General features: G+C 40.8%; 1 protein-coding gene and 1 pseudogene across 4 annotated transcripts; both read left to right on the top strand.

Annotated features, from left to right (window-relative positions):
- Positions 1-3,802: 3,802 nt before the first annotated feature.
- Positions 3,803-106,950, top strand: GDA (guanine deaminase). 4 transcript variants are annotated; one of them, XM_009456730.5, is made up of 15 exons: positions 3,886-4,128; positions 50,569-50,657; positions 57,644-57,815; positions 65,758-65,845; positions 68,636-68,741; positions 74,231-74,258; positions 77,874-77,981; positions 80,432-80,539; positions 82,705-82,802; positions 85,878-85,945; positions 95,879-96,025; positions 99,872-100,002; positions 102,130-102,157; positions 102,996-103,062; positions 105,476-105,648. In XM_009456730.5, exons 1-15 carry the CDS (start codon positions 4,006-4,008, stop codon positions 105,528-105,530), a joined length of 1,416 nt encoding a protein of 471 aa, XP_009455005.1. In that variant the 5' UTR covers positions 3,886-4,005; the 3' UTR covers positions 105,531-105,648. The 4 variants fall into 4 exon arrangements, with proteins under 4 accessions (XP_009455004.1, XP_009455005.1, XP_009455003.1 ...); XM_009456729.4 differs by having other exon boundaries at positions 3,803-4,128; positions 102,996-106,950; XM_009456728.4 differs by having other exon boundaries at positions 50,573-50,657; positions 102,996-106,950.
- A 23,029-nt stretch (positions 106,951-129,979) lies between these two features.
- On the top strand, positions 129,980-130,703 carry LOC100615298 (nucleoside diphosphate kinase B-like; annotated as a pseudogene).
- Positions 130,704-144,179: the final 13,476 nt, after the last annotated feature.

The following is a 144,179-nucleotide window of genomic DNA, read 5'->3' on the forward strand; positions in this document are numbered from 1 at the left end:
CTAGCAAAAAGGACTGACTGACTAAGCTACAGGTATCATTACATTCATGAGATGAGCAAAATATCAAAGCTAATCATGCTATGGTCTAGGTTTTGGCCTCAGGCAATTGGAGGTTTAGAACACGATGATCCCACCCCAGTAGTTGGGGAATTTGGGGGCTACTTGGCTCCATCTGAAATAGAGAAAATTGAGATTGTAAGAAATGAAGCTTTAAAATTTTTCTCTATGTTTGAACATTCTCATAAAATGTTGGAAAACTAAATAAATGAAATAAAACTCATCCTTAAGTTCTAGTCCCAATGAATTGTTCACCATTAGCACACACCCACTGTAGCCTCTTAATTTTTATCACTAAAATATAGGCACTAGAGCCATCTCCTGCAATTCAATATTCATATAAATCTATTGAGCACCTCCTAGTGACCAGGGACTGTGTTAAGGGGATGGATACACAGAAAGAAAGAGGACATGGTCCTTCAGAAAAACACATCTTCTTTGGGGTATAGATGAGTAATGGAACAATTACAGCACACCCACAAACTCAGGGGAGGAACACTTAACACTCTAGAGCAGAAATGTAAAGATATCCTGGATAAAGGTGAGGGGGGTTGGGGGAGTGGGTGGGACAATGAGGCAGACATGGTGTAAGGTGGTAAAAGGGCACCACAGGCAGAGAGAAGAGTGTGAGCAAAGCGGATTCATAGCATATGGGAGAGTGGAGGTAGCCAAGCCTGAAGAAGCAGCCAGGGAATATTCCATGCCAAGGCGGGGCTCTTTTTTTCTGAAGGAAGTGATATGTGGGGGTGGAGCACTAATGATGCTTGGGCTGTGTTTTGAGGGTGAATATGAAAGCTCTGTACTCCCTCTTTCCTCCAAACCTCTGTAGCCAGGAGAATATTTCCCTGGGGATACCAGAATGGGAGTCAAAATTGCAGGAGGACCAGCAATTTAAAGGAGTTGCCAAGTCCGAGAGTGGAGTCTCACCCTGTTGCCCAGGCTGGAGTGCAGTGGTTCAATCCTGGCTCACTGCAATCTCTGCCTCCTGGGTTCAAGCGATTCTCCTGCTTCAGCCTCCCTAGTAGCTGGGACTACAGGTGTGTGCCACCACACTTGGATAATTTTTTATATTTTTGGTAGAGACGGGGTTTCACCATGTTGACTAGGCAGGTCTCGAACTCCTCACCTCAAGTGATCCGCCCTCCTCAGCCTCCCAAAGTGCTGGGATTACAGTCATGAGCCACCGTGCCTGGCTGGGAAGCCAAGACTTCTGACATGTGGCTGAGCCATGCTGCCTGGCAGTATAGCACCCAGGGCTTCTGGATCCTGGGCCCAGGTACCTACAACTTGACTGGGAATGGAAGTGGAACTATGCATTGCTCAAAAGAGCTAAAATTTACCTGAGGAGCACTAATGCCATGTCACCTGGAGGTTCATGGCCAATCCTTCTGCTTAAGACGATTAATTTTTTTAAAAGCATCATAATGATTATTCATCCTATAAACCACATAGTAACAACATTAAAAAAATCAAAACAAAATTCTCTACCTAGCAATTCCATTATCTCAACAGAACAACACACATTGTTTGATGTACCTTTTCAATTCCAGCCAATATGCTTATAGCTTTTCATGGTTTTAATCGTAGCATAGAAGCTGTTTTTTGTTTGTTTGTTTTGTTTTGTTTTTTTGAGACCGAGTCTTGGTCTGTCACCAGGCTGGAATGCAGTGGCGTGATCTCAGCTCACTGCAACCTCCGCCTCCGGGGTTCAAGCAATTCTCCTGCCTCACCCTCCTGAGTAGCTGGGACTACAGGCACGCATCACCATACCCAGCTAATTTTTGTATTTTTAGTAGAGATGGGGTTTCACCATGTTGGCCAGGATAGTCTCAATCTCGACCTCGTGATCCACCCGCCTCGGCCTCCCAAAGTGTTGGGATTACAGGCGTGAGCCATCGTGCCCAGCCAGAAGCCATTTTTGAAAGCTTAACATTGTGGCTATATATTTCTCCTGTTGTTTTTAATAACTGTATAATGTACTATCAAGTAGATATATTCTAGTTCATAAAACTAGTCTCTATTTTTTTTTTGACATTTAGGTTTTCATTAAAACCTAATCATTAAAAAAATTATCAACTGTATCTGTTTTAGGAAAGTAATACATCTGTTGGAAACATCTGATTGAATCCTATCTCAAAAGCCATTTTCTTCACCTTTCTGTCTGAGGTTTTTGTGTATACAAGGGAATGTTTTCAGTGTGCTGGCTGTCGGTACTGCCAGAAGGGAGTGCGGTTGGCAGAATCAGGAGAAAGTGACAAGAAGCAGGGACAAGTGTAAGGACCTCAGCTGCAGAGATTCCTAATTCTGGATCCCTGGTAGGGGGATCAACCATCTGTGTGCATGGTTCTGAGGGTTTTCCTGAACGGCCTTTCAGTGCTAAAACCAGGAAAGTGCCTGGTAAACCAGGATTTGTTGGTCACCTTAGACATTGGTTATGGGCGAGCTGACAGAACTGAGAAGGGAACGAATCATTTCTATAAGCCAGCCCTGTGTCTTAAAAGCAGCAATTCAGAGAAAAACTGCTCACACTGCAATGAAACCCTCACCCTTTATGTAGTTTTCAAAATAGTTATTTGTCTCAGGTTATGGCTCTGCTCACAGAAAAACCATCCATTCATTTATTCAATAAACACGTATGGAACACCGGCATTGTTCTAGGCATAAGACACGTTCCCTGCTCCTGTGGTGCTTCTGTTATTGGTGTGTGTGTGTGTATGTGTGTGTGTGTGTGTGTGTGTGTATTGGTGAGAGGGAAACAGGAGTAAACTAAAAAACACAAAATAAAGAAGAAGGGACACAATAAATGCAATGGCAGAAACAAGATGGATTAGTGGAGTAGAAACTGCTGGGAGTCCGGTGCCACTTGGTGGTCAGGAAAGGTGACTCTGAAGAGCCTGACATTTGAGACAAATCAGTGGTGAGAAGAGCTGCCAAGTAAAGCGCCACAAGAGGCATTAGGGGCAGAAGGAACAGCACGTTAGAGGGCCCTGAATGGAAGCCAGCTGGGTTTCATGGAGGAGCTTAGTGAAGGACCCTGTGGTCATTGTGTAGGGTGGGAACGCTGACCCTAGTTATGACCCAGTCCAAGCTCCATTTTCATAAGTGGGGATGATAAGGACACCGAGGCCCACGTGTCTTGTCCACAGTCTGTTGATTCCCAATTCAGCACCCATGGTACCATTGCTGCCTATTTGACTTGAGAACTTAATTTTCTCCCCTTGTACAACTGGAAGTAAATAAAAGAGATTCATTCATTTTACACGAGAAAAATTGGTATTGGAATTGTTTGCGGACAAACACAAGAACCAAAAACATTAGCCTCAAGGTGAAGAGAGGAACCTTGGGGTCCACAGTGACACCCAGTTTAGGGGTCCCCAGAGAGGTTCGGTAAGACATGCTTCCAGAACCTTCCAGGTGAGGACCAATACTAATTCTGCAGTCTACATAAACTAAAAATGAAACTGGTCATAAGGTAGGCAGCCCCAGCTGACCTTTCACCTGTGCCTGAACTAATGCAAGTACAGGACCTGGGTGCTACAGGTTGAAGAAGTAAGTGATCCTAGGAGTTGAAGGGTCAGAGGAGCCAGGCTGACACAACTCATAGAAGGTGGAGGAAGCTGATCTTCTGAGCCTCAGCTGTGGTTGATCTTGATAACTCAAAGAGTTAACACAACCAAAACTAACGCAAGGGTGGAGAGAAAGACCACACCCCACGGGAGCGCGGAGCCAACTCCGCGGGAGAAAAATCCTATTGGCATTGAGGAGGTAGGGAGCCAGCCCCTGGGCGCGGCCTGCAGGGTACCGGCAACCGCCCGGGTAAGCGGGGGCAGGACAAGGCCGGAGCCTGTGTCCGCCCGGCAGCCGCCCGCAGCTGCAGAGAGTCCCGCTGCGTCTCCACCGCCTGCGCCCTCCTCGACCCGCAGACCCGCGCTGCGCTCCGCCGCTGACATGTGTGCCGCTCAGATGCCGCCCCTGGCCCACATCTTCCGAGGGACGTTCGTCCACTCCACCTGGACCTGCCCCATGGAGGTGCTGCGGGATCACCTCCTCGGCGTGAGCGACAGCGGCAAAGTAAGCAGGCGCGGGGTCGAGCGCACTCCGACGGGCGGGAGGATAGGTGCAAGGAACCTGGCGCGGTGCTTCGCGTAGCCCGGGGTTCGCTCGGTGCACAGGGAGCGCCCTGGCTCCGGAGTTGAACTTGAGTCTTTGGCTCTTGGGCAACGCAGAGAGAACCCTGGCGCTAGGTTCGTGGGCTGGCTGGGGAGTTCCCAGAAGTCGGGAGCAGTGGCGTGCTAACGCCACAACTGGCTCGACAGCAGTCCGGGCTGCGGTAGAGCCGGGAGCAAGGATGTCACCCCCCGCTCCCCCGCCCCCCGTTCCAATCCTAAAATACCGGCAATAATCTTCAATCTTGCTTCAATCATCTTTGTTTCCAACACCTAGCACTGTGCCTGGCACAGGAGGCTCTCCATAAATGTGGTTGAATTTATTGTGAAAGAAATAAGAGGAGGGGGTCATTTGATTGATGTTGTTTAGCGTGTCCAGAACATAGAATAAATAGAACTGATTACATTCACCCTATCATTCAACAGAGATAATATACTAACGATGCAGGTTCCACAACTTGTAATACTAGAAGGGATGGTCCGAAAGAAATAATTCATCCATCTCTTTTCCTTCCTCCCTCTCTCTTATACACACACGCGTACACACACACACACGCACATACACACACACACACACACACACACACACCATAGCCATTTGCATCAAAGCAAGCAGTTCCATTTTAAGGTTCAAAATGTCTTCTTTGAATGTATCTTTTACACTTCCTTTTCCAAAATCAGGATTTCTACAAATGACACAGGTAACTTGATGTCTACTCTTTACTGTTCCATACACACATATAGTGACTGTATCAGCCATGGCCTGGCAAGTTTGATAAGTGAAGCCATTCCATTTTTTAGAAGAAAAAAATGATAAAATAAATATGGAGATGGGATTTTTTGAGCTGTTTTCCAACTACTGGTTTGGTTAGCAAAAGTACACATACTTGTGATTTGTCAAGTTGAAGATACTATTCTTGACTAAGATGCTACCGAGTCGGTGACAGTTTTGAATCGTGACTCTTACATTTGGGGGTAACTAAACACTGTTTTCTCATGGTGCTTTAAAAAATACTCTTTCTATGCACGTTCAGGGAGCCTGCTGTTGTGTTTCCAAGGTGATAAAACTCTCAGAGCTCTCCCAGGGAGATTCTGGTAAACCCTGAGACTGATGAACCCATGCTTGGGGACTTGGTCCTCAAGTTTCAGGGAACTCAGGTTTGGGGCAAGTCCCAGGAAGCAAAGGAACGGAGATTGCTAAACTGGTGTAAGATTAGAGGTGTTATTTTAATCACAAGAAGTTGTTCAACTCTTGGGTTTCTTTTTTAAAAATTAATTTCCCATATCCAGAATTTTAATTGGTAGGGTAGCAGGCAACTGGCTTTACCAGTGGAGAGGAGTAAGAAAAGGAAGTAATAAAAATATCTTTTCTGGTGCTTGTACAGAAGAAGAATAAAAGAGTTTCCCGAACACGCAATTAGTAGTTGAGTCAGGGAGTCTATTCCTAACTAAAAATCATACTGAAGTTATAAATTTAGAAAACATGCCCTTCCCCCACAAGACAAAATGACTTAGGAATTGAATACAAAGGTGAGTTAGTCAGTGGCTGGAATGTATGGTATAGAGCTCCTGAACCAGTGGATTGCTAACTGTTGCTCTCCTCTCCTCCTAGGTGCAAGGCGGTTGATACCTGGCTGTGTTTAAAGAGAGAGCATGCCATACATATTTCAAAACTTGACATCCCCCATTTCGAAATGGAGAATATCTTACTTTTAGAGTTGCTGGGATAAATATATTATTTATTTAAACATTTCAAGGTTCAAAAAAGAAAATAATACGCCTTTGGAATACAGAAATATGTTGAATTATTATGATCTGTAATTTTTTTTTTTTTTTTTTTTTTTGAGATGGAGTCTTGCTCTGTCACCCAGGCTGGAGTGTAGTGACTTGATCTTGGCTCACTGCAAGCTCTGCCTCCCGGGTTCATGCCATTCTCCTGCCTCAGCCTCCCGAGTAGCTGGGACTACAGGCGCCACCATGCCCGGCTAATATTTTTGTATTTTAAGTAGAGTTGGGGTTTCAATGTGTTAACAGGATGGTCTTGATCTCCTGACCTCGTGATCCCCCTGCCTCGGCCTCCCAAAGAGCTGGGATTACAGGCGTGAGCCACCGGGACGGCCAATGATCTGTAAATTTTTACTCCTAAATTTTTAGGAGCTCAAACCTTGCAATGAATCAGAAATATCTAGGGATGCTTGATAATATGCTGATTTCTGGGCATCATCCTCAGAGACTCTGAATCTATAGACCTGGAGTAGGCCCCAGAAAGTGGCATTCCAACAAGCATCCCAGGAGATTCAGATGCAGGTAGCGGGTGGATTATAGCAGCAGGTGGATTACATTTTGAATAACTGTAACACATAGTTTCTGTGATGGGACAAGCTGTGTGAAGTATCAGGAGCTTACTTCTCCATTGCAAGTTTCAGATCTGGGGTAGAATCTCAGCGAGAGGGCACAAAGCTTACTCTGTCCTTCTGGTCTCGCTTTTAAACTTTATTCCTTATTTTGTATAACTTCGTTTAGGCCCAGAGAATGCTAATGACTAACTGCTCTTAATACATTAAATTAAAGCTCATTCAAAAGCAGGTTAATTAAAAGAAATTATCTAGCCAACTTTTTGATATAAAGCAAAATACAGAGTTATACTTTCTGCTCAAGTAGCATGTAGCTTTTAAGAATATAGACTCTAATGATTGCCATTCTAACTGGTGTGAGATGGTATCTCATTGTGGTTTTGATTTGCATTTCTCTGATGGCCAGTGATGATGAGCATTTTTTCATGTGTCTTTTGGCTACATAAATGTCTCCTTTTGAGAAGTGTCTGTTCATATCCTTTGCCCACTTTTTGATGGGGTTGTTTGTTTTTTTCTTGTAAATTTGTTTGAGTTCATTGTGGATTCTTGATATTAGCCCTTTGTCAGATGAGTAGGTTGCGAAAATTTTCTCCCATTTTGTAGGTTGCCTGTTCGCTCTGATGGTAGTTTCTTTTGCTGTGCAGAAGCTCTTTAGTTTAATTAGATCCCATTTGTCAATTTTGGCTTTTGTTGCCATGGCTTTTGGTGTTTTAGACATGAAGTCCTTGCCCATGCCTATGTCCTGAATGGTAATGCCTAGGTTTTCTTCTAGGGTTTTTATGGTTTTAGGTCTAACGTTTAAGTCTTTAATCCATCTTGAATTAATTTTTGTATAAGGTGTAAGGAAGGGATCCAGTTTCAGCTTTCTACCTATGGCTAGCCAGTTTTCCCAGCACCATTTATTAAATAGGGAATCCTTTCCCCATTGCTTGTTTTTCTCAGGTTTGTCAAAGATCAGATAGTTGTAGATATGCGGCATTATTTCTGAGGGCTCTGTTCTGTTCCATTGATCTATATCTCTGTTTTGGTACCAGTACCATGCTGTTTTGGTTACTGTAGCCTTGTAGTATAGTTTGAAGTCAGGTAGCGTGATGCCTCCAGCTTTGTTCTTTTGGCTTAGGATCGACTTGGTGATGCAGGCTCTTTTTTGGTTCCATATGAACTTTAAAGTAGTTTTTTCCAATTCTGTGAAGAAAGTCATTGGTAGCTTGATGGGGAGAAATAGGAACACTTTTACACTGTTGGTGGGACTGTAAACTAGTCCAACCATTGTGGAAGTCAGTGTGGCAATTCCCCGGGGATCTAGAACTAGAAATACCATTTGACCCAGCCATCCCATTACTGGGTATATACCCAAAGGACTATAAATCATGCTGCTATAGAGACACATGCACACGTATGTTTATTGTGGCACTATTCACAATAGCAAAGACTTGGAACCAACCCAAATGTCCAACAATGATAGACTGGATTAAGAAAATGTGGCACATATACACCATGGAATACTATGCAGCCATAAAAAATGATGAGTTCATGTCCTTTGTAGGGACATGGATGAAATTGGAAACTGTTGCAAGGACAAAAAGCCAAACACTGCATGTTCTCACTCATAGATGGAAACTGAACAATGAGAACACATGGACACAGGAAGGGGAACATCATACTCTGGGGACTGTTGTGGGGTGGGGGGAGGGGCGAGGGATAGCATTAGGAGATATACCTAATGCTAAATGATGAGTTAATGGGTGCAGCACACCAGCATGGCACATGTATACATATGTAACTAACCTGCACATTGTGCACATGTACCGTAAAACTTAAAGTATAATTAAAAAAAAAAGAATATAGACTCTAACATGTTTAATTCATTTGCAAATATTTAATCTTGAGGTAATGCATGCTCAAATATTACTAAGTTGCCTGATTCTTCCCACATACATCAGGGTCAGGTTGACAGTAAAGATGCATAAACATGCCTTGGGCCTTTTAATGCACACTTACCCAGAAACAAGAGTGAGGAAGAGATTCATTTTGAGGTTGTGTCCTGGGGTGGCAGGAGCAAGTCCAATGGAGGAATAGAGACTTGGGTTCAGGTCAGAGTCTCTACCACTTACCTGTGCTGAGACCACAGGTGAGACCTAACCTGCCTGAGCCTCTGTTTCCTCATTTGTAGAGTCAGATTTCCTTTCGCTACTTATTAAATGAGATAATGTATGAAAATGCCTGGAACTTTGTGGATACTTAACATGTACCATGTTCATTCTATTCCCTTTGCCTCCTAGCAAATCCTTAACCTCTTGCTCACTGTGACATTTTGCATGTTTTCACATGGTGACATGCCAAGTGGTAGAGAAGGAAGCCACGGCCTGTGATGAGCTGTATGGGGTGGTCACAGAACCTTAGCTTTTTATTCTCACTGCTTATGTCATTGATCCCCTGGGACCCAAAGATGTACCCTGGAAGAAAGATCAAGAAGCATTTGGTGCTAGATTCACTAGCAAGCTATCTTTAGTATCTTTAGTGTCTCTTTTAGACTTGACAATGTCATTATTTCCACTAACAGATGAGGAAGTTGAGACTTGAGAAGTCATGCATTCAGATACAGTGGTGGTGTAGCTGGATTTTGAATTAGTATGGGGCAAAGGCCACGTTCTCTTTACTGTAGCTGACTGCTTCTCTAGGGCACAGTCCTGGACCTCAAAGAATCTGCACTTTGGCAAGGGAGCTAAGACTTGTAGCTGTAATAAAAGTGACTCATTCCTGAGCCAAACACTGGGGTTTTCACCGGAGATAAATTGATGAACAAAGTACGCAAATACTGCCCTGCCCTCTTGAGATTGATGATCTAGTAATAAATTAACAGAATCTGCCATGACCTATCAGAACTTGAACTAGTTAGGGGAAGGCTTTCCCTAGCGTGAAGTGACATCAAACTTGCAATGTGAACAATGAGAAGTTAAGTAGGTATATTAGTCAATTTTCACATTGGTGACAAAAACAACCTGAGACTGGGAAGAAAAAGAGGTTTAATTGGACTTACAGTTCCACATGACTGGGGAGCCTCAGAATCACGGCAGGAGGTGAAAGACACTTCTTACATGGCGGCAGCAAGAGAGAATGAGGAAGATGAAAAAGCGGAAACTCCTGGTAAACCCATCAGATCTCGTGAGACTTATTCACTACCATGAGAACAGTATGGGGGAAACTGCCCCCATGATTCAAGTTATCGCCCACTGGGTTCCTCCCACAACACGTGGGAATTAGGGGAGTACAATTCAAGATGAGATTTGGATGGAGGCACATCCAAACCATACCAATAGGTAAGGTGGACAGGATTGGAAGTAAAGAAGAGCCTTCTAGGTTGAGAGAACTGCCTGTGACTGCCTGTGCAAAGGTCCTGGGGTAGGAAGGAATGAAACAGTCAAGGTAGTTAGAGTCCAAAGGTTGAGGAGAAGGCTAACACAGGATAAGGCAGGACAGGTAGGCAGGGCTATGTTATGGAGGGCATCGGGGATGGTGGGATTGTGTCATGATTATATTTTGTGGTTATAAAGGTCTAACTTCAGGATAAATGCATTGAAGAGAAGTTGAGTGCAGGCAAGGAGGTCAGATAGGAGCCTGTTGCAGTATTTAGGTAAAATGGAATGTGGTTTAGATGAGAGAGGCAGTGTAGTTATCAATTGAGATATGAACTCCTAAGAGTACCTCTATCACTTATTACCTATGTGAATTTGATCAAGTTCCTTACCATTTGTATCTCCAAATTTCTTTATGCATAAAATAATTACTATGGTCTACCTAATAGGATTGTTGAAAGGATAAAATGGATTAATAAGTGTAAAATATATAGAATAATGCCTGGCATGTAGTACATGTCCATTAGATTTCAGCGGTTATTGTCAGTAATGCAGATGGAGAGGTGGATAGAATCAGTAGCTATTTAGATCAAGTTGACGGGATTTGATGATAGCTTACATATGTAAGGCTGGAAGGTAAGTGCATCAAGAGTGATCGTAAAATGTATGTAAATGTGTGTAAATAGTACAGTGGGGCACAAGTTGACCAGTGATAGGAAAAGCTTCTTGAAGGAAGTAGTAGCTGAATTGGACCTTTTAGGACTGGAACATGCAAAAGAGGATTATATAGCCCTGGTGAAAAGAGTGACCCAATGTTCTTCAGTTCTGAAGACTGCTGGGAGGAGAAAGAGTTCTTTCTCACCTGAGGCTACTTTACCAGAAGTTCTCTCAGTCTGAATCACAAATCCTAGTGATTGTGTATCATCCTTTCCTCCACTTCCTGCCAAGCTCAGCAACTCAAAATATGCTTTTGGTCCTGAGAAAGGAAATTGGGCTAATCCCTTCCTTCTGAGGCTGCTGAATAGGAGCTTGGCTTTCATCAGAAAGATGCTTTCACTCCCAAGTATTACAAGATCATCTTGCAAATTCCCATTTTCTAGAAGGCTGATTCCTTGTTCAAAATGCTCATGGCAAACACTGTTGGTTACCCACTCAGCAGTCATGACCTCTTTTTCCTTATTAACACCTGAATTTGATCAGTCCATGGTAGACTCAGCCTGTGGATACATCATGGTGTAAGCCAGTCATGGTAATCCTATCTCCATTTATCAGATACTTATTCTTCCAGCTTCCTGGTAGCTGAGGGTGACTAGTGATAATATTCTGACATACAGGAAGTTTGCTCAGAAGCTTCTAGGATGTGGGAAGAGAAGCCCTGCCTTTTTTGGATACTCTCATATGAAGAAAAGATACTTGGAACTGCTGCTGCCACCATGTGAGACTGTGAGGAAAAGGTTAAGGGGATTTCAGAGACACCATCCCATTCTCTAACATCACTGAGCAGTTGAACTACCCCTACCTGGAACTGTCTACCATCAGACTTCCAGACTTCCTTTTTTTTTTTTTTTTTTGAGATGGAGTTTCACTCTTGTTGCCTAGGCTGGGGTGCAGTGGCGCGATCTTAGCTCACTGCCACATCTGCCTCCTGGGTTCAAGCGATTCTCCTGCCTCAGCCTCCCGAGGAGGTGGGATTACAGGCACTCACCACCATGCCCAGCTAATTTTTTGTATTTTTAGTAGAGATGGGGTTTCGCCATGTTGGGCAGGCTGGTCTTGAACTCCTGACCTCAGGTGATCCACCCACCTTGGCCTCCCAAAGTGTTGGGATTACAGGCGTGAGCCATGGTACCCAGCCCAGACTTCTTTTGTGAGATATGAAATGTCTTTATTGTCTAAATCTCTGTTAGTTGGTACTGTTCATTGCAGCCCAATGCACCCTCATTACTACACTGCTTTTCAATGAACAATATTTTACACTTTACAAGAATAACTACCTTCTCCTTCTTCTCCTTATTGGCCTTTCCAGGCACCCATATCAATAGTCAAGCCCAGCCAATTTTCCTCTGGGGTATCTGTGTGCATATTCACTTCCATTGCCCCCATCTACCCTTTAGTGTCTCTGAGCTAAAATATAACAGGAGACCCTTAACTGTTTTCTCTCATTCTAATATTTCCCCCACATTACTGACAACTCTTTTCTTGGACCATGGGTAGTATCATGTATCTACTCTTCTATAACCATCTATGGCTCACTATTGCCTCTAAGTTTCAAATGTCCTGGAAGATGTTCTAGGCATGACATTATTTGGCCCCAACCTGTTCTCTAATTCTTTCTGTTGCTTCATTTATCTGTCTGGCAAGTGGGAATAGGATTACCATGGCTGATTTACACCATATTGTATCCATGAGCCAAGGGATGTCTATCCATGCAAATTTCTCCCTGTTTTCCAGCACATCATGTCCTTTTATGCCTCCACATTGTTGGCACCAATTTCTTTGCCTGGAATAGTCCTCCTTTTTATATCCCCATTTCCATTTTACTTCTATCAAAATGAAATCTTGCTCTTCCTTTAAGGCCCAGCTCTGATCTTCTCTTTTTCACAAAGGCTTTCACAAAGGCTTTATTCCCAAGTTGAAATAAATTGCCCCTTCCTCTGTTCTTCCATAAAATTTTTCATATATTTCAAATCAGTATTTTACAGGTAGTTAAGAACATGGTTTCTAGAGTCAGATTATGTGAATTCAAATCAAAACTCTGCTACTTACTTGGACAAATTTTCTGACATAGCTGAACCTCAGCATCCTCATTTAAAAATGTGGATTAAGGCTGGGCGCAGTGGCCCGCACCTGTAATCCTAGCACTTTGGGAGGCCGAGGTGGGCTCATCACGAGGTCAGGAGATCGAGACCATCCTGGCTAACATGGTGAAACTCTGTCTCTACTAAATATACAAAAAATTAGCTGGGTGTGGTGGTAGGCGCCTATAGTCCCAGCTACTCGGGAGGCTGAGGCAGGAGAATCCCTTGAACCCGGGAGGCAGAGCTTGCAGTGAGCTGAGATCACGCCACTGCACTCCAGCCTGGGCAACAAGAGCGAAACTCCGTCTCCAAAAAAAAAAAAAAAAATGTGGATTAATAGCACCTTGATAGAGTTCTGAGGCAAGTGAGATAGTGTGTTGTTATTATTTTTCTTTCTCTGAAGTAGTTATCTCAATTTGCCTTTGATTATACTTAGCTTTATAGAATGTTCTCACTCACTGAAATGATTTAAAGTTTTTGGAAAAAGAGAGATGAACTGGAGAAAAGGTAACACTTACTAAGTCATACTGTATTTCAGACAGTCTGCCAAATCCCTTACAAATCAACAACCTTGAGACAAGGTAAGGACATCATCATCATCATCATCATCATCATCATCATCATCATCTCTACTTTACAAATGAGGAAACGGAGGCTCAGAGAGTTAATTGGCTGCAGTCACAGCAAATAAGTGGCAAAGGCAAGACTCAGAGCCATGCCTGTCTGATGTCCAAGGTCCGTGCTCTCCAGGAGTCTCTGCTGTCTTCTGTCATGGAGAGGGCCAAAACTCTATTGTCCTAAGGCCCCTTCAACATTTCATGTTGTTTTAGCACAAAGTAGGTGGTCAGTAAAGTGTGTTGAATGTGATGTGTAATACAAAAACGAGGCAGGCAGATCACGAGCTCAGGAGTTCAAGACCAGCCTGGCCAACATGGTGAAACCCCGTCTCTACTAAAAATACAAAAATTAGCCAGGCATGATGGCAGGTGCCTGTAATCCCAGCTACTCAGGAGGCTGAGGGGGAAGAACTGCTTGAACCCAGGAGGTGGAGGTTGCAGTGAGCCGAAATTGTGCCACTGCACTCCAGCCTGGGTGACAGAGTGAGACTCCGTCTCAAAAAAAGAAAAAGAGAAAAAAAAATGAGTTTGATAGAACAAACCTTTCTCAGCAAACCCCACCTTAAAACCCAACTGTGTCAATATGAGTTTATTTATAGCCCATTGATTCATGAATTAAAAAAAAATTGAAGGCCAAAGCAATCACAAGGTAATTATAATTTAAAGTGAGTTATTCTAAACTTACATATAATGATATAAGAATTTTAAAATTCCAAGATTCTCCAGAAGCTTAAATGGAAAAATAAAGTGCATCATAATCATACATTCCCCCACCCTCACACATGCACACCCTTATACACTCATCAACAAAACACAGTTCTGGAAGAAGATATTAAAATAAAAACTTAAATAATTACTTTTGTAGATTGGGAATGGAGATTTGGAGCTATGGAGGATAATTTTTATTTTTGTATTGCTAGTTTTTAAAATTTTTGTTTTGCTTTTATAATTTAAAACCAATTTATTTTATTTTAAAATTTGTATTCTTTTTCTTAATTGCAGTAAAAGATGCATAACATAAAATTCACCATTTTAAAGTATATGATTCAGTGGCATTTATTGTATTCAGAATATTGTACCACTACCACCACACTGACCATGATCTAGTTCAAGAATATATTCATCGGCCTGGCGCGGTGGCTCACGCCTATAATCCCAGCACTTTCGGAGGCCGAGGCGGGCGGATCACGAGGTCAGGAGATCGAGACCATCCTGGCCAACACGGTAAAACCCCGTCTCTACTAAAAACAAGAAAATATGAAAAAAAATTAGCTGGGCATGGTGGCGGGCGCCTGTAGTCCTAGCTATTCGGAAGCTGAGGCAGGAGAATGGCCGAAACCCGGGAGGCGGAGCTTGCAGTGAGCCGAGATAGCGCTACTGCACTCCAGCCTGGGCAACAGAACGAGACTCTGTCTCAAACCAAATAAAACAAAACAAATATATATATATATTCATCACCCCAAAGGGAAACTCATTGCCCATTAAGCAGTCACTCCTTATTTCCTCTCTTCACCTCTGCAACAATCACTAATCTGCTTTCTCTATCCACTTGCCTATTCTGGATATTTCGGATAGATGGACACATATAATACATGACCTTTTGTGTCTGGCTTTTTAGACTTAGCATAATGTTTTTAAAGCTCATCCATGTTGTGGCATGTGTCACAATTCATTCCTTTTTATGGCTGAATAATAGTCCATTGTGTAGATATACCACATTTTGTTTATCCTTTCATCAGTTGATGGACATTTGAGTTGTTTCTGCCCTTTGGCTATTTGTCAGCAGTGCTGCTATAAATATTTCATGCACATGTTTAAAAAAGCAGCTGGTTAAAAAAAATCTTTGTATGGTTTCCCATTGCCTAACCCTGTGATAAACCCAGGCCTGGCCTTGCTGACTGTTTGCCCAACCTTCCACGTTGTTAAATTCCTTTGTGTCTTTGTCCATGCACCTTTTTCACCTTCCATCCGCTGGATGGATACACATTTCAAGACTAAATTTAGGTGTTACCTCCTCAATGAGGTCATTGCTGACATAGCTTCCTGCCTTCCTTCCACAGGCAGAGTGCAGTGGTACAATCTTGGCTCACTGCAATCTCCGCTTCCCAAGTTCAAGCAATTCTCCACCTGCCACCTCTCAAGTAGCTGGGACTACAGGTGTTTGCCACTAATTTTTTTTTTTTTTTTTTGTATTTTTAGTAGAGACAGGATTTCACCATGTTGGCCAGGCCAGTCTCAAACTCCTGACCTCAGGTGATCTGCCCACCTCGGCCTCCCAAAGTGCTGGGATTATAGGCGTGAGCCACCGCCCCGGCCTGTGTCCTACTTTCTACTCAGTGCCTCCTTACAACTCTTACTTGATCTCATGAGTCTCCCCAAAACCTGAGCTTGAAGGCAGGTTCACAACTTTATCACCTTTGTGTTGACAGCACTTAACACATGGTGGGCACTCTGATGAATATTTCTTCAATAACTGGTGCTTGGATTTTTTTCACCACAGGATAACCAGGTTATCTTCCAAATAACCAGTTGTTTGAATAAGAACTCTGGTTTTTTCTAATCTAGATGCCAATGTATGTGGTTACTGGGAGCTGTAATTAGTTTTATGTCCTAGTGAGTAATTAAAACCCTAGAAGAGTACATTTTAATTAGAACTCTGACACCTCATGAAGTTCTCAAAGGCCTTTAACTCTGACTATGTTAAGGACTTGCAATAATGTAGATTATAAAGGCCTGCTTGCTTCTTTTGGTTTTGTATTATGGTTTATTAAGTGTTTGCTTTTTCATAAGATGGTAATTTACTTGAAATGTTGCTTGTAAATGCCACTTACAATTTACAGTCCTGGAACATGGTAGACCCTCCATAAGCAATAGCTCTTGTTATCCATCGCCTGTCCATCACAGTACTTTACACAGAGCTTTTGCACAAAATTAGCATTCAATGCATGCTTTTAAATGAAAGAATGAATAGAATGGGTATATGCTCTTCACAGAGTAGACAAGAAATAGTTAATCAACATTCTCAGATGGTTGTAGCCAATGTGCTTGAAGATGCAACACAAGAAGTAACATCATTGGTGACTTCCACACACTGACGCAGAGTTTTTCTCCTGAGCTATTTAACCTATAAATTGTTTCCTTTCAGCCTGTGTAGAGTGGTCTCAGGTACCTTTTAACCCTTTTTGGAAATGCAAAACACAGAAGCCATTCCTGGTTCCTAGATGAGTGGGGACACTTGTGCCTCCTCACCTTCCTGCAGAGCGTGGACTCAATGGTCTGTGGTGCTACTATGCTTGGAGCTCATGAGAGCTGACAATAGCTGATGGAGAGCAAGGATCTCAAGGTCTTAGGGATAAAATGGTAAGCAAAAGAGATGCGGTTCCTGCCTTATTTGCACTCGGAGTCAATAATCAAATTAGTATGGATCAGTATACAGTTTCTAAAAGGAAAAAATGCAGAGTGCTCTGGAGATGCAAATCAGAGGACTTGGCTTATTTTGAGGAGATGCTTCAAGAATGTAACCCCAAAGAAGTCATGTTGGAGCTGAGTCTGAAGGTTAAATGGGAATTAACTAGGCAGATAGAGGGAGGGGAAAGGCCTATGTAAAGACCCAGAGGGGAGGAGGAACCAGGAACCAGGTGGCAAAGAATGGAGGAGGAGGAGGTGGTGGAACTAGATGAGGGCAGAGAGAAACATAGTCATTCCCGTTAGCCCAAGAGCCATGGAAAGCCTACGAAGGGTGTCAGAGGAAGATAGGTCAGATTTACATTTTTTTTTTTTTTGAGACAGAATCTTGCTCTGTTGCCCAGGCTGGAGTGCAGTGGCGTGGTCTCGGCTTACTGCAAGCTCCGCCTCCCGGGTTCACGCCATTCTCCTGCCTCAGCCTCCCCAGTAGCTGGGACTACAGGCGCCCGCCACCACACCCAGCTAATTTTTTGTATTTTTAGTAGAGACAGGGTTTCACCGTGCTAGCCAGGATGGTCTCGATCTCCTGACCTCGTGATCCACCTGCCTCGGGCTCCCAAAGTGCTGGGATTACAGGCGTGAGCCAATGCGCCCTGACATAGGTCAGATTTACTTCTAAAAAATATATTAAAAATAATTTCAGAGTAAGGAGCAGAATGGAGCAGAGCAAGACTTGCTGGAAGAGATGAGTTAGAAAATGACTGCAGTGGACCACAAAAGAGACAGGTAGATGGTGATAGACATGGAGAGAAACAGAGAGCTCTGTGAGATGAGAAGGAGGTAAATCAATGGGATTTGATGACAAAAATGGGTACAGAGGGAAAGGGAAGAGCTTTCCTGGGTTTTAGGCTTGTACAACTGGATGGATATGGTGGCTGTCACTGAGTTTTTGAAGTCAAATAAAATATAGAGACAAATCTCTGAAATGAAAACATTTTATTTGGGAAGAAAAATTGCAATTTGGGGGGCATGCACACAGACCGACTGGCCTTCAGTATGTCCCATGAACAAAGAGAAAGTTAGAAGTTTTATAAAAAAGAGAAATGTTACATATTGCTCTTTGAGAAAGTTCATTGGCATTAGTAAGGTTTGAGGGAGCTGGCAAGTTTTGATTGGTAAGTGACAGTAACAGGTAAAATTATTCTTTTTTTTTTTTTTGGACTGAGTCTTGCTCTGTTGCTCAGGCTGGAGTGCAGTGGCGCGATCTTGGCTCACTGCAAGCTCCACCTCCCGGGTTCACGCCATTCTCCTGCCTCAGCCTCCCCAGTAGCTGGGACTACAGGTGCCCGCCACCATGCCTGGCTAATTTTTTGTATTTTTGGTAGAGATGGGGTTTCACCGTATTAGCCAGGATGGTCTCCATCTCCTGACCTTGTGATCCACCTGCGTGGACTTCCCAAAGTGCTGGGATTACAGGCGTGAGCCACCGTGCCCGGCCAACTATTCTTAAAGTCACAGGAGATTGTTTCAGCAGCTGTTAGATAAAACTGTTTCAGGTGCAGGAGGCAGTTTCAGGTGCAGGAGGCAGTTTCAGGTGCAGGAGGCAGTTTCAGGTGCAGGAGGCAGTTTCAGGTGCAGGAGGCAGTTTCAGCAGCCAGGCTTGCATAGAATTACGTTCTTGGAGCAATGTTTTGTTCCCTGAGTGCTTTTACTCCTGACCTCTCTGTTTTAGTTGGGTATGACAAGAATGACACATTTGTTGATTAACTTTCACATAGCGAAGAGAAGAAGAGGTCCAGCCAGGGAGGGTGAATCCGGAGGTCTGCTTTGGTCATGCTGAGTTGAGATGCTTTTGTGACATCTACATGGAGATTTGAAGCAGATGTTGACTTGCTGGTCTGGAGCTCAGAGGAGATATCTGAACGGGCGATATAAAATGTAGAGTAAAGGTTGAGAAGACAACAGGAACTAGACTAATTCCTCTTGTTGAGTTTAGAGTTAAAGAGAATGAGTAGGATGAGGACAATCCAAATATCAGAGGAAGACAACGGGAGGGTATTGTCATAGAAGGCAAGAGATGGGGATACTTCAAGATGGAGGGAGCAGTGCAGCTGTCATGTTACTGAGACATAAGAACAACACTGGAAAAATGTCCAGTGGATTTAGAAACCTCAGGCAACTGTTGACCCTAGGAAGCTTATTTCAGCACAGGGAGAGGGTGGCAATCAGCTTGGGTTAGGTTTTGGAATGAGTGGAAGATAAGGACATGCAGACAGTAATCACAGACAACTCTTTTGAGATTAAAAAAAATGTGTAGTGTTTTATCATATGAGAAAAATAATTGCTTCCAACAGCAATAAAATGTAAATAAGTTACATACCTGTTATTCCCACTGCTTAAGTTATCAGAGGACTTTTATACAAACATTTGCATTTGTAGCATTCTGAGGAAAAAATGCTCTGGCTGGGCCGGGCGCGGTGGCTCACGCCTGTAATCCCAGCACTTTGGGAGGCTGAGTCAGGCAGATCATGAGGTCAGGAGATCGAGACCATCCTGGCTAACATGGTGAAACCCTGTCTCTACTAAAAATACAAAAAAAAAAAAAATTAGCTGGGCGTGGTGGCGGGCGCCTGTAGTCCCAGCTACTTTGGAGGCTGAGGCAGGAGAATGGCGTGAACCCGGGAGGTGGAGCTTGCAGTGAGCCAAGATCCAGCCACTGCACTCCAGCCTGGGCGACAGAGCAAGACTCCATCTCAAAAAAAAAAAAAATGCTCTGGCTGTCCTCTGGTCTTCAAATACTTTGCTTAGGTTTCTGTGAATCTTTAAATTTCAGGTGACTTAAGTGCACATTCAATCTACTGAATCACAATTCACTTGTGCTCATATTCCTGTATTTGTATGATTTTTCCCAGCCTTCCTGTATTGTATGGTGAATAACTTCTTTCTAAGGACGTTTCAAAAGTTAAGAAAGCATGCTGCTGTTGCCCATTTACAAATATTTAATTTCAAAGGATGCCAAAGCATTGGCAAATATATGTGTCAGAGCTTAGAGTTAGTTGCAGCCTTCTTAATAATCATTTTACTATTTTATTTCAGAAATATAATCTAGCATTTCAGCGTCACTGGAAATCTTGGTAGGTAGTCAGTATTTTTGTTTGGAAGTACAGGATACCAGCAGTGAAACACTTCATTTTATTAACGTCAAGCAAGTAAGGCATTATTTTCCTATAAATGTGAGGTTGTTTGAAATGAAAACAAACAAAACCAGGTAAGACAATAGAAGCAGCCATCCCATTACTGGGTATATACCCAAATGACTATAAATCATGCTGCTATAAAGACACATGCACACGTATGTTTATTGCGGCATTATTCACAATAGCAAAGACTTGGAACCAACCCAAATGTCCAACAATGATAGACTGGATTAAGAAAATGTGGCACATATACACCATGGAATACTATGCAGCCATAAAAAATGATGAGTTCATGTCCTTTGTAGGGACATGGATGAAATTGGAAACCATCATTCTCAGTAAACTGTCGCAAGAACAAAAAACCAAACACCGCATATTCTCACTCATAGGTGGGAATTGAACAATGAGATCACATGGACACAGGAAGGGGAATATCACACTCTGGGGACTGTGGTGGGGAGCGGGGAGGGGGGAGGGATAGCATTGGGAGATATACCTAATGCTAGATGACGAGTTAGTGGGTGCAGCGCACCAGCATGGCACATGTATACATATGTAACTAACCTGCACAATGTGCACATGTACCCTAAAACTTAAAGTATAATTAAAAAAAAATGCGGTTGGTATGTGAGGTATGTGTAGGGAATGGCTAAAAAGAAAATAAAAATAAAATTTTAAATGCAATTTGGGTTGGGCATGGTGTCTCATGCCTGTAATCCCAGCACTTTGGGAGGCTGAGGTGGGCGGATCATCTGAGATCAGGAGTTCAAGACCAGCCTGGCCAACATGGTAAAACCCCGTCTCTACTAAAAATACAAAAATTAGCCGGGCATGATGGCAGGTGCCTGTAATCCCAGCTACTTGGGAGGCTGAGAGGGGAGAACTGCTCGAATCCGGGAGGTGGAGGTTGCAGTGAGCTGAGATCATGCCATTGCACTCCAGCCTGGGTGACAGAGCGAGACTCTGTCTCAAAAAAAAAAAAAACAACAAAAAATGCGGCTTGTTCCTAGTTAAGCATTTTAAGATTTCCCCCTTCCCCAAGGGAAGAGAGAAAATCTTACCCCTCCTTCTGTTCTTCCCTTCTGGGTGAATGACTGTACAATGAAGATTTAATCTAGTTGAGAAAAACAACACATAGGTGACTCACATACAACCTTTGTATGTATGAATGGAGGCTTGTATAATCATTTGTTTTTCACTATCCTGACAATCAAATGGGAATGAGAAAAATAAGATTTATGCTAGATTTATTTCAGTTGCAATTAGAAGGAAAACTATCCCTGTGATCTAGACAGGATTGGATGTTTCAAAAGTGCCAAATCATTGAGCAGATAGAGAAAGTGAGAAGACAATAAGGGAACAAGATTTGGAAAGGAAATGATTTAACAGTTACGCCAGTGTCCTCACTCATATGCAGGAGTTGAAAAAGTTGATCTTATGGAGATAGAAAGCAGAATGATAGATACCAGAGACTGGGAAGGATGTGTGGGTGGGGTGGGGGTGGGGGAATGAAGAGAGGGTAGTCAGTGGGTAGAAGGGCAGCTAGATAGAAGTTATCAACAACGTATTCTACATTTCAAAGTAGCTAGAAGACAGAACTTGAAATGTTCCCAACACATAGAAATAATAAATACTCAAGATGAGGGATCAAATACCCTGACTTGATCATTACATATTCTATGCATGTAACAAATATCACATATACCCTATAAATATGTAATATATTATTTATAAGTAAAGAAACTTAAAAATGTAATTGTGCCAATATAAACTTATGTATCAATTTATATTTGTTCATGTCTTTTGACTTCTCCACCTTTTTGTTCACACTCTTAATGCCCTTACTCTCTTTTCTCGCCTATATTTACCATACTCATCATTTCCTCTAGAAACACCTTGGTTATTCTGTCCTCACCAATTTCCTTTTTCTCAGAGTTTTCATAGATCAGTCCATAATGCCAATTTGGTGCTTAGAAACATATCATTGTGCATTGTTCTCGATTTTTCATAGGCAGTAAATTTTATTTTCTCTACCAGAAACTAAATTCTTGACAGGCAAAGATGATTTTGAAACTGACCCAATAGTTCCATAGACAGGTTTTTGTTGTTGTTGTTGTTTTGTTTGTTTGTTTTTGGATAAACATAGAAATTGACGCTTTTGGTCTTAAAGCCTGAAACTTACATTTGTTTTATTTGAGTTCCTTGTTTAGGAAATGACCCCCAGGCCTCTCAAAAGTATCAAAGAACTGAAACTAACCAGATATTGCATCCAGACAATGAAATCCAGGCCTCTCATTCATCATGATTGCTTCCTTAACCCCTCTGGAGTTCCTGTTTTCTCATACCTTTCTTCCCTGCTATATAAACCCCTCATTTTAGTCCATCAGGGAGATAGATTTGAGACTGATCTCCCATCTCCTCAGCTGCAGCACCTGATTAAAGCCTTCTTCCTTGCCAATAATCGTTGTCTCAGTGGTGTTTCGGTAACAACTTCTTATATATTTACCTGAACCCTTAGCAGTTTGATGGGCATACATTTAAGAAATAAAGGATTCCTTGAATTGTTATCAGTTGAAATGCTGCATTTCTGAACATGGCAAAAAGTGGTCTAAGAAGCATAGCTTAAGCAACTTTCTGTCCAACACTGGTTTTTCTGCACCCAGCCTCTGCCTGCAATGTGTGATTGGCATACAGCCTCTCACAGGCCCTCAGAATGTACAGGTCTAACTTTCACAAATGAACCTGGAAGATAATTTGTAATTTTGTGGAGGTGTGTGTTCAAGAGCAGCACATTGGTGTGCTAATCAGTATCCCTTCACCAGCCAGTGAGCCTTGCTGCTCATCAGCATCAATACCTCAGTGTAATGTCTTGCCCTTGTCATATATGCAGAAACTCTCAAGAAGTAGTTGAAAAACAATCAAAGCTTAGCATTTTAGTAAAATGTTACAGTGGTTTTGAGAAAATTGCTGACCAAAGGAAGATGTGCACCTATCAAAGTAGTAAATTTTTACTAGTGTTGCTGCTGCCATAGGCTATAAGCTCCCTGAGAGCAGGGATTAGGTCTTACTCACATCATTCCCTAGTGCTGGGGTACATCACCTGGGAGATAGAATGTGCTCAGCATATATTTGAGGAATGGCTAAATAAGAAAATGATTATTTCTAATAAAAGGAAAAGATTGGGCAGGGTGAGGTAGCTTGTGTCTGTAATCCCAGCAGATTGGGAGGCCAAAGCAGGAGGATCACTTGAGCCCAGGAGTTTGAGACCAGCCTGGGCAACACAGGGAGATCCCTCTGTACAAAACAAACAAAAAAACACGAGCTGGGCATAGTGGTGCGTGCCTGTGGTCCCAGCTACGCAGGAGGCTTAGGTAGAGTACGGCTTGAGCCCAGGAAGCTGCAGTGAACTGTGATTGCACCACTGCGCTCCAAACTGGGCAACACACTGAGACTTTGTCTTTTTTTTTTTTTTTTTTTTTTTTGAGATAGAGTCTCGCTCTCTTGCTGAGGCTGGAGTGCAGTGATATGATCTCAGCTCACTGCAACCTCTTCCTTCCAGGTTCAAATGATTCTTGTGTCTCAACCACCCAAGTAGCTGGGATTACAGGCATGCACCACCATGCCCAGCTAATTTTTGTAGTTTTAGTAGAGTTGGTTTTGCCATGTTGGCCAGGCTGGTCTCAGTCTCCTGGCTTTAAGTGATCTGCCCACCTTGGCCCCCCAAAGTGCTGATACCCTGTCTTCAAACAAACAAATGAAGAATGTATAGCACTTACTATGTGCCAGGCACTGCTCTAAATCTTTTACATATATTAACTCATTTAATCATTGCAACAACCCTATAAATTAACTATTCTTTATCTCTATTTTTCAGATGAGGAAACTGTGTCACCAACAGTTTGAGTGCCTTGTTGAAGGTCACATAGCTGGTTACTGGTAGAGTTATGATTTATAATCCACATGGTCTGACTTTACATTTAACAGCTCTCATATGGAATAAATTAAATGCTATACTGCTATTCAGATATATGGGAAGACATGAAAGCCTCAAGATATAGTCACCAGCCTCTGTTACAAGCTTGTTGTTTGTTTTTGCTTTTGGCTTTTTGTCTTTCCACAGCAAACTCCTAAGGGATTCTGGTAATTTGTTAGCAAACTTTCTAAACCCTTCCAAAACTGCCAAATTGCTAATTCTTAAGCAGTTTTCATTGACACTATTACATTGTTTCATGTCAGGGCTTTAGAAGCAGGTGAAATAGATATTGGTTTTGGGGAGTGGGGGAAAGCTGACTAGTAATTGATGAATGGCTAGCATCTTTATACAGGAGAGGAATTTGCAAGGCAAGTAGCTGGGCTTGTTCTGAGTTTCTTTTGTTAGTTTCAGGAGTTAGGCTTGTTGAATTAAGTAAATAAAGCTCACAATGTGCTGATCATGTGAAACCTAATGCCAAGTCTATTTCTGAGCCACTGTGAAGAGGACATAGATAAACAAGGAGGGAGGAGTGTCAAGTCACACAAAATATTTCTTACTGGACTTGGATTTTATTTTTTAAATCTATTCTTTTGGAAATAGAGCCATGATCTAACTTAATGTGGCTACTCTGAATGCATGCTTTCTCCATGTCCACTATAATTTCTTTGCAGGTTCGTATAAATTTTGTAAGTAGGCTTTGTAAATCAAACTGTGGACTAAATATCCTGGTGCGACTCTCAAATTGCTCTCTCAAATTGCAGGCACAAAGTCTTGGAAGTTCTGTTGGGCAGAAACAAACTGGACCAACATTTTGCGTTTCTGTTATCACCCAACTTCCTATATGCAGTCAATCTGATAACAAACAAGCTAATGAGCTCACACTAGAATTAGAAATTATAAAACATTTGGTTTTCCAGGGGAACTGGGAATGGTTTTGTAATTAATGTGTCAGAAGGAAAACTGAAGCAAAGAAGTTTTCAATTGCACCATATATGACAGACAAAAAATGAAATTAAATGCATCCTTCAGCTCTGAGGACAGATAATGGTCCTCTGTATCTAAGCGTCCAGGAGGAGGTGTTCTCTCTATTCCATACATCTGTGTCCCAGTGACCAAATGCAATGAAGAGAGACAACTTGTAAATTAAACAAACACAATGGGGCATAAAGATTTTTCCCCTTTAATGTTACGGGATATGACAAAGAAGATCATTTTCTGGTTGCCGTAAAAATACAACAGTAAAGTTGAATTAGACCCGCAGATTTGATTAATGAATGCTGTGCTTATGAAAACACATAATTATTCCTGAGCTCTTGGAATGAACCAAGTGCGGTAGCTTCTGGGGCACTTGTGCATATTACTTTTAAAGATAGAATCCTGCTTGGCAAAAATGGCTCTCCCAGTTCTATATAAAAGATACAGCAAGAAGCAGTGAATGTATATATAGACAAAGAGAAAAATAAAGCTCATAGCTGTCTTCATACCAGTATAGATCTTTCTTAGCACATAACTAGATTTTTGTGGATTTTACAAGTTAAATAATGTGAAAAATATATTTGGGCACAAGCCGGGATCGCTGAGCTATATAAAAGGGATTCTATCACTCAGAGAGTTGTGTGTTCATGGGCTAGTCAGTATCCTTTGTCAGTGGGCCTGTCTCCCTCATTCGTAAAATGGATATGGGGAGGCTTACTATTTCCTTACCGGCCATTTCAAATATATGTCTCCTGATAACCTTTGCATTTTAGAGTTCTTCTTTTGTTTTCCCATGAGCAAATCAGCAAGAGCTACAAGTTAGCAAACCTTTAAGGAGTGCTTGCTGTGTACCGGCCCATGATAGGTGATAGGGGCCACAAAGATGAAGGCGCCTTTTCTCTCTACCCATGAGATCCAGTGAGGCCAATGAATTACTATTATTGTTGTTGTTGTTGAGATAGGCCCTCGCTCTGTCACCTTGGCTGTAGTGCAGTGGCGTGATCATAGTTCACTGCAGCCTCAATCCCCTGGGGCGCAAGTGATCCTCCCACCTCAGCCTCCCAAGTACCTGGGACTACAGGCGTGCACCACCATGCCTACCTAATTTTTGTATATTTTTTAGTGACTGGGTTTTGCCACATTGCCCAGGCTGTTCTCAAACACCTGAGCTCTGGCAGTCCTCCCGCTTCAGCCTCCCAAAGTGCTGGGATTACAGGCGTGAGCCACCGTCCACCGTGCTCTGGGTCATTTTTTTCAGCTCTCTTATAGTTCATATGTACTTTCTCCAACTATTGTATATTCCATCTGTTAATCTTGTCAAATCTATTGTATATTCCATCTGTTGACCTTGCTATAGCAACAACTATAATTTTAATTCCTTAAGTTCCACTTAGTTCTTTTTCAAATTTGCCTGATCATTTTTGATTGTCTCTTGTTGCTTATTCCATTTTATGATTCCATTCTTTATTTCTTTAAGCATACCATGTATACTTGTGTATACTTCGTATCAGATCATCTAGACTCCTTGAGATTCTAAATCTGGACTTTGTAGCTTCTGCTAGCCTTTACCTGGGATGGTTTGTTCCTTTTGATTTTGGTGACCTATTTTTTATGGGTTCAGTTTTGGTTAATCTTAATCTGGGAAAATTTGGAGGCTGAAATTAAAGATGTGATCCTCCAGAAAACATTTTTTTTTTCCTGTTCAGAGATAGTGACCATTGGGGCCACCGTGCATTTTGTGTGGGTTTATTGTTCACGGCTCCCATTTCAGCTTAGAATCTCTTTTTTTCTTCCTCTTTTTTCCCCTTTAACCTTCATATTCTCCCTTAGGTCCTGCAAAGTGCTACCTAAAAGGTCTTGTACATTATAATGTTATTTTATAACTTAAAGGCCCCTCAGGGTATCTTGCCCACCATATTTCTAAAAGTGAAATTGCTGATGTTATTGAATGCTTACCCTGTGCCAACCATTCTTTTGAGCATTTTACTTGTGTTAGCTCATTTAACACTCACAACAACTTCATGAGGAAAAGTAACATTTTTATTCTCATTTCACAGGTGAAGAAATTGAGGTGCAATGCGATTAAGTAACAGGTTGCCAATGTTACACAGCTGATACATGCTACATGAGTTGATAATATTACACGGCAAATAGAGCTGGGATTGTAAGAAACACCTAAAAAATTTATGCACATGATAGGAAATTCAAAGTGTACAAAAGGCTATATAGTGAATAGTAAGTCCTTTTCTGTTCCTGTGCCCTAGACATGCCATTGCCCCTCCCAGGAGGCAACTATTACCAGTTTCTTACGTATTTTTCTAGGGGTTGTGTACAAAACATACAATCTAATATATATATATATAATAGTATATCATATTTATTATACATTATGTGTCTGATTTTGCTAGAAAAATAGAAATAACAAAAAGTAACATTTCTTGAATACTTACTCTATGCCTGTTACTTTTCATTCATTATCTCATTTGTTCTTCTGAGGAATTATTAGTTTTACTTTGTAAGTGAGAAATTGAGTATTACAAAAGTTAAGTAACTTGCCCAAGAATTTGCAGATAGTAAGAAGCAGAGCTAGGATTCAAACCTAGGTCTTCGTGGTTCTTGGGCCTGCACACTTTGGCTTTTCACAGGGAGCTGACTAGGGGTTGACATCTTTAACTCCTTTGTAGTGGATTAGGACAAGAGTTAGAGTAAAGGCTGGGGTTTAGGGTTTGCGCTAGGACCTCCTCTCTAACCCCTACACCATACCTGGATGTGGCCTGTGCAAGTGTGTTTTAGGATTGCTGCTTCCTGGGGAATGAGATGGAGAACACAAAACTCAACCTTGCCCATCTTCTCTGCATCTATATTTGTTAGTTTCATATGTTTAAGGATAGGCTTTTGTTAACCAATTACTCTATTTTGAAACTCCCTCTTCTCTTTTCTTCTTTTTCTAATTTCTTCCTTCCTTCCAACCCTCCTGTAAACATTTATTTGAGTGCCTTTATATGTCTAGCATTCTGTTTGGTGCTGGAAATACCAAGATACAAGAACATAACTGTCTTTTGAGAAGGTTGTACTTTAGTGGGGAGACAAATACCCTAACTGCAAATTATAACACAGTGAGTTAAGTATTTGTACTTTCCTATGGCTGCCATAACAAATTATTACAAACTTGGTGGCTTAAGCAACACACGCAGATTCTCTCACATTTCTAGAAGTCAGAAGTTTGAAATCTGTTTCACTGGTCCAAAATCAAGGTGTCAACAGGGCTACAGTCTCCTGGAAGCTCTAGAGGGGAATCTCTAGATTCTCCTTTGCTTTTCCAGTTTCTAGAGCCACATTCCTTTTATGCTGAGTTCCAGGAACTTCCCTCCATCTCCAAAGCCATGAATGCAGCATCTTGCGTAAGTGATCACATTGCCTTCTTCTGGTGAAATACTGCTCTGACTTCCCCTTCTTTTTTTTTTTTTTTTTTAGATGGAGTCTCGCTGTTGCCCAGCCTGGGGTGCAATGGTGCGATCTCAGCTCACTGCCGCCTCTGCCTCCTGGGTTCAAGTGATTCTCCAGCTTCAGCCTCCTGAGTAGCTGGGAATACAGGCGTGTGCCACCACGCCCGGCTAATTTTTATATTTTTCGGAGGGGCAGGATTTCACCATGTTGGCTAGGCTGGTCTCAAACTCCTGACCTCAAGTGATCCAACCGCCTCAGCCTCCCAAAGTGCTAGGATTACAGATGTGAGCCACCAAGCCTAGCCCTGACTTCCCCTTCTAAGGACACTTGTGATTGTATTTAGGGTCCACCCTGCTAATCTGAGATAATCTTCCCATAGCCAGATCCATAATTTAGCTATGTCTGCAAAGTCTCTTTTGCCATATAAGGTAACATTCACAGATCCCTGACTTTTATAGTTCTGTTCTTTTGTCCTCATTTTCTCATTCTGTGAGTGTGTGTGTGTGTGTGTGTGTGTGTGTATCCTCAACAGTTTCCTCCAGACCTGGTGTACTAGCAAGTTGTGTGGGTTCTTCCTCAAAATACCACCCATGGGGTATTTCTTTTTCTTCTCTCTCTCTGCTCCTCTCTACACTGGTTGATGCCCTTATTCAGATAAACATTCAAATGGTCAGCTAAGGGTTCTCCCTGTCTCTAAGCTCTCCTCCCAACTTACCTTACAACCATTGTTCCATTAATTGTTCTATGTGATCCTTGTTTAAAAACTTCTAGAGAATAAATTCTGAACTCCTTAGCATGACACTTCAAGGTTCTCTGGAGTTCAAGACCTATATCAACTTCATTTATTTATTCAGCAGGTGCTCATTAGGATTTCTCATGTGTTAAGACTGTGCCAGGCACTGAGAGTATGATAGTGGGTAAAAGTAGGCATGTCCACCCTTGGGGATTTTGCTGTCTAATGGGAAAGACAGATATGAATAAAATAATAATTATGAAGAAATGTGAAATTGCAACTGCAATAAAACAGCAGCTCAGACTTATGTAATGCCTGCCATCCATCTAGCATCATCCTAAGAATTTTACATATACTGTCTCTTGTAATCTTCACAGCTTGTTCATAACTGCTACTTCCTACTTTATGGATGAGAAAACAGGTGCAGAAAGTTTAAGTGATTCAAATTCACACAGCTGGAAAGGATTTAAGCCAGGTAGCTTGGTTCTGGATTTTGTGTATGGAACCACTGTCATATTTTGATAAAAGAGAAGTGCCTGGTGCTATGAGGATCGTTAATTGGGAGTGGGACCAGGGTAGAAAGAAGCACAGAGAGAAGCAAAACTGCCTCATGAATGATGTGTTGAGGAGGTACACAGCTTGATGGTAGGCCGGGTCTGTTGGGAACTGTTGAGGTTACATATTGGGAACTGTTGAGGTTATATATATATAGAGAGAGAGAGACAGACAGACAGACAGACAGACAGACACACAGAGACAGAGAGACAGAGACAGAGTGGGGATGGGGAATTGGAAAGGCTTCCTAAGGAAGGGACAGCTAAACTGAAGTTGGAAATATACCTTGGCATTAATTGGACAAGAAGAAAGGAAAAGTGTTCCATCCAGAAGGAAGATCATGTGTCAAGGCCGTATGGAGGCAAGGAGCAGAGTGCTTAGGGAGTCTGAAATGGGACCAGGTGGAGCCGAGAGAGCAAAGGCAGAGGGAGGAGCAAGGTATAGGATGGCTGCAGTGGGATTAGGCTGGGGAGGCAGGTAGGTGCCAAATCACCCAGGACCCTATAGGACATATTATAAACCCTTTTCTTTATCCTAAATGCAATGGGAAACCATTGCCATTGAGTTTTTGTTTTGTTTCATTTTTCTGAGATAGGGTCTCACTCTGTCACCCAGGCTGGAGTGCAGTGGTATGATCATAGCTCACTGCAGCCTTGAACTCCTGAGCTCAAGCGATCTTCCTGCATCAGCCTTCCAAAGTGCTGGGATCACAGGGGTGAACCACCACACCCAGCCCCATTGAGGTTCTATTCAGGGGGTACGACAGAGATGTGTCAGAGGTTTCTGGATTGTGCCCTGAATTGATGTGGTCTCATTCTCTGGAACGGAACCCAGGAAAGAGAACATGTTCAGGAATAAGATCATGGACTCTGTTTTGGACCTGTTGACTTTGAGAAACACAAATGAGATGTGAAGGAAATTTTCAAATATTTGGATCCGGAGTTCATAGAAGATGTCTGGGCTGGGCCTTTAAGTCCAGCCCTTGTGTCACTGACTTTTGGCAATTGAAAGATGAACCTTTTGAAGGACTTCTATGGTGCTAAGGAGAATTTTAAATTCTACTTGTGAGACTGCATTAATCTTTTGTTGTAGATTTGAATGTGGGGTGAAAATCAGTCAGAGTGGGAAGAATTAATTTTAGAGTCCTTCCCCACTTTCTACTTTTACAACAGAATACCTTTGGATAATCATTTATCCTTCAATAATAGGAACTAGTTTTTGGAAATTGTGGTTTGAGTCTGCTATAAGGAAACTGGCAAGACAAAAAACAAATAACCAAAAAGCTGTGTGAGAAGGCTTCTTAAGACTGCAATGTAACCTCAGTGTTCAAGGCAAAAGGGAGTGTATTTGTTAGCTATTGCTGTATAACAAATTACCCCAAAACTTAGGGGCTTGAAACAACAATAAAAATGTATTGTCCTCACAGTTTCTGTGCATCCAGGAATCTGTGAGCAGTTTAGCTGAGTGGCTTGAGCTCAGGAGGTAAGAGGTCCCAGGCAAGATGTCAGTGAGTTCTTCAGTCATTGGAAAGCTTGACTGAGGTTGTAGGATCCACTTCTGAGGTTAAAGTTCATTCACATGACTGCAAGCTAGTGTTAGCTGTTGGCAGGAATCCTTGGTTTCTTGCCACAAGAGCTTCTCTCAGAGCTACTTGAGTGTCCTTACCCTATGACTAGAAAGCTCCCCCTAGACAACCTAACAGTGAGAGGGCCAGATGGAAGCCATCCTTTTTATGAGCGAGTCTTAAAAGTCACACGGTGTGGTGAATGCTTCATTCCAAGCAAGTCACTATGGTGTGGTGAATGCTTCATTCCAAGCAAGTCACTATGTTTGGCCTGCCTCAAGGGTGAAGGAGGGAACTCGGCTCCACCTTCTGAAGGGAAGAGTGTCGAAGATTTTGTGGGCGTATTTTAGAACACCACATGGGTGTTTGAAATCTGAGCTGTGGATAGGGCCTCCCCTCTCACCCTGTGTAGGAATTAATTTTGGGTACAGCATCCCTGACAGATGGTCATTCAGCCCTCTGCTTGCCACTTCCAACTACGAGGAGTTCACTACACTGTGAGTCAGTGAATTCCACTTATATCCAGCGTTAATTGTTAGAAGCTTTTTCTGTTCATGAAATTGAAAGCTCTATTGTGGATATTCCATTATTAAAGCTAGTTCTGCTACTCTAGAATGGCACTTTTACATGATGGCTTTTCCAATATTTGCAACTGTGGTAATCTTAACTTTTCTCTTCTCCAGGTGAAATTTTGTCTGTTCCATTCAGAGCTTCCTCTCGTGTTTTAATTCCAGGCTTCTTCCACATTCTGGTCACCTCCTTGTGAAAACATTCTGATTCAGTTTATCCTTCCAAAACTGAAAACACACTACTAATTCTGTAGCCCGAGCTAAGTATAAAGGGACACAGCAAGGGTTTCCTCACTTTGCGTAATAGTGGAGGACTGAAAAATGACTGTGAAACCTGAAATAATGCAAAGTGATCTTAGTGGGAAAAATGATGATCATTCTGAGACCTTTATAAACTGCTTTATTTTTTTTTTTTTGAGATGGAGTCTTGCACTGTTGCCTGGGCTGGAGTGCAGTGGCACGATTGTTGCTCACTGCAACCTCCACCTCCCGGGTTCACTTCATTCTTCTGCCTCAGCCTCCCAAGTAGCTGGGATTACAGGCACATACCACCACATGGCTAACTTTTTGTATTTTTAGTAGAGATGGGGTTTCACTATGTTGGCCAGACTGGTCTCAAACTCCTGACCTTGTGATCCACCCGCCTCGGCCTCCCAAAGTGCTGGGATTACAGGCGTGAGCCACCGTGCCTGGACAAAACATCTGTTTTTAAAACTTTAAAACTTGTTAAAATTAAAAATTTTATTTCAAATTTAAATGCAAAAATTAGTAAAACTAGTGTTCATTTAGTATTCATTAGTATTCTGTAATTAAAATATTACATATTACATTAAAGATATAGAGAATTTAAAATACAGAGGATTAAAATACTTTTGCAAAAGAAAAAAAACAAAAACATCAATAGTAGATTGAACAGTGCTTGCTACCTCCTTCTTCTTGTATAACTAATAATACAGAGTGAGTATTTTTGCTTCGGCAAATTGTCATCCTGCTTTTAAAATTTGTATCAGCTTTCAACATTATATCGTTTGAGCTTTCAGTATTATAAAACATCTCTGAGAGTTCCTTTAATGTGAAGTTGTTTTTGCTGGTATCATTTCCTTGGAGACACCTTTAATCACTATCCACATTTATGTTAATAAGTTCACCTTTGCTAAGTTCCTCTGGCTGTAGACTTTAGAGTCTCTGACAGTGGCAGTGACCACATTGCTATGGTTAGCTGTATAATTACATTTAGGTCCGATTCCCACCTCGCTACTCTGTTGTCACTTTTCACTTCTTTGCTGTACTTTCATGTTTCTTGACCAATTCACTCTCTCCATTATCCATTCTTATAAAATGCCACATGGGTTTACTGCTGGGAAGCAAGGAAGCAACACAGCTACATGCTTTGATGTCAGTGTGTGACCTGAATAATAGATGCACAGTGACTAGCCACACATACTTTGGAATAAGGAGTGTGGTTGGTTACTGATCATGATGCACGTCTGTTATGTATGTAATGATTTGTGGACTACAGAACTAGAAACTAAGTTTGCACTTTATTCAATTACTCACAGTTAATATACCATGGTAATTGATATTTGAACCATGTTGTTAGGGGACTGGTATTATTTAACTAAATCATGGTATTGGAAATTTATGTACATCAGATTCATGCAAAGCAAAGTCTGCCTGTAGGCTTACGAATTGGTCTGGAGTTGGAATCGATATATATATATTTTTTTGAGATGGAGTTTCACTCTTGTTGCCCAGGCTGGAGTGCAATGGTGCAATCTCGGCTCACTGCAACTTCCACCTCCCGGGTTCAAGCAATTCTCCTGCCCCAGCCTCCCGAGTAGCTGGGATTACAGGCATGTATCATCACGCCTGGTTAATTTTTGTATTTTTAGTAGAGGCAGGGTTTCACCATGTTGGTCAGGCTGGTCTCGAACTCCTGACCTCAGGTGTTCTGCCCGCCTTGGCCTCCCAAAGTGCTGGGATTACAGGCGTGAGCCACCGTACCCAGCCTGGAATCGATTTTTATGGGCGACTGTTCTGTGCTGCTTATTTTAAGCTCCTGGTCCTTGCTGTGATCAAGTCTCATATGTCTTTACCTATGCATTTGAATTGTGTAAAATATAAGTGTAGGATTTTACATACATTCCATTTAGCTTGTGGCTGTATTTTTGACATTTTAAAAATTTTCTGATACATAGTATTTGTACATATATATGGGGTCTCTGCCTTTTTAAAGCTGGATTGTGCTATCTAGTAAACAAACTGTCTTCTCCAAATTGTTATCCTTTTCACAGTAAGCCATTAGCAAGAACATGGCTGGGGCCGAGCTCAATTATATGTTTCCAGAGCTCTCTAAGAGCTCTCCAGCCATACTTCCCTCATCCTATTAATCAACCTTTTAAGTAGGAATATATAGCAGCTATGAATTTCTCCAACTCTGCTGTCATCCAGCCTGACGTTTTCGAGCTTGTCCAACAAAGTTATCTGTCTGGTGCCATCAGATGCCTTTCTGAAATCAAAGCATATTGTATCAGTAGTGGTGTCCTGAAATGCCACTCTGGTTACCCTACCAAAAATTAACACTATGGATAATACCTTATGTTTACAGAGAACTTTTACAGTTCACTGGAGTGTTTGGCATATCTCTATTTTAAAATATTTTGTCTATATAGAGTTGAAGGGAGATATGGCAGATATCATTACTTTATTTTCAAAAATGGTAAATCAGAGAGGTTAAGGGATTGGCTCTTGTTCACAGAGCTAGTAAATAGCAGAATCTTGATCCTTCAGTAAATCCAGTGTGTTTGACCATTTCAAACTATCTCAGATGAAGTGACTACAGGCAAGAAAAAGGGAGTTTCTGCAGTGTTTTCCTGTCGATTTATTAGGACAGATCAGTCTTATGACCCTCCTCCTATAGGGTCTGTGCTGGTTTCCCAGGGCTGCTGTAATGAAGTACCACAAACAGGGAGGCTTAAACAACAGTAATTTATTGTCTTAGAATTTTGAAGTCCAAGATCAAGGAATCAGCAGAGTTGGTTTCTTCTGAGGACTTTGAGAGAAGGATCTGTTCCAGGCCTGTCTTCTTTGCTCATAGATGGTTGTCTTCCCTCTGTCTCTTCGAATCATTTTCTTTCTATGTGTGTTCCTGTGTCCAAAAGGACACCAGTCATACTGAATTAGGGCCTATCCTAATGATTTCATTTTAACTTGATTACCTCTGTAAAGATGTTATCTCTAAATAAGGTCACATTCTGAATTATTGGGGGGGGGGGCGGTTAGGACTGTAACATATTAAATTGGGGTGGGAGGGGAGGTTCAACTCATACCAGGTCTTCAAGGCAGATTTCAAGTTTTTTTAAAAATGGCCATCTGGGCGCGGTGGCTCACGCCTGTAATCCCAGCACTTTGGGAGGCCAAGAGGAGCGGATCATGAGGTCAGGAGTTTGAGACCAGCCTGGCCAACATGGTGAAACCCCATCTCTACTAAAAATACAAAAATTTTCCAGGCATGGTGGTGGGTGCCTGTAATCCCAGCCACTGAGGAGGCTGAGGCAAGAGAATCGCTTGAACCCGGGAGGCAGAGGTTGCAGTGAGACAAGACTACGCCACTGCACTCCAGCCTGGGCAACAGAGCAAGAGTCCCTCTCAAAAAAAATAAAAATAACAAAGGCCCAAAGGAATAGGCTTGTGTAGGGAGTACTTTTGTGTGTGCCTGCATTTTTAAATCAATGTCTGTGTATCTGATACAGTCTATTGAGATCAACTTTATGGTCAATTGATACTGCCTTTCAGTTTTTCAAAAGAGAGAGAGTGAGTGCTTTTCCTAAATTAATTCTTAGTTGTCTACTTGCTGAATGTAGTCTCTGAAGATGTCTTTTGTGAGGCAGCTGCTGAAATTATTTGCTTGTTTGATGATTTCAGGATTCAAATGTGTCATTTAACTTTAGAGCTGAGATTTATGGTGAATTTCACTCCGAGGTTGGTGTTAATTTTACACACATCTAAGCAGTTTCCTTCTTCCACAAGTTGGTTAAGCATCAGAGGATTCTGAATTTAGGAAAAAAAAATAAATTAGGCAGTAACAATTTGCATCCCAAAGTGATTCACAAGTTTTCAAGTATATTCAAGGGTTGTTTAGCATATTACCGACTACTTATCAAAACACGGGACTGATTATGACCTTGTTTTAGATTGCTGGTGTTGAGGTGCTACAAATGTGAGATCTGTATTATTGTGTTTCCTCATTGCCTTCGCTTCTTCTGTGGTTTTTTCCTTTTGGTCACTTTGGGTTTTCCACAGATGACCAATGTGTGCATTTCACATGAAATAGATTTTGATTTTTTAAAAATAACATTTATTGTGAGTAGAAAATTTGGTTTTACTCATACATTTTTCTGGTGATCTTTGTGCATTTTACTTATTTTTTTGAAGTGATTCTTCTTTTTAATTAACTCATTGGGTAAAGAAAGTACAGTTCTAATGTCTACGTAAGGTGTAATGAATAAGGATGTGACGAACTGTGGTTATCTTTGAAGCTCTATGTGTTCTCAATATCCATTCCCTTCCCTTATCACCATTATACTAAATTTTATGCTTATCATGTCCTTACTTTTACTTATACTTTCACAATTTTTTTTTTTTTTTTGTGAGACAGAGTCTCACTTGTTGCTTAGGCTGGAGTGCAGTGGCGCGATCTTGGCTCACTGAAACCTCCACCTCCTGGGTTCAAGCAATTCTCTGCCTCAGCCTCCGGAGTAGCTGGGATTACAAGCGCCCGCCACCACGCCCAGCTAAGTTTTGTATTTTTAGTAGAGACGGGGTTTCACCATCTTGGCCAGGCTTGTCTTGAACTTCTGACCTCAGGTGATCCACCCGCCTTGGCCTCCCAAAGTGCTGGGATTACAGGCGTGAGCCACTGCGCCTGGCCTCACTATCTTTTTTCACTTTCTTTTTTTTCTTTTAGTCAGAGTCTTGCTCTGTCACCTGGGATGGAGCACAGTGGCGTGATGGTAGCTCACTGCAACCTTGAACTCCCAGGCTTAAGCAATCCTCACATTTCAGCCTCCCAAAGTGTGGGATTACAGGTGTAAGCCACTGCACCCAGCCTATACTTTTACTTTTTATATTTGCGTTTCCAAATAATATACTGTTTAGTTTTTCAGTTAAAATTTTTTATTTTTAATTCATTAAAAAATGATTCAAAAAGTCACAAGAATATACAAAATAATGCTGCTATAGACTCCACCCGGATTCTCAGTGCTAATATTTTACAAAATTTGCTTCATTATTCTCTACTCTCTCTACATATATAGGTAGACACACACATGCACGCACACACACACATTTTTCTGGACTGAGAGTAAGTTATAGACATGCTGTTGGAGTCTAAATACTTTATTTTTTTTCCCTAAAAAATAAGGACACTGCCTTACATAATCATGAATTATTATCTGGGTCAGGAAATTAACATAGGTATAATTCTACCACATGATCTGTAGACCCATTCAAACTTTGCCCACTGACCCAATAATGCCCTTGGTGGCTATTTCCCCTCCTCTTATTCAGAATCCACTCCAGAACCACAGGCTCCATTTATGTATCATATTCCTTTAGTTGCCTTTCATCTGTAATGGGTCTTTAGTGTTTCTTTGTCTTTCATGCTCTGGATAATTTTCAAGAATATAGAAGAGTTTCTTCTTTTTTCAAACTGTCCCTTAATTTGGGTTTGTCTGATGTTTCCTCATGATTAGATTCAGGTCGTGCATTTTTGGCAGGGACATCGGAGAAATGATGCTGTGCTCTCAGTGCATCATATCAGGAGGCACAGGATGTGGAATTGTCCCGTTATTGGTGATGTTAACTTTGGTCACTTGGCTGAGGTGGTGTGGGCCAGCTTTCTGCACTTCTCTTTGTAAAATAAACTTTGTGGGGAAATACTTTGATAATTATATAAATATCCTGTTTCTCAACAAATTTTCACCCACTAGTTTTAGTGTTCATTGATGATTTTTGCATGAATCATTTTTTTATGATGATGGATGCCAAATGCTCATTTTCTAATTGTGTCATTTCTTCCACATGTATTAGTTGGTATTCCACTGGAAGAAAGAACTCTCCATTCTCACTCATGTACTCATTCATTTACTTATCATTGTGGACTCATGGATTCCCATATTATTCTTTGGATTTTAATTTGTTAGTATTTTTATTTATTTTGATGCTCAAATTGGCCCAGATTTACCTAGTGGGAGTTTGTTTAAAGTGGCTTCTTTGTCCTTTTGACTACTTTCTGACTATATTCTAGCACTTCCTTACTTTTGGCACAAAATTATGTTCTAGATTCATCTTGTATTTTCCTTACCAGAGCCCTGGAATGAGCCCTGGAGTCACTTGGTTCTGTTTTGTGGAGAATGGTATTTAGAAACCAAGATCTGAGAACTAGGGGTGCTGATTGCATCTGGGTTTCATTGTCTCTAGGCCTCTCAGCAGATAAAGCTAGTATGTGTGTGCATGTAATGTATATGTATGTATGTAAATATATGTAAATATATATTACTCCTATATGTAATCAACCTCCTGACCCTGGGGACTGTCTCCTCAGCTACAGCCTTGCCCATTCCACCTGCCTCCTTGACACTGCACTTCTCCAACCCCAGTTCCCCTGACCCTATTAGCATTCTCAGCCTTGACTGCTCCCTTAGCCCCAACTACCTCTGCATTCCTGGATCCACCAGGCCCACCTGCTGGGGCTATATGAATGGAAGGAAAAGGAAAGGAAAGGCACAAAGAAATAGTTTATAAAGAAAAAAAGAAAAGGAAAAGGCTGTTTGGTTTTTAAAATATTACATGAAAAAATACATAACGTAGTGTCTAATGGCCATTAGCCTGTAGGCAACTGGGGTTCAAATTCAGGATTTATTACCTGCCAGATGCGTAATTTTGGGCAAGGTACTTAACATCTCTGTGCCTCAATTTTATCCTCTGCAAAATGGGGCTAGTAATAGTGCCTCATAGGGTTCTTGTGAGGTTTAAACAAGTTAACACATGTAAAGTATGTAGGATGGTGTTTGGCACATAGGAAATATATTTTAATCTCTTTATTATTATCAGACATCCCATCATTTTAGAATATGTTGCTTTATATTTCTAATAAAAATGCGTTAAATACCAATGATTGATTAGTGGTGTCTTCTACAGAGATCAGAAGAGTTATTAAAGTTACCTTTTTTCCTGCCATGAGTATTATTTTCTTTATTCAGATTTGACTGTCTATACCTTATACCACTTTGCAACATAAGCATTACATTAAATTACTATTACAAATCTTGAATCTTTGCACTTATCTTTTAAAAATTTAATTTTTAGAGAAGTTTTAGGTTCACAGCAAAGTTGAGAGAAAGGTTCAGAGCTTTCCCATGTATCCCCTGCCGGGACACATGCACAGCCCTCTCATTATCAATATCCCCCACCAGAATGCTACATTTGCAACAACTGATAAACCTACATTGACACATCATTATCAACCAAAGTCCACAGTTTATACTAGGGCTCACTCTTGGATTTGTACATTATGTGATTTTGGACACTTGTATAATGATGTATTGACCATTATAGTATCATAGAGAGTGTTTTCACTGTCCTAAAATTCTTCTGCTCTGCCTATTCATCCTTCCCCCTCCAACCCTTGACAACTACTGATTTTTTATTGTCTCCATAGTTTGCCTTTTCCAGAATGTCATATAGTTGGGATCATATAATATGAAGCTCTTTCAGATTTGTGTCTTTCACTTAGTAATATGCATGTAAGATTCTCTATGTATTTTTGTGGCTTAATAGCTCATTTATTTTTATTACTGAATAATATTTCGTTTTCTGGATGTACCACAGTTTATTTATCCATTCTTCTACTGAAGGACATCTTGGTTGCTTCCTAAAGGTACATCCTTCATCTATCAAGGAGTGTTTGTTTTCTACTACAGAATGATACTTGTAAGCCACCAGAGTCTGTACTCTGATCAAATACCAAGGGCATTTGATCAGTCCCTGACGTTAAAGAAAAATGTTAAATGTTATTTCCATTTGGAAGCTAATCATAAATAAATATAAAGTTTCAGAGAAATGCTAGTGAAAGCCACTGGGATGGTTTTCAAGTTATATAATTTTAATTTACATGCATCTTTTTAGGAGTTCATATCAGAGCTTGGCAACTGTAGGCCACAGGCCAAATCCAGCTCCCTGACTGAGTTATATGGCCTGTGAGCTAAGTATGGTTTTAAAATGATTGAAAAAAAGTGAAGAAGAAGAGGAAGAAGAAGAAGATTTTATAACAAATGAAAATTACATAAAATGCAAATTTCAGTTCCTGTAAATAAACTTATATTGGAATATAGCCATAGCCATTTGCTACTATATTGTCTATGGTTGATTTTGCAATTCAGCGACAGATTTAAGTAGTTCAATAGACACAATATGGCCCGCAAAGCCTAAAATATTTACTGTCTCACCCTTTAGGGAAACTGTGCTGATCCTTGGTTTATACTATTACAGAAGCAATCATAAAGTTTTGGAAGAATCTCGGAAGACATGTCTAGTTTAGGAGATATGGCTTCCCCTGCACCTTAGGCATTTAAAATAACCTGGCCTGTTTCTTTCTGAAATGAGAATATTGGATCTGAAGATCTAAGTCCCTCATGCCTCATGCTATTCTTTGATGCCTTTGTAACATTATTCGCCCCATTGTACTAGTCCGACGGGGTTTTTTCCCCCACTTTGGTTTTTATTTTAAGGCAATCTCACTTCATCTCTCTTTTCCATTAATCTGTTTGACATGAACTGAGCTAATACGGCAATTTTTGTCTCTGTTCAAAAACTTCAAGAAATTTTGAGACCTCATATTTTTATCTGGTTTTATCTCCCCTCACAGTGACGTAAGAGTGGATTTTGTATAATGGATTGAAATATGTTCTTTTATTTTGTTGGATGGCTGAGCTATTTCACAGTGGCTCAAAGAGCAGTTTACTTTGTTCCATAGCAACAAGCCTCTTGCCCAAATTTGCCATCTGGTGTTTGAAGCCTGTATCTTGCAGCAGTTTTTTTCATTAGCTGACAGCCATTACTCATCTGCTTTTGGCTTTAGTATTCCCGACATTCTCATTATTGCTCATCCTAAATAGTCCCAGTTTCAAGTAAGAAAGCACTTGGAGTTGTTTGCTTAGCAGAAGGGAATCAATTTCATCTGGAAAACAAGTGGCCAGTTGAGAAGATACCTGCCAGCTGGGACCATGACTTTATTATTTGTGAAACTTGGTTTTTAATGACTTGTGTATATGCTTAACAGCCCACCTAGAGTGTGGCCTGTGAAGGGGAAGGCCAATTGGCCATGGTGGGTACCCACTAGATGGTGAATGAGTGAACGGGTTTCCTGCATAAATCCAGGAAACCTTGGGATGAAAAAGCAGTAGCCCCATGAAGAAAGCATCAATCATACTTTGTAATTTTGCCACATTTGCTTTCCAAATTTTTTTTAGAGATTACCTGAAAATAAATCTCAGGGCTGATCCGTGGCTACCTCTGATCTGATCTTCTATCAGTCTTTCTTGTAGTCCTTGTACTGTATCCCCACTAGCCTCTCTGGTGTTTCAGAACCTGCCAAGCACACTCCCATTTTGGGGTCCTTGCTAGATATTCCCTCTGCCTGGAATGCTCTTCCCCAAATGTCTAAGTGGTTCACTCTCTCCTTTTATGCAAGTCTCTGCTTAAACCTCATTCTTCGGAGAAACCATCACACTCCACATTTTAGTCTATTTACCTCTCTTTATTTTCACCATAACCCTCACTATGAAGTATATCTTTATCAATTTATTGTTCCCAGTCTCTGGAATAATCCTGAGCATACAGGAAGCACTCAGGAAGTACTTTCTGAGTGAAAACATGAACGAAAGCAAGACAAAAATCTATTAAATACTTGATTTGTGAATTAAGGTTTTCCCCAACCCAACGCTTCCATGTTATTTATAGAATACTCCTGTCTATTTCACATCTTGTAGCTTTTTGCCTCTTTGCTGCTGCTCCTGTTGTTACCCCTTCCATCCCTTTTCCCACAACCCTGGATACTTACCAAGTACCAAGTCCTACCAATCACTGTCCAAGTTCTGCCTTTTCTTGGAAATCTTCGCTGATCACACTTATTATCTCTCCATTGGAACCCACAGGGCCATTGCACTTCCTCATCCTCCCTTCTCATGTCTAATTCATTTTCTACCTCTGCCTGTCTTAACTCCTAAACCTTAAGCTCTATGAGTAGAGACTATGCATATATATTCCTATTTTTCATACTTTGCATTTTCATATACATTTAATGCATATTTTTATTACATTGGCTAGAATAAGACATTTATTATTAACAACTTTGTATCTAAAAAGGAGTAAAGATGAAAGTGGAGTCACTCTCAACTTCTTTCCTAAAGAGATAAGCACTGTCATTATTTAGACACCTGCTATGGTTTGAATGTTTGTCCTCTCAGAAACTCATGTTGAAACTCAATTGCCATTGTAATAGTATTAAGAGGTGGGGCCTTTCAGAAGTGATTAGGCCGTGAGGACAGAGCTCTCATAAATGGATTAATCTTGTTACCATAGTAGTGGTTATCTTGACAGTGAGTTGTTATAAAATGACTCTGGCCTCGAGTGCTTCCCTCTTTCACATGCTCTTGCCTGCCTTTCCACCTTTCTGCTGTATGATGACTCTGGCTAGATGCTGGTGCCATGCTCTTGGAATTCCTAGCCTCCCAAATGGTGAGCCAAACCCATTTTGCTCTTTATACATTACCAATCTGTGGTATTCTGTTGTAGCAGGAGAAAATGTACTAAGACAGAAAATTGGTACCAAGACCAGGGTTGTTGGAATAATAGATACCTGAAAATATGCAAGTGGCTTTGGAACTGGGCAATGAGTAAAGGCTGGAAGAATTTGGAGAAGCAGGCTAGAAAAAGCCTAGATTGCTGTAAATGGAGCATTGAAAGTGATTCTGGTGAAGGCTCAGAAGAAGAGAAGACTGGGGAAAGTTTTGAACTTCTTAAAGATTACCTAAGTGGTCATGACCAGAATGTTGATAGAAATATGGACAGTAAAGGCTGTTCTGATGAGATCTCAGATGGAACTGAGAAACAAGGTATTGGAAACTGGGGCAAAGGCCATCCTTGTTATAAAGTAGCAAAGAACTTGGCTGAAATGTGTCTATAACTGAGGGCTTTGTGAAAGGTGGAATTTAAAAGTGATGAAATAGGATATCTAGCTGAAGACATATTTAAGCAGCAAGGCATTCAGGCTGATGCATGGTTACTTTTAACCGCTTATAGTAAGATGCTAGAGGAAAGGAATGATTTAAAGATGGAATTTATAATGAAAAAGGAAGCTCTGTGAAAAGATTTGGAAAATTTGCAGCCTGGCCATGTAAACAACAAAAAAGCATTCTAGTGTGGAACCAAGAGACCATTTACTGACGAGATTAACACAGACAGAAGAGAGCCACCATCAATACAATGGGAGATAGACCCTGAAGGCATTTCAGAGATCTTTGAGGCTGCCCTACTCATCACAGGCCCAGAGTTCTAAGAGGGCAGAATAGTTTGAGGGGTTGGGCTAGGAGCAACCTACACAGGCTCCCTGCCCAGACCGACCTCACATCTCTGCTTTCTGCATTCCAGCACAGAGCTCTTTCACTGCTCCCACCATGGCTCAAGCAGGTCCATGTGTGGCTCAGGCCACAACTTCAGAAGATGCAAGTGGCAAATCTTGGTTGCATCCATGTGGTGTTAAGTTTGCAGGCATGCAGAATGCAAGATCTATGGGGGCATGGCTTCATCCACCTAGATTTCAAAGTATGTTGCAAATAGCCTGGAGCCCTAGGCAGAGACTTGTCACAGAAGCAGAGCCACTGCAGAGAGCCCCAACTATGGCAATACTGCACAAAAATGTGGGGTTGGGGTTAGTGCCAGAGCTGCCACAGAGAGTCCTCACTGGGGTAATGCCTAGTGGAGCCCTGGGAGCAGGACTGGCACTGAGACTCCAGGATCGTGGAGCTACTAGCATGCAACCTCAGCCTGGGAGAGCAGCAGGCAGGAGACTCCAACCTATGAAGCATGGGCTGGGTCTAGGAAAGCCATAGGAGTGGGGCTGCCCAAGACCTGTGTGCCCAGGATGCAGAAAATGGAGTCAAAGATTATTCTCTAAATTGAGGGCTTAAAGTGTTTTTTCCCATTGGGTTTTGGACTTAATTGGAGTCTGTTACTCTTCTCTTTTTGCCTATTTTTCCCTTTTGGTACAGAACTGTCAATCCTATGCTTGCCCCACCATTGTATTCTGGAAGTAGATAACTTATTTGATTTCACAGGCTCACAGCTGTAGGAATATGCCTATGGATGAATCCTGTCTGGTGTCTCACCCACATCTGATACAGAGGAGACTCTAGACTTTTTTTTTTTTTTTTTTTTGGAGACAGGGTTTCACTTTGTCACACAGGCTGGAACTACAGTGGTGTGATGACAGCTTACTGCAGCCTTGACCTCCCAGGCTTAAGTGATCCTCCCACCTTAGCCTCCTGAATAGCTGGGGTTACAGGCATGCATCACCATACCTGGCTAATTTTTTTGATTTTTTTAGTAGAGATGGGGTCTTGCTATGCTGCTGGTCTCAAACTCCTGGGCGCAATTGATCCTCCCACCTCAGCCTCCCAAAGTGCTGGGATTACAGGCGTAAGCCACCACGCCTGACCTGAGACTCTGGACTTTTGAATTGATGCTGGAACAACTACTTAAGACTTTTGGGACTACTGGAATGAGATGAATCTATTTTAGGCCAAATACAATGGCTCATGCCTGTAATTCTACCACTTTGGGAAGCCAAGGCAGGAAGATCAGTTGAGCTCAGGAGTTCGATACTAGCCTGGGAAACGTGGTGAAACCCCTTCTCTACCAAAAATACAAAAGTTAGCCAGGCGTGGTGGCACATACCTGTGGTCCCAGCTACTCTGGAGACTTAGATGGGAGGATCATTTGAGCCTGGGAGGTGGAAGTTGCACTGAGCCGAAATCATGCCCACTGCACTCCAGCCTGGGTGACAGAGTAAGACCCCATCTCAAAACAAAACAAAAAAAAAGAAATGAATATGTTTTGTACTTGAAAAGGACATGAGTTTTGTAGGACCAGGGCAGAATGCTATGGTTTGAATGTTTGTTTTCTCTGAAACTCATGTTAATATTTAATTGCCATTGTAACAGTATTAAGAGGTAGGGCCTTTAAAAAGTGACTGGGTCATAGGGATGAAGCTCTAATCAATGGATTAATGCCATTATGAAGGGAGTGGGTTAGTTATTGTGAGAGTAGGTTGTTAATGTTTTCTTTCCTTTTCTTGTTTTTTTGTTTGTTTGTTTTTGTTTTGTTGGAGACAAAGTCTCTGCTGTGTTGTGCAGGCTGGAGTGCAGTGGCATGATCTTGGCTCACTGCAACCTCCGCCTCCCAGGTCAAGCAATTCTCCTGCCTCAGCCTCCCAAGTAGCTGGGACTACAGGCACCTGCCACCATGCCTGGCTAATTTTTGTATTTTTAGTAGAGACGGGGTTTCACCATGTTGGCCAGGCTGGTCTCGAATTCCTGACCTCAAGCAATCCGCTCGCCTTGGCCTCCCAAAGTGCTGGGATTACAGGCATGAGCCACTTCACCCCACCATGTTTTCTTTTCTCTAGCTTACTTTAGTGAAGAATACAGTATATAATACATATAATATAGAAAATATGTGTTAGTTAACTTTATGTTGATTATGTCGATTATGTTATTGGTAAGTCTTTGGTCAACAGTAGGCTATTAGTAGTTAAGTTTCTGGGAAGTCAAAAGTTATCGCTCATTTTAGACTACGGTGCTCCTAACCCCTGCATTATTCAAGGGGCAACTGTAATCCCCTTTTCTTCTTGAATTACTAATTCTATTCTACTTCCCTCACAGACTTTTTACTAATGCAATATATTTTTATACTTGAAAGCCTTCCGTTGATCAACCATTGTAGTAAAATATCTGTACATAGATTTAAGCATTTACAGTGGCCTGGGAATATAAGAAAATTAAAAAAAATTTTTATTACACGTTTTGAAAGTAATTTGTTAAGTGTAAAAAGTTTTTTTCATCCAGTTTGATAATATATCTATGAATGATTGTTAGTTGTTGGTAGAATAAAATAAGGGGCAGCATCAATTTTTTCTTATTTTCCATTTTTATAGATGTGAGTTTTAGGAATAATTTTAACATAAATCGAGTAGATGCGAATGGAAAAAGTTTCATTGTAGCAATATTATTCAATTCTTTGAACTTGTTATGTGATAAATTTACATATTAATCTATCAAAAATATCTTAAATGATCTGTCAATTGATAAGCAATGAGGACTTCTATCTTTTTATTGACAGTTAAAGACCACAGTGCTAGAGAAATATCGTAGGGTGCCAGGCAGAAGCCTTGGTAGGGGCACATTTGAGCTTGGTGACTATGGCTATTCCATCTACTGTGCTGCGTGCCTTGTTCCAGTACTGCATGGCTACTCAGGTGCAGCCCAGAAAAAGGGAAAGTGGGATTCAGTTATTTTTACCAGCTGTATGTTAAGTAAAAGACAATGGAAATATGAAATAATAGATAGTGAAATCTAACCTCGACAAGGAAAATGGAGGAAGAAGATGGCTGGTGGACTGGGCAAAAGTACAGGGAGAAAGTAAAGGGAAGGCTCTTTTTTTTTTTTGAGACGGAGTCTTGCTCTTTTGCCCAGGCCAGACTGCAGTGGTGCTATCTTGGCTCACTGCAAGCTCCGCCTCCCGGGTTCACGCCATTCTCCTGCCTCAGCCTCTGGAGTAGCTTGATTCTTTTCGCTCTTGTTGCCCAGGCTGGAGTGCAATGGCGCAATCTCGGCTCACTGCAACCTCCACCTCCTGGGTTCAAGTGATTCTTTTGCCTCAGCCTCCCAAATAGCTGGGATTACAGGTGTCCACCACCACACCCAGCTGATTTTTTGTATTTTTTAGTAGAGATGGGGTTTCACCATGTTGACCAGGCTGGCCTTGAACTCCTAACCTCAGGTGATCCACCCACCTCGGCCTCCCAAAGTGCTGGGATTACAGGCATGAGCCACCATGCCTAGCCATGTTTCTTTCCTCTTGCTGCTTTTAGGATTATTTCTTTATCCTTGATCTTTGAGAGTTTGATTACTAAATGCCTTGAGGTACTCTTCTTTCGATTAAGTGTGCTTGGTATTCTGTTACCTTCTTGTACCTGGATATTGGTATCTTTCTCTAGGTTTGGAACGTTCTTTATTATCCCTTTGAATAAACTTTCCATCCCTATCTCTTTTCCTACCTCCTCTTTAGAAGCAAATCTATGAGTTATTGAATTTGTGGGTTTTTAGATCCTATAGGCTTGCTTCATTGTTTTTTATTCTTTTTATTTTTGTCTCCTCTGACTGTGTATTTTCAAATAGCATTTTTTTTTTTTTTTTTTTTTGAGAACGAGTCTCACTCTGTTGCCCAGGCTGGAGTGCAGTGTCGCGATCTCGGCTCACTGCAACTTCTGCCTCCCGGGTTCAAACAACTCTCTGCTCAGCCTCCTGAGTAGCTGGGATTACAGGTGCCCACCACCACGCCCAGCTAATTTTTGTAGTTTTAGTAGAGACGGGTTTTCACCAAGTTGGCCAGGCTGGTCTTGAACTCCTGACCTCGTGATTCACCTGCCTCGGCCTCCCAAAGTGCTGGGATTACAGGCATGAGCCACTGTGCCTGGCCTCAAATAGCCTATTTTCAAGCTCACAAATTTTTTCTTCCGCTTGATCAATTCTACTATTAAAACACTCTGGGCCGGGCACGGCGCCTCACACCTGTAATCCCAGCACTTTGGGAAGCCAAGGCAGGCAGATCACTAGGTCAGGAGATCGAGACCATCCTGGCCAACATTGTGAAACCCCATCTCTACTAAAAATACAAAAATTAGCTGGGTGTGGTGGTGCAGGCTTGTTATCTCAGCTACTCAGGAGGCTGAGGCACAGGAATCACTTGAACCCACGAGGTGGAGGTTGCAGTGAGCCGAGATGGTGCCACTGCACTCTAGCCTGGTGACAGAGCGAGACTCCTTCTCAAAACAACAACAACAACAACAACAACAACAAACAACAACAGTCTGATGCATTCTTCATTATGCCAATTGTATTTTTCAGCTTCAGGATTTTTCCTTGATTCTTTTTAATTATTTCAATCTCCTTGTTAAATTTATCTGATAGAATTCTGAATTATTTCTCTGTGTTATCTTGAATTTCTTTGAGTTTCCTCAAAACAAGTATTTTAAAGTCTCTTTCTGAAAGGTTACATATCTTTCTGTCTCCTGGATTAATCCCTGGTACTTTATTTAGTTCATTTGGTAAGGTCATTTTTTTTTTTCCTGGAATGTCTTGATACTTGTAGATGTTTGTTTGTGCCTGGGCATTGAAGAGTTAGGTATTTATTGTACTTGTCGCTATCTGGGCTTGTTTGTACCTGTCTTTCTTGGGAAGGCTTTCCAGGTATTTGAAAGGACTTTGGTGTTGTGATCTAAGCTATATCTGCTTTAGGGGGCACCCCAAGCCCAGTAACAGTGTGGTTCTTGCAGACTCGTAAAGGTAGTGCCTTGATGGTCCTGAACAAGATCTGGAAGAATTCTCTGGTTTACCAGGCAAAGACTCTTGTTCTCTTCCCTTACTATCTCCCAAACAGTCTCTCTCTCTGTTCTTAACCACCTGAAGCTCGGGGTAGAGTGACACAAGCACCCTTGTGGCCACAATCACTCTTATGGCCACAATCACTATGACTGTGCTGGGTCAGACTTGAAGCCAGCACAGCACTGGGTGTTGTCCACAGCTTTCTGTAATCACTCCCTGGCTACTGTCTATGTTCACTCAAGGCCCTGGGGCTCTACAATCAGCAGGTGGTGAAGCCAGCCAGGCTTGTATCCTTCCCTTCAGGATAGTAAGTCACCGCAGTTCCCTGGCAGTTCTGGAGGTGCCGTCAGGGAGCTAGCGATTAGAGTCGAAAGACTTAGAAAGCCACCTGGTGTTCTATTGTACTGTGGCTGGGCTGAACTCAAACCACAAGATACAGTCCTTCCTACTCTTCCTTCCCCTTTTTGAAGGTGGAGGAGCCTTACCTTGTGTCCACTGCCACCACAGGTCCCCTGGAAGTCCTGCCAGACTACTGCCTATGTTCCCTTAAAGCCCAAGGATTCTTAGTCAACTTGTGAATTCTGCCTGGCCTGGGATAAACTCTTCAGAGCAGTGGGCTTCCCTTTGGCCCAGGGCAGATCCATAAATGCTGTTTAAGAGCCAAGTTCTGGAACTGGGGACTCCAGGAGACTGCTTGATGTTTTATTCTTCTGTGGCCGAACTGGTACCTAAAGTGTAAGACAAAGTACCGTTTACCCTCTGCTTTCCTCAAGCAGAAGGAGTCTTGCTCCATAGCCACCACAGCTTGGGTGAATGTGCTGAGTTTCACCAAAGGCCCTCAACATAGTACCTGGTATTGCTGCTGGTTATTCAGGGCCCAAGGGCTCTTCAGTTAGCAGGTGACGAACCCTACCAGGACTGAGTCTTTTCCTTCAAGGCATCAGGTTCCCTTTTGGCCCAAAGTATGTCTAGAAATGCTGTCAAGGAGCTAGGGCCTAGAAAGACAGTCTCACACCCCTGACAGGTGCCCTATCCTGCTGTGGCTGACCCGGTATCCAAGATGCAAGAAAAAGTCCTCCCCACCCTTCCCTCTCCTCTCCTCGAGTGGAAGGAAGGAGTCTCTTTTGGAGCCATGAGCTGTGTGGCCTGGAGTTAGGGGAGGGGTGATGCCAGCACTCCTGCAGCCACCCCAATTTGTGTCTCAGGTGGTTGTGTTCCCCCCCTTCCCGGCCCAGTCTATTGTCTCTGGGCCCAGTTCAGCACTAGGATTCACATAAAAGTTGTAGTCCTTGGGGCCTAGACTGTCTTTTAAGTTTATTAGGGCCTCTGGGCACTTTAGCCCACTGTAGTCTGTGGCTAGGCTTGTGGAAACTCAAGTCCCAACTGCTGGGATCAGCAATTCCCCTCTGGCCAGGGCTGGTTTGAATGCTCCCTCTGTGGGCAGATATCAGCTAAGTTTGGTCCAGTTTTCTTTCTGCTATAACAGAACAGCACTGAGTTCGGTGGCTCATAATTGCTATGCTCTCCTTCCACCAGTGCCCAGAAATGCTCTCCACACCACATCACCACGCCCTGGGGGGTAGGGAAGGGGTAGCATATGCAATTCAAGACTGGTTTTTGTATCTCTTCAGTGCCTCTTTCAGCAAGATAAAGTTAAAACCAAGTACCATGACTGCTCACCTGATTTGTAGTTCTTATGAAGGTGCTTTTTAATATAGTTGTCAAATTGGTGTCCTTGCAGGGGGTGATTGGTGAAGCCTTCTATTCTGCCATCTTGCTCCGCCTCTCCAATTAGCCATTTTTAATACCTTGTATCTTCAATTGAGAATTTTTGAAGTCTCAGATTGATATTATGGCAGAAAAGGAGGAATCACACACAGCTTGTCTTTGGATGACCAAAAGCAAACACCTGTCTTTTTTTTTTTTTTTTTTTTTTTGCCTCTAAACTCAATTCCATTTGGTATCAAATACCTTTTAACTCAGCTATAGTCTCTTTTAAGAATATTTACATATTTAATAAAAAACAAATGACTGTGACTCACTAATATGTGTTTCTTTTCTTTTCTTTCTTTCTTTTAAAGATAGTGTTTTTAGAAGAAGCATCTCAACAGGAAAAACTGGCCAAAGAATGGTGCTTCAAGCCATGTGAAATAAGAGAACTGAGCCACCAGTAAGTTTTTACTTCTTCCCTTTTACTGGGTGCCACTAATAAGCTTAAATTGTAGAAAACCTGCCTTGAGAGACAGAGAGACTTTAAAAAATAATATTAATTTAACAATAATTAGTTTGTATTAATTATTTGTTAAGGGAGGAGATGGGAAGGAGAAGGTATAAAGGAAGCTGAAGGATGGAAACTTAGAGAGCTAGAGGCTGCCATCATTCATCAATTTCTTTAGCATATATTTGTTGAGCATGCTATGTGCAGTACTGGAGGGTCTGGAGGTGAAAAAGATCTTCAAAGTCCTTGTCCTCACAGGGTTTACAGTCCATGGAGGACAAAGACAGTAAACAAGCAAACAGATACCTGCGCATGACCATAGTAGATTGTGATAGCTTCTATAAGGAAGGAAACAAGGTGGGGAGGGGTATGATAGAGGTTAACTATTAAGAAGTAGGGAGGAAAGAAAATTTGAGAATCAATTGGTTGGGGAAGTTCAGAAGCACACTTGAGCTGTGATATTATATTTCAACTACTTTTAGTGGTTTTTAATATTTGTTATATTTTATATATAATATATATTTAATATATGTTATACAGTTCTTAAAGAAATGATTGGGCCAGCCAGGCATGGTGTCTCATACCTGTAATCCTAGCACTTTGGGAGGCCGAGGCGGGTGGATCACCTGAGATCAGGAGTTCAAGACCAGCCTGGCCAACGTGGTGAAACCCCGTCTCTACTAAAAATACAAAAATTAGCCTGGCATGGTGGCGCATATGATGCCTGTAATCCCAGCTACCTGGGTGGCTGAGGCAGGAGAATCTCTTGAAGCCCGGGGGGCAGAGGTTGCAGTGAGCCAAGATCATGCCACTTCACTCTAGCCTGGGTGAAAGAGCAAGACTCTGTTAAAAAAAAAAAAAAAAAGCTCAGTTTCCTCATAGCCTGGTTGATATGCTTTATGGAAATGGGAAAACTTTTTTTGATTATAATTTTTATTTTATTTTTTGTTTATTTTACTTTTAAGTTCTGGGATACATGTGCAGAACGTGCAGGTTTGTTACATAGGTATACATGTGCCATGGTGGTTGGCTGCACCTATCAACCCTTCATCTAGGTTTTAAGCCCCACATGCATTAGATATTTGTCCTAATGCTCTCCCTCCCCTTGCCCCCAACCCTCCAACAGGCCCCGGTGTGTGATGTTCCCTTCCCTGTGTCCATTTGTTATTATTGTGTTCAACTCCCACTTACGAATGAGAACATGCGGTGTTTGGTTTTCTGTTCCTGTGTTAGTTTGCTGAAAGTCATGGCTTCTGGCATCATCTATGTCCCTGCAAAGGACATGAATGGGAAGACTTTTTTAAAGCTAAAATATTTTATCTTGTTTCAGGCCAAGTAAGTTCCAAGGCCAATAAAATTGGTACCATTTATATTCTGAAAACACTTGATAACTTGGGAATTGACTTTCACGTAATATAGAGAAACACTGTTTCACGTAATAGAGGAACATTGAACTAGGAATGAAAATACCTGGTTTGAATCCACAGACTGTACTGTAGCTTTGCAGATGTTAAAAGTCAAGCAAGCCACTTTCCCTCTTTGAGGTCATTTAGACTATGAAGCTCATCCCTGGTCATAGTCCAGAGAGACAAGAGTGACTATTTATAATGTTTCACTCAACCTGCAGTTTTACTCACATCCCTTGCCTCCTTCCCTCTCCCTGCTGCCTCTCTATGGGCTTGGAAGTGTGTGGGTGCTGGGCATGGAAATGAATATAGTAGCTTCTGCTGTTACCATCTACTTCCTCTTGCTAGATTTTCATGTAAGAATCTATGATGAGGAGCAACTGACATTTATAGTCTCCTGCTTGCGTGTCTTTGTGATGCAGGATTAGAAGAAGGCTTGGAAGCAGTTGAAGTAGAGGCTGAGATGGGATGAGAGAATGGTGGAAACGGTTGGAGGATGGGGAGGAGGGTAAACATAACTGTGGGTCTTCACTTCCTTTTCTTCCTCTTTATGAGGTTGCTTTTGAAATTAAATCCATCAGAAATGCAGATTCTGGGGGTCGTATGTAAGTACTGCACACAAGGAAGTAGTAAGGTAAGAAATAATTTAAATTTTAGTAGAAGACTGAAGTCTTTGAAGAAAGATTATATTTAAAATGCAGAGATTCTTATATCAAGCACACAAGTTATGTGCGGTTGAATTTAAGTCATGATTAAAATACCATAAAGGGATGTCTCAGACAGTTTTTAATAGACTTGGCCCAATACACAGTGTATCTACAGGTCTATCTCAGTACTGTGTGGATTTTTAGAAAAGGGAAATCACAACTGGAGTACCATGGGCAGTGCTGTGGTAGGAGTGAATCAGATGGTGGCCATGGACCCTGGACAGGTTTGCAGGGCCAGGATTAGGGTGAGGGGAGTGAGGCATTCACCTCAGGCACAAAATTTAAAAGCAGCGGGGGAGGGGCAAAAACTCAGTAATCAAGATAAATACTTTTAAGACAATATTTTAAAATATAAAAAGTAATGCATGGCTGGGCGCGGTGGCTCACCCTGTAATCCCAGCACTTTGGGAGGCCTAGGCAGGCGGATCACTTGAGGTCAGGAGTTCAAGACCAGCCTGGCCAACATGGTGAAACCTGTCTCTACTAAAAATACAAAAATTAGCCAGGTGTGGGCCGGGTGCGGTGGCTCACACCTGTAATCCCAGCACTTTGGGAGGCCGAGGCAGGTGCATCACGAGGTCAGGAGATCGAGACTGTCCTGGCTAACACGGTGAAACCCCATCTCTACTAAAAATACAAAACATTAGCCGGGCATGGTGGTGGGCCCCTGTAGTCCCAGCTACTCGGGAGGCTGATGCAGGAGAATGGCTTGAACCTGGGAGGCAGAGGTTGCAGTGAGCCGAGATCGCACCACTGCACTACAGCCTGAGTGAGACTCCATCTCAAAAAAAAAAAAAAATTAATGCAAAAACTCATGATGAACAAAATACCAACATTTTAAATAAAGACAAGATGTTGTTTGTTTTACAGCCATGCATTTTTTTTGTGCAATGGAACAGTCACTTTCAAATAACATGGATTCTCAGGCCCATGATGCCATTGCATTACTGGTAGGGCAGGCTGATGATGGTGATGATGGTTTGGTTAATACACACATGTATTGATATATACCTGTATTGTTTTCTGATTATAAAACTTTATTAATGTGTTCCATTTGGTGAAAAGATAGGTGGATGTTCTGATAAGCATATATAGGGGGATATATATATATATAATTTTTTTTGCTCAGGTTATGATACAGCTTGGCCAACACTGCAGATTTGGAATACCTGGGGGAAGTTGAGATTCTCTGAGGAAATTATGATGCTGATTAAGTAAAGTGAGAAGAGGAAAGCTGAAAAGAAGGGAGAAAGGAGAGCTTTTTTACCTTCTGCTGCTGCCTTCAGATCTCTTCTCTGCTTTGCCTGCAGCTGGGCTTTTAGTAGCTACAATTTAGCCATAAGTGATGTTGTGAGTGGAGAACCGAGTTTGAATCCTAGCTGAGCCGCCAACAAATTGCAAGTCAAAAATAAACTTGCAATCCCAGACCTTCCTTTTGTTCTCTCTATAAAATGAGTAGGTGGGCTCACTGACCTCTAATCTCATGTGCACTCTCACATTCCATGCTTCTGTGTGTACCAATATTATCTGTAATTAATCCTGGACTGTAACCTTGATTCTGGGAATCTTTTTATTAATAATCATTTCACGATGCTTACTATTTCCTTAAAAGGATTGTAACTTTTCTGGGTAAAAAAAATCACACTTCAGATGCAATAAATCCTTGCGCTTCTGTTGCCTCTGAAGACTTTGTACTCTGAATCATCTTTCACTCTCTCATCTCAGCTACAATGAACATGCTCATTTCTCCTACATGAAAAACATAAAGTGACTTGAACTCTTCTTCATCCTAACTTTCACTACCAAATATTTTAAAAGGGAGCTCTCCATCTGCACAGGACTTTCTCAAACACTCTCTTTTTAGCACTTAGTGCAGTAACAAAAACATTCTAGAGACTCAGTGACTACTTTTTAAAGGAAGAGCTAAATCTTTCCAAAATTGGGGGTCTTAGGATTATTCCTGAGGCCATGCATTTTTGACCCTTGCAGTTTTTGGCACTAGTCACTGCCCTGCTCCTTCTTGAATGTCTCTTCTTTACTGTCCCTGACACCTCTCTGTCCTGGGTTCCCTCTACCCTCCTGACAATAACTCTGCCAAGATTGATCCTGATCTTTTCTTTCTCAGTCTTACTCCTGAAGTCGAAGGTGCTGCTTAAGATGTTGGTTTGTTCTTTCTTCCACAGAGAACTCTGGCATCGCCAACTTCTAGAGTTACCTATATAAGAAGACCCTCAAATCTGAATCCTTTCTTTTTTTTTTTTTTTTTTTTTTTTTGAGATGGAGTCTCGCTCTGTCACCCAGGCTGGAGTGCAGTGTCACGATCTCTGCTCACCGCAAGCTCCGCCTCCTGGATTCACACCATTCTCCTGCCTCAGCCGCCCGAGTAGCTGGGACTACAGGCGCCTGCCACCATGCCTGGCTAATTTTTGTATTTTTAGTAGAGATGGGGTTTCACCGTGTTAGCCAGGATGGTCTCGATCTCCTGACCTTGTGATCTGCCCTCCTTGGCCTCCCAAAGTGCTGGGATTACAGGCGTGAGCCACCGTGCCCAGCCTCCTCTCCTTCTTTTCTTCTGCCTCTTCTCCCTTCTCCTTCTTCTTCCTTTTCTTGCTCTTCTTCTTCCCTCCTCCTCTTCCTCCTCCTCCTCTTTTTCTCCTTCTCCTCCTCCTTTCTCGTCCTTTTCCTCTTCTCCTCCTCTCCTTTTTCTTTCTCCTCATTTTTTTTCCTCCTCTCTGTCTCCCTCATTCACCCGTAACCTCCTCAACTAGATTATAAAGTCTTTGAGGACAATATGCCTTATTTTTCTCTGGACTCTCCACAGGGCTTGGCGGTTTCCTAAATATAGTAGACATTTGGGAAATATTATTTGGTTAAACAATTTAACTGCATGAGGTAGTTACACTGCTATTCCGTTTTATGACGGGAGAGAAAGCAAAGACCCAAAGGACTGACATTGTGGAGAGATCAGTGACTGATACCTGAGAGAAATCCATATTCCACCCTGCCTTTCAGAGTGCTTCCCACATTATAGGCCCACTTAATGCTGCCTTCTTGACGTCCTTAAAAATTTGTCACTGTTCTTTATTTCCATAGTCAGTGAATTAACAATTCCATCACGTGGAACGTAGTGACCGAGAGTACTGAACCTACAGACAAACTGCCTGGGTTTGAATCTCAGCGCCAAAGCTGACTAGTTAACAGTTACTTTTTTTCAAGCTACATAAATTCCCTGAGCTTTAGCTTACCCTTATGTAAAGGAGGGTAACAGTACTCTCATACTTACTAAGTTTCTTGTGAACATTACATCATCATCATCATCATCCATAACATTTATTGATGCTTTCCATTATCTAGGCATTGTTCTTACACACACTAAATACATCCTCACGACAGCCCTATGATGCTACTACTATCTCCATTTTACATAAGGGGAAACTGAGTCACACAGAGTTTTTTTTTTTTAATATGTCAAATATCTAACTGCTGATTTATGGTCAAACCTGATTTCAGATCTTAGCAGGCCAAAACCAGAATGTATACACTTTAACTCAACTGCTGCCCACAGATGAGATGATGTATGTAGAACGCTGTGCCAGTGCCTAGTGAATGTACATATTCAGGAAACATTAGCTGCTGTCACCATCATTATTATAATAACTGACTACAAAAAAGCTAGTCTTTTCCATGCGATGTAGAGGCTTTCTTGTAGTCAGACAAGATCAAGATGACCACTGAGTCTGCCATTCCTTGCTCTTGTTTTAAAATAAAGCATTTAGAGTTACTCATGGCTTTATTAGGCTTACAGTTAGGTGGTATGTATACATTTGATTTGATAGCATGAGGAATTATTTGTAATGTTAGGTTTCAAGTTCAAGTTGCTTATGTGATTGAATATTTACCTAGGATAATGGTGGCAGTAGAGGGTCCCATCTTTTGGCAAATATCTGTTTGGATGAGGTTGGATACTTAATAGTGACTGTGGTGAACTGCATTAGCTCTTTAGAAAAGCATGAAGTGTCTGTTAGCACCATACTGCCTCAATTCTGTGGGTAGTGCCTCTGAACACTTTCAAGGACTTTCTAATTATAAGAATTAATAGAAATATGAATATTAATTGGTGGATCATGGTGGTAGCATTAGTGATCACAAGCATCCTGAGCATGGTTGTCACAGCATCATATGTAACTCCCTCTTCGCTTCACTACTTACACCACTGCCCGTTTGTGGTCCATCTCCTGAGATCGCCTGTCCCTAACCAGCTTGCTCTTGCTGCTTCTATTTCAGAACTCAGTTTCTGTAACACGTGGGAAAAGACTAGGTTTCTTGTAGTCAGACAAGATCAAGATGACTGCTGAGTCTAAAATTGCAGCCAGTCTGTTTCTCACCTTTAGTTGCCCTTAGTGACTCGTGTGCACATTGCTCAGCACGGCTCTAGAAGTTTTAAAGGCCTCCTCTTCCATTCTTGATCTCTGACCTACAACCATCAGTTGTGAGAACAAAGTCATAGGATTAAATCAGAGTTCCCGTCCTTTCTTGTGCCACCACTGCTTTGCTTCTGCTCAATGCTGTGTTTTTCCCTCCCTTCGTCATCACTGGTTAACCCCGACCAGCCATTCCAACCTAGGAGCTATATCTCTCCTAGCAGAGCTTCATTTTTATGTCCTGACCTCTAAATAATTGGAGAATTTACAGTTGTCTGATTGCATTACCTATAAACCTGTGTGGGGTGAACAGTGAAATCATGCTTGGGAAAAAATGTGATTTAAAAATATGGGAAATGACTGAAGATATTATTAAATACTTTTATTCTCATCTTAATTTCCAGTGAGTTCTTCATGCCTGGGCTGGTTGATACACACATCCATGCCTCTCAGTATTCCTTTGCTGGAAGTAGCATAGACCTGTCACTCTTGGAGTGGCTGACCAAGTACACATTTCCTGCAGAACACAGATTCCAGAACATCGACTTTGCAGAAGAAGTATATACCAGAGTTGTTGTAAGTATCTTGTGTGTGAGTATGGTATTCTGTTTGGTCATCTATAGAAATATCAGTTTCCTAGGACAGATTTAAATTATAAAGCATAAGCAGTTAAGCCTAAGATGGGCCATAGAGAATTTTTAAGTTTCTTTTTCACAGTCCAGTGAGTTTGTGACCACCTCACCTACACAGCTAGTCAGTGGCAAAGACAGAATTTGAATCCAAGTTTCCAAAACCCCAATCTGGTGGGTTTACGTTACTCTTTTACTTTCTGTGTTTTACTTTACCAAATCTGGGTTTAATGAATGTGTGTATTTCCCTACTCCTGCTAATCCATAATGATGTTCTGAGGACCATATGGATTCATTATGTGACCTTTGCAAAGTTATGTGACTCACTTTTCCCATCTGTAAAAAATAGAGATCATGATAGTACCTATTTCACAGGATTCTCATGATAATTAAGCAAGTTAATATTTGTGAAGTTCTTAGAATAGTGCCTGGCACATGGTAGGAGCTCTATTTGTTTGCTTTAAAAATACCCAAGGAAATTTAAAATTAAAAATTTAAATTACTGTTAGAAGGAATATCATGTTATTCTGGGAGCTTTGCAAGGAAGGAAAATAGGATGGTCCCATATTGCATGGCACGTGGTAATGTGACTTGAGCACTGACACCACTAGAGGGAACTCTGGGGCTAGTACAGTCATTGAACAGTGGCAGTAGTGTGTGCCAGCCATATGTTGAAGGCTCTGTAAGTGTCCTTCCTTCTCCTCTTTCAGGAAAATCAGTTCCTTTCTTACTCCAATCCTGTGCCCAGAACCAGAATCTACTCGGGAATTAGAAACAGTTTCTGCAGTAAAGGAGCTAAAGTGCAAATGCTGCCTTGTCTGACCATTATGTCCTGGTGTTCAGCGCACTTGGTCTGAACACTCATGGATTTTTGTGGGACCCATTGATTCCTCCTAAGGTGTTCACTGCATGTGGTGGTGGCAGTATTATAAGCCTTCCACATCAACTGACCTAACCATCTTGCCAGTTTTTTTGGTCTTGCATCATTCCAGTCTTAAAGAGTAAAAGCAAGTGCTTTTTTTTTTCTTTCCTTTTTTTGGAGACAGAGTCTCACTTTGTCACCCAAGCTGGAGTGCAGTGGCGTGATCTCAGCTCACTGCAACCTCTGCTGCCCAGGTTCAAGCGATTCTCCTGCCTCAGCCTCCCGAGTAGCTGAGATTACAGGCACCTGCCACCGCACCCGGCTAATTTTTCTATTTTTAGTAGAGACGGGGTTTCACCATATTGCTCAGGCTGGTCTTGAACTCCTGACCTCATGATCCATCCACCTCGGCCTCCCAAAGTGTCAGGATTACAGGCATGAGCCACCGCGCCCAGCCGAGCAAGTGCTAACATTTATACACTTGCCTCACGTAATTATAAATTCAGTGCAATTGTGGATCTTACATATTTAGCATGCACCACATGACACTAGAAAAGCTGAGAAGGACTAAAGCTATGTATAAAGTAGCTGGTGCATTGTGTTAATGAATGGTGTTAACCACACCAAATCTTTATTCTCAAAATTTATTTATACCTCACATTGTTCTAAAAAAGATGTGAGATAGCTGAAAATTGCATAGTATACAACAAAAGAAAATGAGTCATGATATCAAGGCAAAGAAAAAAAAGGGGGAAGGAAAAGTAAAATAAAACCAAGAAAACAATGTCTACTGTGGGGGTCCATGCATTTGTTAGTTTGTCATGAATTTGGCTTTAGATTTCTAGAACCTGACCCAAAGAGGGAAATCAGTTATGAAATTTACACTGCTTTTATGATTAAAAAACACATTTGTTAAGGTAAAGCATATCTATGCTTCATACTGAAACTTAAGAAAATTAATCTCAATATTCCTTAGTGTGGATAGACACTATGCTGCCAAAATATATATTGTAAAGATTCTATACTATCAAAAAGTCCAGATAGATCATTCTTTTATGTTTAGAGAGGTAGAGTATCAAAGACTATATATTTTTCAGGCAGTACTCCATATAAATTATTTCTGACATCAGAGATTTGTTTAAGTATTTGATGTCAGGCCGAGTGTGATGGTGGTTTAAGTATTTGATGTCAGGCCTGTAATCCTAGCACTTTGGGAGACCAAGGTGGGCGGATCACCTGAAGTCAGGAGTTTGACACCGGCCTGGCCAACATGGCGAAACCCTGTCTCTACTAAAAATACAAAAATTAGCTGGGTGTGGTGGCATGTGCCTGTAATCTCAGCTACTCAGGAGGCTGAGGCATGAGAATCGCCTGAACCCGGAGGAGGAGGTTGTAGTGAGCCAAGATCAGGCCACTACACTCTAGCCTGGGTGACAGAGTGAGACCCTGTCTCAAAAAAAAAAAAAAAAAATTGCGGAGCACATATCCTATGTTCTTTCTTATGTGTCTGATAATGAATGAGTGTGGGCCCATAAACTTTTAAGTTGGAGGCACTGAGGGTATGGCTGACATCTGTTTAAGGGTGTGGAGATGTGTTAACTAGCCACGTAGCCTACTCAGTGGGATGAGCTCAGTGGGAATAAACAGGAGTAGCTTTGGGTTTCCTTCCTCCCTTCCTTCTTCCCTTTCTCAGGGGTCTCCCTGTCCTGTCCCTTTACTGTAATTAGGGCAGTTCCTGAACTTTCTAGTGTTTTCAGTTCATTCTAGTTGTGGAAAGAAAAACTTCACACAAATTAAATTTAACAGAGTAAATTGAGCAAAGAACGATTCCAGAATCAGGCAGCTCTCAGAACCAGGAAAGGTTCAGAGGACTCTGCCCAGCAAGGTGGGCAGGCAGCATTTAAGACAGAAAATGGAAGTGAGGTACAGCAACAGCTTGATTGTTACAGCTCTGGGTTTGCCTTATTCGAACTTGTTCTGATCACTTGGCACCTGTGACTGTCTAGAGCTCAGCTGCTGTGATTGGCTGAGACTCAGCTATTTGTTACAAAAGCATATTACTAATCAGGCTTTCAGTGAGTTGATATACTAAGTTAGGTTGCAGTTCCTTATAAACTCAAAGTTGAGAAGCATGCTCAGGCCAAATTTAGCTTGCTTTAACACAGTCCAATTTGAAGCTTCAATTTCTCATTCACTAAAATCTTCTCCCATATAAGCCCTGTACCTCCTGGTTTGGGCCTGACACTGAGGAAGGGGCTTACTATCAGTGTTTGTGTAGTGCTTCTAAATAACCCCAGCTTTCCGTTTCAATTTCATCTTTAAGTCAAGATTGTAGAAAGGTGCTTAAAATTTTGAAAATTTAGAAAAATTTAGATTACATATCCATTTTAATTTTGAGTTTTATTTTAGTTTGGTTAGTAAATGTAATGTGTCATTTTTCTTGGGGATAGCTGAGATTTATGACCTAATAAAAGGTTAATTTTTATGATTATTCTGCGATTTTTTAAAAGAAGACTGCATTTTCTCTGTTGATTTGACATTTTTTTCTATCTCTATGAGATGAAGTTGTTAAAAGTCTTGAACACTTCTATTCTTTTGCTGCATATTCTCCCATATGGTAAGACAAGAACATTTTCATTCTGTTCCCTTCTGCATCCCTACCCTTTTTGCTATGTCCTATGTTATATCATCTGAGATTTTAGTTCCATTTTTTTTTGCCGTGTATACTGTATTTAAGATAATATTTAACTTTTAAGTTTAATTTTAAAAAATTATCTCAATTTAATTCCAGTTTTTTATTTTAACACCTGCACTTAATTTAACAATGAGGGCCGGGCACGGTGGCTCATGCCTGTAATCCCAGCACTTTGAGAGGCCTAGGCGGACGGATCACCTGAGGTCAGGAGTTCAAGACCAGCCTGGCCAACATGGTGAGACCCCGCCTCTACTAAAAATACAAAAATTAGCCAGGCATGGTGGCGGGTGCCTGTAATCCCAGCTACTCAGGAGGCTGAGGCGGGAGAATCTCTTGAACCCAGGAGGTGGAGGTTGCAGTGAGCCAAGGTGCGCCATTGCACTCTAGCCTGGGTGACAGAGTGAGACTCCATCTCAATAATAATAATTATTATAATTATACTTTAACAATGAGCTTTGCTTTTTATTTTGCTACTTGGATCCCTGTCTTCATTCATTTTTGTTGGAATATATCCTCTGACAATTCTTTCCAATCAGGTGAGTGATAAACATTCTAAAACCTAGAATTATCAAAAATGGCTTTACTTTTTTTTTTGACTCTTGAACAATGCCTTAGCTGTAGAGACAATTCTATTTGAAATTATTTATCTATCAGCATCCAATGTGCTGACATCAATCTGATTCTCATTTCTTTCTAGTTAATTTTCTGGCCTTTGAGATTTTTTTCTTCATTCCTGATATTCTGAAATTGTAATTGTTGATCATCCCAATTCATTCTCAGTTTAATTCTTCAATTCATTCTCTTTAATACATAGTTCTTTCAATAAGAGAACTTCTGTCTTCCTTCTGTTTCTAGGAATTCTGTTATTTCTCTTTCTCTTTCTCTCTCTTTCTGAGTATATTCCTCTCTTCAATCTATTCTTCCTTTTGATAATTACTATTAGAAAAATATTGAAACTTCTGTTCTGTTTTCATGTCTCTAAACTTTTCTTTCATACTACATTCTTAGGAAATGGTATGGGCCAGTTTTGTAAATCATTAACTCACTCTTACTATTTATAATAACCTGTTCCTCTTTCAAGATACGACATCCTGTCCTATTCATCAAAGGATGCTATTTTTCATTCATTTTATGTGTCTTGTTGTTTTAGTAATTCTGCTTCCTCAGGTGTTCATTCAGTAAATATTTACTGAGCACATCCTAGAACCCATACACTTTTCTAGTTGCTGGAGATTAAATTTGATACCTTTGTCATGGTATTGGCTTTCCACCTGGATTCGTGATGGAGAGCTCATCCTTGTCTGTAATTGACAGGTTCTAAACATCCTCTGCTGGTGGCCAGATCTTTTTGTTTTACATGAAAATTATCTTAATATTTGGAAAAATTGACAGGTTTCCAAATTCTTTTGACTTTTGGGGCTAACCAATATTACTGAGTTCTCATTTGCTTTTTTGAAACAATTGACTGGGCCAGGTGTGGTGGCTCATGCCTATAATCCCAACAACTTTGGGAGTCTGAGGGCAAGAGGATCACTTGGGGCCATGAGTTCAATACCAGCCTGGGCAACATAGCAAGGGCTTGTCTTAAAAAAAAAAATAGCTAGGCATGGTGGCATGCATCTGTAGTCCCCGCTACTTGGGAGGCTGAGGTGGAAGGCTCTCCTGACCCCTAGAATTCAAGGTTACAGTGAGCTGTGATGTGTGATGGCACCTCTGCACTCCAGAGCAAGACCCTGTCTCAAAAAACAAAACCCAAAATAACAACAACAACAAAAAATGGAACACACTGGATCTAATTAGAGGCTACTGTCTAAGGTACGGCATGTTCATTTCTATTATCCTAACTCCAAACTATTTCAATCCTGCAGACACTTGAGCTTCTGATGTCTGTACTAGTCAAGAAAACCCTGTTTTTTCACAAAGGAAAAAACATGGAATGTAAGCAACTTTCTCAAGGTCACATAGCTAATAACAGGCAAAACGTAAGCAAGAGCCACTGTCTGGAGGGTTTTCCTCTGCACTTTAAAAGCTTCTGCTAAAGATATGCCCCAAAGTATTCAATCCACTAGTCCTTTTTCCAAGTGCTCAGACAGGTCAGGCAATATCCGTTCCATTTTCTTTCTTGAAGATCTTCTCACCTCCTCCCATTCTCTTGTTTCTGGTCAGCATTCTCTGTAGCACTACTGTAATCTTGGCATTCTCTTTGCCTCTTTCCTGCGTTTAATGCCCACTCCCTGGATCCAGGAATTACTTTGGATTACTCTTGTGTTTTACTAAAAGACAGTTTCTAAAAGCTTCCTAAGAAAGAGTTCATGGAGAGTAAAATTTTCAAGTCCTTTGGTACGTAATCATATTTCTATGCTACCTTCACACTTGATTGATAATTTACCAAGGTATAAAATTGTATGTTAAAAATAACTCCTGTTGTGACAAACAACTTATATGTACTTGTGGGAAGACCTCCTTTTTAATTGCTAGAACATGAGCATTGCATTTTTTGCAAGTACTTAATTGTCTGTGTATTACTGTGGCCCTTAGAAAATTTTCTAAAGTACTTAGAAAATAGAAACCTATATAATAGAGCGTTTTCTATTTTCTAAGTACTTTAATTATTTACTTAGGATTTTTGGTTACAGAATGATATATATGAGTTGAATTTGAAGGCATTGTTCTGCTTCCAGCATTGTTAGTGAGAAATCCAATGTCGTTGTGAGTCCTGTCATTTATCTGTGACCAGTTTTTTTTTTTTTCCTGGAGTTTTTAGCATCTTTTCTGTACTTACGAACTTAATATCTCACAATTATATGCCTTACTTTGGGTTCTCTTTTTATTCCCTGTGCTGACAATTCTATGAGGATTTTAATTTTGGAGATGAATATTATTTTTCATATTTTTGTCCCTTCCATTTATTTAAAAAAATTTAGATTTCTTATTCTAAATGTTGGATTGCCTAGATTGAGCCTAATTTTCTTATGTTCTCACCTTTGATTTTCATCTTTTCCTTTTCCTGAGCAATTCTCTTGTAATTTATCCTACAACCCTCCTACTGGCTTCCACATTTCATTTATAATATTTTTACTTTTGGAGAGCTCCTGCATTCTGATTTTCATAGCATTCTGTTCTTGTTTTGTGGGTGCAATAGTGTCTTTTATTTCTTTGAGGATGTGAGTCATAGTTGTTTTTTTTAACTGAGCTTTTTTCTGACCTTATAGATTATGTTTCCTCTAAGATATTTTCCAGATTCTTTCTCCCCCTCCTTATCTTTTTGATAATAGATTCCCTCCAATGCCTATCAAACCCTGGACATACATTCATACTGTGATGCTATAAGGTGCTGACTGGAATTTCTGGGTGGAGGTATCACTTGTTGATGGTAACTTCATTATAGGATGAGTAGTGAAGGCAGTGAATTTGGGTCCCAGACGTCACTGTGAAGACATCTTTCTTTTAGAGCCATTCATTTTCTCTAGAAAAGAATCGTTTAGTCCCCTGCCAGGAGTTGTGGGAGTAGTACACGTGGTATTCTGGGGAAAATGACTGAGTGCCCTTGAGGTCAGCCAGATTTTCACTTAAACCTCTGCTTTACCTTCTCTTTTGGAGCTTGTACCCTCTAAATACTATCCAGGTTCTATAAAAAGTAAATCTCTCTTACAAGGAAGAAGTTAAGGGTGGTTGGCTGATTTCAACAAGGTTCCTGCCAGGGTTTAATCATACCTGCATAGACTTCCAGCCAGTCCCCTGCTAAAACCCACACACTTCTCTCCTTCTTTCCAAGTTGCTTCCAGGTTCTCGTCCATGTTTTTTGTCTTCCAAGAAGATATTGAAATGTTTTCTCTGCTCATGTCTCTCCTCTCATGTTCTTCTTGTGGGTTAATAACGTTTGTACTCCTTTACTGTCATGTTTGTTGTAGTTTGCAAAGGAAAGGAGATAGATATATGTGATTAACCTTCCAGGTTGAGCTAAAGTCTGGCTGAATATTTTTATTCTGTAGTAGAAGAAAAACCTTATTTATGTACTCCCAGATGCAATAAAATTTGGATATCCTTAAACAATCCTAAGAAAGAAGGAATTCATTAGTATCACATTTTAATGAATTCTGAAGCACAGAACTGTGTGAATCGAGAAAAAATCAGAAGTATCAGCTTCTCCTCCAGCTAACTTTTGGAATATAAATACCTTTTGCCATTTACCTAACTGTACTCTACATCAAGATGGCATACCTTTAAATAAAAACATTTTAAAATTAAAAACTAAAATTCTGTTTTCCTCTGGATGTACCATGTGACTTTTCTGAGCACACGTGATTCGCGGTTTTTGTGATTTATTTTTAGAGGAGAACACTAAAGAATGGAACAACCACAGCTTGTTACTTTGCAACAATTCACACTGACTCATCTCTGCTCCTTGCCGACATTACAGGTGAGCAAATGAAGCATGATTTATGGGCACCTCAAACAAAGACAGCCAGACCATCGTGGCAAACAACTTATATGTACTTTTGGGCAGACCTGCCTTTTAATTGCTAGAACATGAGCATTACATTTTTTGCAAGTAATTAAGTGTCTATATGTCACTGTGGCCCTTAGGAAATTTTCTAAAGTACTTAGAAAATAGAAAACTGTATCATAGAGTGTTTTCTATTTTCTAAGTACTCTGATTATTTACTTACAATTTTTGATTACAGAATGATATATATGAGTCTGAATTTTGTGTATTAATTTAGGGCTTTTTAGGGAAACTTTACTAATTCTAGCTGTGGTAATAGTTTCTTATATCAGCAGATACATGGTGGCTGTTGGCTAGAGTCAGGGCACTGTGCTAGATGCTGGAAATGCAATGAGATAAAAAATAGTCTCTGCCCTTGAGAAGCCAGACAGAATACCTACGCCATTGATCACTAACCTTAGTAACAACTATGGTGCTGTTACTAGACGTCTAGCATTGTGCAAAGCACTCTGGAAGAATTAGTTCAGCGGCAAACAGCCTTCTGAAGTGGTTACTGATGTCCTCATGTTACAGATGGTTAGACTGACGCTCAGAGAGGATAAGTAACATGCCCAGGGTTGCACAGCTAGTAAGAAGAGCTGATTCTGGATTCGAGTTGATGATTCCAAAACTTGTACCCAGCACAGTACCTGGCACATAGCAGGTGCTCAGTAAATACTGTTGGCTGATACACTGATGCCACTGTTTGCTTATGCAAAAGACCTGACCTAATGGGTGACTCTGAAAATAGATACTACAGTCTTCAGAGAAGGCAAAGAAACCCAGAACTACGACATCTGGGAAGACTTTATGAAAGGGTCCTTTAAACTGGGCTTTGAAGTAAAGACAAGATGAGGAGAGGACAAACTGTCTTCTAGATAGGGGAAGGACACAGGTATGGGAACAGGAGTGTCAATAGTGGATGCAGGGACCACAGTAGTTTAACTAGAGGAGTGGATTCATCGCCTGGGGGCAGTGGGAGAAGAGGGTAGGCAGATGGGAGGGTTCACATTGTAGAAGAGCTCAAATATGCACCAAAGACTCAAAAAAGGTTCTGAGTCCAGGTGTGAGTGATGTGATGAAAGTGGTATTTTAAGGAAGATTAATCTAATGGCCAGTTATCTAAATGAATTACAGGGGAAGGAGAGAGGCAGAAAGGTTTTTGAAAATCTCTTATGACAGAGATGGAGACACTGTAAAAACAATTACCATTGTCCCATATAGCCTCAGCTTTCTTGCTGAAATAGAATTCTTCCAGCACCTTTGATGAGGACTAGGTTCTAGTGCTGAGAGCTGCTAGTAAGACTGCATAAAATTCCTCACAGATAATATTGGCATTGTTTCAGTTAAGAATAGTATGGCCAGGCGCGGTGGTTAATGCCTGTAATCCTGGCACTTTCGGAGGCCGAGGCGGGCGGATCACGAGGTCAGGAGATTGAGACCATCCTGGCTAACATGGTGAAACCCTGTCTCTACTAAAAATACAAAAAATTAACCAAGCGTAGTGGTGGGTGCCTGTAGTCCCAGCTACTCAGGAGGCTGAGGCAGGAGAATGACGTGAACCCAGGAGGCAGAGATTTCAGTGAGCTGAGATTGTGCCACTGCACTCCAGCCTGGGTGACAGAGTGAGACGCCACCTTAAAAAAAAAAAAAAGAATAGTAGCAGTATGTTGCCTAGATAACCACATGCCTGACACCTTATATATATTATTGCATGTATTCCTCACAACCCTACACATAGCAGAGAACACTGTACATATATAGGTTTAGACCTTAACCAAATAATATCCACCACCTGGAGTAATCAGAGGAATAAGGAATCAGTCCAAATCTTTCCAATTCCAGTGCTCATGTTCTTATCCCTCAGCCATTCTGTGTTTTGTCTAGAAGAGGATCATGATAGAGAGAGGGAGAGAGAGATTCAAGGGATGGTGGTAGAGTAGGAGACAGGAGGGAGATTGTAAGTTTGGGGAGAAGAAGCTGAGTGTAGGTATGCCAATGACTAAGAGAGTCTTTCTTTAGGACCTGAGACTGTTTGCTCCTTTACCATGTGATAAAATGAGAGCAAAGATAGTTACATATTTAATGAAAATATAGACACACTGGATAAGCAAAGGGAAAAACTGAATAATAACTTAAAAACACCCAGCCAAGCACAGTGGCTCACGCCTGCAATCCCAGCACTTTGGGAGGCCCAGGCAGGCAGATCACAAGGTCAGGAGATCGAACCATCCTGGCCAACATGGTGAAACACTGTCTCTACTAAAAATACAAAAATTAGCTGGGCGCAGTGGTGCGTGCCTGTAATCCCAGCTACTCAGGAGGCTGAAGCAGGAGAATCACTTGAACCAGGGAGTTGGAGGTTGCAGTGAGCCCAGATCGCGCCACTGCACTCCAGGCTGGTGACGGAGTGAGACTCCGTCTCAAAAACAAAACAAACAAACTAACAAAAAAACCAAAAAACCCACCTGACAGCCTGAGAATGGGGATGGGGGAGGTAGTGGGTTAAAGTGATGAATAGAAAAACTTTTACTGTTTACTGAATATAGTAGGGAGTTTGTGGTGGTTCTTGTTCTTAAGTGGTGTGATGGTGGATGATCTTTTACATTTTCATTTATGTTTTCCATATATGATTTTAATTTAAAAATTACTGTTGAAAGCTTAGAAAAAGTACTGTTTCAGAAACAAACATGCCTTCATATTCTTTTTGCGTATACTTTACAGATAAATTTGGACAGCGGGCATTTGTGGGCAAAGTTTGCATGGATTTGAATGACACTTTTCCAGAATACAAGGAGACCACTGAGGAATCGATCAAGGAAACTGAGAGGTAAAAGGCCCATTTGTCTTGATTTGTCTTACAGGTGAATTCCTGTGCTGCACTGATGGAGTTAGAGATGGAAAAAGGAAACAGGATACTGTTATCACCCAGTTGGGATGTGCACATAGTGACTCAGAATGTTCTGTTTAATGCAATGGGTCGGCTAGTCTACAGTGAATTTGATCAAACACTCGATAATCATTAATGATTTACAAAGAGCTTTCCTTCGTAGTGCCACACTTGATCCTCATAGAAATCTCCATGAAGCATCTGTCTTTTTATTTATTTTTTATTTATTTTTATTTTTTCTTTTGAGACGGAGTCTCACTCTGTCATCCAGGCTGGAGTGCAATGGCGTGGTCTCAGCTCACTGCAACCTTCAGCTCACTGCAACCTCTGCCTCCTGGGTTCAAGCGATTCTTCCACCTCAGCCTCCTGAGTAACTGGGACTATAGGTGCATGCCACCACACTCAGCTAATTTTTGTATTTTTAGTAGAGACGGGGTTTCACTATGTTGGCTGGGCTGGTCTCGAACTCCTGACCTCGTGATCTGCCCGCCTCGGCCTCCCAAAGTGCTGGGATTACAGGCGTGAGCCACCACGCCCAGTCCACATCTGTCTTTTATGATAAGGAAGCTGAGTCTGACATAGGCTAAGAGGCTTGCTCACAGTCATACAGCTTTTAAGTAGTGGAGCCAGAATTCAAAACCAGGGTCTATGACTCTAAATTCAAAGTTCTTTTTTTTTTTTCTTTTCTTTTCTTTTTTTGAGACAGACTGTCACTCTGTCACCCAGGCTGGAGTGCAATGGCGCGATCTCAGCTCACTGAAACCTCCACCTCCTGTGTTCAAGAGATTCTCCTGCCTCAGCCTCCTGAGTAGCTGGGATTACAGGCGCTCACCACCACACCCAGCTAATTTTTGTGTTTTTAGTAGAGACGTGGTTTCACCAGGTTGGCCAGGCTGGTCTTGAACTCCTGACCTCAGGTGATCCACCTGCCTTGGCCACCCAAAGCACTGGGATTACAGGCATGAGCCACTGTGCCTGGCTCAAAGTTCTTTCTCTCATGATATAGATAACACCTCATATTCAATGTAAGTAAAGAGAATAAAAGAGAGAGAAACAGAGGGTATGCAAGAATACTTGCTATGGCATGTGTTAATTTAAAAATGATGATGGAAGTGAATAATTATTTATGAAATAAAATAGTATACAAGAAGTTAGGAAAAATGAGTTATAGTTACAGGTTAATGAAAGACTTTCACTACAAAAGGATTTTTTTAAAAGATACCAAAGTAATATGTGTTTCCATGGTCCAGAACTTAGAGAAGCACAAAAAGGTATAAAGAAGAATTTTTTTTGTAATGAAACCACCAAAAGTTACCATAATTGGGTATCTTTTATTGTTTTCTCAAGGTGGTATATGCATCCTTCACTACTATTTCGTCCTACCTTGGGAACAGGAAAGTTGTTCTGGATGTATGCTGTAATGGCCATAGCAGGCTAATATAGGGATCTAGAATATCCCCTCTCCACAAAGGTGACCTGAAAGAACATCTCTGCAAGCTGAAATGCAGGCATACAGGAGGGAAGATGTGGTTCCTTTTTCTGCTTTGGTTCTACATCTGTGCTTATAGGGAATAGGGCCTCACTCTACTACCTGTAATAAAAGCTCTGAGGATGTTATGTGGTGACACAGGCTAGAGAGAGACCATGGGAGGGACCAAGGCCCACTCTGCTGCTGCTGGACATTGAGCTGGATTCCCAAAGATTGTGGACAGCCTACTTTGGAAAGATTTCCACCTCAAAGAATAGGATACCATATGCAGATAGAATCATAAAAAGTAAAGATGTGCGAGGAAAATGAAAACATGTTTCCACGTAAAGACTTGCAGGTAAATGTTCATAGTGACATCATTTATAGAAGACAAATGCAGAGCAGGTTCACTGCACATAGGTATCAATCCCAGGGGAGGACTCTAAACACCTCACCAATACTGCACACCACTTGCATGAATCTGGTGAGACAGCACACTTATACAACAAGTTAAGCAAAGCAAGTTTATTATGCACAGATAGGTAGCAAGGGACAATAGAAGCCTAGGTGAACTGATCCTCCACGGCTCAGGAAAGTTGCCCAAGAGTCTCATATGTGCATGCCCCACATCACATCATAGCTGAGGGACCCTGTGAGCATGCTCTACCTGTGGTTTTATACCCAGATGAAACTGGTCTCACTGAGCTAAAACATTGCAGAACATCCTGTTCTAGGAGGAATGGGAACAGAGCCCAGGCTGTTCTGACCAGTTTCTCCATATCTCAGGGTGGTTGCATTTCCAGCACATTCTACAGTTATTCTGATAGCTACAAGTAAGAAAAGGGGAAAAACTGGGTCACCAAGGCCATATGAGAACTTGTCCTGCACCAAGTAGTGGAAACAACCAAAATGTTCATAACTGGTGAATGGATAAACAAAATGTGGTATACAATGGAATATTATTCAGCCATAAAAAGGAATGAAGCACTGATACATACTACAACATGGATGGTTTTTAAAAACACTGTGCTAAGACAAAGAAACCAAACACAAAAGGCCACACATTGTATGATTTAATTGATATGAAATGTATAGAAAATGCAAATTCATGGAGACAGAACACCAGCGATTGCCTGGGGCTGGAAGTAGGAAAAACTATTTTTTTTTTTTTTTTTGAGATGGAGTCTTGCTTTGTTGCCCAGGCTGGAGTGCAGTGGCACATTCTTGGCTCACTGCAAGCTCCGCCTCATGGGTTCATGCCATTCTCCTGCCTCAGCCTCCCAAGTAGCTGCAACTACAGGCGCCCACCACCACGCCCGGCTAATTTTTTGTATTTTTAGTAGAGACAGGGTTTCACTGTGTTAGCCAGGATGCTCTCGATCTCCTGACCTCGTGATCCACCCACCTCAGCCTCCCAAAGTGCTGGGATTACAGGTGTGAGCCACCGCGCCCGGCCCAGGAATAGCTATTAACTAAATGGGCCCAAGGAATCTAACTGGGGTGATGAGAATGTTCAAAAACTAGGTTATGATGGTGGTTGTAAAACGCAATAAATCTACTAAAAATCATGGATTTGTGCACTTAAATCAGGTGAATTTTATGGTATGTAAATTATACTTCAATATAAATAGTTTTTAAAAATAGGAGTATGTGGGTGAGATTGTGTTCATGTATATTTGTGTTTTCTAGTTCACATCCACTTTAGATAAGAGTTGAGTAGAAAGTGATTAGATTTTTTTAAAAGGAAGATTTTGTACAGAATAAATAGCTGTGAGCATATTTGCAGAGACTCCAGCTCTCTGTGATTTTCTCCTGTGGTACAGTAGTGCTTCTCTTGATGCTTCTAGCATTCTTCCCCTCACTTTTCTCCCTTAATCACACATTGTTGAAGCCAAAACCAAAAAACGCCTGAGAAGCTCAAGATGTATTAACACACTGCGTCGAATTAAAGTTGAAAGATGAATTAATGCACTGAGGCATTCTTCCTATTTGCCAAGGTCACTGTGTGGGTTTGTCCAACTTGAATGTCAATATTATTTTTGTGTAACAAATTATATTTAAAGCCTGCAGGAACTTGCTATAGGAGTCCTAGGGTAAATCCTCTTGTAAAATGAAGTAAATCATTTACCCTCTCCCTACCCTTTATTATAGACCAGGGCTTCTCCTGTAGATTGGATTTGCTTTTAAGTACATATGGCCTGCTCATTAAATTACTTTTGGTTGTGGGTCATACTATGGCTTGAGATTATGAATTTTCATTATGTTCTTTTTCATACAACATTGGGAGATTCTACTGACCATATAAATACTTTTCTTATATTTTAAAATGGCTTTTCTATAGTACCTTAAGGATTTGACAAGAAATTGTATCGGTTTATTTATTTATTTTTATTTTTTATTTATTTATTTATTTTTAGATGGAGTCTTCTTCTGTAGCCCAGGCTGGAGTGCAGTGGCACGGTCTCAGCTCACTGCAGCCTCCCACTCCCGGGTTTAAACAATTATCATATCTCAGCCTCCCTAGTAGCTCGGATTACAGGCCCCTGCCACCATGCCCAGCTAATTTTTATGTTTTTAGTAGAGATGAGGTTTTGCTACATTGGCCAGGCTGATCTTCAACTCCTGACCTCAAGTGAGCCGCCTGCTTCAGCCTCCCAAAGTGCTGAGATTACAGGCGTGAGCCACTGCACCTGGCCAAAATGTAATTTTATTCTGTTCAACATCTAAGAGATACAGAAGAAAATGCTTTAGATACAAATCTTTCCCAAGACCAAACATATTCTGATGCAGGTTTTAGAAGTTCAGCTTTTTTTCTGTTCCCCAGACCCCTTTCCCCTTAAAAGTGTCCTCTGAAAAGGGAGCAGAGGGGCTGCTTACATGCTCACAGAGAGGAGGAAGTACCCGCCTTCCTTTAGGATCAGCCTATCCCAGCTTATCTATTAATCCATTTTTGTGGTGATAGTAAACCTTAATTCTCATTTTGTTCTGAAACAAAGGAATGCCAGAAGGCAGAAAACTACAGGTGCCTAGGGAGGGCAGAAAGAGCCATTTCATAGTCTTTACAGTTGCCACCATCCCTGCAGGCATAAACTGGTGGGATCACTACCATCCCATTCCCCATGCACCTCACAACCACCTCTCGCGTTTTCCTTCTGCTTTACTCCAAGGTTCATCTCCAAGAGAACTCTGCCCTTGTAAATAAATGGTGATATTGTGGGAATAAGTAGCTTCCACTTTAGGAGAATTCGAAGTAAAGAGCTTCATGGCTTCTAAAAGCCTCCAAGTGCATAGGACTTCATGACTCTAACATCCATAGAGCATAATATATTGCAACATTTCTCCAAACGGAGCTTGAGCTAGTAGAACAGCTTGAGTGCTGTGGGAATATTTGAGAACAGCCCGACCGATGCTAGATGATAACATTACGTTTCCCTGTGATTTTGCACTCCATCTCTGGCTGCAAGTTAAAAAGCAGAGTAATTACTACTTGCTAATCTTTAATTAGTGGTGGTGGAACATGTGCAGCATTAGAAATGTTTGCATGAAAATCAGGATATGTAAGAATCATGTTTTTACCTTTTTAAAATGTTTATTTGAAAATGGTTGGCCGGTCGCGGTGGCTCACGCCTGTAATCCCAGCTCTTTGGGAAGCCGAGGAGGGCGGATCACGAGGTCAGGAAATCAAGACCATCCTGGCTAACACGGTGAAACCCCGTCTCTACTAAAAATACAAAAAATTAGCTGGGCGTGGTGGCGGGTGCCTGTAGTCCCAGCTACTCGGGAGGCTGAGGCAGGAGAATGGCGTGAACCCGGGAGGCGGAGCTTGCAGTGAGCCGAGATCGCACCACTTCACTCCAGCCTGGGCGACAGAGCCAGACTCTGTCTGAAGAAAAAAAAATAATAAAGAAAAGAAAAAAAGAAAATGCTCAAGTTTTCTAACGCATTTGTTGCTTTATTTCAGATTTGTGTCAGAAATGCTCCAAAAGAACGTGAGTAACTTTGTTCAGAGCTCGCTTTTAGATTGCCTTTGCATTAGCTGTAGGATTCATAAAGTTGCTTGATAGTGATTAGTCTGTGTACGACTGGCTTATCTCATGCATGTAGAAGTATTTACCTAGAGCCTGATGTGTCACTGTGGACTGTCACTGTCAGCTCAGTGAAGTCAGACATTTTAAAAAAATTATCTTAAAATATTTAATTGACAAAAATTGAATCCACTCAAGGTGTACAATGTGATGATTTGATATATTTATACATTGTTTATTGATTATTAGAATCAAATTTGTTAACACATCTATTCCCACACACGCTGTACACTAGATCCTCAGAACTTGTTCATGTTATAACTGAAAATTTGTACCCTTTGACCATCATCTCCCCACATAAGCCAGCAATCCCACTTTTGGGTGTATATCCAAAAGATGCAAAATAAGCATCTTGAAAAGATATCTGCACCTCTATATTCATTGCAGCATCATTCAGAATAGCCAAGATATGGAAACACCTTAAATGTCTGTAGACAGACAAATAAAGAAAATGCAGTGTATATGTCTATATACAAACACAATGGAATATTATTCAACCATAAAAAGGAAGGAAATCATGCCATTTGTGACAATGTGGATGAACCTACAGCTCATTACAATAAGTGAAATAAGCCAGCCCCAGAAAGACAATACTGCATGATCTCACTTATTTGTGAAATCTAAAAAAAGTCAAACTTATAGAAACAGAGGTCAGGTGTTTTTTGCTTTCTTGGGGGCAGCTCTGTACCTAGCCCTCTGTGTTTTGTTTTAAATACATTTTGAAATCATGAAATATTAATGATTTTAGTGGATTTGTTTAGACATCATTCACATATGTACAAACATCAAACTTGCTTTATTCTTAAAATTGTCTGTACTTTTCTTGGCTCCCAAACCCCATGCCTACATGCAACAGAAAAACTAAATTTTGTCAGGCAGGTAAACTTCGTCTTAAGTTCACTAAGCTTTTAGTTGATCCAATTTTTATTAGGACAATCTCAGTCACTGCCCGGGTTAGATTTACCATCTCAGGGTAGGTTTTTCTTCCTCAGTGGTTTTCCTTAGCCCCTCTGGCATCTTCTGATTTCACAGGATTGGTTTCTGGCAAGCAGGGAGAGGGCTTGATGGGCGTGGGCTGACTGGTGGCACCTGGAAGTTGGGGACTGCTTGGTGGCCACCTCAACATTGGCTCTGGCCACTTGTGCCCTTGGCCTGCTCTGTAACACAGGCAGTGTCTAGTCCTATGCCCCTGCCACTGGCTGTCTTGGTCCCTATGTGTGTGACACCTCACATGGCCTGCAGGCATGCAGCAGGCACCCCCCATTGTGGTCCCCTGGTGTTGGTGAGCCTGTGGAGACAATGCTGTTTCCTGCCTCCACCCCTAACAGGCTGGCATGTGGCTCTGTCAAGCAATCTCTTAGACTGGCAAGCCTGACCCTTCCCTGATCATCTTTTGGGGCCTGATTGGAAATCATAAGAAATCTCAAAATTTCTTTCCATCTAACTTTGGGAGATTTAGATGAAACTTTGTAGATCCTTATCCTCACCACCCCTCTATGAGTCCTTCTCTCCTGCCTGGCCACTCACCTCAGGTGCCACCAGAGCCAATCCTACAACTGAATAGTTCTCAGGAAGGCTGTAACCAGCACACCTGCACAAGATGTATTCCCAAAATGGAATCGGCTATCACCTCACTTTTAGTCTCCCCAGCAGTCTTTTAAAACTTCAGCCTCCACTTTTCTTCATAAAGGCTACCCAGTCTAGCCTTCATCAGAGCCTTAATGTGGCGGCAGAGGAGCATCTGTCATTTGGGGTAGGATCTTTTGTTGAACTTGGGTGCTGAAGAAGATACCCTCCTTTATTCTCCACTTTGAGCTGTTTTCATGAAACCCCGTACTTCCACCGACTGTTAGAATGGAGGACTGCTCCCCAAAATGAAGACACAAAATCGTCTTGCTGTATGATATGCATTTTGGGGTACCCTTCACATTCATGATATCCATAGTTTCTTTTTTTTTGAAAAAACTTTTAAGTTCAGGGGTACATATGCAGGTTTGTTTACACAAGTAAATATGTGTCATAGGGGTTTGTTGTGCAGATTATTTCATCACCCAGGTATTAAGCCTACTACCTATTAGTTATTTTTCCTGATGCTCTCCCTCCTTCCATCCTCCACCTGCCGATAGGCCCCAGTGTTTGTTGTTCCCCTCTATGGGTCCATGTGTTCTCATCAGTTAGCTCCTACTTATAAGTGAGAACATGCAGTATTTGACTTTCCCTTCCTGCGTTAGTTTGCTAAGAATAATGGCCTTCAGCTTCATCCATGTCCCTGCAAATAGCATGATCTCATTCTCTTTTTATGGCTGCATAGTATTCCATGGTGTATATGTACCACATTTTCTTTATCCAGTCTATCATTGATGGGCATTTAGGTTGATTCCATGCCTTTGCTATTGTGAATAGTGCTACAGTGAGTGTATGTGTGCATGTGTCTTTATAACAGAATGATTTATTTCCCTTTGGTATATACCCCGTAATGGGATTGTTGAGTCAAATGGTATTTCTGTCTCTAGGTCTTTGCAGAATCACCACATTGTCTTTCACAATGGTTGAAGTAATTTACACTCTTACCAACAGTCTATAAGCATTTCTTTTTCTCCACAACCTCACCAGTATCTGCTATTTTTCTGACTTTTTAATAATATCCATTCTGACTGGTATGAGATGGTATCTTATTACAGTTTTGATTTGTATTTCTCTAATGATCAGTGATGTTGAGCTTTTTTTTCATGTGATTGTTGGCTGCATCAATCATATGAAAAACAGTGAAAAGTGTCTGTTCGTGTGCTTTGCCCACTTTTTAATTGGGTTGTTTTTTTCTTATAAATTTGTCTAAGTAAGTTCCTTATAGATGCTGGATATTAGACTTTTGTCAGATGCATAGTTTGCAGAAACTTTCTCCCATTCTGTTGGTTGTCTGTTTACTCTGTTGGTGGTTTCACTTGCTGTGCAGAAGCTCTTTAGTTTAATTACATCCCATTTATCAATTTTTACTTTTGTTGCAATTGCTTCTGGTGTCTTTGTCATGAAATCTTTTCCCATGCCTATGTCCTGAATGGTATTGCCTAGGTGGTCTTCCAAGGTTGTTTTTTTGTTGTTGTTTGTTTGTTTTTTTGTTTTTTCTGAGACTGAGTTTCTCTTTTGTTGCCTAGACTGGAGTGCAGTGGTGAGATCTCAGCTCACCACAACCTCCGCCTCCTAGGTTCAAGCAATTCTCTTGCCTCAGCCTCCCGAGTAGCTGGGATTACAGGCATGCACCACCACGCCCAGCTAATTTTGTATTTTTTAGCAGAGACAGGGTTTCTCCATGTTGGTAAGGCTGGTCTCGAACTCCCGACCTCAGGTGATCCACCTACCTTGGCCTCTCAAAGTGCTGGGATTACAGGTGTGAGCCACCACACCTGGCCCTTCCAGGGTTTTTATAGTTTTCGGTTTTACATTTATGTCTTTAATCCATCTTGAGTTAATTTTTGTATATGATGTAAGGAAGAGGTATCAATTGTTTTTAATTATCTCCAGTATTCTAGAGTGAAGCCCATAGTGACACCACGTTTTTCCCTCTCCTGCTCTGAGACTTTGATGGGTGAACTGGGCAACATTGCTAAAACCCGTGATTTGCACATTCAGGTGGGTATTCTTCTTCTCTTTATGCCTCTATGCAGACCTGCAAGATTTCTCAGCACCCTTAAATCATCATCTCCAATAATCTATAGTTGTTTTACTGAGTAATCTCTGTTTCTTCAACTGAGATATCCTAGAGTCACAGCATAGCAGGAGAGAAAGGACCCCTGTAGATATCACCTAATCCAATTCTTTCATTTTGCAGATAAGAAACCTGAAGTTCCTTATACCCTCAATGTTTTCTGATCAGTCTTCTAAAGACAAGAAAATCATTTTAAGTAATGGCAAGATCAATAACAGACTGTGATCTATTCTCTGTAGGATACATTTAATGCATTTATTTCCTACTTCTCTTTCACTTGATACTTTCTCAGTGTGTTCTGTACCTTCATTCTTAGAGAAATCAGCTATTATTTGAAAAGCAAAACGAGCCTAATTTCCACCTTACAAAATGGCATTTAAAATCCCTTTTGTTCTGAGTTTCTTAATTTAAAATCAGAACAAAGAAGTATACCTTGCTTTGTCATTAAATTGTTGCAATTTAGGAATAAAACACTTTTTTAAAGCTTATATCTGGGTTAAAATTGAGAGTTCCCCTTCTCCCATCCAAGCTTAATTACATACTGTACTAAAATTTCTCCTCTTAGGAGTTGATGGTCTCATAAGAAAGGTCAGATCAGGGCAGAGACAACACATTGATTCTTTACCATTTGTAAATCAGTGTTTTTTTGGTTTTTGTTTCCCAAATCTATTTTCTTAGGAACCATTAACTGCTCTCATCTTCCCTATTATTGTTATTATTATTTGCAGCCTATAATTTTTGAATTTTTAATTCAGTCCCACACATTTCTCTCCTGGAGATAAAATTCAAAACTTACCTGATGTTTCTGCTTTGCAAACAAAATGCTTCTGTCGCCGACAAAATAAAATACAAATGAACATTTAAAAATACATGAAAAATAAGATGAGAAGAACACACAACAAAATCAAGTTTATCCTTGCTAGAGAGATGCATGTGGATGTATGCACATTTACTCACATTTATCCAAATGACTCGAATCATCAGATTGTCCTTTCTTCTGTTGCTGTCCATGCATTTCATCGGTGGTCTGGGATTTCCTCAAGGCCAGGGATGGAGTTCATTGTCTGAGTAAAACACGTGTTTTCAGAACATTGCTATTTTTTTCTTTTAAAACTTTAGCTACGCATGTTCTAAATGGCATTGCCATTCTTGGAAGTATTAATTACGCCCTCTTAGATTTTGTGGTGCCCTAGAGAAATGTCTTAGGGGCCTTTTTCAGTGTGGGGCATAGGACTTATTGTTTTGCTTGCATGTGGATTCTTATGGGCTGTTTCTTGATGACTGTGGAATTTTCTAGCTCAGCTATTTTCAAACTCTTTTTTGGAGAACTCATTCTGGAAACTAAGAAAGGGCACAGAATGGGGACAGGGTCCCAGAGTCTCAATCCTGCTGCATCCTGAGGGGCAGTGCTTTTATGCCTTCTATATATTGGGTTTCTGTGAATTTTTATATGAATAATATATTCAATGCTGAGAGAATTTGGAAAATCACTCATCTAGCCCAACCCCTTTTTTTTTTTTTTTTGAAAGATGGGAAAATTGCTGTCCAAAGAAAAGAATGACTTTCTCTAGGACACATAGCTGTCAGAACTTGGGCTTAAACCCAGCTCTCTTTACTCAAATTCCAGTGTTCATATAAGTGAACCCCACTGTCTGCTTTTTTATGAACACTGAGCTCTTTTCTTAAACGGCCAGCATGGCCAGTCACGGTGGCTCACGCCTGTAATCCCTGCACTTTGAGAGGCTGAGCCCAGCAGATTACTTGAGGTCAGGCATTTGAGACCAGCCTGGCCAACATGGTGAAACCCCATCTCTACTAAATATACAAAATTAGACAGGCATGGTGACACATGCCTGTAATCCCAGCTACTCAGGAGGCTAAGACAGGAGACTCACTTGAACCTGGGAGGCAGAGGTTGCAGTGAGTGGAGATTGTGCCACTACACTCCAGCCTGGGCGACAGAGCCAGACCCTATCTCAAAACAAAAGAAAGGCCAGCACCAGAAGAGGCAAGTTGCTAGGGTCCTGACTATCTTCAAGGAGGACTTCATATTTGTTCTAGCTGTAGGTCAGAATTTGAAAAGACTTTGTTGGAAAAATTTGTCTTGATATTATACATACACATACACACCCACACCCACATCCACACACACACACTACATGTTCATAATATTCAGTTTCTTTGTCATATACATTATATTATCTATGATGAATATAATTGTTTCTAATAAAATGCATGTGTAATCTTCATTGCCTTTCTATGTGGTCCCTTAAATAGGCAAGCAGAAAACCATTCACACCATTTTGAGGTAGGAAGTGTAATTTCTAATGGTATTTTACAGAAGAAAAATGAAAATATTATTTTTTTCTTGTAGAGCCATGTAAGTGAAAATCGTGATGAAGTTGAAGCTGTGAAAAACTTATACCCCAGTTATAAAAACTACACATCTGTGTATGATAAAAACAATCTTTTGACAAATAAGGTAAGTTTTATATCATGACATAATCTGTTTAAAGGAGGGCATATTTATCTAAATTTTAAAATCTCAATAGTAATCTTCAGATGTCTGATATGAATACATTTCTTTTAAAATTTTTTTTAAAGTTTTAATTTTTGTGGGTACACAGAAAGTTTATATATCTATGGGGTACATGTGTATACATTTCTTAAATTAGAGTAAAGCCTAGTGTGTGTGTGTGTGTGTGTGTGTGCGTGCATGTGTGTGTGTGTGTGTGTGTGTGTAGTTAAAAATGGACCCGAAGTTTCATCTTAGTGAATTAAATGTAAAGGCTTCATTGAAGATGGGAATGTCATTTGGTCCAAGGACATTTTAACAGTATCTGTTAGAATGTAAACCTACATTTCTTTGAGTCAGCAGATGCATTTTTAAGAATTCACTCTAAGTAATATGAATAGGTATGCTAATTTTATATTAAAGTTTAAAAATTGTTATCGGTGAGGGATTAAATTACAGAGCATACATAGGATTTTATCCAGCATTCACAAAGAAAGAGGTATGCAGGCTTACAAGGAAGAATGTTTGTGTAATATTATTTGATGTGTGTACATATGTATAGATGCCTGCTTACTTAGAAAAAAACTGTCTGAAAGACACAACTTGAGTATTAAAAATGACTCTTCCTGAGGGACAAACCAGAAGGACTTTCTGCTTTTTATTTTTAAATACTCTGAGAGTGCTTTTAAAAAATGAGTATGCATTACTCCTATAATTAAAATTAATATGTGTGAAGAGACCTCATTACAATAATGTACTACTTGGCCTTGGCCTTCAATGAAATGTACAAACCGCATGGAGAGTTTACCATAGCAAATAATTTCTTAGTGACTGTGTGAATGGAGATATGAATATAACTGATTTAAAAAGTTAATACTTTGCATAAATCATGTAAAACCTACACCATAATTTTCATTCTTTATATATTTTCCATATGATTAATAAATTAACCTTCCATTTGCATGTTAATTTTATTTGAACAGAGATTGGGAAAGTTATATTTTAATAATAATTCTGTAGTCACTGGGCCGGGCCTGGTGGCTCATGCCTGTAATCCCAGCACTTTGGGAGGCAGAGGCAGGCAGATCACGAGGTCAGGAGATGGAGACCATCCTGGCTAACACGGTGAAACCCCGTCTCTACTAAAAATACAAAAAAATTAGCCAGGCATGGTGGCAGGCGCCTGTAGTCCCAGCTACTCGGGAAGCTGAGATAGGAGAATGGCGTGAACCCAGGAGGCGGAGCTTGCAGAGAATCGAGATTGCGCCCCTGCACTCCAGCCTGGGCGACAGAGCGAGACTCTGTCTCAAAAAAATAATAATTCTGTAGTCACTGAACCGTGCCTCTCAAAGGAGAAAGCAAGTTGGATACAGGTTTTGTACTGAGAGAAAAATAATTTTGAAAGTGTAAAGTCTTATTTAAGAAAATCTACAAATAAATACTACCAACATTAAAAATTTAGAGAGGTCTCATGTGTGTGCAGTGCCTGCTTTCTTGGATCAGTTTTACTTTCTGAATTAATGATTATAAGATGTTAAATTTCCTAGTTTTTATGAAAATATAAACGTAGGTGAGTTAAAGTTTATTTAGTTGAAAATATCAAGGCCATTGGCACTTACATTGAAGCTAGGAGCAGAAATAAAGAACAGCGCTTTGCAGGATTACTCTCACGGCTTTCACATACTGAGAAGGGACTTTTAGTTCTAGAAAGTTTTTTTAGAATTGGAGCAAGCACAACACTACCAGTCGCTTACCATATAAACTTAGAAAAGAAAGTAACTTGACAGTCTTCTAAAGTAGAGATGAGAAAATCATGTTATCTTCCATCTGGATGGATATTCTGTGCTGTAGATCACCTGGACCAAACCCTCATTACTTTATAGATCAACAAAAAGAATCTAAGTAAACTCCACAAATTTGCTGAGACTTTCGTAAGACAATGTGTTTACAGGCCTTTTCTAAGGTATAACTTGTACCTAGCAACTTTGTGCATATAGATCATCATAAATGTTCTTGTGAAGATGCTAACAGCCAAGCTACAGCTTCGGTCTCTCTCTAAAATACCTTGTGAGTGAGTACCCACTTAATCATTTGTGAGCGGTAAACTCCACGTAGGGCACTCTTCTCTCCAGACAGTGATGGCACACGGCTGCTACCTCTCTGCAGAAGAACTGAACGTATTCCATGAACGAGGAGCATCCATCGCACACTGTCCCAATTCTAATTTATCGTAAGTAGACAATGATTGTTTGGTAGATTACGAATGATTGGGTTGCAGATTAGCAGCCAAATGCCTTTGTTTCCTCTGTCATTCCTCCAGGATCTCTCCTGTATTCTGTGTTTGGCAGGACCCAGATAGATAGACATTTACTCGTGCTGTAGAGGAGTAAAAGAGAACACGTAAGAGGACATTTATCTCAGAGGACACATGTGAAGAGCACAGCATCTTCTGAAATCTCTGAGTTTGTACAAAGAAAGGACAATAGGGAATACAACATAAAAAAATTACAGTGAAAGTACTGAAAGAACCCATATGTCAGCCAGGAAATCCAGAAGAGGGTAGTCACTCCCATTACTGTTTGTGCTGTAGTGTGAGAAGGAAACACAGCAATACCAAAGCAAATGCACTATGATGTATGTTACCCTGTTGGACCTGACAGAATGCCAGCCCACACAGGCAAGCCCAGGAGGACCTTGTCCTATTATAATTCCCCAGAATACAGAGGTGTTATTTATTAACTGGTTCTTAACCTTTTGAAAGGTGATGGATCCGTAAGTGAATAAAATGAAAGTTATTGCCTGGGCGCAGTGGCTCACATCTGTAATCCCAGCACTTTGGGAAGCGGAAGCAGGCAGATCACTTGAGGTCAGGAGTTCGAGACCACCCTGACCAACATGGTGAAACCCCATCAGTATTAAACATATAAAAATTAGCTGGGCATGGTGGTGGGCACCTGTAATCCCAACCACTCAGGAGGCTGAGGCAAGAGAATCGTTTGAACCCGGGAGGCGGAGGTTGCAGTGAGCCAAGATTGCACCACTGCACTCCAGCCTGGGTGACAGAGTGAGACTCTGTCTCAGAAAAATAAATAAGTTATAGCCTGTAATTTCAGGGGAAAAAAGCCCATGGATATTACAAGTGTTGCATCTAATTTCAGGGAATTCATAGATCTCATGATGCCAGTCCATGGATGCTAGGTTAAAAACCCATGCTTGTGGCTGTAATCTCAGAAAACAACTTCAGGGGCCGGGCGCGGTGGCTCACACCTCTAATCCCAGCACTTTGGGAGGCCAAGGTGGGTGGATCACGAGGTCAGGAGATCGAGACCATCCCGGCTAACACGGTGAAACCCAGTCTCTACTAAAAAAAAAAAAAAAAAAAAATTAGCCGGGCATGGTGGCGGGCGCCTGTAGTCCCAGCTACTCGTGAGGCTGAGGCAGGAGAATGGCATGAACCCGGGAGGCGGAGCTTGCAGTGAGCCGAGATCGCGCCACTGCACTCCAACCTGGGCGACAGAGCAAGACTCCATCTCAAAAACAAAACAAAACAAAACAAACAAACAAAACCTTCAGGGAAGTAAAACAGGGAAGGGAAAGAAGTCAGTGAAGATCGTATCATCACGGAGGTTACCACTGTGGGCTCCCGGAGTTTAATCCTTCTATTTAATAGAAAACTCAGGTAACCAGTGTCCAAAACAGAACTCAAAGTTATCCTGCCCAAGAAGTGAGGGAGCTGGCTGTGACAATAATACCCAAATGCTTATGGGTTGTTGTTGAGGGCTCCTGGGTAGAGTGGAGAAGACTATTAATTCCCTGGAACTTCTGGCCGTCCCCAAACAAGGGCAGAGCAGGCTCTAGCACAGGAGAGAGCTGAGAAAGCTCCTAGGCAAAGAGCTGGAGGCATTCACAGTTGGAAATCTAGGGACTTTGCAAATTACAAAGATATATGTCAGTGTCATTATGGGAAGGGTGCTGAGAGCCACAGTGACATATTTCTGGAGTGCTTTAGGGACCCCAGAGGTTCTGAGTTTTCAGACTTAAAGGAGTGACAGGTTACAGGGAATCTTGTCTATGTACAGCTTAGTGACTATAATTAGGGTCTAGTTACTTGATAGTGGAAGGATTTAACACCCATTGGGTGTTAATAGCCTCTAAATTAAAGCATAATCTAGCTTTGCAAATTGAGTTTTGAAGTTAAATTTCTTTAGGACACATTTCTGTTTAAATGGTCACTGCTGTTCTTTCTCCAGCAGCTGAGAGATTTATTATGTATGCACCAGGGCTTTCAAAATTAGAGTTATGTGCATCTTCCAGCAGACCACTTTGACCTTTGCAACTTTTTAGAATTCTAAGGATCACCTTAGTTTTCCTTTGTCTCTTTAGAAAGGCAGCACATGGTGGGCATGGTGGCTCATGCCTGCAGTCCCAGCGCTTTGGGAGGCTAAGGTGGGAGGATCACCTGAGGTCCAGAGTTCGAGACCAGCCTGACCAACATGGCGAAACCCTGTTTCTACTAAAAGTAGAGACTGGACATGCTGGCGGGCACCTGTAATCCCAGCTACTCGGGAGGCTGATGTAGGAGAATCGCTTGAACCTACCTTGAAGGAGAAGGTTGCAGTAAGCTGAGATCGTGCCATTGTACTCCAGCCTGGATGACAGAGAGAGACTCTGTCTCAAAAAAAAAATATATATATATATATATATAGATAGATGGCTGGCACATCTCTTTAGCTCAGAGTCACAAGGTCCCAAATTCAGCCCAGGAACCATCTATCCTACTTTCTCTGTCTTCAGAGGCAGCGTTTGAACGGTCAGATCCTGACTTTTTAGGCTGCACCCCTTTTTCTAGTTGTACTCCCCTTTTTCGATCTTACAAGTCACTACTCATTCAGGGTAACAAATTATTCCAGGCAGAGAGAATAGGTAATGCTTTATAATTTCTGCTTCCTAACATAAAAAGATGTGTTGGTTAGAAAATATTAAAGACAGATAAAAGACTTTTGTATTAATTGCAAAGTTTGATTTCTTCATTTTTTTCCCACACAAACGATCCCCTGCTTTTCCTTCTGGCTCTTGCTGCTTTGTGCCCACCTGAGATTAACCTTGGCCCCAGGATTAGGCTATTTTATGATCCTGTTTACTCCAGGACTTGGATGGTCTGATTTGACTAATATGTTTGTGTCAACATTAGAGCTGATATATTGGGAAGCACAATTTTCGGTGGTATCACCATCATTGTTATTAGTGTTCATCTTTTATTGGAACCACATGGATCTCCTTGTTCTGACATCTCCTCTCTCTACAGGCTCAGCAGTGGATTTCTAAATGTGCTGGAAGTCCTGAAACATGAAGTCAAGATAGGGCTGGGTACAGGTTAGTAGTTCACCATTTGGAGCTATGGCAAAGTGGTTGATTACTGTGTAATTTTCTATTGTGACTAATTTGCAGGTGACTGTTCTGTTTAAAAAAAAAAAAATTAGTTTTGGGCCGGGCGCGGTAGCTCACGTCTGTAATCCCAGCACTTTGGGAGGCTGAGGCGGGTGGATCACGAGGTCAGGAGTTCAAGACCAGCCTGGGAAACCTCGTCTCTACTAAAATACAAAAAAATAGCCAGGTGTGGCAGTGTGCGCCTGTAGTCTCAGCTACTCGGGAGGCTGAGGCAGGAGAATGGTGTGAACCCGGGAGGCGGAGCTTGTAGTGAGCTGAGACTGCGCCACTGCACTTCAGCGTGGGTGACAGAGCCAGACTCTGTCTCAAAAAAAAAAAAAGAAAATTGTATGCAAAGGGAGAAGTTTTGATGATACTGACCTCCTGAAAGCTGTTATCCCTGTTTATTATTCAAAGATTAGGCTATAAAGGATGATTAATTCCTTCTGACGTGTTTCAGAGGTATTTTAAAAAGTCCTTGACTTTTGTTTTGTTTTGTTCTTCTGGCTAGGTTTTAATGGTTTGGATTTCTATATTTTTAGTTTTCAATAACTGTCATTACAAATGCTGTCTCAAAAGAAATTTTTTTGTCCTTGCCATAGTGAGCACAGATTCAATCTATGACAGAATTGAGAATTTGGATGTATGTTAAGAATTGGTTTTGCTTTTAAGCAATGTTTAGCCAAATGAGACCTCTCCATATCCACAGGCAGTCTGCTTGTCTACTAGGCTGAGGGACGTTCTAAGTGCATATGAATTAGTAACGGATTAGTGATGTTTCCTTTCTTCACAGTACATTTTAATTGTGTTTCTTGAGAGTGTGCAAGCATTGCTTGCTTCGAAAGTGTGAGTCAGGCCCAAATTTCTAGGTGTCCTCTGTGAGGCTTCTTTTATGACTGAATGACTGAATTAAAAATTTTTTTAATGGGTATGGGGCAGGAGGACGTGTTTTCTGTTCTGATGCCTTTGTCTTCCTCATATTTAAGAGCATCAGGCTGTATGCATGTTGACACTGGTGGTTTTCATCACTTTCTGCAGGAACTCAAGTCTCAGTTTGTTATAGTGAGACATTTTACAAAGTAATTAACTGGTAAGACACAATAATACGCATAATGATTTTACTGATATTTTGAAAGAGGTATATATTAGATTAGAAGTTTTTCCCAATTTTATGGGAATCAAAGTAATCAAGATTTTGAAAATTCTAATTTAAGCCTGAAATCATCAAGATTGTGATAATTCTACATAAAGTCACAGGTGTTAAAGGAGGAAACCAGTGATTTTATGTTCACAAAAAAGCTTCAAGGGATAAGAAAAAAAATGGCCAAGAGTTTTGGTTACACACTATAGTCAGTTAATATGAAAAATTTAGCAGACACATAAAAATCAGTCAGATATTGTTTTCAGATATTCTAGGATTTTGGTCTCCATAATTTAAGTTCATCACATGACTTCCTTTTCTTGACTTTGGATTGTTTAGTGATGGTCTATAAAGTTCAAGTTGAGTTCTAGCTGTCACTTATTATCTGTAAGACCTTGAGAAAATTAATTTTCTAGTAGTTTTTAGTCAAGGATTCATTTCCTGATTTCTACAACAATAGTAACTAGCAATTACAACTATGTCTATCTTACAAGCTGTTTAGAGAATTAAATTTTAAAATGCATGCAAAATGGTTAGCACAGTGCCTGCCTGGCACATGACACAAATCAATCAAGATTGGCTTAAAAAGGAAAGGGCGAAGTTGGTATATTGACCAAACGTTTGAATAAATATGACCTATTAGCTTATTTACTCAGAGGATGGTGTTTCATTTTTACCTAGTCCTTTTTGCAATTTAGTCACCCTCTACTCTACTATTTCCTAAACATGACTTTTGTGTATCAATTTACCCTTCAATTTGTAAACTTTAGAAGATTATTATACCTCATACTATGAATAGAGAGCAAGTCCAAGAGCAATTCACACACCCTGTCTATAACAAGTGCAGGCAGATCTTGACTTGCACAAATATTAGGTAGAAGAAACCCACATGAAATTTAACAGAAATATAGCAAAACAAGATAAAGTGATATCACAAACAATAAGAATGTGAACAAATATCTGAAAATGATTTGCTTTAGGATCCAGAAGAAAATTTCAGAAAATTGCCTTCATCCCTGGAGTACAGGAAATCATGGTTCTATGAAAAGATTGTGGTAGAAATTTTAGAAATCAAGGAAGAAAACTGAAAAAAGTCAGATTAAAAAGCACATAGACTCTCATACACTGATGGAAGAAGAGTGGATGGTACAACTACTTTGGAGAATGTTTTGGGAGTTTCTTATAAAAGTTAAATATACATCTACATATGACCCAGCAATTTTACTCTTGGGTAATTACCCTAGAGAAATAAACATATATGTTTGCAGAAATAGTTGTATGAGGCCCAGGTGCAGTGGCTCATACCTGTAATCCCACCACCCTGGGAGGCCACGGCAGGAGGATTGCTTGAGCTCAGGTGTTTGAGATCAGCCTTGGCAACATGGCAAAACCCTGTCTTTACAAAAAATACAAAACTTTGCTGGGCATGGTGACATGCACTTGTAATCCCAGCTACTTGGGTGGCTGAGGCAGAAGGATCACTTGAGCTTGGGAGGTCAAGGCTGCAGTGAGCCATGTTCATGCCACTGCACTCCAGTCTGGGTGACAGAGTGAGACCCTGTCCCTAAATAAATAAATAAATGAAAGAGTTGTATGAGGATGTTTATATCAGCTTTATTTATAATAGCCCCAAACCAGAAACAATCCAAACATCTATCAGCAGGAGGATGGATAAGCAAGTTGAGGTATATTCATATAATGAAATATTATTTAGCAGTAAAAAACACACTACAGATATATGCAAAATGTGGGTAAATATATGCCAGTGTGTGGGCTTAAAGAGCACACACTGCATGATTCCATCTGTATGAAACTCACAGACCAACAGAACTAACTGATATTGGTAGAAATCAGAAAGTGGTTGCCAAATGTTGTAGGTAAGAATTTGGGGAATTGACAGGAAAAGGCCATGAGGGAATTTGCTGGGGTGATGGAAATGTTTAATATCTTAGTTTTTTTGCAAAGTAGTTAATGCTATATAATTGTTAACATTCTCCAAACTGAACATCTAAGTTATATATGTATTATGATATTTTAGTTATACCTCAGTTTAAAAAATGACAAACCCACCAACCCTGTAGGAAGCTATGAGAAGCAGAATTATTGTTACAGAAAATCAAATCAGTGATGTGAGAATAAAATCAACCAAAGATGATAGAAGGTGTTTGAGGATGATCGATGTGAAGCCCAGAAACCACAGAGCCAACACATGGGGTTTTTTTCTGATGGAGCACCCAGAACAAATGGGACAGATGCAATAGTCAGAGCTTTGAAGGGTAAATCTTTTCTGAGCTTAAGAAAGAACTGCCTTGCAAGTGCTTACCCTGTTTTACGCTAAATCGTAACTGAACATGTTGTGGCAAAATATTTTAATTACAATAAAAAAATTTCTACAATATTGACACAAGGAAAAAAGTCAATTATCAACAAAACAATTAAAAACCAGTTTGCTTTCAGATGTTTTTGTTGGCACACAAAATACCAAAAGGCAAGAAAAGAGTTTGGAGACAAAGCAGTGTTAGCCAAGAATAATATATCTGGCCAAATTCTCCTTTATGTAGGAAGGCAACAAAATTCTCAGCTATACAAAAACTTGGAAAATATTTTCCTTAGGAACCCTTTGAAAAACTTACTTGAAAATCTACATCATTCAATGAAAGATGAGGCAAATGAAGGGCCATGTGGGGAAATAATGGCACAATATGATGTCATGGAAAGCTAACATCAATCAGAATAAGAAGATCAAAGAATTGTAAAGGAGTTTAAAAAATGAAAGTAAAAGCCAAAAATATATCTCAAGAGAGAATAGGCACAATGTTAAAAACCTATCAGAATGGTAACATAAATCAGGAAGATGTTTCCCTCAGGCTGGAAAGAGGTTCCTGGGACCGAAATACATGGCACTTATTTTAAAAACTGAGTGTTAGGTCCTTGAGTTTTGGTTTTAGGCTTTCCCTATGTCATTTGAATGTCTTCAGTATTTTATCACAAAATTTAAAAAAATAATATATGCTCTGCCAAGGAAGAATTTTCCAAGTATAATACATAATTCTGTCTTATAATTTTATTAACAAAACCCAAGAAGTTGTAGTTTATGTGTAAGGCTGAGAGGAGGATGTATTTGGCAAGTTGCCAACATGGTGAAACACATTTCTACTAAAAATACAAAAATTAGCTGGGTGTGGTGGCATGTGCCTGTAGTCCCAGCTACATGGGAGGCTGAGGCAGTAGAATTGCTTGAACCCAGGAGGTGAAGGTTGCAGTGAGCCGAGATTGCACCACTGCACTCCAGCCTGGGTGACAGAGAGAGACTCAAAAAAAAAAAAAAATCCTTGTCTCAGAAAAAAGAGAATTGCACATATTTTACTTTTGACTTTTCAGTATAAAAATATTAGAGATAACTACTTGAAGACTTTTAAAGATAGGATACCTCCTATGTGAAATATGAAAAAAACCATAAAAACAAAGAAAACATAGCAAATAACCAAAAACACTCATCTGAAGGAAAAATTTAAACATATAGAACAAGTTTACATAAACAAGACCTATAAACTCATTAAAACAAACAACATACATGGAGCCACTGCCTCACTTTTCAGTGACAATTCCCTATCCTAACTTACTTCTTCCATTATTCCAAAAACAACAGCTCTTTGATCTCTTGTAGACTCTAGTCCAATGACTCCATGCTTTCTCAAAATCCATTATTCTAATTCGAATTCTTAGATGTCAGAGTACATCACTGTAATCATTTCCTTGGAAACATTCTCGCTTTTCATATTCCCCTCATTTTCTTTGTATTCACGTTGCAAAAGCCCCACCCTTGATTATCTCAAAAGTCCCCTTCTCAGTGCCTGCAGTGGAGCATCTGGAAGTTGCTGGAGAAAATCCTCCAGTGGGCTTTCATTTTAAATTTTGTTCTCAAATCCCAAATGGCCCACCGCTTGGGGATTAGAGACAGTTATTAGTCTGTAATAAGCGTATATCTCCTTTTTCCAAGACAGCGTTTTCTCATTTCTTCTTAAACTTTCTACCCCAACTTCTAGTTTAAGGCCTCCCTCATCTCATAAGTTATTGAGAAATAGAAACGACCAGAAATCCTTCCCTCAATCTCCCACCACGAAATTCACACACCTTTCTGCATCTGCTGGGATTTTCTCTTCTTTGCCCTGTTGCAGCAAAAACAACAACAACAAAACCCTTCTTCCAATCAAAGGCAAAAATACCAAAATACCCCGACGTGTGTTCTGTATTCTTTCCCTCTCCCAGCATCTCAATAAACTAATTCCTTTGGCCATAGACCGTCCTGTATCATCAGTGTCTCCTTCCTGCTGGATCATTTCTGCTGGTACACAAACATCTCTAGTATCTTCTTTTAAGCAAAGAAACAAAACCACTTCTTTTTTTTTTTTTTTTTTTTGAGATGGAGTCTCATTCTGTCTCCCAAGCTGGAGTGCAGTGGCACGATCTCAGCCCTCTGCAACCTCAGCCTCCAGGGTTCAAGTGATTCTCCTGCCTCAGCCTCCCGAGTAGCTGGGATTACAGGCGTGCACTACCACATCCAGCTAATTTTTGTATTTTTAGTAGAGACAGGGTTTCAACATGTTGGTCAGTCTGGTCTTGAACTCCTGACCTCAGGTAATCCACCTGCCTTGGCCTCCCACAGTGCTGGGATTGCAGGCATAAGCCACCACGCCCGGCACAAAACCCCTTCTTAATCAGACATCCCCCTCATGCTCCTGCTCCACCTGTCTGCCTCCCTTCGTGGCAAAGCTTCTTCAAAGAGTGGGGATCCACACTGGCACCACTTTCTAGGCCCTTTTCCCTTCCTCCACCAACTTCAGTCTGGATTCTTGCCCCACCCTCTGTGACAACTGCCTTTGCTTTTTCCTCCTGTGGGTATTACCACTGGAATTTCTGCTGCCAACTCCAAAGGATGCCATTCTGTCCTCATGATTGACTGTTCTCTCCATTGTCCAAATAATCTTATCTTGAATCCTATGAAGCACCTTCGTTCTTCCCTTCTTTCTCTTGTCTGAAGGCTGATTCTCTTCCTCTGGGACATTTGGAAGCTTGCTTCAAGGGTCAGTCTTTGGCAGTCTCTTTTTTGACTTTACACATTCTTCTTAGGAGGTGCCATCCACAACCATGGCTTCATGTGATTTAATATACTCAGATGACACACAGGTTCTTATATCCAGCCCAGACTTCTCTGAATTCTAAACCTATGTTTTCAACTGACTACATTCTCCCTTCTCTTAGACCCCTCCTGAAGGAACCCCCGAACTTCATTCTATCCCAAAACACATTTAAACCTAGTTCTCTAAAATAGCTCTCCTTTTTAGAGAATTCATTTTTGCTAACTGGAAACTTGATCATTATCTTTGGGACCTTCTTCTCCCTCACTTCTTCCCCAGCACAATGCCCAACCTCATGACTCCTTAGTATCTCCTCGAACCATCCCCTTTCCCCTCATTGGTCAGTACCACCTGATGCAAGCTGCCATCGTTTCTTGCTGAACTGCTGCACCAGCTTCCTAATGGGTCTCATACCCATCCTAGGCCCTTCCAGTCCATTGTGATTTACAAAAGAATCACAATGAAAATCTGATCATGTCACCCCCTTGTGCTCGTCACCCTTCAATGGGATTTTGAGTGTGTAAGGCTCATTACAAGGCCCACAAAGCTCTGCAATGGTTTGACACCCATCCACTGCCCAGCCTCATCTCACACTACTCTCTCCTCCTCACCCTGGCTATCTTTTATGAATAGATACGGCTTTTATGAATACCCTGACTATCCTCTCTGTAAATCATACTCCCTTCTCTCAAAAGTCCTGTATGCATTGTTTCTCTGTCTGAATGCCCTTTTTGCCTCTGTTTATATGGCTGAGTTCTTCTCATTCTTGTCATAGTTTAAATGTCGTTGCCTTAAAGAGGTCTTCCCTCACCATCCTATCAAAATGGGCCCTTCATCTCCATTTTCTTTATCACTAAAGTGAAAACAATTTATTGTTAATATATGTCTGTTTATATGATTCTTTTCTTTCTCCCCAACAAGATAGTTAGCTCGCTCATGTGGGAAGCCCATAGGTTTTATTTACAAGTGCTTAAGTAAATCAAGCACATGTAAGGAGTGTAGTAAATGATTGCTGAATAAGTGAATGAATGCATAGGAAATGAGCACATACATATGAAATCATTTTTTAATCTTTCCATTGTCCTCTGGCTTAAGTTTTTGCTCTTGTATAATTTTGTTAGAGTCTTCTTGTAAATAATAGTGTCCAAATGTTGACTCTGACGAGCAAGTAATGATACCATCTTCATTGTGATGGTCCTGGGGGAGTAGTGGGGTAAGGGGGCAGATCTTCTGAGAAAATGCTTCAATTTTCCTTCCTCCTCCACACAGTTTCCACCCATTGGTCCTCATTCTTCAGCACTTTGGTTATGTAACTGAATTTTCTCTGCAATTATTAAGATATGTGATGTTATTTCTATTTTCTGAGAAAACTGAGATTCACAGGTCCTAAGTAACTGATCAAAGGTCCGCAAAGCAAAAAGTTCCATGTGCACAGTTTAAAACCAGGTCTGTAAAATGTAGATATTCATGATTTCTCCTTCTATCCTACCACAGTGCCTCTAGCCATATGACAAAGTAGGGATTCCACCTACATTAAATGTGTTGTAGATGGAAGGGGAAAACTACAAAGCTAATCCAGTCAGGAAGAATCGGCAAGTTACTGTCACAGTGGAAATCCCTGGAAAAAAAGGCTTGACTCTTACTAAATACCATGAAATTATGCAGCCCAGAGTTCTTTCTTTGATGAGCACAAAATTGTTTTTTGGTTTACAGTTATTTTACTGACATAACATTGGCAACCAGAAGAATATAGGATGATTAAATCAACATCATAAGGCATCTCTCAATTTTTTTCCAGTAAATTGCATAGCATTATTTCCTAATTTATACTTATTCTTTCTGTAAGGTTAATTTTGAGTAGGTATTTAGGAAAATGCTACTTTCTGTGATATTTTATACCTTGTTTTTATAACTGCAGGTATTTAAGTCTTCCATATTCACACCATCCCAACTGCATTGCTTTCATTTCTCTATGTTTACTTCCAGTCGTTACCCATATATTATAAAATATAGTTAGTCTTTACATATTTTATACCACATAGTGATATAATTTTTATTCCACCTTTATTTATATTTAACATTTTTGTTGTTTTAGCAATAAAGAAGGAAGCAGCAGACAGACTATTTCAAAGCTTAATGTGTGTATTTCCCAAATTGTGTTTGTTTTCTTAGTATTTGTTTTCCTAGCTATGATAAAAATGAAGATTTAAGGGATGGTTACTACATATTAACACAGACTAGTAACTTAAGTAGATGTAATGAAATTTTTTAGAGAGCTGGGTGATTCTCTAATTTAAATACAAGTAGAAGGACATGTAGGATAGTTGAACATAAAATTGAGCTACAATCTAGAATTACTAGTAAATAGGCAATTATTTTGTTTTGGCAACATATATAGAGGCACTAAAAATTACATATGTCTACCTAGAAATGACAGAAGGAACACTTGAAATATGAAGCTTACTTTATTAGCTATAAGTGTGTTTTTCTTTAATAAAACATACTAACTTACTTGAAATTTATTTATACAAACTCACTTAACTCCATGTTCATTCTTGTTAAAGGTAGTGTTTCATTTGATTATGATTAGGGACTTTATTTAAATCACTAAAATTTCATTCTTCATTTAATGATGCCTACCAAAATATAGAGCTGTCTACATTAGCACTGCTCATTTATTACACTAATTTCCCAAAATATACAAGTTTATTCTAAAAGCTCTTCATAAAAATTACAAAGAAGTGGCTTTTTAATTTCCCAAAGTTCTCATCTGGATTAGAACAAGGTTAGGATAAATTTTTAGTGAATAGAACCATGAGCTTATTTTAAACCACATATTATCTAAATTATCTTTATAACTATGCAGGCATATTTCAACAATTTCTGTGAGAGTTCATGGACTCTTCAGAGATAAGAGTTTCTTTTGGCTCTTTAAACCATTTGAGTATTGTGGTGGGTTGAATTGTGGGTCCCTAAAAGATGTCTATCAGAATCTGTAAATGTGACCTCATTTGGAATAAAGGTCTTTGTAGATATAATTAAGGAAGAGATCTCAAGATGAGATTATTCTAAAATAGAGTGGGTCCTAAATCCAGTGATCAATACCCTTAGAAGAGACAGGAAAAGAGAGACAAATAGAAGACACAGGGAGAAGAGAAGAAGGCTATTTGAGGATGGAGGCAGAGGTTGGAGTGATGCTGCCACAAGCCAAAGAATGCCAGGAGCCACCAGAAGCTGGGAGAAGCAAAGGAGAATTCTCCCTTAGAGCTCTTGTGGGGATCATGGCCCTGCCAACACTTTAATTTCAGACTTCTGACCTCCACATTGTGAGAGAATAAATTTCTGCTGTTTTAAGCTAGAAAATTTGTGATAATTAGTTGCAGCAGCTGTAGGAAACTAATACAAGTATGCATTTGACACTAATTACAGATTTTGAATTGCTTTAAATCTTAGTCTACGACTATCTTGTGTTTATACTTAAGAGCTTTTTAAAAAAAGTATATTAAGGACTGAATATCTGTCATAAAAACAATGTTATATATGTATTATTCCATTTATCCTCACAAGGTTACTGTTTTGGTTTTATTTTACCTACTGCAGACGTGGCTGGTGGCTATTCATACTCCATGCTTGATGCAATCAGAAGAGCAGTGATGGTTTCCAATATCCTTTTAATTAATAAGGTAAATGAGAAAAGCCTCACCCTCAAAGAAGTCTTCAGACTAGCTACTCTTGGAGGAAGCCAAGGTAATGACTCTTACATTTTTCTCTCACACAATATACAACCATGCTGATCGGTGTCTTTGGATGTAGTATGAAGGTGCATGATTGGTATTAGGAAAATCCAATATTTGTGATGATCACATCTCATGTAACATACCCAGAACTCAGCCAGTAAAGTGAAGTTCACTGAAGGAGGAATCATTCCTTAGTGAATTCACTGTCTTTGGTAGAATAGATGTCTGAGACACAGTTATCATATTAATTGTTTTAATGGGTATTACATTGGTTACATGGATATGAGTGCTTTAAAATAATCCATTCTTAGGCCAGGTACCTAAGAATCACAGTAACTTACATCTGTAATCCCAGCACTTTGGGAAGCTGAGGCAGGCAGATTGCTTGAGCCCAGGAGTTTGAGACCAGCCTGGGCAATGTGACAAAACCCCGTCTCTACAAAAAAATACAAAAATTAGCTGGCCTTGGTGAAGTGTCCCTGTAGTCCTGGCTACTTGGGAGGCTGAGGTGGGAGGATCATCTGAACCCGGGGAGGTAGAGGCTGCAGTGAGCAGTGATTGTGCCACTACACTTCAGCGTGGGCAACAGAGTGAGACCTTGTCTCCAAATAAATAAATTAAAGAATCCATTTTTCCACTAAGTCAAGTAACTTGCTCTCCAGTGGCCTAAGTGATGATCATAATAGTAAAATAGTAGCCAAGGCTTACTAAGCTCTTCCCCTGTGATAAGAATCATACCACATGCTTTATATGTGTTGTTATTTAATCCTCACCACCACTGTTATTCATTTCGTTTTACAAACAAGAAGCCTGAGTGAGGCTTACACAGCTGTCAAGCCACAGTGTGCTATGATTTGAATCCACCTAATCTGATGCCAGCATGCAGATTTCTTACCTTCTGCCCTTCCACTACAGTATCTTCCTGTATAAATCCCTGCCAAGACCATGCATTTGGTTCATATACTTAAGTACACTAATTACTCTTTAAAAGGATAAAGATGTAAAAATTTAGTTGGTTGATATGCAAATATTGCTCATCAACTTTTCCCAATTCTCACGTGTAACTGTATTGTTATGGAAAAAAATAAAAATTGGTCACTGTATTTCTTTAAGTCACTTTAGAATTATAAATGTAATCAGAATGGGTGATAGTGAAACACAGCATGAAACCATAGGTAGCTAGTGAGAAATTAAAATGTAGATATAGATTTAGAAACATATTGGGTGTAGATTTATGATAGATACCCTGAGTCTTACAAATGGAGGATGACCGAAGCCAAGATTATCCTGGGAAGAGAAACTTCTCAGATGTTCTCTGAGTGTTGGGGACTATGATGAACACCATAAGCACATTTCAAGAAAAGCAAATACAATGTTGTTTTTTGTTTTTGTTTTGTTTTGTTTTGTGATTTCCCAAAGTATTATGGTTCATTTTCCAAAATCCCAAGTTTCAAATCACCCACTATTTTAATAATTGTTACAACCTTTCACCCACACCACCATTGTCTTTTCATATCTGAATTTGAGTTTGAGTAGTTATTCTACCATCTATGTTTGTGGTACAAACGAGTTGTATTTAAAGAGTGCTTTTTGAATTCTAGGCTCTCTGTAAGTTACTTCATCAGGATCCTGTTTCTTTGATCAAGTCAGCATGGGTGCCTACCAAATCATTTCTACTTTGCTGTGTAGCTTTTAAATCTATTTTCTGGGTCACTGGGCTTACTCATGGAATTTCTTTTCCTTAGTTTGTTTCTCTACTATAGTCAGAGTAAAATGAGATGAATGGATCTGTATTTAAAGTGTGGCATTTTCCCAGAACTGCCATGGCCTTTACATTCATTCTCAAGAAGATCAAGATGAGCAGAAATGATCTTCACAGAACCAACATTTACTCCAAAGGCATCAAAACTCTATTTCCTGAAATGCATTTGAGTCACTTACCAGCCCAGTGGGATCTCTGTGCAACAATTTGAATTTATATCAGTTTACAAATTCACTGAAAAGAATTGTGTCTTTTTTGGTTAGTTCATTCCTGAAGTCTCCAGGCTCTACTGAATAACCCAGTTGGTTTATATGTACCATCAAACTTGCCTAAACCCTAGTCACTGCACCTGGTTATCTGGCCTATTAAATGCACAGTCAGTAATTCAGTTTAATTCAGTTGAATTCAGTCATTAAAAACTCATACTTGACATGTTTCTTTGTCAAGGGCAAAAAGAAGTCAAGTAATCAGTGAAGGAGGAGAGAATTTCCAGTGATTTTCTATTACATTCAGTCCTTTCCCATACAATTAGTAGAAGTCACCTGGCTCCTTTTAACATTTTGGATTATTTTCATACCCCTGTCTTGCTAAAAGAGTACTTTAGCTAAAAAGCCATTTTTCTTTTCTGAGAATAAAAGAGTTGCCCTTTAAAGAATCTTTTAAGAACAAGTAAGATTTCTGAGTCAGTGTTTAGAGAAATGCCACAACTTCTGGATACCTATAGGTAGAAATATAATGTATTAGATATTGCCTAACAAAGGTAGTCGATTCAATATTTTCACATGAAACTTTATCTTAGCGGTGATAGAATGCAACAAACACATGTGAAAATTGAAATAAGGCTGAGCACAGTGGCTCACGCCTGTAATCCCAGCACTTTGGGAGTCCGAGGTGGGCAGTTCGTGAGGTTAGGAGATCGAGACCATCCTGGCTAACACGGTGAAACCCCATCTCTACTAAAAATACACAAAAAATTAGCCGGGCGTGGTGGTGGGTGCCTGTAGTCCTAGCTACTTGGGAGGCTGAGGCAGGAGAATGGTGTGAACCCAGGAGGCACAGCTTGCAGTGAGCTGAAATTGCGCCACTGCACTCCAGCCTAGGCGACAGAGCAAGACTCCGTCTCAAAAAAAAAAAAAAAGAAAGAAAGAAAATTGAAATAAATAATACTGCACTCCAGTTAACCTTCCATGCTTCCATTTGTGACCCCAGTTTACACCTTCCTCAGATTACAGGCTTTAAGGAACTTTAGATCCAATACCTGTGTTGGCGAAGAAAGCCAACTACCCCTATCTTTCTGAAACTAAATCATAAAAATGAGAGATGTTCTTCCTTGATATCCAATGATCTTGGAACATGAATTGTAGCTATGAGATGAGCCAAGTCAATAGATATTATTGGCCTGTGCTCTATTTTAGAAGACCATTCTTCTCTGGTGACCAGAAAACCTTTGAGGTTGCAAAGAGATTGGTCTGTTTTCAAAAGCATTGAGACTTTTGAGTTATGAGAATCTGTTCATTTTGAGAAGTGAGGTTTTTTTTCCATTCAAAGGATTTAAACTAAGGAATTTCTGATGGATATGCCTGCATTGACAAATATGCAAAAGGATAATTATTTTTTATTTATTCAAGGTTCATTTCACTGCCATGAAAATAAATCTTGTCAGCTATTTCACGGAACAGAAAGAACAAAAAAAAGCAAGGCAAGGAGTTGGAGTGTTGGGGGAGAATAGAAGGGAAAAAGAATAAAGGTATTATGTTAATCATCATGTTGCTTAGAGGGATAAATGAAAAGCATAGACCAGCTGGGCTATGAAGTGCACTGATAGAGCTGAAATAGAGACATACCAGAGTTATGATACAGTAATGAAGGGAACTGTTTTCATTCTCAGATTTTGCTTTCCTGTGCTTACTCCGCTTTATGTAAGTAGAAGTCTTGTGACCTGTTAGAATGAGAGTGATTTTCTGTCTCACTGTTAAGATACTAATTTTTTTTTTCTCCTAGCGACATGTTGGCAAAATCTGTCCTTACAAACTGAGACATTAGTGTGGTCTGATGGCTTGCAATCCTGACTGTTTATTCACTTGTTCTCAATAGCCCTGGGGCTGGATGGTGAGATTGGAAACTTTGAAGTGGGCAAGGAATTTGATGCCATCCTGATCAACCCCAAAGCATCCGACTCTCCCATTGACCTGTTTTATGGGGACTTTTTTGGTGATATTTCTGAGGTAAGTAAAAGAAAGTTAATCAAAAGGCATTTATTTCATAAAGTCGTCATAATAGCTTCCCTGTAGAAAAGAAAATAGAAACCGAAACTTTTTAATGGAATGCAGGAAAATCTTAAAATGGACACTAGAGCCCTTTGATAATTATTATAATTTTATGACAGCAATGTTAAGAATAATGGTGTTAACAAAACTTTTATATTTTGAATGTGTTTGTGTATTTGAATGTATTTGGCTACAAACAGCCATAATGTAACTAGCACTCATTGAACACTTGCTATGTGCTGGGTAGGCATGGGATTAGGCACTTCCATACCTAATTTTGTTCGATCATCAGAACAACTCTAAGAGAGTAGGTACTATTAATATTGCCATGTTAATTTATAGGGGCAGTGAGGCTTAAGGAAGGCTAAGTGATTTACGTAAAGACTCATAGCCAGTGATTAGTAGGTAGAGTTTGGATTCACACCTGGGACTTTCTGACTACGAGAGGCGAGGCTCTTGAGCACTATGCTATGTCAATGTTTTTAATTTTATAAGAAAATGAACTTTGTTTCTCTTATTATAAAATGTTTTTCTGTGGATAAAATAAACTAGTTCATCTTACCTGAAAAATAATTCCTTGTAAGATATTGAGTTCTTCCTAAAAAAAGAATTAAGTATTGCCATTTCTAAATTGATCTGCTTGTGAGAGTAATTGCGATAATAAATATGTTAAAGATTTTAAAAGAAAAATTCTGTATTATATGAAGTTTGTACCATTTGTTATTATAAAAGAGGAAAAATATATTTTTCTCTACCCATCTTAGGGTCAAGGCTGAGGTCACTATAACAAGAGACAGATTTAACAGGAGAAAGGCATACACATTTATTTAATATAAATTTTTTTGAGACGGAGTTTTGCTCTTGTCGCCCAGGCTGGAGTGCAATGGCATGATCTCAGCTCACTGCAACCTCTGCCTCCTGGGTTCAAGCAGCTCTCCTGTCTCAGCCTCCCAGATAGCTGGGATTACAGGCGCCCACCACCACACCCACCTAATTTTTGTATTTTTGGTAGAGACAGGGTTTCACCATATTGGCCAAGCTGGTCTTGAACTCCTGACCTCAGGTAATCCACCTGCCTTGGCCTCCCAAAGTGTTGGGATTATAGGCGTGAGCCACTGTACCCGGCCTATTTAATATAAATTTTATGTGACATAGGTGCCTTCATAAGGGAGTGAAGAACCAAAGAAACAGGTAAACTTGGATATTTTTATGCTAGGTTTGATGAAGAGTGGAGAGTTGTAGAGAAATATGATAGGACAAAGAGTGTGGTCCAGTGGTAATAAGCTAAAGAGAACTTAGCAAGGCCTGCTTGTTCAGATTCTTCTCTGTGATCCTTTAGCTTCAGAGATCAGGTATAGGGAGGGCACCCCTTACGTGATGGTCTTATGACCTGCATTGGGGTAAGGGGTAAGGGGAGGGTCAGAGTGACCTTCCTGTGTTTGATTTGAGGGTAGCGTGTCCTGACCCCATCATTATTTTCATGTTGTTTATTCTTTTACTCTCTGATTAGAGTAAATTTCTAAGAATAGGGCTCTAGGGAATAGTCCTAGTCATTTTTCTTATATCAGGGGTGTCCAAGGGAGTTCTTAGTTTCTGTTTCAGGTTGTGCCAGTAAAGCCCCCTCCCTCATCCCTCTTTTCTGCTTATTAGTAGAGACAGAAACTAAAAACCATGACTTCAGGCTGCTAAAAGCCTAAAACAAAACATAACAAAACAGAACAACAACAACAAAATAAGGCAGGTTGGATGAGCTTGTCTTACATCATACCCGTCTTGAAATATTTGAATTATTTTACTAAATTAATTTCTTTAATTTATATAATACCTTTTCTCTGATGACTCAAAATTTACATACCCAGAACTTTCACACAATAGGTAAACTTCTGTTAATTGCCAGTGGGTTATTTTTTGTTCTGGGAGGTTTTTATAAAGCACATAGCCACTTCTTTTTTAATTAATAGAAGTAGATTTTGCCATTGAGAAATAAATTCGTATTTCTGGGCTTTGTCAACCACTATCAGCTGTGAATTTACTTTTCTAAATGCACAAATGAGTCTTTCTTATTACTTTTATTTTCCATTTTAGGCTGTTATCCAGAAGTTCCTCTATCTAGGTAGGTAGATGTATGTCTCTATGCTAAATATTAAATAAAACCTTTCCCTGTCTTTTTCTTGGGTATGGCTCTATGTATTTATCCTACCATATATTAAACTCTATGGATGATAATTTGCTTTGATTCATTATTTTTTTAACATTCTGAAGCATCAAGCCCATTGGTGGCACATTATTTAAAGGTTCTATTTGAAATGCACATGACTCCCTCTAGTCATAAATTCTAAGCTGAGGAATGGAAGGCCAAAGGTGAAGAGATCTTCATGTTCAACCCTCTTGTACTCATTCGGTATCTGACATACTGCCCTGCCATGTTTTTGTGACAAATGTATAGTAGAGTCTCACCACACGTGCTGGTGATGTACTCACATTCAATTCCATTCACTGAGAGAGAGAGAAACAGTAATGCAGAAGATTCTACACTGCCTCCCATTCTGTTCAGTGAGCCCAGGACTGAGTGAACTCAAGACGGAAAGATGCATGTGTTACTTCTTGTGGAGCTGATTCTGGAGCATAAAGAGTAGTATTTCTTTCTCAGTGGGGGTAAAATGTAAACCAACCACTTCAGCTGAGAAAGGACAGCTATAGGGGGTTGATTCAACTTTATGTGATTTCTGCCTCTGGTGCAGAATTCAGACCCTAATCATCAAATTAGCTATGGCATTTTCTACTAGTCATATCTTCCTGTTCAGATTATAAACAATCTGAGGGTTGGGGGGAAGCAGCTTTTAGTATTTCCTCTCCTAGAAGTATCTTTAAAAAAAATCTCTCCCAATGGCAAGGAAGATACTTATTGACACAAAAGGATTTTATACATGATTCCTTGATTTTTCTTTCAGGAGATGATCGAAATATTGAAGAGGTTTATGTGGGCGGAAAGCAGGTGGTTCCGTTTTCCAGCTCAGTGTAAGACCCTCGGGCGTCTACAAAGTTCTCCTGGGATTAGCGTGGTTCTGCATCTCCCTTGTGCCCAGGTGGAGTTAGAAAGTCAAAAAATAGTACCTTGTTCTTGGGATGACTATCCCTTTCTGTGTCTAGTTACAGTATTCACTTGACAAATAGTTCGAAGGAAGTTGCACTAATTCTCAACTCTGGTTGAGAGGGTTCATAAATTTCATGAAAATATCTCCCTTTGGAGCTGCTCAGACTTACTTTAAGCTCAAACAGAAGGGAATGCTATTACTGGTGGTGTTCCTACGGTAAGACTTAAGCAAAGCCTTTTTCATATTTGAAAATGTGGAAAGAAAAGATGTTCCTAAAAGGTTAGATATTTTGAGCTAATAATTGCAAAAATTAGAAGACTGAAAATGGACCCATGAGAGTATATTTTTATGAGGGAGCAAAAGTTAGACTGAGAACAAATGTTAGAAAATCACTTCAGATTGTGTTTGAAAATTATATACCGAGCATACTAATTTAAAAAGAGAACTTGTTGAAATTTAAAACGTGTTTCTAGGTTGACCTTGTGTTTTAGAAATTTGCACTTAATGGAATTTGCATTTCAGAGATGTGTTAGTGTTGTGCTTTGCCTTCTTTGGGGATGAATGTCAGAAATTGAATGCCACATGCTTTCATAATATAGTTTTGTGCTTCAAAGTGTTTGACAGAAGTTGGGTATTAAAGATTTAAAGTCTCTTAGGAATATTATTCATGTAACTCCATGGCATAAATAGTTGTATTTTTGTGTACTTTAAAATCAGCTTATAACTGTGAGATGTTATTGCTTCCATTTTATTAGAAGAGAAACAAATTCCATGCTTTATGGAATTTATGTAGACTGGAGTCCTCGTGAACTGGGGCAAGTGCTGGCATCCAGGAGCCGCCAATACTAACAGGACAGGTTCCATTGCCATGGCCTATTCCACCCAAACAATATGTTGTAGTTTCTGGAAATTCCATACTCAGATATCAGTCTGCTAGAACTTTAAAATGAAGGACAAATCCTGTTAAAGAAATATTGTTAAAAATCTTTAAACCCTGTGTATTGAAAGCACTCTATTTTCTAATTTTATCCAGTTTTCTGTTTAACTCCTTATAATGTTTAGGATATTAAAATTTTAGGATAATGAAGAGTACGTAATGTCCTACTTAATATTTATGTTAATAGGACTTAATTCTTACTAGACATCTAGGAACATTACAAAGCAAAGACTATTTTTATGCTTCCATAACCTAGAATTAAAACCAAATTATGACCTTATGATAAATCTTTAAGTATTGGTGTGAATGTTATTTAAATTCTATATTTTTCTTATTTAATTACAAATACTATAAATGAGCAAGGAAAAGGAATAGACTTTCTTAATATATTATAACACTCATTCCTAGAGCTTAGGGGTGACTCTTTAATATTACCTTATAGTAGAAAACTTTATGTAATATAGCTAACTCCGTATTTACAGAACAAAAAAACACAGTTCCCCCTCCTGTAGTATAAATTTTATTTTCACATACTTAGCTAATTTAGCAGTAATTGGCCCAGTTTTTTCCCTAATAGAAATACTTTTAGATTTGATTATGTATACATGACACCTAAAGAGGGAACAAAAGTTTAGTTTTATTTTTTTAATAAACAACAGAGTTTGTTTTGTGAGATAAGTAGCTTAGTAAACCCAATTTCCAGTCTTAGTCTGTATTTCCAATATTTCTAATTCCTGAGCCACGTCAAAGATGCCTTGCCAAATTTCTCCCCATTTCTCTACGGGGCTAGCAAAAATCTTCAGCTTTATCCCTCAACCCCTGCCAAAGGAACTTGATTACATGGTGTCTAACCAAATGAGTAGGCTTAGGAATTTAGATGAGATGTGTAAGATTCACTTACAGGCAGTAGCTGCTTCTAGCGTTTGCAAGATCCTACACTTTTACCTTCTTTAAGGGTGTACATTTTGATGTTGAACATCAGTTTTCATGTAGACTTAGGACTCATGTGCAGTAAATATAAATAAGTGTAGCATCAGAAGCAGTAGGAATGGCCGTATACAACCATCATGTTAAACATTTAAATTTAGCTCTGATAGTGTGTTAAGACCTGAATATCTTTCCTAGTAAAAATAGGATGTGTTGAAATATTTATATGTACTTTGATCTCTCCACATCACTTATAACTTATGTGTTTTATTTCTCCAAGTGCGGTGTTCCTGAATGTTATGTATGCTTTTTTTTCTGTATCACAGGCATTATCCATACCTGGGGCCAGATTTTCTGCACTTTGAAATGTTGCCTTTGCCTAATGTAGGTTGACTTTCTGAATTGTGGAGAGGCACTTTTCCAAGCCAATCTTATTTGTCACTTTTTGTTTTAATATCTTGCTCTCTGACAGGAAAGAAACAATTCACTTACCAGCCTCCTCACCCCATCCTCCACCATTTCCTTAATGTTCCATGGTATTTTCAACGGAATACACTTTGAAAGGTAAAAACAATTCAAAAGTATCGATTATCATAAATTCACAAAATATTTTTGCAACCAGAACACAAAAGCAGGCTAGTCAGCTCAGGTAAATTTCATTTTCAAACGAGAGGGAAACATGGGAAGTAAAAGATTAGGATGTGAAAGATTGTCCTAAACAGACCAAGGAGACTGTTCCCTAATTTATTCTCTTGGCTGGTTCTCTCATTGAATTATCAGACCCCAAGAGGAGATATTGGAACAGGCTCCCTTCATGCCAAGGGTCTTTCTAAGTTAATACTGTGAGCACTGAGCCCCCATTAAAACTCTTTTTTACTTCAGAAAGAATTTTACAGGTTAAAGGGAAAGAAATGGTGGGAAACTCTCCCCGTAATGCTTAGCCAACTTTAAAGTGTACCCTCCAATATCCCCATTGGCAACTGCGGCTGAGATCTTAGAGAGGAAATATAACCGGTGTGAGATCTAGCAATGCATTTTGAATCTTCACTCCCTACCAGGCTCTTCCTATTTTTAATCTCTTCACCTCAGAACTAGACATATGGAGAGCTTTAAAGGCAAGCTGGAAGGCACATTGTATCAATTCTACCTTGTGCTATACGTAGGAGAGATCCAAAATTTGGATGCTTCTGGAGACTCTTAGACATCTTTTCATTGTTGTCCATTTTTAAAGTTGATGATTGCTGGAAACATTCACACGCTTAAAAGCAATGGTGTGAGTTATTAATGGGTAAACTAAGAAGTGTTATAGGCAATGACTTGAAATGGTTTTTAAATTGTATGGATTGTTAAGAATTTTTGAAAAAAAAATTTTTTTTTTTGGACAGCTTCAAGGAGATGTTAGCAATTTCAGATATACTAGCCAGTTTAGGTATGACTTTGGAAGTGCAGAAACAGAAGGATACTGTTAGAAAATCCTAACATTGGTCTCCATGCATGTGTTCACACCTGGTCTCACTGCCTTTCCTTCCCACAGACCTGAGTGTGAAAGATTGAGAGTTGAGGAGTTACTTTGTGGATCTTGTCCAAATTTAGTGAAATGTGGAAGTCAACCAGACCAATGATGGAATTAAATGTAAATTCCAAGAGGGCTTTCACAGTCCACAGGGTTCAAATGACTTGGGTAACAGAAGTTATTCTTAGCTTACCTGTTATGTGACAGTGATTTACCTGTCCATTTCCAACCCAAAAGCCTGTCAGAAAGCATTCTTTAGAGAAAACCACTTTACATTTGTTGTTAAACTCCTGATCGCTACTCTTAAGAATATACATGTATGTATTCATAGGAACATTTTTTCTCAATATTTGTATGATTCGCTTACTGTTATTGTGCTGAGTGAGCTCCTGTGTGCTTCAGACAAAAATAAATGAGACTTCGTGTTTACGTTATTTTTTGTTGTGAGTTCTCTCTGTTTGGTTTTGTTGTGAATTCTATCAATCTGCTGGAAGAGGAATTGATTTTACAATGTTTTTCTTCTTTTAGCATGAATTTAAAAAAATAGAATAGAATACTCAGCTGTGAGCCAACATGTATCTAACATCCTATAATAGTCACTATACATAGCTTTTAAAAATTAAGCTCGAATGTTCAGCCTTTTAGAAGCAGATTGCTATTGCTTTTGATTTCAGCATAGTGTATATTTTATATATTTTAAGACATTACCCAGAGTGAGTAATGCACTCTATATGAAGAATCAGTTCACACAGACATATGTGCATGTGTATTTAAAACAAAAGTTTCACAGAAAAATACTTTCTCTATTTGTGATGCCCTGGGCTATTTTCTATACTATTTTAGTCTATGTCATTTTATTTTATTCTCTACTTTTTTATGGTGCTGATGATTCCCCAGTTGGTTTCTTGAGCTTCTAAGGAATCACTTGCTATTCAGAAGCAATATTCCAGTATCTTTTGATCTATGTTTGAATCTAAGTTTGGTCATTGCCTTGCTGCGTGGCAGATATGTTACTTTAAGTCTCCATTTCTAACTCTGTGATATGGAGATAATATGAGTGCCTGCCTTACAGTCATGAAGATTAAATAAAAGGATACATAGACAGCACTTAAGCTAGCAGCTGGAACACAGTGAGTGCTCACTATCTGGTAGCTATTATCCTAAAAATTAATATAGACCAAATAAAAATAGAAATAATTTTATAAATATTTTTATCAGTATATATTTTAGAATCGAAATCAAGTGATATTATGGATCCTCCTTTACATAGAAACACTTTGCATCTGATTTTTCAACAGTATTATATATTCATTTTTTTATTTGTAATATGAAACATAAAGACAGTAGTAGATTAGGTCTATAAATTCATCCCAATGTCTGAGCAGCTTACAGAATAAGTCTTCGGATTGCACTGGTGACCCAGCTCATCCCCTCTTTCTCTCTTGTAGTTCTCAGAATAACTGTAGAATGTGCTGGAAATGGAACATTCTCAGATAAGGAGGAACTGGCCAGATCAAACTAAGCTGTGTTCCCATCCCTCCTGAAACAGGATCTTATGGTGCTTTAGCCCAGGACGTCAAGTATCCCCTAGGTATGAAACCCAGAGTGGAGCATGCTTTGAAGGTCCCTCAGCTACATGCAGACTAGACTGCATGTAGCTGACTCTAACTGCCCTGGGAAACTATCCTGAGCCTTGACAGACCTGCCATGAATCTTAAGCTTTTATTGTCCCTTGCTACCTATCTGTGAGGAATAAAGTTGCTTCACTTACTTTGCTGTGTGATTGTTCTGTCTCACCAGACTCATGCGAGAGGTAGAAACTGCAGTCCCAAGATGCAGTGGGCATGATGAAACTGCTTCCCACAAATTACTAAGCACTTTATTTTTCTCCTAAAGATCAATTTAGTATAAAATATCCAGAAAAGAAATTTCACATGCTTAATTTAGCAATAATGTATGTCCAGTTTGCACATTGTGGACACTGGGTATTACAACAGATAATATATAAACGTGCAAATTATTGCATGGTACTAAATTCAGGATTTAAATTTTAAAAAAAGATTTGGATATAAGAGTTAGTGGGTGCAGCACACCAGCATGTCACATGTATACATATGTAACTAACCTGCACATTGTGCACATGTACCCTAAAACTTAAAGTATAATAATAATTTTAAAAAAAGATAAATACCTCCCAGTAGCAAAACAGGACTTGTGTTATGGTGTTCTAAGACTCCATGAAGAGGCCACTTAGTTACTGGAACTACTGGAACAGAACTCACAGGTAACTCTCACCAATGGCAGCAGGTGTTTTGTTTTGTTTTCATCTTATTTTAAAACAGGATATAAGGGAGATGTTCTCTGTCTTTGATATGATAGTATTTTAAAGTGTAATTAATTTTTTAAACTAATTCAGACTTATCACTTTTATCTCCAGCCCTGCCCTAACCTACTACCACATCATTGTAAGACTACATTGCATTTATCATACTTAAAAAATTGTTCATGCGTCTGTAATAGTTGAATCTCAATTTTGGAGCAGGAGTATAGATAGAGAGCTAAAAGCATTTTCTCTGTAGCAAAAACTTTGTTGGGAAATTCTTCAATGGTAACTAAAAAAAGTAAAAAATAAATGTTTTCTCTCCAGTACAAAATGCAATTAAAAAAAAAAACAAAAAAACAAAAACAGATCACACAGAATTTCATACTCCACTTGGGCCCTCCTCTATTGCCTGGCTTCTGTAGAGAGGAAGCAAACATTTGTCCCCTGTCTGTAGAAGGAGAACCCAAAGTCATAAGCAGTCAAATCAAACTGCAGAAATAACGGCCCTGGAAGATGGTTATTTGGTCAGATGACATCCACTCACTTGAAAACTGAACTTGTAGCTTCACTGTGAAATTAACTTCTGTCCTTTTAGTCTGGGCCAGTCTCCAGATCAGACTTTTGGTTAACTGCTGTCAAATAAAACCCATAAGTGGATAATCCAAGCGAGAATTCTGTTTGTGTGTGTGTGTGTGTGTGTGTTTCAGATTTCTAAATTTGGTGCCCTGGAACACTTGAGAGACTTCAAATGGCCTTGGTGATTTTTGTTTTTGTTTTTCTTCCACAAAAGTTGGTTTCATCCACACCTGAGTTAAGGAACAAGTGAAGGATGGCTTTGTGTTTGTAAAGCACTTTGAAAACCTTGACTGAAGCACAGCAACAGATAAAGGCAAGAAAGGCTTAATTTATCAAAGTATTGCAGAACAGATGAGCCCTCAAATTGGAGCTTTGCCCAGGAAGGTTATCCGGGAAAGAATTCAGTGTTAGACAGCATCTTTTGTTGAATAGTACTGCTCCCTACAGAGCAGGGCTAACTCATAGGCAGTGCAGCTAAAGTTGACAACATATGAGTTCTTGGCAGCTGTATTTATACTCACTTAAACCTGCTTTCAATTACATGCAAATTAAGGGGTGGGTGGATGCAAATTGAGGGGCAGTTTGTTTAGAATTTTCTAGCAAAGGGGTGGTAACTTCCAGGTCATCCTCATAGCTTTTGTAAATTGTCATGGTGCTGGTGGGAGTGTCTTATGCTAATGAGCAATGAGGGCATCTATGGATTGCTTTGGTAGCCATCTGCTGGTTCCTACCAGTTTCTTCACTTTATCCTGTTTAGACCAGATCCTGTTTTGGTCAGCAAGGTTGTGCCTGTCTCCTACCTCAAAAGGTTACTCAAAAAGATAAATTAAGGGGCTCAGAAATACAAGTGCACACACTTCTTTCAATTCATGAACTTTCTTAGTGGAACTATGAAAGATGAATTGGCAACTTACGTATTTTGGACTAATTTATATAACCACAAAAAACCCTCCAGCATCATAAACGTGTCCTGGCATAATGCAATGGCATGCTATCCATCCCGTAAAATCTCATGGTAGTGACTCAGAAACGTGGGGGTAAAAGAGAAGCTATGGAGTTTAGGTTGTTTGTTTATTTATTAAAGCTGGGTAATAGGCTTTTTATGTCATCCAGGACAATTTTGCAATCTCTTATGGATGTATTATTTATTGTAACTTATGGGGGAAACTCATGATGAGACTCACATTCCCTAGAAAATTTTCACATTCCCTAGAAAATTATTGCCCAGACTAAATAAGAAGTCAGTATAAATGCATATAAAATACTCATTTAATGTTGTTTGTAGTGCTGCAGACCATTTAACATGGCATAATTTAATCCAAAAGAAATTATAATTAATCAGTCAGTTTGCTCTGAAATATACTTGGCTGTTCTCTTATGCTTTTTATGTCTTTGTAAATTTCATACTTAAAAAAGGTTAATTAGTTGGTTTTTTGAAAGATTTAAAAATGGTTAATTAGTTGGTTTTTTGAAAGATAGAAATCTGTACCTGCAGAAAACAAAATAATGGCCTATTAAGTCATATTTAATTTACTAATCATGAAGTTGTAAATTTTAATCAACATTCATTTAAGCAACATTTCATAATAAATACCAGGTATGGGTCAGTTCTGAGGGTTAAAAATAACATTCATCTCTTTGAAGAACTCACAGTCTGGGATGGGAGGTGAGAGGAAACACATAGACAATGTGTTATGTTTATGACAGATGTATAGAGAGCTAAGGGTGTTTAAGGGGGAAGCTGGTTCTGTTGGGTACATAGTCTGCAGAGAATACAGAGGGCTAAGTGTGGTGGTGAATCTTTCACAGAAGTGACATCTAAGCCTGGAAGAAGAGTAGGAATTTATTTTCCATGTGAAAACTCAAAAAGATATTTCGAGTAGAGCGTTCAGCATGAGCAATAGCAGCTCATCATAAAGACTTGACTTCTGGAAAAGTAAGATAAGAATGAAGTGGATGAATCCAGTCTTCGTAAGAATCACCATGGGTGTTGGTTCAAAATGAAGGTTTCCAGGCCCTTGTCCCTATACATTCTGATTCGGTAGGTTTGTCCTGGGGCCCAAGAATTTGTATTACCAACAAATACCTTGGTATGGTCAGGCAGTGGGTGTAGTGAGGAGAGTCATCCTGGGTATGACAAGGACCAGGTATAATCAGGTGTGTAAGCTAATGAAGAGAAGGCACCAGGCTCACTGAATGCAGAAACTGTGGGTCTCACGTACATTGGTGGTTTTCCTATTCACTGGCAGATAACTGTTGCTGTTTCCCAGGCTGATCTTGACATCCTGGTCTCAAGTGATCCTCCCACCTCAGCGTTCTAAAGTGCTAGGATTACAGACATGAGCTACTGCACCCAGCCAATTGGAGGCCTTGCCCCAGCAGGTGGGGAAGGAAATGCCAGCCAAGTTCCCACCACATGCAGAAACCTGAGAGGGTGAACCCTATCCATCAACACCTGGAGACCTTTTCCTGACTCTGGGACCCACGACAGACAGAGTAGCCCCTGCATGGGTGACTCCCTGATTCCCACGAGGCCCCAGGGCTGCCGTGGCTCCTGCTGCTCCACATATTGTGGGGCACCTTGATAGCCGAGGTTGCCTTAAGTTACCTCCAGCTTTGTTTCTGTCACCTGCAAATCAAAGAGCCCAGCCTAAAATCCTCTGTAGCCTTCTTATTTCCCCCACGGTGAGTACATTCTTTAGAGATAGGATATAAACTTTGAAATGACCATTTTCTTTTAAAATGAATGATAAACCATTGTTCATTAGGCATGTGGCCACTCTCTACCCTCTCACAAGCCTTGCCAGAGATGCCATCCTCCACTTCCACTGGGCACCTGGAGCCTGAACCTGGAATCTTCCAAGACCCCAGATCAGCCTCTGCTGACAGTTCTCTTGTAAAGATACTGAGGATAGGATTACAGGTGGTGGCTCACGCCTGTAATCCCAACACTTTGGGAGGCTGAGGCGGGTGGATCACTTGAGCTCATGAGTTCAAGACCAGCCTGGGCAACATGGCAAAACTCTGTCTCTACAAAAAATACAAAACAATACAAAAATAAGCTGGATGTGGTTGTGTGCACCTGTAGTCCCAGCTACTCAGGAGACTGAGGTGGGAGGATGGCTTGAGCCTGAGAGGTGAAGGTTGCATTGAGCCGAGATTACACCACTGCACTCCAGCCTGGGTGACAGAGCCAGACCTAGTCTCGAAAAAAGAAAAAAGATACTGAGGATGAGTCAGTCATGACAGAATCCTGGTGAAATACTAAGAGAGGGAGATGTTGTTTAATGAAATAAATGGAGGCCAGGTACGGTGACTCATGCCTATAATCCTGGCAGCTTGGGAGGCTGAGGTGGGAAAATCACTTGAGGCCAGGAGTTTGAGACCAGCCTGGGCAACATAATGAGACCCTTATCTCTACAAAAAAATAAAAAATGTAGCTGGGCATGGTGGTGCACACTTGTAGTCTCAGCTGCTTGGGAGGCTGAGGTGTGAGGATCACTTGGGCCTGAGAGGTTGTAGCTGCAGTGAGCTGTGATCATGCCACTGCACTCCAGCCTGGGCAACAGAGCAAGACCCTGCCTCAAAAAGAAAAAAAAAGAGAAAATAGAAGAAAAGAAATAAATGGTGGTAGATTCAGTCAAAAATGACCTGTTTTCTCTGCAGAGGCAGTCACACTTCTGAAGATGACTTCGTGGACTGGAGACCAATTGCAGGGCACCCTTGGGAGCCATGAGCTGGACGGGACAGGGCAACATGATGTAAAGAGTCTGGGCCACTTACGTTACCATTGGGGGAGAGTCTTCCCCTGATTCAGGAATACATGGATTGGAATGGGGCAGCTGGCCCCAAAGAAAATCTGTGAAATGTTAAGACATTGCTAATTCAGTTATTGAAATCCAGGGCTGTTAGTTTATGCCCTTGTTGAGGTCTTTCAGGGCTCTGTCCCTGCCCACCTGGACTGACCAAACACAAACGGGTGGAGGACCTTTTAGTGGACAGAGTTCCTGTGACCTTTGTAGGTGGGATCAAACTTTCCCTGCTGCCAAAGGAAGCTTGGACTCAGGAGAAAGAGCCTCACCCATGGGTGTGGACACAGGTCTTCTGCTGCAGTGTGCCCCACCATTACTACCTGACATGCTTGTGGGCACAGAATGGGTAATGACATGGCACTGCTTTAGCTTCTAGGCTTCTTGCAGGGCCAGCCAGGGATTGGGATGGTCAGAGCTCATGAATGATCTCCTCTGGCTGCAATCAGCATTTTCCACTGGCCCAAATGTACTGTACAAATAATAACTCTTTTTTTTTTTTTTTTGAGACAGAGTCTCACTCTGTCACCCAGGCTGGAGTGCAGTGGTACGATCTCGGCTCACTGCAACCTCTGCCTCCCAGGTTTAAGCGATTCTTCTGCCTCAGCCTCCCAAGTAGCTGGGACTACAGGCGTGCACCATCACGCCTGGCTATTTTTTGTATTTTTAGTAGAGATGGGGTTTCACCATATTGGCCAGGCTGGTCTCGAATTCCTGACCTTGTGATCCTCCCACCTCAGCCTCCCAAAGTGCTGGGATTACAGGCGTGAGCCACCGTGCCTGGCCACTTTCTATTTTTGCAGTGAGCAGATCAAAATCAGAGAGCGCTGTCTTTCTACGATGTGGCTCCCAACCCACTGATGGCCTGTCCTGGATGCCAGGCACTTGTTTGGGTTGGAAGCGGACTGCTCCACAGCTGCAGGCTTTTTTGTGGTTAGCTGTGGCCCACAGGATACTGGCAGCTGGAGGCAGAGCAGTGGTGCCTTTTGAAGCCATGGAAGACCTGCTGATTGCCAGCAAAATGTCTTCCCAGCCAGTTGTTCCTGGAGCCGCTGTGCAGGGCTCTGGAGATGGTGTGTGAATGCTTGAGACACGGCCTAAGTCTCTTTGAATCTCTCTGGGAGATTCTGATATATGCTGCCCCAATTATTATAGCAAAGAGCCAACATACTTGGAGGAGAAAAAAAAAGCTAGTCAAAAGATTTTCTGCTCAGGTTGAATATCTTAAAGTCAGTGTAATCGATTAGACTGATTATACTAGTTGATCAAGCAGCCACTCCTCTGAAGTTACAAAGAGAATTTGGCAAGACTTAATAAATATTTGAACAGGTTCGAGTTTTTACTTGAGGTTGTCATACACATTCTCCACAAAGAACAGAAAAGTGAGCCCCAGATTTTCATTTCATGGAGCTATGATGGCTTCACCTCAAAGATAGACACAGTCACTCAAAGATGTATCAAAATCCTGTCACTCCCAAGTGACCAATGCCAAAAACGCCATAGAGAAAGTAAAACAACTTCAGGAGGAAATCATGGATGGTCTGGGTGAAAACACTTATTTTTAGGAAAGACAAGTTGCTTTCCCAAGAAGCTTCTGGATGGAAGGAAAGAGCATGGAACTGAAGGTACAGGAAAAAAATTCCTGACAACTCAAACACATGAACGAAATAATTTGTAAATGATAAAGCCTGTTAAAATATCCAAAACTGCACTAAATATAAGTTTGCCTTCTGTCTTTAGAATAGATTACATGGATGATGGTGATTTGAAATTAGACCCCCCACCCCAAAAAAAAAAAAAAAAATGGAGATCACCTAGACTGACAGAAGTCTATTTGAAGAAACTCATTGACGCTGTTCACTTAAAAAGGCTTAAAGGAGAAAAACAAGGACAAATACATGTGCAAATATCATGTATTTTTTAATTTTTTATTATTTAAGTTCTGAAGTACATGTGCAGAATGTGCAGTTTTGTTACATAGGTAATTTTCCAAGGCTTAATTATTCTGTTTAGGAGGTTCTTTGTTAGACATTTCTAATTTTTATGCAATCAAAAAAGTCTTAATTTATGGAAAAAAATTTGCATGACCTAAATTGCCAGTCGGCAGCCTTGGCTGAACTGTCCCTTACAAGGGTGATAGCCATTTCTCCACACTGGCCATACTCTGCTTTTGGATTTCCTGCCTTTTCCTCATGCTCATACTGGAAAACGGCAGTATGTTGTACTCTGACATCCCATCCCTCACCATCACAAATGATTGGCCAAGTATAAGTACTGATCCGAGCTAGACCAGTGTAATTCTCTTTTCCTGGAATTTGGATTCAGGACCCAAATAAGCTGAGAGGGTTTGCTGGAGGCACTGGGCACATACGACATTTGAATTCCTCATTTACATATGGCTGTTTGGAGCCATCAGTGGGCCAGATGAGAAAGCAGATTCAACCTGCAGGTAGAAGCACAGTATTTTGGGGGGAAAAATTCTTAATTCTAAAACATGTCTGATCCAAGGGTTTCAGATAAGAATTGTGAATTTGTACTACCCCAGTTTTACAATTGGGTCAACTGAGGCTCAGAGAGGTTAAGCCACTGCAAAACTAGTACATGAGAGAGCTAAGGTTCGTTCAGACCCCATGCTCCTTTGGCATGACACTAGCTCCAAGAGGATTATTAATGAACTAGACACTGGCATTTGGATTCAGGACCCAAATAAGCTGAGAGAGTTTGATGGAGTCACTGGACACATATGATATTTGAATTCAGGGGCCAAGGTTCCCATTTGCCTGTGGCTGTTTGGAGCCACCAATGGGCCAGATGAGAAATCAGATACAAACTGCAGGTAGAAGCAGGAGAAATGGAAGAGACTTCAAGGCCCCAGAGAAAAACAGAAGCTGGGTTGGCCTCTTAATAACATTTTTTTGCCTTCAGTTAAGGCTCTCAAAGGCCTGGGTCTCATAAGATTTATTTTATTAAATAATTATTCTAGCTACTTGGGAAGCTGAGGCAGGAGAATCGCTTGAACCCGGGAGGCAGAGGTTGCCGTGAGCTGAGATTGCGCCACTGCACTTCAGCCTGGTGACAGGGCGAGACTCCATCTCAAAAATAATTTTAAAAAAGAATAAAAATTCTTCTTCCTCCTCCTCCTCCTCTTCTTCTTCTTCTTCTTTTCTTCTTCCTTCTTTTTCTTCTCCTCCTCTTTCTTTTCTTCTTCCTCTTCTTTCTACTTCTCCTTCCTTCCCTCCCCCTCCCCCCTCCTCCTCCTTCTTCCTCCTCCTCCTCCCTCCTCCTCCTCCCTCCTCCTCCTCTTCCTTCTCCTCCTCCTTCTTCTTTTTGCTAATCATACAACCCTTGACTAAAGATCTACTTGCCATTAAAACAGAATTTTGTTATTCCCTATGACCATAGCAAACAGGCAGCTGATTTCTTGAATTGGGTGGGAATGAAGGTGGGGTCTGCTTGCCACTATGCAACACGACAAGTTTGAGTTATAATTCTTCAGTGAAGAGGTGAAACAAAACCCTGTTACTATAATCAGTTGGTCTGACTATCCAATTAGTATTTTTTATGTTTCTACTTAACACTTGTGAAATAACCATCTGCCTTTAAATAACTGCCACCTCCTGCCCGCCTCTCAGCTACATACTAATAGTAGCTGAATGTCCCTTTACAGTTTATGAGAGGACAGGATGAGTGACTTATGCCGCTGGACTCTGCAGTCCGTGATAGGATGGTATCACTTCCTCTGAGATATGACATCTCAGCCAGGTACAGCCCCCACACTGGGAAGGACCAGAATTTCCTGCCTTCCTCTCCTACCTTTCTGGACTGAACTAAAGCTTGTTCTATTATCCAAAGCCAAATTGATTGGATAAGATTCTGCCCACAGTGACAAACTATTGACTAGATTTTTTTTCTACATTTTTTTCCTCAATGGCTACTCAAAATTCTTTTAACCCTTCAATCTCAGCCAGGTTTCACATTGGTATTAACATGTGAAACCAATCCTGTATGAGGTACCAGTGCCAAATCCTCAGTGTCATGCCTAAACAAAGACATTTCCATTTTTACAAAGTATTCTCGGAGATGCAAAGTCACAACTTGAAGAAATGAATGATGGGATTTCGGGTATGATTTAGAAAAAGCACCGACTTTCCAACTTATTAAACTTTCCTCAAACTAATCTCCAACTTTTCTGTCTCTATAACTAGTACTTCAGTGGCCTTTCTGAAACTGCTCAATTCTAATGAGTTCTAAAGCAGAAAATAAGGTATGACTACTTGTTCTTCTTTTCTCATTTTTATTTTCATAGCATTTGAGGGTACAAATATAGTTGAGAATCATCCGGCCGGGCATGGTGGCTCATGCCTGTAATCCCAGCACTTTGGGAGGCCGAGGCGAGCGGATCACGAGGTCAGGAGATTGAGACCATCCTGGCTAACACGGTGAAACCCCGTCTCTACTAAAAATACAAAAAAATTAGCCGGGTGTGGTGGTGGGTGCCTGTAGTCCCAGCTACTTGGGAGGCTGAGGCAGGAGAATGGCGTGAACCCAGGAGGCGGAGCTTGCAGTGAGCCGAGATCACGCCACTGCACTCCAGCCTGGGAGACAGAGCGAGACTCCATCTCAAAAAAAAAAAAAAAAATCATCCTTAAATATTTAGTTCAAGGTTCAACATTGTAACTAGAAACTCACTATTGTGTACTTCAGCACTATTTAAAATAGCAAAAAACAAAAAAGAGAAATAACCTTGGTGCCCAGCAATAAGGGATTGGAAAATACATTATGATATAGTCAAAGAATAGAATCCCATTTAACATTGAAAAGCAAAACATCTGTTTATTTAATAAATAGATTTGGGACAATCAGGTAATCTTCTGGCAAGAAAAATTTGGACTCCTTTTCTCATACGTCACACTAGAATAAATATAATTCAAACTAATTCTAATTCAATCTGATTTAATCAAAGCTTCAGGTATAAAATATGAAATGATAATGATACTAAAAAGAAAACATGGGAGAATCCTTTTTCTACTCTCATATGGGGAAGGCAAGACTCAAAACTCACATGCCATATAAGATAGATCGATATAGTTGACTACACAAACACTTGATAGATTGATAAATTTAGCTATACAAACAAAAAAATTTTTGCATGACAAAAGTCAACACAGTGACAGTAGCTGGAGTGGGGGATGATCTTGTGAACTTTGAGGCCACTGTGATGACCTTGGCTCTTACTCCAGGAGATGAGAGTTGTTGGAAGCTTTGAGCAGATGTGATATGACTTAAACGTTAACAGGATCTGTGACTGCAGTGTGCAGAATAGACTACGGGGTGTGTGAGGAGATGATGGTGCTTAGCCCACTGCAGTGGCAGTGGAGGTGGAAGGAAGTGGTTGGATTTTGGGTGCCGTAAGGCACTGCTCCTGGCCATGCACCATTTTCTCTCATCCTCACTACCACCCTATGAGGTAGGTCCTTTATCCTATAGGGGAGGAAAGATTTTTTCCTCTACCCTCCTAGGTTCCGTGGCTGGGTCAATAAGATAGACTTACATCCAGCAGATCAATGGGAGAAAAAGTATACATGATTTTTTTTTTTTTTTTTTTTTGAGACAAGGTCTGGTTCTATCACCCAGGCTGGAGTACAGTGGCGCAATCTCGACTCACTGCAATCTCCGCCTCCCAGTGTCATAATCTCGACTCACTGAAACCTCCACAAACCATCCTCCCACCTCAGCCTCCCAAGTAGATGGGACTACAGGAACCTGCCACCATGCCTGGCTCATTTTTGTATTTTCTTGTAGAGATGGGGTTTCGCCATGTTGCCCAGGCTGGTCTCAAACTTGTGAGCTCAAGCTATCTGTCTGCGTCTGCCCTCTAAAGTGCTGGGATTATAGGCATGAGCCACTGCGCCTGGCCACAATTATTAATTTTTATTATTAGGTGTGTGGGGGCCTCACAGGAAACATGTGAATACCCCCAAATGTGCTGAGATTAGAGAGTGTGTATACTCTTTTAATAGGAGATGGGGAGGACAAATGTCAGCCACTTAAGGGAGACTAAGTGATTTTTAGGAAAGATGAATGGCTCTTGGAAGAATAAATGGGAGATATGATAATGCAGGGAAGAAAAGATGTCTTTTTTTATCCCTTGCTAGGTTCACGGCTGAGGCCCCTATAACAAAGGCAGATTAACAAGAGAAAAATATACAAATGTATTGAATATAAGTTTATGTGACATAGGGGCCTTCAGAAATGAAGACCCAAAGAAACAAGTAAACCTGTGTGTATTTTATGCTTGACTTGATGAAGTGGACAGTTGTGCAGAAGAAGTATAATTGGGCAAAGGAAATATAATCTAGTGGTAATAAACTGGGGGAAACTTAGGCCTGTCTGGTCAGATTCTTCTCTGTGTCCCTGTGTCTTCAGAAATAAGGACATTTCCTTTTCTCCAGGTATAGGGAGGCCACCCCTAGAATGAGGGTCTTATGACCTGCTTCAGAGGAAGGTCAGAGGATTCTTTTCTGACCTACCTCAGGGGAGATGGGTGGGAGAAAGTCAGAGAGTAACCTTCCTGCTTCTGCTGTTTTCTCAAAAGCCAAGCGTATTAATCAGTTTTCAGGCTGCTGATAAAGACATACCTGAGACTGGGAAGAAAAAGAGGTTTAATTGGACTTACAGTTTCACATAGCTGGGAAGGCCTCAGAATCATAGTGAAAGGTGAAAGGCACTTCTTACATGGTGGCATCAAGAGAAAATGAGGAAGAAGCAAAAGTGGAAACCCCTGATAAACCCATCTCATGAGACTCATTCACTATCATGAGAATAGCACGGGAAAGATCAGCCTCAATGATTGAATTACCTCCCCCAGGTTCCCTCCCACAACATGTGGGAATTCTGGGAGATTCAATTCAAGGTGAGATTTGGGTGGGGACACAGCCAAACCATATCATTCCACCCTTGGCCCCTCCAAATCTCATGTCCTCACATTTTGAAACCTATTATGCCTTCCCAACAGTCCCACAAAGTCTTATTTCAGCATTAACCCAAAAGTCACTGCCCAACGTCTCATCTGAGATATGGTAAGTCCCTTCTGCCCATGAGCCTATAAAATCAAAAGCAAGCTAGTTACTTCCTAGATGCAATGGGGGTAAATACAGCCATTCCAAATGCAAGAAATTGGCCAAAACAAAGGAGTTACAGGGCCCAAGCAAGTCCAAAATCCTGTGAGACAGTCAAATTTTAAGGTTCCAAAATTATCCCCTTTGACTCCAGGTCTCACATCCAGGTCACACTGATGCACAAGGTGGGTTCCCATGGTCTTGGGCAGCTCTGCCCCTGTGGCTCTGCAGGGTACAGCCTCCCTCCTATCTGCTTTCACAGGCTGGTGTTGAGTGTCTGTGGCTTTTCTAGGCACACAGTGGAAGCTGTCAGTGGATCTACCATTCTGGGGTCTGGAGGATGGTGGCCCTCTTCTCACAGCTCCACTAGGCAGTGCCCCAGTAGGGACTCTATGTGGGGGCTCCAACCCCACATTTCCCTTCCACACTGCCCTAGCAGAGGTTCTCCATGAGGGCTTAGTCCCTGCAGCAGACTTTTGCTTGGGCATCTGGGTGTTGCCATGCATCTTCTGAAATCTAGGCAGAGGTTCCCAAACCTCAATTCTTCTGTGCACCCACAGGCAAAACACCACTTGGAAGCTGCCAAGGCTTGGGGCTTCCACCCTCTGAAGCACCAGCCCAAGCTGTATGTTGGCCCCTTTCAGCCATGGCTGGGGGGGCTAGGACATAGGGCACCAAGTCCCTAGGCTGCACACAGCACGGGGACCCTGGTCCTGGCCCAGGAAACCATTTTTTCCTCCTGGGCTTCCAAACTTGTGATGGGGGTCGCTGCCGTGAAGGTCTCTGAGATGGCCTGGAGACATTTTCCCCATGGTCTTGGGTATTAACATTAGACTCCTTGCTACTTATGCAAATTTCTGCAGCCAGCTTACATTTCTCCCCAGAAAATGGGTTTTTCTTCTCTATCACATTGTCAGGCTGCAAATTTTCTGAACTTTTATGCTCTGTTTCCCTTATAAAACTGAATGCCTTTAACAGCACCCAAATCACCTCTTGAATGCTTTGATACTTAGAAATTTCTTCCGCCAGATACCCTAAATCATCTCTCCCAAGTTCAAAGTTCCACAAATCTCTAGGCATAGGCAAAATGCTGCCAGTCTCTTTGCTAAAACATAACAAAAGTCACCTTTGTTCCAGTTCCCAACAAGTTCCTCATCTCCATCCGAGACCACCTCAGCCTGGACTTTATTGTCCATATCGCTATCAGCATTTTGGGCAAAGCCGTTCAACAAGTCTCTAGAGAGTTCCAAACTTCCCCACATTTTCCTGTCTTCTTCTGGGGCCTCCAAACTGTTACAACCTCTGCCTGCTACCCAGTTCCAAAGTCACTTCCACATTTTTGGGTATTTTTCGGTAGTACCCCACTCTACTGGTACCAGTTTAGTGTATTAGTTTGTTTTCAGTCTGCTGATAGACATGCCCAAGACTGGGAAGAAAAAGAGGTTTAACTGGACTTACAGTTCCACATGGCTGGGGAGGCCTCAGAATCATGGCGGGAGGCAAAAGGCATTTCTTACATGACAGCGGCAAGAGAAAAATAAGGAAGAAGCAAAAGTGGAAACCCCTGATAAACCCATCAGATCTCATGAGAGTTATTCACTATCACAAGAATATCATGGGAAAGACTGGACCCCATGATTGAATTACCTCCCCCATGTTCCCTCCCACAACATGTGGGAATTCTGGGAGATACAATTCAAGTTGAGATTTGGGTGGGGACACAGCCAACCCATATCACCAAGGTAACATATTTTGGGGTACTGTGTCCAGAACCCCATTAATAGTTCATGACAAAGTTTGTCTGAGTGCAGTGCTGACTTCTTGTCTCCTATTTTGTGATCAAAGTTGATCTTCCCTGGTTGCTTAAACTCCTGGGGAGGGGATTGATGACAACTGAGTTCCTTTTGGAGTTTCTATCTTTAGGCAAATAAGAGGAGTTCAAAGAAAGCTTCTCCTTGCATTTGCTACTTTTCAAGTGCTTTCAGCTCAAACTAATCCCTATGCCAGAGAGACATGTTTTAGAGTGGCATATTCTGCCATCTTTGTTCCCTGTTGCACAGATCAGGAAACAGGTTCAGAAAGGCTACACCACTAGTAAGCAGAAGATTCAACCCAAGCTTAGCCACGCCCAAAGCCCAGGTTCTTTGCATGCCACTCCACTGCCCCCCTAGTAAGTCAAGACATTTCACCAGCTGAGATTTTTATGCTAATTTGGAACTTTCATAAAGTATCATATTATCATTCTGTATCTTTAAAGTTCAAATGATTTAAAAATCACCATAAACAAAATTGAAAAACAATTGACAATTTGGGCTAAAAATACAGTTCATATCACAGAGTAATTTTTTTTCTTTTTTTTTTTTGAGACAGTCTTGCTCTCACTCACGCTGGAGTGCAGTGGCGTGATCTTGTCTCACTGCAACCTCTGCCTCCCAGATTCAAGCGATTCTCCTGCCTCAGCCTCCTGAGTAGCTAGGATTACAGGAGAGCACCACCACGCCTGGCTAATTTTTGTATTTTTAGCAGAGACGGGATTTCACCATGTTGGTCAGGCCGATCTCGAACTCCTGACCTCATGATCTGCCCATGTTGGCCTCCCAAAGTGCTGGGATTACAGGCATGAGCCACCGCACCCAGCCGTAATTTTGTAAATGTCTAATATCTGTAACTCATAAGAAAATGTCCAATTGTTTTTAAAAATTGGTCAAAGAATATGAATAGAGTGTTCACAGAAGAGGAAATACAACTGATTCTTAATAGATAATGATGTTCATTTTCACTAATAATAAGAGATTTTTAAATTAAAAAGAGAACTACCAATTTTCAGCCATCAGTTTGTTAAACTCCTAAAATGATAATCTCATATTTGGAAGAAACATGTTCCCTCATATGCTGCCAGTGAGACTGTAAATTGGAACAATCTCTGAAACGGGAAATTTGGTAACAACTCTCAAAAATAAAGATATTCATGTCCTTCATAAGCCCCCAGTAGAAATGGGAAAAGTTCCCTTGTCCCCCTCGTAGGGCATGTTATGGGGATGTGGCTTGCTTCTTCAGTGCCCTGCTGCTCAAACCTCTAGAGGAGCATACAGAATGGCAGGCTGTGGGGCTGCAACCCCACTGCAGTGTCTAGGGGTGAATGTTTACGACTCCTAAGAAGCCCCAGTGGCGTGTGTTACAGGGTGCTCTTTTAGTTTTGCTCTTTTAATTTCACCGTCTGTAGGTGGCTTGTGTTAACCAGCTTAGTTAAACTCTACTTTGTCACAAGCACAGAAGGCTTTCTGTGTCCTGGGTTCTTGCCTTGGTGTACTGGAGGAATCAGATCACACCTGGGCTTGGAGAATGAGTGCAAGGTTTTACTGAGTGGAGGTAACTTGGGGAAGTCAGAAGGGGGTATAGTGGGAAGGTTTTCCCCTGGAGTCGGGCTGCTCAGCAGCCTGGGCTCTCCTCCGACTGCCCCAGCAAAACTCCTCATTGTTCTGCTGGTGACTGTTGGTACATTCCTCTCGACATCCAGCCACCCATGTGTTCCTCCATCTATGTGCTCCTCTCAACATCCAGCAGCTTGTATGTCTGTCTTGCTAGGGTCTCGGGTTTTTATAGACACAGGATGGGGGTGTGGCAGGCCAGGGTGGTCTTGGGAAATGCAACATTTGGGCAAGAAATGCCTGTCCTCATCTAGGTCTGTGGGGGTGGAGTCCTAGCCAGGGACCATGCCCTCCTCTACCCAGCACTTCCTTTCCTCGCTTTCATATCATTTAAAGGCATCATGCTCTTTCCTTCCCAGTACTTCCATATCACATTGAGGAATTTAGTCTATACACAAACACAAGAATATTTTCGCAACTATAATAGCAAAAAATTGGGAATGACCTAAAAGTACACCAACAAGGCACTGGTTAAATACCATGCAGTGGCTGGGCACAGTGGCTCATGCCTGTAATCCCAGCACTTTGGGAGGCCAAGGTGGGCGGATCACTTGAGGCCAGGAGTTCAAGACCAGTCTGGCCAATATGCTGAAACCCCGTCTCGACTAAAAACACAAAAATTAGCTGGGTGTGGTGTCACATGCCTATAATCCCAGCTACTTGGGAAGCTGAGGTAGGAGAATCGCTTGAACCTAGGAGGTGGAGTTTTCAGTCAGCCAAGATCACGCCACTGCACTCCAGCCTGGGTAACAGAGGGAGACTCTATCTTGAAAAAAATAACAATAATAATAATTAATTTTAAAAAGATTTTTGGCCAGGTCCAGTGGCTCACGCCTATAATCCCAGCACTTTGGGAGGCCGAGGTGGGCAGATTACCAGAAATCGGGAGTTCGAGACCAGCCTGACCAACATGGAGAAACTCTACTAAAAATACAAAATTAGCCAGGCGTGGTGGCACATGCCTTTAATCCCAGCTACTCAGGAGGCTGAGGCAGGAGAATCACTTGAACCCAGGAGGCGGAGGTTGCAGTGAGCTAAGATCCTGCCATTGCACTCCAGACTGGGCAAGAAGAGTGAAACTCTGTCTCCAAAAAAAAAAAAAAAAGTTTTTAAAAAATACCATGTAGTACTATGTAGTTATTTAAAATTTCCCAAAGCAGTAGCCTTTGGAGAGAGTAGCAGGGAAACTTACATTTCGCAGCATTCTCTTTTGTATGTGTACCATTTAACTTTTGTACTGAATGTATGTATTGCTTAATTTAAAAAATACATATATTATTTTATTTATTTGTTGAGGCAGGGTCTCACTCTGTTGCCCAGGCTGGAATGCAGTGGTGCAATCATGGCTCACTGCGGCCTCAACCTCCTATGCTCAAGCGATCCTCCCACCTCAGCCTCCTGAGTAGCTGGGATTACAGACATGTGTCACCATGCCCAGATAATTCTTTTTTGCTTTTTCTGTAGAAATGGGGTCTTGCTATGTTGCCCAGGCTGGTCTCACATTCCTGGGCTCAAGTGATTCTCCTGCCTCAGTCTCTGAAAGTGCTGGGATTACAGGCATGAGCCACTGTGCCTGGCCAAATATATGAATTTTTAAAAATGAAAAGTAAAACTAAGATTGAAGTAGTAACAATTGCCAACATTTAATGTGGTGGTTATTCTATAGGCCAAACATTGTTCCAAGAGATTTATTGGATCAACTCATAAAATTTTCACAAAAATTAAATGGGAAAGATCTATTACTATTTTAATCGCACAAAGAGAGAAACCAAGGTCCACAGAAGTTAAATAATTAGGTTGGATTCCAGGCCAAATAAAGGACATTAGTGGGACAATTGGAAAGATTTGAATAACGTTTGTTGATTAGATCAGGGATCTGCAAGCTTTCTTTGTAAAGGGCCAGAGAGGAACTATTTTAGGCTCTGTAGACCAAACGGTGAGAGAACCTCGGCAGGTCTCTGTCACAAGCAGTAAATTCTGCATGTGCAGCACAAAAGCAGGCACAGACGTGTGAACAAATGAGCATGCTGAGTTCTGATAAATCTAGTGTATGAACATTGAAACGTGAATATCATATAACGTTCATGTGTTAAATAGTGCCTAACTGGCTGGGTGCGGTGGCTCATGCCTGTCATTCCAGCACTTTGGGAGGCCGAGGCCGCTGGATCACTTGAGGTCAGGAGTTCGAGACCAGCCTGGCCAACGTGATGAAACCCCATCTCTACAAAAATTAGCTGGGCATGGTGTCACACGCCTGTAATCTCAGCTACTCAGGAGGCTGAGGCATGAGAGTCGTTTGAACCCAGGAGGCGGAGGTTGCAGTGAGCCGACATCGTGCCACTGCACTCCAGTCTGGGCAACAGAGCAAGAAGAAAGAAAAGAAAGAAGGAAGGAAGGAAGGAAGGAGAGAGAAAAGAAAGAGAAAGAGAGAAAGAAAAAGGAAAGAAAGAAGAAAGAAAGAAAGGAAGGAAGGAAGGAAAGACAGAGCTTAACTATCTAAAAGCATTCTTATCTAGGGCGCCCTGCAAAAATAGATGGTGGGCTGGATTTGACTGAGTTTCAGGCCAAAATTTGCTACCCCCTGGGTAAGATAACGGTATTGGTCATCACACTCTGGTTATGTAAGAGAATGTCCTTGTTTTCAGAAAATACTACACATGAAAATATTTACAGTGAAAACGTCATTCTGTTTCTAACTTGTCTGCCAAGTGGTTGTCTGGCCTCTGCTTGCACAGCTCCCTTGATGAGGAACTCATTTTATTGAGTGGCTTATTTTCTTACAGGACAACATAAAAAATTATTTATCAGATAAAATATATATGTGCTTCCATGTGAGACAAATGCTAGAATAAATACAATTATTTTAAAGTGAATGAAATTGGCCTTTTGATAACAAGACTAAACAATTGGCGTTTTTCAAGTGCAAGGTGAGATTGCAAGCAGGCCAGCCAATGTTTAACTAGTACTCCACCTAGTGGCCAAAGCTTGAATGAACGACTGTGGAATGACCAGTCTCCCTCCAAAAGGGCCAAGGGCAGAGGAAAAAATAAGTTAAATTAACTTTATTTTGACAACCAGTAGAATAGAAATTCAAGATTTTAAATGTACAAAAAAAGTAGTGATTATTTTTCTAGAAAGAAACTGGATGTATTTTTTCTTATGTGAGGAAAAGAATTTCCTAGGTTGAACCCAAATTCTACAATAGATCAGTTGTAAATAAAATTATATTCTCAATGACAACAAATATTGCTTACTTAATTCCTTCGTGAAGACAATTTTACAAGGAAAAAAACACAAAATTATGAACTTCCAAATGGCTTGCTTGAATCACCTCAGCTCCTTAAGATAAAAGGCAAAGATTTGTCCATTGGAAAGCTATCTCTAACTTGTGGAAATACGAGAAAATAATGAATGTCCATGAACATATTAAATTTAACCTAGGAAGTTTCAATGTAATTCAAAGCATTTTACATATTCACCAAATATGAAATTCAACAACACTGCTTACAGTTGGCCAATTATTTTAGATTCCTATGGACACATACATGATTCAAACCACACAGCTTGCTCTAGCTTATATAAACCAACTACAAGTTAATGGGCATCACCCCCTCTTCCAGGATCACATAGTCAGGTGAAATCATCAGCGGGGAAATTGGGCAGATGGTGCTATAATGGTTCCATGACAGATGTTAAGAGTCAAGGCTTGGAAATCTAGAATCTCAGGTTTGGAAGGGCACTCTAAAGATCACCTTGCTTGGCCGGCTGACTGATCTTTGTATCCCTTTTTTGACATTTTCAGCAATGAATATTCAATCTCGTTTAAGCCCTGAGAGTGATGGGCAGCTCAAGACTATGTTCCAAGGTTCTTTCCATTCTTGCCAAGTTGGAAAATCTCTTGAGCAGCCAGAATTGTTCTTGCAGACTTTCACCTCTAACCCGCTGATACGCCTTTCAAGAACAAGTCTACCATGTCTGCTTATGAAAGTCTTCACATATTTGAAGAAAACTACTATGTCCCACTGAAGCATTTAAAAAAATCTGGATGAAGTATTTTTAGTTCTTCATATCTCACTGTTTTATTATCTACTTAAACCTTTCATTCTTTTCCACATTGGTCTATTAAGTCATTCATCTACTCATCAATTTTTTCATTAGTATTTATAGATCCAACTGTTGGAGTTTTCTTCTACCTCTATTGAATTGCATGTTCCTAAAGTAAGTCCATCCTTTTAACCCACTGAAGTCTTCGGATCCAGAATTTTTCTATGCCCACTAGATTTGTATCATTTCAAGTTTGAGTCTATCTCTGTTCATCCATAGGGAGCAGTCACTAGAATTTTCCCAAGCTTTATTTAATCCTTATAACAACCTGTTATTAAGTGAAGATATCTTGAAAGTGATAGTGATTGACAGTCAGGCAATAGTTAATCCATTTTATAGAGAAAATAAAAAGCAGGTGGCCAAGTGAGTCATTCAAAGATGGTGTCCAATGAACCATGACTCTCAGTTTTCATGCCTACTCCCAGTGTGGTCCTCTTTTACATTAAATCTGGGCTTGACCTGTGGCTCAACTGGTAACACTGTCTAGGTTGAATGTGATTTTTTTTTTTTTTGAGATGGAGTCTCGCTCTGTCGCCCAGGCTGGAGTGCAGTGGCGTGATCTTGGCTTGCTGCAACCTCCACCTCCGGGGTTCAAGCGATTTTCCTGCCTCAGTCTCCCGAATAGCTGGGAATACAGGCACATGCCACCATGCCCGGCTAATTGTGTGTGTGTGTGTGTGTGTGTGTGTGTGTGTGTGTAGTTTCAGTAGTAGAGATGGGGTTTCACTGTGTTAGCCAGGATGGTCTCGATCTCCTGACCTCATGATCTACCTGCCTCGGCCTCCCAAGAGTGTGATTTTTAATTGCCTTTTGAGTCAAATCATTCAGCTGGTAATAGATGAAACTTATGTTCTCCTTGCTAAGAAATGATGAACACAACCACAATACTAAACAATGGTATGAATGAAGCAGAATTGGGAATTATTTTGTGGGCAAAATGTAAATTAGAGCACATCTGAATGTTTTATTCAATCAGAATATATCCCAATGTTAAACTTAGAAAGTGAATAGAGCATATTAAATTGATTTGTCTCTGCAAATTTTAGAGTGTATGACTAGATTTGTACGTATCTGAAGAGTCATTAACAGTGCCAGTCAATCCAATTATATAAATTTTACAGGCATCTTGCTGTGACAATAATTGAATACAACTATTTTGCTTCCCTAAAATTATTATATCTTTAAGTCAATAAAAATATTTTCACATTTTAAATTCATGGGGACTTTTTTTCTGCCCATAAAGAGAAGAGATTAATAAATATATTGATAATCCTTGGAAGGAATTTGTCTTTAAGGGGAAAAAAGGTATCTGATTTGCCTCTATTTTATTTGAAGACAGAGCTGAGTTTGCCTGAAGGCATGTAGAAATTTACAGCTTCTGGATCAAAGAGAGGTCATGATGTAATCAGGACTGTTTGATGCAAGTAACAGCAACTGACTGGGGCTATCTAAAATCAGCTCTCCACTTCCAGAGGACATGCCAGTACTGAATGCCTCTTCTATCACTGGGTACCATAACCATGTGGTACACGGTGAAAGACGCTAACTGCCCTTCAACTCTGGTCCCTGGGCATTGGATTAACCAGCTTGGGTCATGTGCTCCCACCTCCATGATGGGCGTGAAGGAGGAAGACTTCATCCTGATATTCTTTGGTAAGAGTTGAGGTACCACATCCCACTGACACCACACAAGGTGGAGAATTCTTGCAAATTAAAAAAGGGGGGTTGGATGTAGGGACAGCCTGAATTAAAATAAAAGCTGTTTACAATATTCATCTCTACAGTGCCGGTGGTTTTGACTTAATGGCCCTGCTCTGACCTGCATCTCCCAGAACAACATTTTTGTTCTTCACATGAACTGTCCTGCCCCAGTGTTTCTTCCTGCCCAAGCCTGTCCCATTATATTACCTAAGTATTCATGATTCATCACGAACTCTTCCTCTCCCCCGCACCACCCCCTCCACCACCACCACTACTATCTCCTTCCACTTCCAGTTGGATTTTTCTCCCCAAGTCATGGGAAATTCATCACTGGTGTATGAAGAAGGAAGCACAAGAATGGGAAGGAGTGAGGCAGGGGCTATCTGCAGAGGAGAGTTCTTGTTCTCACTGGCAAGGCTGAAGCAGGAGCGATATGTGTTCTAAGGCTCATGATAGGAAATCTGGGTGCAGGTCACTGCAGCTCTCAGCTCCTGCAGTGCAGCCACTGCCTGCCCCATCAGCTTCCCAGACCGTGTCCAACCTCGAGCACACCTTTATTGCCATGAAGCCACACGGTGTGCAGTGGGGCCTGCTGGGCAATGTCATGAGGCACTTTGAGCTGAAGGGATTCCACCTTTGGGCCTCTGAGGAACACCTGAAGCAGCTCTACCCTGACCTGAAAGACTGTCCATTCCTCCCTGGGCTGGTGAAGTACATGAACTCATGGCCATGGAGGAGGGACTGAGTGTAGTGGAGACAGGCTGAGTGATGCTTGGGAGACCAATCCAACGGATTCTAAGCCAAGCACCAGTGGCGGGGACTTCTGCATTCAGGTTGGCAGTGACATCATTCATGTCAGTGACTGAGTAAAAAGTGCTGAAAAATAAATCAGCCTATGGTTTATAGCTCCATGTCCCCAAATACCCTCAGCCCTGGGAAACCAAGACAGTTGATGGCACTACATATTTCCAAGGTCAGAGTCTGTGGGTGGGAAAAACTTAACCTGAAGAGCTGGTTGATTACAAGTCTTGTGCTTATGACTGGGCCTATGAACAAGAGGTGGACACAGCAGTGGTCTTCTTCAGCACTGCTTGGAGTGTCCCTGGACATGGTTCTTCATTCCATTGACTTGGAAGCAACAGGATTGATCATTCTTTTCTAAAGGATATTTACCAATAAAGCCTTTGGAAACTGGAAACAAACAAACAAACAAAAAGGAATCTGAATGCATATGTGATGTAAATGGGTCAAAGATGGGCGCTGTTTCTTGGTCCTCATGTGTTGAACTTCTTCGCAGCAGGCTAGGACCATGAACTCGAAGCCTGCCAGCACCAATTCAAATTTTTACACATATTACTTTAAATATAGCCCCAATAAGCCTATTTTTAGACCATTAGAGCCTGACTTCTTTGCACACCCCACAAAACTGCACCCAACACCTGTTAGCCATATATAAGATACATTCTGTAGCTACTAAAAACCCCAACAGACCTGCTGCTCTTCAGAACTCTGACCCAGAGGCTCCCCACCTTGCTGCTGAGTGACACTGCCTAGACCCGTGTACCCCCTCTCCCATTTCCCTCTCCACTCAGTGCTCTCTTTCCCTCTTCCCTTCCAGGTGGTGGCCCCATGCCTGCAGCTCTCTCTAGATCAGCTCTTGGTAGGAAGAACACCCTTTCTTTCTTATGCAACCTTGTCACAGCACTATCAAATAAGCTTGTTGTGCAATATTGCCATCTCATCTTTTCCTTAATCAGTCCTGAAATTTACAAACTTACTACAGTACCTATCTTATCTTAACCATGATCCAGGACTAAATTTCAGCTATATCAAGGATTAATTAGGCTTCTGGAAACATAACCATCAGAAATATGTAGTGTCATCAACTGTATTGGTTTCCCAGGACTGAGGGTATTTGGGGACACGGAAATTTTAGTACTAGAACTGGGAAGGGGCGCAGGCAAACCACAATGAATTGATCACCCTAGGAATAACTGTTTCTAATAACTGTTTCTTATAACTGCACCCCCAATTACTGATTTCAAGTCAACTTGGTGAGAACCTTTGGAGACAGACTGTTGGAAAGTATCTGTGCTCACTTTACTCAACGCAATCCAGCTTTTAAGTAGGGCTGGATATGTATATCTTAATATGATTTTCAACAGCTTCCCCTGGAAATCTTTATGTTCAGTAATATTTTACACAGACCAAAACTGGGATACCAAGGACGTCAAGAGAATATTCATGACTTGGCTAAGAGTCAAAGAAAGATTTTATGGTGACCCAAGAAAAGAGCCAATAAATAGCCAGTCTTTCTTTAGAAATTGTTCTTTAAAAGCTTGATTATTTCTGGTTTCTGGTCAAAATTTACTCCAGGAAGACTAGACAGGCCATGCTGGCCAAAAGCCCAATTGTCAGGGCAGCTGCCCTTGAAGTTGGGAGAAATTTTATTAACAACAAAGTTCCAAGGTCAGAATCTGCAGGTGGGAAAAACTCATGGTTGAAAATTGCCAATAAAAGACAAGTTCAGTGGTCTGTGCCTGAAATCGCAGTGACTCAGGAGGCTGAGGTTGGAGGATCGCTTGAGTTTAGGAGTTCATGACCAACCTGGGCAACATAGTGACACCCTGTCTCTAAAAAACAAAAAGAAAAAGAAAATTGTAACAAACACCGATGAAATCAAACTGAATCATGCGTATCAATTTGGGTGAAGTTTTCAGGAATCTCTAAATCTATTTTCTTGGTAGCCAGGAAAAACAGCAACAACAACAACACCTTATAGGGATGAACTCGTTCTCTAAATTTAAACTCCTTGTTTAATATGCTTTTAGCAGGAGATCATCTGAATCTGTTAAAAAGGCACACTTCTCATGATGTTTGTGTTAGTTTGGGTTCTCCCAAAAACAGAGCCTGAGAAAAGAACTCAGGTGTAGAACGTGGGAGGCGATCCCAGGAAACAGGAGAAAGGGAACTGGAAGAATGAGCAGGGAAGGAGAAAATCAATATAAGGAAGGGACATTATCAGGGTTACTGCCATGGGCAGTGTGGGCTCAGTTCTCTCAGGAACACTGAAAAAGAAAAAAGTTCTTGTGGGTCAGGAATTTGGGAGCAGCTTGTCTGGGCAGTTATGGCTCTAGGTTTTTCATAGGTAGCTGTTAGATGTTTGCAGGGGCTATGATCATCTGAAGGCTTGTCTGAGGCTGGGGGATCCCTCTCTAAGGTGACTCACTAATGTGGCTAGCAAGTTAATGTTGGCTTTTGGCCTCAGGCCTCACCTCCTCTCCTCATGAGCCTCTCCACAGGGCTGTTTGATTGTCCTAGCAATACAGCGGCCAGCTTCCTCCAAAACAAGTGATCCAAGAGATAAAAATGGAATACAAAATGCATTTTATGATGTGGCCTTGGAAGTCACACACTGTCACTTCTTTCATATACCATTGATCACACAGACCAGACCTGATTCAATGTGGAAGAGGCTATGTGAAGGTGTGAATTCCAGGGAAACAAGATTCTTTGTGGTCATCTTGGAGGCAAGCTGCCACCTAGCCTCAATTTCCTAGCCACTATGTTCTTGAAAGGATTAAATGAGATAATGCATATAAAATTCTTTTTTTTTTTTTTTTTTTTTGAGATGGTGTCTCGCTCTGTCACCAGGCTGGAGTGCAGCAGCGCAATCTCGGCTTACTGCAACCTCTGCCTCCCAGGTTCAAGCGATTCTCCTGCCTCAGCTGGGATTACAGGCATGCACCACCACGCCTAGCTAATTTTTGTATTTTTAGTAGAGACGGGGTTTCACCATGTTGACCAGTATAGTCTCTATCTCCTGAGCTCATGATCCTCCCACCTCGGCCTCCCAAAGTGCTGGGATTACAGGCATGAGCCACTGTGCCCGGACTGCATATAAAGTTCTTAATACATTACCTGGTATAGTAAATACTCAATAAATATTAGTTATCACTATTGTTATGAGCTTCTCTTTTCTTTTATCTTCTTTCCACCCAGAGACAGACCATCTTCATAGTAGCTGCCATGATTGTAAATTAGTGTACAGCTGATTGTTTAACTGAATTGAATGTTTAGTTTCAAAGCCTAATCTGGGCGTAATATCTAAGTAGAAAATCCTAATGCAACATTTAAGTTTTTGAAGGGCAGCAGGTTATTTGAAAGCTTGAGAGCTCTTTCAGTTTGAAAGCTGTTGTCTGATCATCACCCCTTTCACTTTCGTAGCTCTGGACCCAATTGAAGCCCAAGAACTTAGCTCTACTTCCTCCACCCCTAGCACCTGCTTGTCATGCTAAGAATTGATCCTCTGAGAGAGGCTGGAGGCTATAAAAATTCATCTGTGTCCCTCACACCCTGGGGGGTTTCCTGATGGGTCTGAATCCCCCTCCCTAACCCACACCCCTAGCTTTCACCAGGACTCTTTGGAACCAGAAGAGCATTCTGCATATTTCTTTGGTTTGATTCCCATGTTTGAGTTCTGGCTGTGCGGACAGATTTTATTACTTTATGTCTCCCAAACTGCTGAAATCCTCACCTAGGTGGCATTTTAATCTAGTTTCCTTTTCCCCAGCTGGTGAAGCAGTGGTGTATGAATAAATCCAACATCCTTGGCAGGAGAAAAACTTTTTGTCTAATTACTAGAGCTACAAAATATCCCCCTTGTCCTGTTGTACTTTTGGGGTAACATGATAGTCCACTCTTTCCTGCTCTTCTGTCTGTATTTGCTGTTAGGGGCCATATTTGCTTTCTCCATCCTTAGCCATGGCCGTGTTTGTTTTGACATCCATAATATCCTTAGACTAGCGCTGTGGTTCTTAGCCTTGGCTGCTCATTAGAACCACCTGAGAGCTTAAAAACTTCTCAATACCCTGGCTAAACACCAGAACAATTATATAGGGATCTCTGGGCGTGGAATCCAGGCACCAGTATTTTTTTCAAGCTTCCTATGTTGATTCCAATGGGCAGCCAAGTTTGAAGACAGTGATTCTCAGACTTTTTAAACTTAGAACCCCTCACCTCTCTTAAAAATTATTGAGGAGCCGGGTGCGGTGGTTCACGCCTGTAATCCCAGCACTTTGGGAGGCTGAGGCGGGTGAATCACGAGGTCAGAAGATCAAGACCATCCTGACTAACATGGTGAAACCCCGTCTCTACTAAAAATACAAAGAAATTAGCCAGGTGTGGTGGCAGGCCCCTACAGTCCCAGCTACTTGGGAGGCTGAGGCAGGAGAATGGCATGAACCCGGGAGGTGGAGCTTGCAGTGAGCCAAGATCGCACCACTGCACTCCAACCTGGGCGACAGACTCCATCTCAAAAAAATAAATTATTGAGGAGCCCAGAGTTTTTGTTCATGTCGATTATATTTAGATATTTACTGTATTAGAAGTTAAAACAAAAAGTTTAATTCATTCACTTAAAAGTAATAAGAAACCTATTATATGTTAATATAAATAACATTTTTTAAAAATGAGAAATAGCTATATTTTCAAAAAAACTAGAACAGCAGCTTTTTTTTCTGCTATTTTTTATTTATTTATTTATTTTTTGTGACAGAGTCTTGCTCTGTCACCCAGGCTGGAGTGTAGTGGTGTGATCTTGGCTCACTGCAACCTCCACCTCCCAGGTTCAAGCTATTCTCCTGCCTCAGCCTCCTGAGTAGCTGGAACTACAGGCATGCACTACCGTGCACGGCTAATTTTTTTTGTATTTTTAGTAGAGACGGGGTTTCACCATGTGGTCAGGCTGGTCTCGAACTCCTGACCTCAAATGATCCACCCTCCTTGGCCTCCCAAAGTGCTGGGATTACAGGCATGAGCCACCGCGCTCAGCTACATTGTTTTTAAATAACTTTAATGCCTGGTTTAATAAAAAAAAAGCTTGGATTCTCATATCTGCTTCTATATTCCATCTGTTGGGAGTGCAGCATGTCATGTGGCCTCTGGAAATCTCTGTATATTCATAATGAGAATAAAAAAGGCAAATTTTTATATTATCATGAAAATAGTTTTGACTTTGTGGACCCTTCTTTGGGTTCCCCAGGCCACACTTTGAGAACTGATGTGCTAGAAGACTGTAGAGTGAATGATGCCAAGGGAGTTAGTTAACAAGCGTCTCTTTTCACCTCACTTTCAACTACCCTTCAGTTCTCCCTGCCCTTATTACTGTCGGCCTCTAGAGGGAGCGCGAGGTCCTTTACTCCAACACCCGCAGGCTGCTGCAGCTGAGGCCAAATTTTAAGTACCTGCAGGAGCTACAGCATTAGGGAAGGGGGATCTTGGGTTATAAGAAAAGGAATGAAAGTTTTTCTTTTACTCCTCCTTTTTGGTCTCCTTCTTTTTCTGTTCCTCGCTCTCCCTCTTAGAATTCCTGAAGCATTTGACATTTTTCTTTGTTGAGCTTTCCTATTATTCCCATTCAGTTGGTGCAATAAAGAGCAAGACAAGCAGAGATCCGAGAGTACAGGCTAGAACCATGATTCTCCCCCTTCATATTCAGCAGAACCACCTGGGCAGTTTGTTTAAATGTAACTTCTGGCCGGGCGCGTGGCTCTTGCCTGTAATCCCAGCACTTTGGGAGGCCGAGGCGGGCAGATCACAAGGTCAGGAGATCCAGACCATCCTGGCTAACACGGTGAAACCCCGTCTCTACTAAAAATACAAAAAATTAGCTGGGCGTGGTGGCGGGTGTCTGTAGTCCCAGCTACTGGGGAGGCTGAGGCAGGAGAATGACGGAACCTGGGAAGTGGAGCTTGCAGTGAGCCGAGATCTCACCACTGCACGCCAGCCTGGGGGACAGAGCGAGCCTCTGTCTCAAGAAAAAATAAAGTAGCTTCCGCTGTCCCTACCACAAAAGCTGTTGATTTCATAGGACTAAGGTGAGACTCATGAATCAGCATTTCTAAGAGGACCCCAGGTGATTCTAATCCAGGTGTTCTGAGGACATGGTTTTGAGAAACAGTTACCTGAGAGAAGAGGTCACCTGGGCCTACATATTTCAGGTAAAAGGAGCCTAAAGCTAAGTATACTTCGTGGGAGTGTAGAGTAAGCATGGCCCTCACCCAATGTGGCTAGAACTCTCTAGAACTCAGTATCCTGAATTTTAAACACATATCTCTCATTATGGCTAGAAAATTGCCTTTAAATTTTGCTTGTATCCCTGCTTCATCTAGAGTCTCTTCTTTCCAATGGAAACACTGGAATACGTTCATTGGGACCATCTAAGAATCATCTGAGACCAAGCTGCATGACAAAGCAGCATCAGGTAAAGAAACTGGTGATATTTAATCTGTAGAAAGGAAAATTTGATACAGATTAGGGAGCCATCTTTCAATATATAAAGGCCTACAAATTTGTTTTAAATGACTCTAAAGGTAACATTCAGAAAGTCATTGGTAACTTGGAGACAAAACAATGTTATTTGTTCTACAGAATTTTCGGCAATCACAGCTGCCCAAACAAGAAATGGACTGTCTTGGGAAGGGTGAGTTTATCATCACTGCAAGTATCTGAACACAGCTTGAACAATGACTTGGTAGGGATGACACGGGGGTGATTCAACCACAGGTTAGGTGACTGAAGAAGACTTTGAAAGTCCTTTCCAACCTGGAATATTTGATCTATGCACTGAACAAAATGGAACTTTTTTTGCCCCCTTGTTATCCTACCTATTTCTCTGTGAAAGCCTCCCAGGCAAGGGACACACAAGACCAAGTCATGCTGCAGGTTTTATTCATGGTGGCTGTGACAAATCTTGGACCTAAGTTGAACCAGAATCTATACACGCAGTTTGATTTGAGTCACTGAATTTCCTTCATCCTGAGAGTGCATGCATTTGTTGGGTACCCTGTTCTATCTTTTATCCCTACACCTGCAGAGTCCCTTAGTTCCTTGTACTCATAGTGTGGTCTCAGGACCAGGAGGAGCAACATCACCTGGGAGCTTCTGGAGATGCAGAATCTCAGGTCCCGCTGAAAGAGACTGCAATTAACCTCTAACTTTGAGTTTAGAGGCAAATGCAATATATTCCCAACACAAAGTAGTCTGTAAATGGAAGGCTCTTTCAGGAGAGGAATAGTGGTTTGTTGATCTTTGAGGGCCTTGCTCATAGCCAACTCTCAGAGTGTGTTGATGTGAAGTGGTTTATCAAGCTAGATAAAGAAAGGAGGAGCAGCAGTACACCAGGAGAGGGTAAGTCGAAATGTCTCTTGGGAGTCAGGGAGGAGTTACAAAGTAGTAGAAGGACTCTGAAGATAGTCTCCGATATAAGCTTGATCCACCTCTCTACTTGTCTAGAGTGCATCAAGGTCTCCCTTGACATTATCACTTACAGCAGGCTATCCCATAGGGCTCACCAGGTATACTCAATTTACCAGTTTGTATAGATGTGAATCGGATCAATAGCCACCATGTGGCAGGGCCAGGACCTAATCCGTGTGTGCTCTGCTCTGTCTCCTATACCTAGAGCCAATGCCTCTCTTCTCTTATCCTGTATTAGTTAGCTACTGCTGCATAACAAATTAGCTCAAAATTCAGAGACCTAAAACAATAATCATTTATTATCTCACATACTATCTGTGGATCGGGAATCCAAGGGGAACTTAGCTGGGGGATTTTGGTTCGAGATCTCTTTAAGATGTTTGCCAGGGCTGTCATTGTCTTTACAGAAGCTGGAGGATCTCACTCACATGACGATTGGCAGGAGGCCTCACTTTGTTATCAAATGGACATCTCCGTAACCTACTTGAAAGTCTTCATGATGAGGCAGCTGACCTTCTTCAGAGCCAGGGATCCACAAGAGAGCAAGGCAGAGCTGCAGTGTATTTTTCCCCCCAGAATATCCTATCAATTACACAAGTCAGCCTTATTCAATGTGGGAGGGCATTTTACAAGCTCATGAATACAAAGAGGCCATTGGGGGCCATCTTAGAGCCTGGTGACTACACACTCTTAGACTCTGCTCTCTCACTTTGATCATTAAGACAGACCACGTCTTCAACACACATGTCTACATATATAAACAGTATGTTACAAAAGCACGGCTCATGACACAATCAAAACACAATTTTAAAGTAGCCTCCTACTATTCCTGTAGAATTATTCCATAAAGGTGATTTTCCTAGCCCTTGGTAGGCCCATGACTTAACAGCTCACTCTTACACAACATCGAGACCTACTGTCACTTTACAAGGCAAACGTAGTTAATTCATAAATTAGAATATCTACTCCAAAACAAATTAAAATGTTGAACTTGATTTAACTTTGCTTTTCCCCAGATGTCATCTGGTCCTGCTTTAGGCTGAAACTTATAGTTTAAAAAGGAAGTGTATTGTAGAGTGTCTGGTCGGAAAAATAGACACTGCTGTAGAGATGTCAAGAGAGAGGGACTTAATGCAGCACATTGGCTCCAAAGGGAAAAGGCTGAAGGAACAAAAGAAGGAAAGTGATGACGAAGCTGTGAGCTGGAGCTCAGAACCCCACACTTGCTGTTCAACTGCTAGAGATGGGACTGCTGCTGCTGTGGGACCTGCTGGTTCTGCTGAGCAGAAATTCAGAAGGCTGCACTCCCAGCGATGCTGCCAAAACCACTACCAATGCTGCTCAAGGTCACGGTTAACGCTAGGTGATCTGCCTGGCTCGGCCTCCCAAAAGTGCTGGGATTACAGACATGAGCCACTGGGCTTTTTTTTTTTTTTAAATTATAGTCATCCTAGGGATGTGAAGTGGTATCTCTTGGTGGTTTTGATTTGTATTTCTTTAATGACCAATGATATTGAGCATATTTTCATGTACTTATTGGCCATTTGCTTATCATTTTTTCAGAGAAATTTATGTTGAAATCCTTTGCCTATTTTGTTTTATTTTAGAGATAGAGTCTCTCTCTGTCACCCAGGCTGGAGTGCAGTGGCATGATCATAGCTCACTGCAGCCTTAAACTCCTGGGCTCAAGTGATCCTCCCATCTCAGCCTCCTGAATAGCTAGGACTAAATGTGTGCACCACCACACTAACTTTTTATTTTTTGTGGAGATGGGGTCTCACTATGTTGACCAAGTTGGTCTTGAACTCTTGGCCTCAAATGATCCTCCTACCTCAGCCTCCCAAAGTGCTAAGATTATAGACTCAGAACTGAATCTCAGAAAAGGTGGCAGTACCCTATTCCCATTTCCAGCTCTCCAGCAGTTTATGTGTACCTTGTGTTGACAAAACCTTTTTAATTTTCAGGAAATTATCAACTATTCCTTCAAATACAGTCCTAATTCAAGGATGACCTTTCCTATTCATTATTTTTTCACTCCTTCTCTTGCCCATCTTACCCTGAGAAGGTAAATACCCTGACTTGTCTGGCGTCTAACAGTCCCATGGGAAGAATATGACATTTTCCACAATTGTATTTCAGACCTATGTGTGTAACAGGAGGTTAAAGTTGAAGTTCCTCAAGATATAACTGTGAATTTCCAATGTGTGGTCCCAAATCACCACGTGCAGAGTTTAGAGGAAATCTGGCCTTTGCCTATTTTAAAATTAGTGATTTATCAGTCCTATTGTTGAATTGTAAGTATTCTGTATATATTCTATACAAATCTCTTATCAGACATATTATTTGCAAATATTTTTTCTTACCATGTTGGTTGTCTTTTCACATTTTTGATGGTGTCCTTCGAAGCACAAAAATTTTAATTTTGGCCAGGCGTGGTGGCTCATGCCTGTAATCCCAGCACTTTGGGAGGCTGAGGCTAAGGTTAGGAGGTCGAGACCAGCCTGGCAAATATGGCAAAACCCCATCTCTACTAAAAATACAAAAATTAGTTGGGCGTGGTGGCAGGTTCCTGTAATCACAGCCGCTCTGGAGGCTGAGGCAGGAGAATCCCTTGATTCCCTACTCGGGAGGCAGAGACTGCAGTGAGCCAAGATTGTGCCACTGCACTCCAACCTGGGTAACAGAGCAAAAAAAAAAAAAAAATTAATTTTGATGAAGTCCATTTTGTTTATTTATTTATTTAATAACTTGTGCTTTGGGTTCTGTGTCCAAGAAACCACTGCCTAATCCAAGGTCACAAGGATTTACTTCTGTTTTCTTTTTATGCTTTTATAGTTTTAGCACTTTCATTTCAGTCTATGATACATTATGAGTTAATTTTTTAATATGGTGTAGAAGTCCAACTTCACTCTTCTGCATATGGCTACCCAGTGGTCTCAGTACCATTTGTTGTCCCAGTACCACTGAATGGCCTTGCACCCCTGTTGACAATCAATTGACTACAAATGTGAGAGTATTTCTAAACTCTTAATCCTATTCTATTCATTTTTCTGTCTACCTTTATGCCAGGACCATACTATCTTCATTACTATAGCTTTCTAGTAGGTTTTGAAACTGTGACATGAGTTCTCTGGCTTTGTTCTTTTTCAAGATTGTTTTGGCTATTGTGAGTTCTTTGAATTTCTGTATGAATTTTAGGATCACTTTGTCGATTTCTGCAAAAAAGGCAGCTGGAATTTTGATAGGGATTGCATTGAATCTGTATGTCAATTTGGAAAATATTTTTATCTTAACAATATTAAGTCTTCTAATTTGTGAACTTGAGATGTGTTTTCATTTATTTCCATCTTCTTTCATTTCTTTCAGCAAGGTTTTAAAAGGCAGCTATGCTCACCACTATATCATCAACACCACATGACAATAGTACTTTCTAGTTTTCAGTGTACAAGTCTTGCCCTTCTTTTGTTAAATTTATGGCTATGTATTTTATTCTTTTTGGTGCTATTATAAATGAAATTATTCTTTAAATTTCTTTTGCATATTGTTCATTGCTAATGTACAGAAATATAAGTGTATCTTGTACATTGATTGTACATCTTGCAACCTTATTGAACTTGTTGATTAGTTCTAACAGTTTGTGTGTGTGTGTGTGTGTGTGCATGTGTGTGTGGATTCCTTATCATTTTTTACATACAACATCATGTCATCTGCGAATGGAGACAGTTTTATTTCTTCCTTTCCAATCTGGATGCCTTTTTTTTTTTCTTGCATAATTGCTCTGGCTAGAACTGAAAGTACATTGCTGAACAGAAGTGGTGAGAGAAGACATCCTTGTGTGTTCCTGGTCTTAGGATGGAGCAGCTAGTCTTTCACCATTGGGTATGATATTAATTGAAGTTTTTCATAGATGTCTTTTGTCAGGCTTAAGAAGTTCCCTTCTATTTCTAGTTTGTTGAATGCTTTCATTATTAAATACTGTTGAATTTCATCAAATTTTTTTCCATATCTACTCTGATGATCATGTAATTTTTGTCCCGTATTCTATTAATATAGATTATTACATGACTGATTTTCAGATGTTGAACATTCATGGAAAAAAATCACGTCATGGTGTATATTTGTGTATGTTGCTGATTTGGTTTGGGTTTGCTAGTGTTTTGTTGAGGACTGGACATGGAGTCTTTGATACATATTTGTTGAATGAATGAATGAATGAATGAAGGAATGTTTAGAGAGGGAAGGCCTTACTCATATAGGCAAGACCTACAATACATGCACATCATTTTGGGAAATTCAAGGATATCAGATTAAGTAGCCCTGAAGAGCTTAGCAAGATATATTATTGTAGAATCACCATGTGGAAAGGAGGTAGTTATATTGAAGCAGACAGAACAGTGATCAGAATCAAAAGATGGGGATGATAGCCTTACTTTGCTAATTCCTAGCTAAAAATCTTATGTATTTAACTTATTTTAACAGGCTCCGTTTCTTCATCTATAAAATGGAGGTGACATGTTGGGGGTAAGCTTGGGAAAGAATTATATTTAATTTAATAATCTTGCAGATACCTTCTAGCTCTAATAATTTATAATTATCTAAAATGCCATGTGAAAAATAACAGATGTTGGCGAGGATGTGGAGAAAAGGGAACACTTGTGCACTTTTGGTGGAAACGTAAATTAATATAACCTCTGTGGAAAACTATACAGAGATTTCTCAAAGAACTGAAAATAAAACTGCCATTCAATCCAGCAATCCCACTACAGGGTATCTACCCTAAAGGAAAACAAATATTATATCAAAAGATACCTGTACACATATGTTTATCATAGCACTATTCACAATAGCAAAGATAAGGAATCAACCTAAGTGTCAATGGATGATTGGCTAAAGAAAATATGGTAAATATACATAATGAAATACAATGCAGCCATAAGAATGAATGAAATCACGTCTTTTGCCACAACATGGATGGCACTGGAGGCCATCACCTTAGGTGAAATAACTCAGAAACAGGAAGTCAAGTACTGCACATTCTCATTGACAAGTGGGAGCTGAATAATGTGCACTCATGGACATAGAGTACAGAATAATTGACATTGGAGACTCGGAATGGTGGGAGGGTGAGGTGGATGAGGAATGAGAAATTATTTTATTTTATTTTGTTTTTTTTTTTGAGACTGAGTCTCACTCTGTCGCCCAGGCTGGAGTGCAGTGGCGCAATCTCGGCTCACTGCAAGCTCCACCTCCCAGGTTCACACCATTCTCCTGCCTCAGCCTCCCGAGTAGCTGGGACTACAGGCACCCGCCACTTCGCCCAGCTGATTTTTTGTATTTTTAGTAGAGATGGGTTTCACCGTGTTAGCCAGGATGGTCTCGATCTCCTGACCTCACGATCCGCCCGCCTCAGCCTCCCAAAGTGCTGGGATTACAGGCGTAAGCCACCATGCCCGGCCAGAATGAGAAATTATTTAGTGGGTACAATGTACATTCTTTGGGTGACAGTTACACTAAAAACCTGGACTTCACCACTATGCAATATATCCATGTCACAAAACTGCACTTGTACCCCTGAAACTTACACTAATAATAATAAAAAGAGAAAAGAGCTTACGATGCATCTCCAAAAGTAAAATAAAAATAAAATGCCATGTGAAACTCAATTTTAAGGAGAACATTTTATATGTTTTTGTAGTTCTCATTTAATGTCTCTGGAGTAGTTATGGGGAGAAAGATGATAAATGATTTTAACACAGTATAAAAATGTAAAATCTATTTATAGGAGCACAGAAAAGAAAGTGGCTAGTCCTCTTTAAGGGAGTATGATTAAAATTAAAGAAAAGATGGCACTTGAGTTGGGTCCTGAGACATGAATAGGAGTTTGCCAGCTAGAGAAGGAGGAGTAGAGAGACGATATTTTTCTATGTTTCTGCTACTACATCTCCTAAGTTCTTATTTTAAAATTTTTAAGAGGTAAATATTTTACTTGCTACTGAAATGTTTTTGTAAATACTTTGTGAAAGAAAATCCCTTGGTCTAGAAAGGAATTTTGTATCTACAGAGAACTCAATAGTGTATTCTTATCTTGCTGCTGAAGTCTGAATTTTCTGGACTGGGTATGTGATGGAAGTAAATTTGAACAGGCAGTATATAAGTCCACTTTCATACTGCTGATAAAGACATACCCGAGACTGGGCAATGTACAGAAGGAAGAGGTTTATTGGACTTACAGTTGCACGTGGCTGGGAAGGCCTCACAATCATGATGGAAGGCAAGGAGGAGCAAGTCATGTCCTACATGGATGGCAGTAGGCAAAGAGGGAACTTGTGCAGGGAAAGTCCTGTT

Source organism: Pan troglodytes, chromosome 11, assembly GCF_028858775.2.
Source record: "Pan troglodytes isolate AG18354 chromosome 11, NHGRI_mPanTro3-v2.0_pri, whole genome shotgun sequence".
Classification (NCBI taxonomy): domain Eukaryota; kingdom Metazoa; phylum Chordata; class Mammalia; order Primates; family Hominidae; genus Pan; species Pan troglodytes.

Excerpts from the sequence above, each read along its gene's own strand:
- GDA (XM_009456730.5), top strand. The coding sequence starts at position 4,006 with ATGTGTGCCGCTCAGATGCCGCCCCTGGCCCACATCTTCCGAGGGACG. Across the intron at positions 57,816-65,757 it reads AAGTATATACCAGAGTTGTT|AGGAGAACACTAAAGAATGG; the intron begins GTAAGTATCTTG and ends ATTTATTTTTAG. Across the intron at positions 103,063-105,475 it reads GTTCCGTTTTCCAGCTCAGT|GAAAGAAACAATTCACTTAC; the intron begins GTAAGACCCTCG and ends GCTCTCTGACAG.